The sequence below is a fragment of the Athene noctua genome, chromosome 3, assembly GCF_965140245.1.
Source record: "Athene noctua chromosome 3, bAthNoc1.hap1.1, whole genome shotgun sequence".
In the NCBI taxonomy this organism is placed as follows: Eukaryota; Metazoa; Chordata; class Aves; order Strigiformes; family Strigidae; genus Athene; species Athene noctua.
This window is the reverse complement of record NC_134039.1, coordinates 68,340,414-68,484,592: the sequence shown is the minus strand read 5'-3', so window position 1 is coordinate 68,484,592 and position 144,179 is coordinate 68,340,414.

Sequence of the window (144,179 nt, the reverse complement as noted above, 5' to 3'; positions counted from 1 at the left end):
GCTTTCTGGTACCAACATATCTTTATGAAACTATGGAATATTTGAGGGAGTTCTGTTTTCTGTTTTCTTCTTCCTCTTCTCATGTCTCTTTCCCTCCCCCCATATTATATGAAGCTTGTTTTGCTCTCTACTTACTCAGACACATTTCTATGAATTAATTTTTGTTCAGTTTCACTCCTCGATATGTAGTCCAAATCTTTAACTGTACTTTTATTTGATCAGTTTGATTAATCATAGCAAAATTATTCACTAATTTAAACACCGTAGAAAACTTTAAGAGTATTACATACTGATACAATAGCAATTTGCAAGAGACACCATCTGCAAGGATTGTTTTCAAACAGTGTTACAAGCTGTCAGCCTTTTGCTTTATACAACATAAGTGTAACCTTAAAAACAGAATAACCAGATCTCTCACTGCTGAAAACTGTTCTGGTTTGTGACAGAAATTCTGGATCCAGACAGAAGTTGATAAGGAGGTCAAACACAAGGTTACCTTGCAGACATCAATCATTTTGGAGGGGGAGAGGGGGCGGGCTGGAGATTATAATTTCTTTCTAACCAACTAATACTCACAGCTTTCTTGCTGCACATTTTGAAAACTATGCATTTGTTTTTCTATCTTTTTGAAATGTTTGCAGATTGATCAGAAATATCTAAAAGGCAGCCCAACCAAGTAACAAACAGAAAGCATGGGTGAAATTCTCATACACCTGTTTAGAACTCCATCTAAATCATCCCAGATTTTGTTGCTGTATCTGAATATTACAGGAGGTGTGGCAGGTAAGCAAATGCCACTATCGTCTAAAATGTTTTCAAGGCCTTGAATATTTTCAGTGATTTTTTTTTTTTTTTTTTTTTTTTTTTTGACACAGAAGTCTCATGAGGTGAAAAATGCTCTCCTGCCTAGCAGCCTGGGATGCCCTGTGGAGGAGGAAGACAAGGGTATGGGTGAGAAAAACATCAGAGACCATCTTCAGAGAGCACCCATCTTAGAGTCCCCCTTGATTTGCACAGCAATCAAGCAGTGAAAATCACTCTTATAGGATGAAGTGCGGATGGGGAAAGAAAAAAGCTGCAGTAGGATACAGAGGTAACAATAACTCAAGTGAGATCAAAGTCAGCATTCAATACTTAATAACACATTGACATTGGATCCAGACATTAACTAGTTGATTTTTAAATACTTTAGGGTTAAGCTTTGCTAGCACAAATAAATATAACAATGGATTTAATGAAGAATGCATTGATTTACAACTACCAATGCATTACAAAAGGCAAATTTTAAATTTTGTTCTGAGATGCAGAATTTGCATGTCCTTAAAAGGCCACTGGTGACCAATTGATTTTGGTAGTTAAGACTCGGGTTTTTTCTAATTCCTTTAATCACATTTGGTAGTTAAGACTCGGGTTTTTTCTAATTCCTTTAATCACATATTAAATATTGTATACTTCCCTAAAAATAAAAATGTTTTATTATGAAAGTCAGTTGCATATTGTAACAACTTAAATACCTCAAAAATGTTACCCTTTATCATCATAAACTCACCACGTTAGCAAGAGAGAAACATGATATCTCATATCATGCATCTTAACTTGTGGAAGTGATGACATCTCTACATGTGCCTATCCCCAGAGAACATCTACTTCACCTAAATGTTTGTCAGTATTACTCACAGGATACATTCTTCATTATATGTTTGATATGCTTTATTATATTACTTCATAGAGTAATCTTATTTTGATTTTACATTATTACTTCAATGATGTAATAAAAATAATTTAAACATTTTACACATTTTTATGCTGACGTCCTTAATTTTTGCTCCTACATACCCTTCAAACTAAGCAATTAGCATAAATATATTTTTATTAACATTACAACTAACACACTGTGCTACATCTTATACTGTTACTATCCTTATTCTTTTTCTACAGAATACAATTTTTTAAATTCCTTAATTACTTTTTACACATGATGCATAACTATTATTTCTAAGAGCCTCAATTCAGATGACACTAACACCAGAAAAATAGGTATTCTTTAATTTTAAAAAATGGTTTAATGTTTGGAAGATACTGGCCTGCATTTCAACAAGATGTAACTTCATCAGCACATTTGATGTTGAGAAAAATCGATTTATGAATGTGTCACATTCTAACAATTATGGATTTTTTTATTTAATACTTAAAATATTTTGACTCAAACCTCTTTAAAATCTGAACAAATATTTTACAAGTGTTTAGGTATACAGCTATACAATAGTTGTTTGATAGAATTTCCAATACAACTAAAGTACGTAATTCTCCATGACAACAGTAACAAGTTTGATAAAATGTTGGATTATTCGAAACCTACCAAAGGGTTCCTTCCTACATTCACACTGAGAAATATTTTCAAAAAATACCTGGCAGCATTCCATGGAAAATGTTCTTTTCATTGGGAATTTATTTACTAAGAGAACAAGAAGAGTATCAAATCAAGCTATGGAGAGCAGTAGAAGGTAGGGGGTTTAAAGTTATTTTACGTTTCTGCTCTTCTAAAACTCTAATCCTGATTGTCAGGAAATCTTTGTACAAGACTCTAGATCTTTCAAAAATTTATATTTTACTTATAAAATATATTGCTATATGTGAACATAAGGAAATAACTTATAATTGGTTTTAATATTTAAATGACAGATTCTCAAATGAATACAAAATTGAGATCTCATATTTATCACAAGTAAGGATACAGTTTTTAATCAGGGCTGCAAAACTTCTTCAAGCATCTTTTCAATGATTAATCTCCAAGAATAGGTTGATTCTGGATATAAAATCAAACCGTTATGTAACCAGTTAACACAGAGTCCTCTGGTTAGACATAACATCAAGCATGTTGCATGGACTTTGAATTGCATAGATTAACTGATAGGAAATAAGACCATCATGGGTTAAACTTGAGTTCAACAATCTGAAAAATGTCTGTGTAGAAACTAAGAATTTTCACAAAGTACTGTATCAACGTAAAGGCTGAAATATTTCCAGGCTAGCAAAGGAATAATTTGTGTTACAATTCTTATTTATTATAATAAATGCTTGGTAGGGGTAATGTCAATAGTTAATAAGTACTGCATATTACCATAAAAACATTGGCTTAGTGATCTCGTAAGTGATTTGTGTTGGAGTTTAATCGCATAAAAATTGCAGGCATTATTCAGAAACAAATTGAATCACTATAAAACAGTGTTGCAAGGACAAGGGTAGCTACATGACAGACCTAGAGGCTACTCCAAAGCTGCCAATACAATTGTCTGAGGAATTTGCCAAGAAGACAGATGCTGCTGACAGAAAATAATGTTCTACTCCCTGGCATTTGGTTATAACACTGGTCAAATCTAAGACAAACATAAGTGAAACAGTGTTCTTCTTTCCCACACAATGCTATTTCATGTCTACTAAAGGTGAGCACATTTGTGTTTTCCTAGTTCTGTCTTAGGCTAATTGCTATAGGAGTTCTTCAGCCCTCAGAAGCTGATTTGTGCACTAAAAATAAACTTTTCAAACCCTGCTATGAATCTAGAATATCACCTGTACTGCACCACATGATACTTTTACTGAATGGCAGCTTGAGAGAGAACAGTTTTAGCAGAATCATAGTGATTTTCCTAACTCAAGTCAGCAAGTCAAAACTGGTAACTGAATCTTTGTATTTTTGATATTTTATTCCTTGCTGAATTCCAGAAGGAACTCTCTTCAGTTACACTGTGTAAACTCTGCTTCTATCAAGAAAGTAACTTGGAACAGAAGGTTCTACTTGATCTACCATGTCGTACTTACATGATACATCAGGTCACAGGAGGCCTGAGTTGGAATCATGAATATAAACTGCAGGCCTGCCACGCAAAATCCCATTTCATAATTGACCACACAGGCAGTGAGCAGTGACTAAAATGTAAGTTGCTGATCAACTAGTGCACAGCTGATCTGAATCTTCTGACTTTTTGAACATAGGAAGGGCAAAGGCTCAGTGTATGCACTGAGAGACTGCTCTGTGTTGAACACACAGACCACACATTCACTAGTGAGAGAAAATTGAGTACAGCTGAGAGCAGGAGACCTACCACAGGTGTAGGGCATTGATTAGGAAAAAACCCCAGAAGGAGCACCATTGGAAAGATACAGGAGGTTGGTTTAGGTTGGCCTTATACTGAAGGGTGAAAACCAATGAAGAATTTAAGATGAACATAAAAGCACAAGTCCTGTGTAAAAAGAAGTTGTTTATTTATGTTTTCATTTGAACTATGAGTTCAGTGAGGGATCCAGAGGAAAGGTCAAGGGCAGTAAAATGTCAAATAAAATACAAAGTCTGTTATTCACATAGAGAAAATAACCCTAGCTATCCAAAGACTGTGATGAACTCAAAGACCTTGGAGTCACTGCAGATTGTTTTCTGAAAATATTAGCTAAGTGAACATCAGTGGTCAAAATTATCAGTAAGTATTAAGAAAGAAATAAGGAACAAAACAGAAAATTCCACTATGCTACTGTGGAACTCCCTTTTTTTTCACTAGTTTTAGCACTGTATACAGCTCTCGTCCTCCCATCTCAGAAATCATGTAATAGAACTAAAAAAGAAAGAAAAGAAAGCAAAGAAAATTATCAGATATAGAAAGGTATGAGGAGAGATTAAAAGATTATCACTTTTCTTCCTGAGAAAGAGACAACTGAATGACAATAATATATAAGTTTCTAAAATCACAGATGGCATTAAAAAGATGAACTACGCATGTTTATCTCCTAGTTTTGCTAGAGAACTGAGGCAGATAAATAAAGGATTAGGCAGCAGCCTTAGTTGGTATATTTTTATACATGATATAAAAATCTGTGGAACTCACCAAAAATTTAAAGAGGTTCAAAATTTAAAAAATAAAAAAAATAAAATAAAAAAAATAAAAAAATAAAAAAATAAAAGGAAGAAAAGGCTTTTTGGAAGCTGAGAGGTTGTACTTCTCTTCTAGCTATCTGTTTTTCCTAAGTACATGTCAGAGTCTTAGATTAGATAGAAGGCTAGACAGGCCTTTGACCTTTTCAGGTAGTCTTAACTTCCTATTCCTTATGCCCTTCTCCTCACAATAGACAATAAAAAAGGATCCCAGGAGTAGTAGGATAATATGTATGATATTTTGCATTACTTTTTCATTATTCTTATTATGAATTATAGATCTTGATATCTTGGAAATCACAACTATAGTATTACAGTAAGATACGAGAATGGCACACTCTGCGAAACTCCTTGTAGAATGAAACCATGACACCTGCATATTCTAACACAATCTCGAATTGATGTTGCTACTGTAAATTTACCTCTGGAGAAATGATTATATGGATGTCTTACCCTCTACCCTCTTGTTTTTCAGACAGTGACATGTGCTCTTGCCTTGCCTCACCTTGCTTTTCTCTGGTCATGGCTTTGCCAAATTGAAGGAAGTCTTCTGTTTCACTGTCTCAGTATAGGGTTATAGCTCCATGTATAGTCCTATCTGCCATCACAGTGCCATAGGATGTTCAGAATTCAACTAGGCTTCAATTCTTTTGACCATCATGGGCCATGAAGTGATTCCTAAGGAATGTCTTGAGGTGAGACAAGAGTTACCTTGGGAGTAGTCTGTCCTAAGCAGGTTGCTCTGTAAATCCATTAGGGTCCCGAACAGTCATTTGTCTCTGGATCTGAGCATTAAAATGGGGAGACAGCTGGCAATAGCTCAAGGCAGCTGTTCACTTCTCTCTCTCCTTGATGCCAGGACAGGTGGTCTTTCAAAATTACCTTGTTTGTTAATAAACATATAATAAAATTACATCCACTTGGTTACATTTGGCAAAAATCTAATACTTCTGTCAGTCTTCATGAAGCACCTGCCATTCATAATGTTGCAATAACTAGGGACTAGACTGGCATGTGCCTTGTTCAGTACTTCTGCAAAACAGATCAGGTATATTGGACCAAATCCTGCTAATGGTTGAGTCTGAGTCTCTTCAAGGCACTGTACAGAGTTGGGTTTAGCTTATCCTTTTCTGCTTTTTGCAGTGTCACATGGGTGTTATAATTTCAAAGTCATCTTGTCCAAGCCAACTTGGAATTAGGAAAGTACACCCATTACAGGACAGTAAACATTTCTCAGTCTCCTAGATTTTATCTATTAAAAATAAAATAAGAAATCTCTACTTACTCTTTACAAACATTTGCTGAACTCTTCTTTAGAAATAAAATAAGGCAAAACAAGAGTTCTGTTATTTTTTAAAATAAAAAACACTGGAATATGAACTTTATTTCTTCAGCTTCCAAGTGACTGTTAAACTGTTTAGCACATTTCTTATAACCTCTCTCTGTTGACTCCTTTTTATATGCCTTTGAAAGTTAAATCTAATTAGAATAGCTGTAGAACTGTTTGGCATATGTCTCAAAATTCTTTACCCCCTGCTCTCCTCCATACTTAATACTTCCTAATTAACTCTGAAAAGAAAATGAGAAGGAATTGACACACAGATTGGTTTTCACCCAGACAAACACAGTAGATGTCTCCACAGAATACCATTGAAAATCACACTCACAGAGAATGAATCAATTAGTTTATAAAAGAGAGAAAATGCTTTTTTAAAAATATGACTTGCACACAGGTCTTTAGGTTCTAAAATGTCTTTCTGCTTATAAATATCCTGGGTAGGTAAGTTTAGATCAAACCCTCTGTGCCTTTCAATAAAGATGAAGTTTGTACTACTAAATTATCATTCATATATATATATATATATATATATATATATTTGTAACAGATTTCAATTAGCTTCAACAGAACACTTTTCTCATGGGTTGCAGGAATGAAAAGAAGTGAACAAAGGAGTTAAATGGGATATTGACTACATGAGTAACTATTACCATCTAAGCTTTACAAAAGCTGAAATTTTTAAGCTTATATTTGTAAGATGATACAGAATCAGACTCTTGCTCATGATCAGGAATTTGAGAACATACTTCCTGAAGTTCTAGTGTCATTGTTTAAACTGATTTTCCTCTTGCAGATTGCAAGCTGATAGGGGCAGTGAATATATTTTATATGTGCATAATGGCTTACAGTTTCTGTTAACAATTGAAATGGTCTTGGTGGGCTTGACTTGGCTAACAGCCAGACTCCCACCCATTCCCCTTCCCTTAGAAGAAAAGGAGAGAAAATAGGAAAAAAAACAGTAATGAAAAATATCATAGGTTGAGATAAAGACAGGGAGATTGCTTATCAGTTAGCAGTGTGGGCAAAATGGACTGGACTTGGCAAAAAATAATTTTTCTTGCCAATTTAAATAGATTCATGTGGTGAGAAACAAAACCACAAACAATAAAACATGAACTTTCCTCACCTCTTTCCCAGGCTCAGCTTCACTCCATCACTGCCATCCCCCACCCCAGGCAGTGCAGGAGGGATGGGGGGAGTGTGGTCAATACGCAGCGGTTTCTCTCTGCGGCTCCTTCCTCCTCACACATTTCCCTGCTCTGACCAGGGTTTGGCATGGCCTCCTGTGAAGATCAGCACCAATACCATGAAGGACCACCTCCTCTTCTTTCTCTTCCTTCTCTAACTTTGTTGTTCCTATTGTTGTTTCTCACTATTTTTGTTCTGTCTTCTGCCTATGTGGTGTTTTCTGCCCTTTCTTAAATATGTTTTCCCAGATGTGCCACCAGTGTGGCTGATGGGCTCAGCTGTGTCCTATGGCACCTCCACTGAAGCTGGATGGAACCTGTCTGATACAGGGCAGCCCCTGTTTCTTCTCACATAGGCCACTCCTGCAGGCCCCCACTGCCCCTTTCCACAGACACCAAATACAGTGGCTAAAGTGGCTTTAGTCCCTGGGCATCCATCTTGTTCTTGCTTGCTGTACATATAGCTCAGTTGTCCATGTTGCACCATGAGGCAATTCTTTCTCTATGTTTTTAATTTTAAAGAACTTGAATGACTAGTTTCATTTCCTATTTATACATTTATACACATTTCTGACTCATTTCCTATTTATACATTTACATACATTTTTGCCCACCTTTTAAGATAATCTGCAGGCATTCACTGAGCTATAATACTGCAGAATTGTATTTTCTGGTAATATTTCAGTTTTAGAATACCTAGGAAAGATCAGATCCCACAGTATAAATACCCTGTAAACGTTCATCTCTTCAGGGTTTTTTTTGTTCTATTATGCTACAGAAATCTTTGTAATACATGAATTCCTGAAAAAGGAGGGGAGGTGGTAGGGCAGGAGGGTAGGAGGAGGGCGACTGGGCAGGACAGAGAGAAGGAAGGAAAGGAGAGAGAGAGAAAGGGAGAATGTGCAAGAAGAAAGGAAGGAAAGAAAAGATACTGGCATACATATACTGAGAAAATGTAATTCTTCATCACCTCAGATTCATAGCATAAAGAAATTTACATACATAATGGAAACAAATGTAGGTCAGTGTTTCTTGAAATTTCGAGAAAATAAAAATACTAGAGATCGATCTTTAGTCTGGTATGGGTTCTGAGACATTTCCCACCTTTCTATGAATTTTGTACTTCTGTAGATATCTATACCTGAAAATTTTAAACAAAATTCATTACAATGAACGTCACAAAGGTAGAATTCCATCAATACTTTCCATGCGACGCCACATACTCAGAGATAACTGCCACCATTATACTTTTTGGCAGAAGTTGAGTTTTTAATGTTTCTTTTTAAATTGTTTAAAATAATTATTTCTGTGCATTACTTAGTATAAAACTATTAGCTAAAATAATCACTATGTAATCTTTGGAAATGTTTGTGGCCAGGATGTTTTGCAGTCAGCTTGGTACGGCATTCTTCCTTGAAATACTTTGAAACACCGCATTAAAACAAATGAAACAAAACCCCCTAGTTCTGTAAGATAATCCTTTATCTTGTAAAAAATGAAAAAATATATTTTCTGTGATTTAAAATCCTTTCTAGCATATATGCCCTCCTACTGCTACTCACAAGTGTTTCCAGCAACTCAAAAAACATGTCTATCGAACTGCTTACACATAGATGAAGTGAAACTGATTGTTAATATGCAGCTAAATGTGAGAAGCAGAGAAAAAAATATAATTGAAGGCATGTACACCATTTTACTCTAGTTGATATTTCACAGGTTGGATTTTTTAAATTGAATGGCTCCTTTGAAATGTTTCTGTTTAGCTCTCCATCTCACCCTTGTGACGATCATGTTGGCTAGTTAGCAATCATCATCTGCATAAAACCTGTGTTCCTATCAATTTTATCATTTTTTTTTTTAATGGCAACACTATGATATATTCTTTAGATGGATTTAAATCAGCAGTAAAATTAGATCAAAAGCTGAGTAAATACTCTGAAAATTAAATAACAAAAATTAACTGCCAGTATAAGAGGATGAGGCTAGAATAGATTATTTTTCCAAAGCAAATATATTTTTCTACCATATTCAACATCTAACCGCTCTGTTTATATTTTTTAGCTTTTTTTCTTTTAATTTATCCACCTCTCAGTTCTGATTATTTATAATATTAAATAATAAATACAGTATTAAAACTGTCACTTGGTAACACACTTAAAAATATGAAAAAAAAGGTTAGTTTTGAAGACGGTTCAAACTGATGCAAATGGTTATGTGTTGTAACAAGATAAATGGAAGGGATATTGTGTCTGTCTACACAGTCATCGATAATTTTTACAATTCGATGCTTTTTTAACCATCTTAAAATTATTAAATGGATCCTACTTTTACTACTATCCTGGGGTAATACTCATGTGGGAAGGAAGTGGTGTTGGTGAGGGTAGAATGAGCAGGAACAAGGTGATACCTGGGTCTTTGAATGACTAAACTGCCACTCCATTATTTTTTGTGCTCCATGTAGACCTGACACAAGTGTTCCCTTGGGGTACCTTTCTTTCCTTATAAAAGCTCAACAGTTGTAAGAGTGAATTGTAAGAAAAGGATTTAAAAAAAAAATCCAAACCACATTATTCAACTACTCCTCCTATACATGCACTGTGACACTATTCTACCTCTATAAAGAGAAAAGGCCTCCCATATACCCTTCTGTGTCAAGCAACTGTAGAGGACTGCACACAGTTTTAGGGAGGTAGGAGTCAATATGTCAGTGTCTCATCATACCTCAAGGGAATATTTTATCTTTACAAGGACAATACAGAGCGTTTCTTGCTTTAAATAGTTTAAGAAGTTGCAAAAAAGAGGAATCAGCACACCTTGTCTGTGTCTGATAAAATACAAGATAGACAGTAGAAAAGAGAGTCAACTACTTTATCACATACCTATGGAGCTTGGTAGTGTATATTTAAGAAATCAAAGAACTACTTTCTTAGCCTACAAAAAGATGGCATTTGCAAACAATCTTGAATAATTATTAGCACTTCTTCATCTGTTTCTAAAGCTGAAGAAGTAGCCTTTGCTGCCTGTACAAATTTCAAGAGAACTGTATACTAATCATATTTCAAACAGCTTGGATTTACTTCATTGTAAGGGCCTGAGAACTGGATAACTAGTATTACATAAAGGACTCCATATACTCATCTACCCTATCTATTCTATAATGAGGAAAAAAGAACAAAAATTACCATCATTAAATTTTGAGATAATGCAACCTACTCACATGAACACATGCATTTGTAGACTGTGATAACTTTGTTTACTGTCAATAGCTAGAATAAAGATATTTTCCTCTCTCTAAAGATATTTTCCTCTCTAGTACAACAAACTCCCTAGAAAAAGGGAAGGTAGTTGTACAGCTTCTGTTATCACTCTGGATGGACAAAATGGTTTAAAATCTTGTGTATGCTTTCTTACTTAAAAGGTAAGAAGGAAGATACTGAAAGCAGAAACAGGAAAATCCAAAGGCAAGCAACAAAACCAGAAAGAGTAATGAAAAATTAAGAAAGTAAAATTAGTGTCATGACAAAAATACTAGCATTATAAATGTATAAAATCAGGAATGTTATCTAAAAACTCTCATTCTCTATGGATGCTTATTTTAGTTTTATTAAAGCAACCAATACAAAGGCAGTGATTAAAAGCTAACCCAAGCCACAACATCTGTTAAAGTAAAGCCTATTGGTAGCTCTTATAATCATGCAATAAAAATATGTAATAACAAAGTAAATTCTTCATGTCATCTCTTCCATCTAGAGAAATGTTACATTTGGTTGTTAGGCCTATCTATGGTGATGGTCTTTAGACTTTGTGTACCATGAGATGTAATTAGAACGTAGTAACCCAGTAAGTCCCACAAGGAACTGCCCTCAGCTGGGTTCTTATGATGTGAGATTTCCAGGTTTCAAAATTTAGCTTCTGCTGAGGAGTCCTCGCCTTCAACAACATCCTTATGGGATACGCATATTGTTTCCTTGAAAAAATGCCAGTGTATGAGTATCAAAATATTATTTTCTGATTTTGAGTGACAATTTTTCTTTAGTTCATTTCTATACATTCAATTCAAAATCAGCTTTAAGGTAAGATAAATTTCAGCAGCTTTGAAGCAGGCTCCAGTTTATGTGTTCTGCTAATTCAATAAATCTAATTAACTTGGTTCTCCTTTTTGATTCAAGTTTGCTTGAATTTAATGCTTATGTTTAGTAAGCAGACAGATAAAGAGATAAATGGGTCACTGTATTTATGACTGTTCATTATTTCCTTTAATAACCATGTTGAATAGTGTAAGTTCTGATTACAATAAAAATGCTTTTATACCATCTTAGCAGTAATTGACTGAAACACCAATTTGTGCTTTGATTCTGTCTATTAAGTAACTGATGATCACAAACCATTTGCTGATAATGTTTTTAATCAGTTCTTTTCCAAATGTTTACAAATAGTTTAATAATAGATTTTTTTTCTCTGGTGTGAAAGTTTCTGCAACTTTTTTACATTTAAGCAAAATCACATGTTTTCAAACTGGATTTTCAAGGTAACTAAGTACGGCCATTAAAGATTATGCTTAAAAGCCCTGTGCTGTTGAAGTTGATGGGATGAGGAAGTCAGTTGTAGTTCATTTCAGTGAGGTGACAGTGGAAATTAAATGCTTGATAAATAGTCTTTGTTGCATCCTGTCAATAAAGATTATTCAGGTTTTAAGGCTTTTAATTGACTTTACAACCTGTTCTTTTGGGTTTGGGATTGGTTTGTTTGGTTTATTTTTACATCTTGAGTGGAAAAATGGTAGTTAACGGGGCATGTGTTATTTTACAGGTAGTTGAACAGAAAAGGCAGCAAGAAAGGTTGCATTTTAACTATTCAAGAGAAATAAGTACCGATGAAGTATGGACTTTGTAAGTACCCAGTGAGATAGACTGAAAACTGGCCGAAATGTGGGCCCAAAGGATCGTGATCAGAGACACAAAGTCCGTCTGGAGGCCAGATGCTCATGGTGTGTTGCAGGGGCTGATACTGAGGCCAATTCTGTTTAAACCTTTATTAGTGACCTGGACACTGAGACAGGGTGCACCCTCAGCTAGTTTGCAGATGATACAAGACTGGAAGGAATGGCCGATAGACAAGAAGGGTGTGCTGCAACTTAGCAATAGGTTTATTCAGTGCTTAGATATTTTTCCTGATTATAAGAGATTTCTAAAGCAATGTTTAGATATATTATACATAGAAATTACTATTTAGGAATTTATTCCTGTAAAGATGCTCAGGAGGTTTGTCTTCAGTGAACAGCTTGATACTAATTCCCTGATACTAATTATATCTACAACAAAGATTTTACCATGACAAAATAATCTTTTCACAGTATTCTCCTATATCATTTATTATAGGATTTAATTCATATTAAGGGGCAAAAAGTGTAATTTATATACATGAACAGACATTTTCACTCACACAAGTGTGTGTGCATGAGTGTGCACTGAAGACCTGGAGAGCTCTTGCCAGACTAGGGCTTCTGATAGGCAGAAGAATAGTTAGACAAGTCATTCCCTATAAATGTTGTCTGCAACTGAAAACTAGTTATCAGAGTTTTAATAACTGTAAAATAACAAAATCCCCAATTAAATATTATTTTTCAAAACTTTTTTGGGGGGGGGATTTTAAAACGTTGTTTACTTGCTTTGTAACTGTGTATAGTAATGTAACTAAAATACCAATATAGCCATTTTAATTAATTTTAGGAGTCAAAAAGAAATTAAGAGTTATAAATACTTTCGTGACATTTCCCAACGTTGTGGAAAAGGTAGTTTAAATAATTGCTGTCTGGAGCTAGAAAAATTATAGTTTGCTTTGCTTCCATTAGTAATAGTATAACCTATCCAAAACTCGTAAGTCAGAACTCATAGGAAAATAAGCTTCATATATCTTCTGTATTTTATGTTGAAGATTAGAAAAGAACTCAAAACATTTAAAGAAATTGGAATTAATTATACCCATGGTTTTGAAGTAAAGCAAAGATAGGCCATAAAGTTGTCATTAATCTAAATGGTAGGAATATTTGCTTAAGCCAAGGTGAGCAGATTGTTAACAGAGTTCAGCAGCAGGGGAGAAGTCAGCTCTGTCTTTAATCAGTAAATACATCCAAATTAAAAAATATAAATTAGTTTTTAATCACTGGGTCACATAGATAATGCTGTGCAGTAAAACACAAACTACAAGAAGAAGCTCCTCAGAATTTATCTTCTGATAAAGTTTTCTTTGTAAATTTTTGTATGACATGCTCATGCATATGCAGAGAACTTTGTTGCCTCTTAGATAGTTTGGACAGGTAAAGTAACCATAAAATAAGTCACTATAAAATATGGAAAAACGGAATCATTCCAAAATTCTTTATAGAAATAAGGAAACTTTTGTAGGATTTTTCTATCACTTTAAAAATATTATCGTGACTGTAGGCAATATTTTCTAAACAATAAATATTGTTTAAAAGAAATGCATTGACACAGTGCTTAAGAAACACATAAAAATACTGCTTAAAATCACTTAGATGGCCATACACCAAATCAAGTGCACCAAAATCAAGCTTGATAAGGCTGAACGTGTAAATATCCTGATACATTTTGACTCATTATTAGTGAAACAGAAAATATTCTTATTCTCATCAGAATTTTTTCAAACCCACATTACAAGCAGAAACAAATGCAACAAGGAGAGGTAAAGAAGATAACAAATAAAATGCAAACCCCTTGAAAAATAATTGTTATTTCCAATTTTATACTTAACTCTTAGATACTTACACAGGAATCAGAGTTTTCTTGTTTTTCCTCTCCTCCATCAGCTTAGTAGTATACATTATTAATTCTCAATAGTTTATTTCTTTTTCTCATGATGAGATTAGACTGTTGACTCTAAGTTGCAATGACTTTGTTTTTTAAAATTTTTAAGCAGATATTATCCTGCCTTACATTTTCATATGCAAATCTACCACAGGCCATAAGCTTGTGCTGTTGGACATACACCAGGAACATCAGAACCACCAGTAGGTCTACATCTACTTCAGATGGGTGATCTCCATTGTGTAATGTCATCTTTCAGGTATGTATTCTTGTCTGACCTCAAATAAATACTAGGATGTGACCTGGATCCATATTGTTCTTCCAGATGTTCATGCAGAACTTAGAATATGACATTTGTCTTATAGAAATATGAAGAATTTTAACCCTTATCCATACTGTGCAAAATACACATATTTATTTGTATTTTGATAATACTAGGAAATATTGGGATAGAGCTATTCGTCAATATTTTTTTTTTTGTCCTCTTTGGGTCCTATTTCTAATCTCATAAACATTCTTCATGAGAAAGCAGGAAATGGATGACTTAAGTATACATCTGTAGGAGCTATCTCACCAAGAACAGCCTCAGAAGCAAAGTAATGTACGTCACCTTCAAAATGAAACATTTCACACTCCCACCTCATCAGGGAGCAGACAGAAAATAGCAGTCAGAGGTGAGGAAGCATTCAAAGATACATCAATGCAGACCACTAGACTAATGAGGAAGAAACCCCCACCATGAACACACTTCCCCAGAACAGACCTCAGGTTGTCATGTGACTTGTCAAAAGCCTTCCCAACTCCATTATTCTTGAGAAGAGTTGATGACTTAAGACCCAGAGGGACATGGATGGGCGAGCATAGCACCAGGAAACAGCATTAGGTACTCAGAAGGTTGTTTATGTATAACAGTTTTAAGGATTTTATTGATGCTTTCCTGTATTAATTAAATAATTTGGACTACTAGACTGTTAGAATGTTGTTTACACCAACAATAAAGTCTTGCCTCCATATCTGATATGCTCCCTTCACCCCTAACAACATTTTGAGTGTAACAGTGGCTTACATGTAGTTTTTGAGGGCAATACATATAATAAAAATATATGATAAAAAAATATATATTAAAAAGATAAATATGCATATATACGTCTATACTTACATGTATATGTATATTAAGAAAACTCTTTCCAAAAGAAATCCAAATTCATCACAGCTCTCCTGTTTGTCCTACAAAAAGGAAACTCACTTAAACAAAATTTAACAAATTATACTTTTAATTCTTAGTGGGGAGTGGCAACTTCTCATATATGGATAAGGAAATAGTTTTAGTGATAAGAGACCAAATTCTGCCCTCACTCATACCTCTAGAGCCCCATTAAAGTCAGGCAATTGCATCAGTGAAACAGATAGTAGAACTTGGTCTCCATAACTATGCAAGTAATAACAGCAACATTTTATGTAAAGTGCATTTTAGTTCTCATGAAAGATGTTAACAATCTTAAAGACTTCAAAGCTGCTTCTTGCTGCAGACCAGATAGCTCAAGAGTAACACCAGGGAAATCTGCCAAAATTGATTATGTTATTGTGCCTGAATACTGCTGTGATGGGACTGCTTAAAGGTAAGGGTGTAGTTCAGTCTTTAAACTGGGGCAGGTTGAATTATTTATTACAGTTCCTGAATTATTTATTTCTGTTCACAAATAGGCTTTGATTTTTATAAATGTATTTGGTATGCATCATTGCTTGATCAGTTTAGCCAGAAAAAATCTAACTTTTGGGTGCCTCACTAAAGACTCAATCTTGTAAGGCACTGAGACTTGTCATGTCATTTTTAGTGACATGCAATTTTTGCTCTTTGAATAATTGACTGAAGGCTTCAGGAGAGAGGTGAATGACAAATAACAAATAAGACAGAGCAACTGGTTTGTTTTGCTAACAAATCTTCACACATTAACACAGATCATCCTTGAGGACCACTCTCTCTCATATTTATGATTACAGAAATAGCACTCTCACTCCTTTTCTCCAATATCAAATAAAAAGGGTCAAAAATACAGGTTGAACTAAATGGTTATTAGAAATCTCAACAACTATTCATGCATACTGGACTTTATCCCATCTAAATTTTCAATAAAGAAAAAATGAGGAAGAGAGAAAAGGAAGAATAAACTGTGTCTCAGTCTTTTCTATCCTCGAAGTCAAAACCTAGGCAGAATGCTTCATAAGCCTGCAGTTTCACAGCAGGACATGCTGAAGCAATTCCTCACTAATTTGCTGTCCCTTTCCCCATACACATTTTTCTTCACTTATCTTGTATTGCCTCTGGAACTCATAAGAACCTGTTGCGAGCTGATTTATTGCACAAAATTGGTAAAATATATATGTGTATACATTATATATATCTGTGTTGTTGGCTATTTCCTATGTTGAAACCACTTAGGGAAAGGCATGATAAAGATTAGAGGTGGCATAAGGCAGAGGGCAGAGGTAATGAGTGAGATATCTTAGTAGCAAGAAATTACTAGTTGATATAAATGGATCTGAAGTCTAAGTTCCATGCTGTCATGTTCTGATCATGTCTTTGTTTTGCTAACAAAAGGGCAGCACTGAGTTCTCTCAAAACAGTGAAACAGCTAACTTTCATATGACTGCACAGAGGTCTAAACACTAATCCAGGAAATGGAAAATGTACTCCAGTAATAAATTTGAATCTCTCATATTTTTAATTATTTCTTTTAAAAATATCTTTCCCCTTACAACTTCAAAGTTAAAGAAAACAGGTGATAGATATCTGACATTGCAGAGCATGACATGTAACCATAATGCTGGTGGAGACACTGTGTGGAAGTTCTAATACATGCCTACCATGTGAGCAAAGAACCTGTCGGAAGGACAGTCAACAGTCGTCATTACTATTAACTTATACCCTCCTTTATATGGCAAACATTATAAATGACGAGGATTATTTTACCTTCAGTAAACTATAAGAGGGCAAGTCATTGTAAAACAACATATCAAGCACATAATTTCTTTAAACATGAAACTTAGAAGCTAAATATATATATGCATCATGCAGATGCAACTGTAAAAAGGTTCATGTTAATCAAAGATGGGGCCTGTTTCCAATACAGCAGGATACTTCATTTGTCTATTATCCAAGAAAAGGACATGCCTATGTCATGACAAAAGAGATGGCTACAGGCTTAGAACTGACCTGTGTGGAAAGATTGGCTTGAAACATGTAAGTAATATAAAATTAATTACCTTGAGTATAGTGCCACATAAATACAAGTGAATTATTTCTCTGTGTATATTACCTAGTAAATATGATCTTTGACATTTTTAGTAAAAGGCCACAGGGTCTGCACCAACCTGACAGAACAAGGTCTTAGTGCTGGTCTAGGCTTACTTTGCCCACAGGTGAGCTGAGATTGTTGTCATCATTAATGATGGTTTCCTGTATTAATTAGATAATTGGGACTATTTGACTGTTGAAACATTAATTATACTAACAATGAAGTCTCAGCTCCAGAATGTAATGAGTTTACTTTTGGTTAATGAAAGATTTTGAAAGAGTTTTGTTGCAACAGGGGACGTCTATTTCTCTTGAATCCAAAGGTGTCTAATTGACATATCTCTTTAATGTGTTAGATCAAAACTGAGGTTATACAAAATGTAAATTACTTTTGAAAATCTCAGGTTGAAAAGATGCTTGAGCAAACTTGAAAGATGTCATAAAGAAATGCACAACACATAGATAACAGAACAAGTTATATGAGAGACAAATTGTCTTCACTAGATATTTTTAGATACCTTGAATTCTATGGGAAAGGGGCACTACAGAATTCAGGTTTACTTAGGATACCTGGTCATTTTAATTGTGGGTCTTTACAAGGCCCTGATATAGTAACAGGATTTTTTTTTTTTTCCTTAATTTCCTCCTTTATTAAAGTTCTTTATCATTCCTCCAAATATAGCGATAATAGTTTAAGTTGAGATAAACCACAGCTGTTATTGTAACTCAGACTATTAGATGTCCCAGGCAGGGCTCAGGAGTCTACTCTGTGTAATTACAATCTGATTTATTGGCTTTACATCAAACCTACACATATGGATGAAAAGGATTTTGCAGTTACTTTTTGACAATCCAGATTAGTAATAGACCAAACAAACAAAAAGTTATGTTTTACAACAAGGTATTGCAGTAAATGAAAGTTAAGTGCTTTGCAAAATGCGTTTTAAAATACATTCAGATTTTTGTGTGGTAATGGAAAACACTTCTTTTGAAGGAAAAAAGAAATGGAAAGTGTCATTAACTTCACAAAAAGATGACAGTGCCAGCCTTTTATCTCAGAAAAACAGCATTGCCATTTGGTCTGAAGGTCTAAGTGAATGGAGATGCCACTCAGACAAGCTAGTACAAGGCAAAACCAGTCCTGAATTTTAAATTAACTATAGTCAAAATAAACATGTCCATTTACACAGAATAGGCACACTTTTTTTTTTTTCTTTTTTTTTTTGGGGGGGTGTGTGTGGCCTGAATGGTAATGGACCTCATTCTACATTCACCTGTAAGCTCATGTAACTTTCCTGACCTAGGCAGAGTGCCTCTGCCCTTATGTCAGATGTCCTGTGAGTGGCCAGGAAGACAACTGCATCCTGCAACACCTTTCTCTGCAGACCGGAGTTGGTTTTAATGTAGGGATCTTGCCAGAAACTAGCAGAGTTCAGAACTGTATTAAATCCCTTTGGGTCTGACTACTACCCCAGGCAGAGGAATCTCCAGCCAGTAACAGCAAGACCTCACAGTAGAAACAGAGATCCTTCTTCTCAGTCCTTCTTCACAGCTGCAAAGATATGGACCACTCTAACTCAGTATCTGATTGCTTTTTAACAGACTACAGGACCCACCTTTTATGATAAAGCTTTTCCTTTGTAAGATGTATTTAATATTTAAAAATAATTATGACATACTGGTGAGGGAGTGAAAGGGCTCAACAAATTAATTTCTGACAATCATTGATTAAGACTAAACTGTGACACATGAAAGCTTTGCTTGTGTTTTACTTCATTTGTTTCAAAGCTTTGCTTGTGTTTTTTGTTTCCCAAGGACTCCTTAACTGTTTCCCTAGACCTCTTTGTTTAGATATCCCTATGTATATCACTGATAGCAGACTCAAAGACTTTAATGGACACTTGGGCAACTCCTAGAATGGACACACTAAGCTAAGGGGGACTCGGACAAAAGTACACCGAGATCCTATCTAGGGAGGATGATTTTGCTAATTTAGGAAGAAGGCACCTGGACTTTACTTCACAGCATGCTCTGGAAAGAAAGGTCAACTAGTGGACACCATGAAGACTACTTACTTCCTCCCTCAACCACCGACCACCGAAGACCCTCACTATTATTATTATGCATGCTTGAACTATGTAAATGAATTCCAGGAAATCATTATGATAAGACCCCTTTCCAGGAAATCTAATGAATATGTATGATTTGTGTGTTTGTAAACTGTTGTCCCTTGCTAGTTCTGGGGAGCCCTTATGGTGGAGAATCCCCAGGGTGACCCCAACACTGCTAATAAGGAATACCTGCTTAACAGTTATACTGGATTCTGACTGTTGAGTCAATTTATTTGTTTCAGCAGAATTTCCCTAAACTGGGCAAATATGAAAAGCTTAGTAAGTGATAATCTGCCAAAAAATACCAAAACCCCAAAAAAAGGACCAAAACAAAAAAACCCCAAAAGCCTACAGAAAAAAACATCCATAAACTCTAATAGTATTTAGCTTTAATATATAGATTTACTTTACTAGAGGTCACTAGAGTATTATGTTTCTAGGTTTGGGTGAGAAGGTAAACAATTATCTTTGATTTTTTTCAGAACAATTATTATCCTTGGAAGGTGTTTCTTCAAGTGCTCTAACACCACTTGCAAGACAACTGTTCAAGCATAGTTAACCAAATGAAATGGTGATTAAATCATGGGATACTAGGGAAAACTCAGTTTAAATACTGACACTTCACTGGTGGACCTATGATAAAAACATCTGTAAATAGATCCCTTCCACATGAAATTCACAGTGCCGCTGTCTATCGTGTAAAACACAATGTCCACTATTAATGTTTTTAGTTACCTTTTGCTTTCCTGGAATATATTTTGTTACTTCACTCTCCTTTTTTTAAGTTTTACAGGTTGTGTGCTATTTGAACACTGCCAGTAGCAAATTCTGAAGCAGAGGAACAAGAGTCAGTTGACTTCACTAGAGTGATTCTTTCTGAACTGGGAAATTTGCTGTCGAATGATCCAAATAGCTTGAAATAGATAGATGTTCCGAAGTTCTAACTCTCGATTGAACTCTTCCCTGGGTTTTTTTAGAAACTGAATGTAAAGAAGATGCAGGTATTGACATATGATTGTAGGAATGACTTTATTTAGCTTATAGAAAAGAACACTGAAGAAACATATGACCAGAGCCACTGGAGGGATGAGGAAAATTGACTAAAAGATTAAACCATTTAAGTTTAGGTAATCAAATGAAGGTGTCTATGTGGCAGAAAGGTCCTCCAGGCTCACATTATCATTATTGTCAAGGGACAGTTACTCATTACAGTCACTGGAGTCTACAGAGGCATTCAGCTGATCATACGCTAGAGAAATATTTAGATACCTGAGTTCAGGTGTCTAGTGTCACCTGAAACTCCACAGGATACCCTAGCTCGCCTCTAGATGCTTCAACAAGGCACTCTGTGATGTAAAAAAAAAAAAAAAACCAACAAAAAAAATACCACCCTAAACATCTCTGCAAGTCAATTTGGCACTTCTGTTGATGTATACATTTTATTATATTTACCCATGTACGCTATTTCAGAGTAGCCAAAATAATTTTCAGTGTACATGTTGGCTTGGCTCTAAGTAAGCTTAGAGACCTAGTTCACATGTGGACACCTATATATAGGCACCAACATTTAGAAGTCTGAACTGGCAGCTGCCTCTTACCTTTAACACTTATAATTAGCTACAGGAAGAGGGAAGTAAGCTGTCCTCCAGGCTCAGTTCAGTTCCTCACACATGAGCCTCTAGTACAATTTGTGAATTCCTTGGGAATCCTGGTTAGTTTCCAGCTGCCACACTGAAAGAGTATTGGTGGTATGAGTGTTCCCTGTGTCCTTTAACGTGTCCCAGGACTAGCTGAATGACACAGGACATCTCCAAGGGCACAAGACATCTACATATAAGCAAATGAATCAGACCTTGTATCTACTTGGGATATAAAAAGAACTACTGGACTTTCTGAAATAATTGAGCCCGAAAAGGAAAATTTAACGTTCACATTATGAAAATCTGTCCAACCATAGGAATATCTGAAGATATGATGAAATGGATGGCTTAGTATGACCTAATGATCTAGACAGACATCTGTCAAGATTTGTCAAAAGTGCTGAAAATCTGCTTATAAAATTAGCAATATCAATCATGCCTAGAGTCTATTATGTTTTTTTAAAAAAATTAAACTTCTGTTTATTGAATTAAGGTCGACACATTGATTTTTGTAAGAAATTAAATCTGGTTTTGTTTTGTTGTTTTGTTTTGTTTTGTTTCAATGTGCTTAGACTTACATTTATGGCCAATCTTAAGACAAAATGAGTGAGACTGCTGTGGTGATGAATTATTCATTATTGATATACATCTTAAGCTTAAGACTTTTCCACAGAAATATGAATTCTCTATTAAAATTGTGCTAAGAAAAAATAAGGTAATATGTAATCTAGTATACTTTCTTTCTTTAAAATGTTTACTGAAAACAATATTAGACTTCCAATATACCATTCTTTCTTCAGTAGTCATTCTGTAGACGTTGAGTACTATTAATCTACAGTACAGAATTACACACAAAAAAAGCAGTTAATTAACCTTGGATTTTAGATATCCAGAAGCCACAGAAACACAAAACACCTTATGTACGTAGTAAATGCTTGTACTATACTTGTACTAAACACCTTAAAACTATAAAATGTGCTGTACAGAATATAATTTTGGGGCAACATTACCTGTATCACCCATGAAATACCTTATTATAGAAAGGATTTAATGAGAGCAACTTGTCATCTGGCTGTAATACCATGATAAATGAATGACTTACCTTTGAGGAAGGATTCTTATTGTGACAAAGTCAATTAGAAACTATAGATACAATTTATGTAGTTCATTTTATTCAACCTGAAGTTTTCTTGGAGATTCTCATTCCTGTGTCCACCAGTGAGAATACTACATCACACTCGTTGGCAACTTTGAGTAGAGAGATTCTAAGGAAGAGAAAAGATTTCTGTCTTCACAGGTGCTTCATGAGTGCATTATTTAATATATTTCAACAGATACTTCACTTAGCTTGTAATTATTCCATTGCATAGTGAATCAGTAAGGTCTCAATTTATTCTGAGGACCTGTATTCACTGACCTGTTAGAATTCCATACTAAAAATAGCAGGTTGGATGAGCAGCATTAAACCAATGTATTTTCATGGGATCAGTTTTCTCATGTAGCTAGTGACTAGAGTTTGAAGGGAGATTTTATTTATATTTATTTAGTTATGAGTGTTGTGGTTTAACACAATAATGAGTAAAATCATTATGTTTGTTGGGTGTTGGAATGGGCTGCCCAGGGAGGGGGTGGAGTCCCCATCCCTGGAGGTGTTTAAGAGTTGGACTGACGTAGCGCTGAGGGATATGGTGTAGTTGGGAACTGTCAGTGTTAGGTTAATGGTTGGACTAGATGATCTTCAAGGTCTTTTGCAACCTAGATGATTCTGTGATTCTGTAACCCCAGCCAGAAACTAAGAACTACGCAGCTGTTCATTTGCTCGTCCCACCCCCCAGGAGTTGGGGTGGGACATTTGGAAAAATCATAAGACTTGTGGGTTGAGATAAGAACCATTTAATGATTGGAATAAATTATAATAGTATAAACAATAATAATAATTGTAATGAAAAGGGACATAACAAAGAGAGAGAGAAATAGAACCCAAGAAAAGAGAAGTGATGTAATATGCAATTGCTCACCACCTGCTGACTGATGCCCAGACAGTCTCTGAGCAACAATCAGCCTCTACTGGCCAACTCCGCCTGGTTTGTATACTGAGCATGATGTTCTATGGTATGGAACATCCCTTTGACTAGTTCGGGTCAGCCGTCCTGGCCATGCTCCCTCTCAATTTCTTGTACACCTGCTTGTGGACAGAGCATGGGAAACTGAAAAGTCTTTGAGGATAAGTGCTACAACTTAACAAGAAAAGTCCTTGACTGAGGATAAGTAGCAACAACTAAAACATCAGTGTATTATCAACATTTTTCTCACACTAAATCCAAAACACAACACTATACCAGCTATTAGAAAGAAATTTAACTCTATCCCAGCCAAAACCAGGACAGAGAGACTATATGTTTATTTTCAATAATATGATAACCAAGTTTTTTTGCTAACAACAAAAATTGAGACTTGATAAAAAATGGGAATTGGAAGATATGGATACTCCTATCCTCAGTGACATTAAATTTCTGTTTTCAAGAGAACACAGAAAGAGGTCAATTCTATTATTTAAAATAATAAACACAACTTTCAGTGACTTGAGCACTTCAAGTGTTAATGAAGAACACGGGCAACAGAAGATGAGGATTTACTAATATATATTACTCCTTCCCCTACTCTTTGTTTAAGTTAGTATATTTATATATACATTATCTAGATACTTGTGAAATTTCAAACTGTTTTGCTAGAGAAAACCCACTGTCATAAACAGTAAAGTGTGACCAAGGAGTGGAGGTTTAGCTTCTACCACTTCACACAAATTGCTGCATAAAATTTAACAAAGATAATTGTGTGAATAAGTTATAGAGTAACTTGGAAGTCCATTGTCTGGCACTTCATCGCACCTATGTTTTAAAGGCATAATGAAATTTCAGTTCTATATCTAAAGCAGCTTTCTCAACGTTATCATCAGCCAACATGATGGGAAAAATCTGGAATGGTGCCGAAAAAACATTAATCTACTTTCAATTTCTTGCTCTTCCTTTAGTCCCTCCCTGATCTTGTTATGTCTCCATCTGTAAGGAAGCCAGAGCAGGAATAATTAATCATGTTCAGTAAGAATTAATAGTTGAAAGTAGTGCTATGATTTTATATTATGCAGCTTATTAGACTGGGAAAAAAAGAAGTAAAGTTCTTTGTTATTAAAAAAGCTGTCTGTCATTATCTTAGAGCTTTTCAATGAAGGTGTCAGGACTACTGTACTGTCTCTTGTAAATAAACTTGAGAAAAACCTTGCCATTAAAAATGTTCAAAAATCTGGAAAAGCAAAATTCTGTCACCTCTAATTGCATTTGAAATCAGGTAAGTATGAACAAATGTGATGTGTGACAAGAAGAAAACCTTCAGTTTCTTTCACCTCAGCACAGGAAATAGCTTTCTGACACATTTGAAATGTTCTCCTGCTCTTACCTGTATTTAGATCTCTGAAATTATCCCTGAAATTATATTTACATTGAAAAATGAGGTATGGTGAAGACTGCCCTAGGAAAAGACTGATCTAAGATAGTAAAACTGTAGTGCAGGTCAAAGCAACTCCACATAAAGACAACATTGTATGATTAAACAGGTGCAATTGTGTTGATAGAACTACATTCATGTAAATATATACTGATATGGTATTAGTTTGCTCAGAGAAAGGGCATGAAACTTCAATCCATTAAAATGACACTTCAGAGATGAATTTCCCTTTTTTGTCTCACAGTATTTCCTTGTATTCACGGTACAGGTATGAATGAGTCCTGAGAAGCCCCGTATTTGTATATGGCTTAACAAAATAGTGCCTGTTCTTGGCTCTTATTCACTACCTAGTGTGCATATACAAGAATGGTCCCACAGTGGGCTATAAACTAATTCAGTCCAGAAAAAGAGCGAGTTGCACTCCAAAGGACATTCAAAGGAAAATATTTGGTTCAGTCTTTCAGAATTCTTGCAAAATACCATTCTTTGTAATCCATTCTAAAGGAATGGAAGGTCCCAAAATATACTTCCCCATTCTTAAAATATCTCTGCCACTTTCTTTGGTAAGATATATTGATGTTTCATGAAATGCTTTGACAATCTGACCTATCTATTTTTGAAACTTTTAACTTGTTGCAGTTTTACTTTGTTTCTAAGAACATTTACAAGAATATAGGATCTTTGCTTCTTCAAAGCTGATCTGTTCCTCCTATTTATTTCCCATTAGAAAATCATAATCCTGTATTAGTGACATCAAAATTAACTACTGGGGGCATTATTACGATTCTTCAAATAGTGGATTCTAACATCAGATGGAGAATAAGACATAGATAAATTCCTAAGGAACAAAGAGTGTTTGTTTTCTGTAAATGATCTAACTTCAGGGAGGGGAAGGGTAAAGTATTCATATATTTTTCATGAAAACAGAACTTATTCTAATTAGAATGTGTTTCCTTGTCTCAAGTTTTCTGTGAAAAGCCATGCAGCTCCTCAAGTTTTCAAAATTGCTTTTTTGGCCAAGGGCAGATTCTACTACTGTAATACTGTTTCTTCATGGCTAGTTAAGATGTATGAATCTATTAATTACAAGTAAACATAGTAAAATCTAACATTAGACAAATCAGCAGTGTGAAAACCCACTGTATTTCACAGATTTAAACAAGTTTTTTGACTTGTCCTAGTGACTAGAAATCATTCCCTATTTTCAAATGTTGGTAAGAAATAAACAGTTGGAAAATATTCACAGGAGTACATTTAGTGTCCAATGTCTCTGAAGTCGATGCCCTGCAGTAAGTAATCACTCTGTAGCCTGTTTCTAATCAGATGGATTCCTCTAGGTGATTCAGAACTGAAAGAAAACCAAATTGTTCTGAATCACAACCTAGAATGACTGTCTGTACAAGGAGATCAAGAGATTAGACTAAAGATTGTTAGCATTATGAAGCTTTCCCTGTAAACCACAATTTAGACCAGTGTTTGCAGCATCAAACAATTTCCTTTTTCTCAACATTGTTTTGTCTTGTATTGTTATATGAGAATTGGATTAAATTACCAAAGAGTGTGAAACCAGATCCTCAAAAGTCCTGCTCCTAATTTCTGTAAAAATCTAAGTATACTTAACTCAAAGATTTCTGTGTATCTATTTGAATCAAAACTACCCATATGTATTTCAGGCTCTGGGTCATGGTGAAATGTCTTTAACTGACAGATGTAGGTACAGGTCAGAATAAAAAAATAAGCTATCACTGAAAGAGTTATTAAAGTGTCATGGTTTAACCCCAGCCGGAAACTAAACACCACACAGCCTCTTGCTCACTCCCCCCCTGATCACATAGAGGAGAGAATCAGAAGAGTAAAAATGTGAAAAGGACAGGTCAGAATAGAAAATAAGACACCATTGAAAGGGTTATATGCGATTTACTAGAAAAAAAAAATATGTGGATGTTGTTATTCTAGATAATAATAATGGGGCATTTATTCAGGGTTCTGGCACAACTGATACAAAATAGAACCTCTTTGAAGCTGTGACGAGAGCTTCAAAGTAATACTACTATTTTTATTTTTATTTTTTTAATAAAGAAGAACCCCTTATAGATGCTGTTTGAAACAGAAGTTCTGAACCTATAAGTAGACAGTAATAATGCTGCTTCCAGTATTTGAACATTCCTAAATTTGAAACTATTGCTGTGAGCAATGTGAAATCTCATACATGCTTGTTAATTTGGAACCCAGCAAAGAAAATTTACCTGTTAACCTTGACAGTTCATTGATTGTGGAACTAGGCATTAAGTTGTTGGAAAATCTCAGAACATCTGCAGTGACTGACAACTCATTCTGACACATTCAGTAAAGAAGAGATTGGTAACAAAACTTCCTTTTGTCACTCTGCAGATACGACACAAGCACAAGAGAGTGAGCAGTTCAGTAAAATGTGTTGGTATTAAGACCTCAATGAAAGAAAGGTTGGAAGCTTTCATAATTCTATTCTTTAATGTAAGGGCTGGTTCTCTCAGTAATAGTTTAGACAGAAAGCAGGCACGGGACATTTGTAAATCCATAAATGAAAGAAACTTTCATATACATGGTAACATATATAATGCTCACAGAAGTTTTACCATAACGTTCTATAAGAGTATAATGAGTTCTTAACATGAAGAAGACAAATATGTAACTGCTAAATATCAATGCATTAATTTACTAAATTAATGTAATAAAATGTTATGCTATACCATATAACATAAAATATATCTGCATATATACAGAGCTACCATACCCAGAAATGTATTTTAGATCTAAGTGTATGCATATACATATAAAGAGACTTCAAGTAGACATTTTAGATGCAATATAATTTATCTTTAATATTTTTGGTAGCAGGAGCACAACCCAATTTAAAACCAACCTGTTTCTTTTGATGCTTAGATTAATTTAATTAATGTCAATATTTAGTTATCTATGCAAGGATTTTCTTTGTGATAAAAAAATGTATGAAATTAGAAGATACACCACAACTCAGGAATACAGTTTTATGGATTAGAAATACCGAATACTTAATAAACTATTAATCTATCAGATTATTCAGACCTGGAGGCACTTTTGTTTATGGCTATCAACAAAGCAAATTATTTCTGATTCATGTATTTTTAGAAGAATTTAAATTACTGTGCCCATTTGGTCAGACATTATTTCAAAGATAAAATTCAAGTCTATAGAAAATCATAGGGTATAGAAAAGTTTTATATAAGTGCTTAGAAAAATAGCTCTGAATACCACATATCCTCTTTGCATAATTCCTTTTTTATGAGGCATATATCTTATTTCACAACACTTTTAGGTCTGTTGCAGAAAGGCAGCTTATTTCTTATTTTTGCTTGAAGAGTAGATATAGAATTATTCTTGATATTTACATTAACAGAATATGTCTAGTATATTGTATGAATGCAAAAAGATTTATATTTATATTTAGATTATTTATAAGTCATCCATTGATTAAGATATAGTCTAATGGAAGAGTAGCATAATGTGACTAATGTTTTTTTAACTTTTTCAGCTAAAAGGTTGTCTATATCTTCAGTGCTTCCCCACTGGATACTACATTGTCCTAATAGAGGGGAAACAAAGCTAATGATATAAAGAAAAGTTTCTGACTGTCCAAGTGTATGGACAGAAAGAGAGGAGGAGAGACTTGTAGTGCAACTGCTTTCTGAGTCTACCCTCCTACACACATACAGCAAGAAAGGAGTATATGGAAGACCTGACAAGCTCTGGGAGATTATTATGGGTGGATTATGTTCGCTTAAATTTGGATATCTACATCTAACCTTCCTGCCTCAGGGCCTCACTACACTCAGAAGATTCAGTCAATAAAGTGTCAAGAATGACTCATCTTACCCTGAAGCAGACACTGAAAGATGTTCAGATATATAGTGCGATGAATAATGCCTATTTTCTTCCATTAATAAGAAAATGAACTATAAAACACCTACTTTATATGTAGACATCAGAATTTTAGACGTCTTAAACTGTCACAAATCCAATAAAAAACCATAAAGGAACAGGAAGTACAAATTGTAATAATGGACAGAAATAGGACCTCAGTATCTGAAATATTTTGGCCATTACAGGTTGCCACAGTTTATACAAATCTTCTTCTATCTTAACTGCCTAAATGGTGCTAAAGAGTAACTTCACAGTGTACCTGAATCAGGATAAATGTAGTCATGGTTTCAGATTATTTCAAATGTGTCTTTTCAAGATAAAAAACAGCATAGATTTTTTTTCTCTGTGAAAACTGGAACATTTTAAATGTTGTCTGATTTACAGTTGTTTAAAGGCTATGTTTTATGCTTTCCCCAGACAAAAACAAACAAACAAACAAACAAACCCCCCGAAAAACCCACACCAAAAAAGAAACTTATATTTTCTTTTCTTGTTCATTTGTCAAAGTCTAATGTAGTAATTGGCCTTCCTACTAAGTGGTAAAGTCAATCAATGTATGTTATTTTGCAACAGCCTGGGATCTAGCCCCATGCTTTGAGATTGGATTTGTATTTTAAATTACGATAAAGTATTCATTTAAATGATAAAGAAGAGAAGATTTGCAGACCGAAGCAGTCATTATCAACCACAACATATTTTGAAAGATGGGCAATGTCATCAGCCATCTCTTGTGCAAAGTATTTTATTAACTGTAATTACTATTATTCAGCCAGGCACTTTCAGGTTGCTCTATCATGAGTATATTCTTTGACCTAGGACATGACTTCTGAATCTGAAAGTCAGTGTTAGGGAAGATGTGCACTTACAGCATGGTTGAGATGTATGAGCACAGCTGCCTGTGCGTGACTCTGAAAGCTTAATAAGTTTCAGTAAATCTCTCGCATTCAATTATGGGACAGTATGCTAGTTATTTCTATTGACCTCCTTATTGAAGAAAGCTATTAATGTAGGTATGTTAGTACTGTATCACGGGCAGTTAAAGAGAAATTGGTAGGAAAATAAAAGAAATGGGCAAATTATTTGGATGAGTCAAGACCTAAACAAGAAGAATTTATATAGTAAATTGTAACTATATTGTAGTAAAGTAATTGCTTAAATCATTTGCATGCTGTACTTAACTTCCCTGACTTTGAGAAGATCAGTTTCCTATAAGTAATGGAAAATATTTGCTATGGTGAGTTGAGGTTTTATATCAGACAATCCTTCTGGACCTCCTACTGAGTCTGAAGATCATGTGTCAACAGAAAAGGATGGATTTATCAAAGATACCCTCACACTGGTAGAGCAGTAAGTATAAGCACAGAGAGGTACATGCTCTGTTTCCAAAGCTCCGTGAAGAGCAGACCACCCCTGTGCAAGTTAACCTAGTATTGGTAGGTATAAGTTTCCAGTCAGCAATCTGTTGATTAATGGAAACATCCACAAGGATAAACAAAGGGATTATCTGGCATCACTGAAAATATCTACATGGAACTGGGGCCAGGGGCTGCAGAATGGAAAAGTTATGAGGAAAGAGTAAATAACTCCTGACAAAGTAGAAATGGATAAGAATGTAGAGCTGCAACTACTCTGTAACAGTGCAGAATTCTAAAAGGAGTCACAGTGGACTGACCAAAATAAAATCTATTTGTGGCTGCATTTGAAACATGAAAAAATGAGTTAAGAAAGAGAAGTTGGAATAAATCTGAGCTAATGGACTAGACCCACTTACTAAGTTCTTTGGAAGGGATTCAAAGAACGATGTAGCAGAAAAAGAAGCATTGATGGGGACGGTGATAAAAAGGTAATGCAACACAACAATGAGCAGCACATCTTCAGTCATGAAGGGCAATTAGATTCTTTTTGGCACATAGTTTGCACAGGGTAACTTTCATTCCAGCTTCTTAGTAAAATGTCAGGCATCTTCAGACTTACCATTACCATTACTGCTATTATTATTATTATTACTTTATTTTAAACCTTTATAAACATAGTAGATAAGCCTCTCCTCAGGCACTTTAAAGACACAGATATTAGAAATCCTACAGGCCTTAGCTTTTTGGGTAAGACACATAATTTTCACATATTTTAAAACAAACAGAAAATTCAACAACATTTGATTTCAACAAAATAATGGAAAATAACCAAGTATTTCATAAAAATATAACAGGATGAACTATGGTTTCCTAATATGCCTTCAAAACCTTCAAAGATTTAGTCCACCACTCATCTCATTGGGTTAAGGGAGAAAATAATAATTTCCATTATTATTTCATATTCAATTACAATTTGTCATATTAATTCCACAGTATAGTACTTATAGATCATAACGTCTAATAACGTCCCAATGATTTTACATAATTATCATAATACTTATTTTCCAAAATGCCAGCATATGTTCTTGTTGTAAATGTGATTCTAAATGTCATACAAATATTAGGATCTGAAGAATATGAAATCTACCCACTTTTCCCTGATAGGGTATGAAGGCCACAGTGGATTAATCTTTTTTTTCTTGCCAACAAAAATCTGGCATACAACATATAGGGGCTACTTCTGCATGATATTCAAATAGTATGCAGTTACAGATATTAAGTATATACCTTATATATTAACTACAGAATCATTAATTTAATTGCTGTGGAAATTAACTGTGAGAAAAATCATTATTATTTCAAAGTAATTCTCTCATTAGCATTTTAGACTCATTATATGATTTTTTTTTTCTTCTTTTTTTGTCCCCCAGAGTTACTATACCTGGGTACAAATAAGTTTGAATATTCTAATAAATATCCCCAGGATATTTCACTCATTAGAGCAGAGAATGAGCTGACTATATCAACGTGCTTGTAAGGAAGAGAGAATTGTGCATATACCAGAAGTTTGAAAACCAAGGAATTTTCAGCTTTTTACAAAGAAAAGCAACCCTTAAAAAGATAATGATGACATTTGTTTACCTAAGAGCTTTTTTTAAACTACTGTGAATGTTCAACAGGTACAGTCAGGAAATTATATGTAATAAGAAAACAAATCATGTTCAGATCTTCAAAATGTAGGTGTCTAGTCACTATCTAGGTGTTTCATTCTCGTTCAAATCCGTGCAGGTCATGTACTGAAATTTCTGAGAACTTCAATTTTAGTAATTGAATATGAATTCCTACCTGAATGAGGTGATGCTGGTTGCATGAACTGAGACTTCTCTGTTTCACGGTACATTCATCTCAAAGGTGGAAGGGTGATGTTTACATCTCATTCTCTGATATTCTGCTGAAAGCTACTGGCCTTGATTTGTAGCCAGGAATCTCTGGAAGACCTTTTGTCAGAAATTGCAATGAAACAGAAGATTCATGAAAAAGAATGACTTGATATCGAAATTTTTTAAAAGATTGATGCTTTTCAACTGGCTATAAACTAGCAGATGTAATAACCTGCTATACCAGGAGCTGAATCATCTGCTCAAAATATTTCTGTGGGAGTGGGCTTGCAAGCATAAGTACCACATTCCTTCTGGAAAGCATAGGAGCTTTGAAGAATGATTGGGATGCCTCTAGCAAGGTGTGTATGCAGTCTGGACATCATCACACTTGGAATTTGAGTTCTGATACATGAAATTATTTTGAAAGCTAAGAACCTAGAATAGTCAAGCCCTAAATCTCCCTTTCAATTACAAAATGTCTGTTGATTAGCCCTGGATGCTATAAACTGTCTATGCTGCTTGTATGAGACTGCAGGCTAAACTAGAATGACTATTTAAGATACTCAGCTAACTCTTGGTGATGTTTTAATTGAAGTAGCAGATTCTATGTAACATTGTTTCCTCCAGATTAAAACCAATTTTTTTTAATCTACATACTGAGTTTATTTACTTTTTGTATGGAAATGCATTAAGGGGAATTGAAAAGGTCTGACAGGATCATTATAAGTGTAAAGGCTCAGTGGGAAAAAAGGAGACATGAAAACAAAAAGGTTGAAGATGTTTCTGATGGATACATTTAAAAAATGTCTTTCAGTGCAATATTGTTATCACCAAAATTCTCTCAAATACAACCAAATTTTGGAAGTTCCCAAAATTCCTGAAAGAACTACAGTTTCCCAGACAGCTGAATTTCTACTGCTGATACATACAGGTTAAATATCTGAAAATATTGAGGTGGAAGAAACAGAAACAGACTTATCAAAAATTTTCATCTACTTATGGAAATATGAACCCCAAAACAATATCAAGATTCTTTACCTGGCAATGGGAAAGTGTGCAATCATTTCAGTTCAACTTCTAATGCAGACATGTCACTCGAAATGACTTCACATTTGACTTCATCTGACAGTTTTTATTGGCAATTTGACACTTACCCTTAAGAGTGATTATTCCAGCTTCTAGTTCAGACTTATCAGAAGAGAAATCTCTTCATAGCTCTGACTGAACTTGTCTCAGCTCTGACTGCTCCAGGGATATCAGAGGAATTACACTTCAAGGTTATAAATATATCACATATATTCAAAGATCTATGAAGAGAATTAGAATGCATATAAGATATCCATTCAAATGTGATTATATCAACTAATATAAACAGTACACACCTTGAATAATCTCAGTTGTATTTTGCTGGTTAATAAAATTGTTCAAACATCATTATTTTGATTTGCCTCTACTTTGTGATGTTAGATAAATTGACTTCTTTATTCAGATGCACGGTACCGTGACATATTAAACCTCATTTTGACATTTCTAGAAAGAATAATGAAAATTCATGGATGGAAAATATTGTATCTTTCATGCTTATTTAGAGTGATGCAACATGTGAAAATTGTTCTTCTACTACATTCACCTTTCACTTCATGTGTTACAAATATTACGGGAGACAGATATTTTCACACATTAATTAGCAATTAAAAACTTTATAAATAAAGCCAATTCATAAAGACTTGTTTCATTAAAATGCAAACTATTATTCCAGATGACTTTTAAATAAGAAATGAACAGAAATGCTGAAGACTGACTACTAACGATGCAAGAACATCTTCAAAAACAATTTGTTGAATATTAATGAACTGAAAATGTCATTCCTGGTCCAATTACTACAGTAATTAGTTTTTTTTTTAATTATGGAGGAAGTGAAATTTTAATAAGGTCAATTTTACAATTACAGTTTTGAAAAAAATCCTAATTATATTGTCATCATCTTATACAAAATATAGAATCAACTCAATAACATCTGCTGAATTTAATGTAAATAAAGCAAAAAGCACTGTGATAATTCAATGAGAAGTGATATTTTAATAAGGTTTGTTTTTAAAGATGGAAAATAAATGTATTATAGTAACAAAAAAATCTGATGCCATTACATTCAAAAAATATTTTATATGAATGATTAAAAGGTAGGGTATTTTAAATTTTGAAATATTTACTATGTAACTGTTAAGTTTACTGAAATCAAAATACCTACTTCCTAACTTGAAGAGACATATGTGGTTTTTACTACTAGGTGTTCTAACATTAATTTTTATAGAAAAGGTCAGTCTACTATAAAAACATAATTCAGTCAAGACTGTATTGTATCTGGAGATTTTAACTCAAGGGTCAATACCTTTGTTCACCTTGTTATTTATTGTTTATATTTAAGAAAATATCTCATTGCTGAGTTCTTTGGTGTAAGTTTAAAAGTTGATTGGAATTCAAGTAATTTTCACCTTTAACAGAGAGCGTGAATTTTACTAAACAGATTTAAACTTTAATCTTGCATTAAGCTAGTCCAGATGCAGCTAGCATTGACATCACAAGCTAAATTTTGCTGTATACAACTTCTCTCATAAGCTAGCAAATTCAGACTATTATACATACAAATAAAAATTCAGTTGCACTTTTTTGTTGTTGTGGTATACAACTGCTCATTCTGTAAAAGGAGGAATACACAGTCAATACATCAGTAAAATATACTCTGGGATTTGCAAATTTTACTTGGAATTTTTCATTGCTATAGAAAATCCTCAGACCATGGAATCTATGTAATCTAAGCTGCAGTATTATTTTTTATTTTTTTTAAAAAAAGAAAGAAAACACTTCAAAAATATTTAACATTTGAATGAAAAGAATCTCCTGATGTCTCTATTTTTGAAGTCAGAAAAGTTCTGTTATCCACACCTAGATGTCTTTAAAATCTGTATTTCTTATTTTGTGGAATACAGTTTCAACTTGTTAGGAGGTAATAGCTGGAAGATATCCAGAAGTATGTTCTAGTTATGGAAAATTAAATAATGATATACTAGTCAAGCAAATCTTTCTGGTAAAAAGTAGAATAAGAGGAAGATATTTTCAGCTGTTACATTTATAAATAGCATTTCTTCAAATTGTTAAACATTCATCGACAAAATTGTTAAAAAAATGTTAGTGTCACAGAACCATTTTACTGGACAAAAGTGCATTGTGTCTTATTTTATTCCCAGTAGATCTAGCAAACTCTTTTGTTTGGCTTATTTTTTCCTACTTTTTACATATAGAAGGTCTTCTGTCACATATTCTTGTAGTCTTGTTTGGACTAAACCAATTTAAATCCTTAATCTGTTCCCATGCACCATGTGTTTTAGACTTGTAAATCATTATTACTTCTTTTATTTGGGACTCACTCTAACTGCTCAATTTCAAAATCCTTTTTGATGTCAAATTGTCCAAAACAATGACCCAGCTGGGACCTTTATGCTGACAAATAAGATTTTTTTTTAAAACCTAAAATGTTTTCCTCTGGGCATTTTGCAGTAGCAATTATTAATTTTCACTCTATTTATTTCAGACATTTCTTAAATTTTCAGTATGATGATAATCTCCAGTCATGTCTTCTGAAGCTCTTACAACCTTTCCATGTTTTGGACTGTAATTTTTCTCCACATTACTAAATACCTGGCCCAAAACTGATCCCCATAGAAATCCATCTGACATATCCTGTAACTGCTGCTTACACTTTGAATAGCGGTTTCTCACTTAATTGTACATCTATTATATCATCTAGACTGTATTTTAGTTATTTGCTTATGCTAATGTAAAACAAGAAAGTATCATGTCTTATTATCTATTAAGATATATTACATCCACCTCCTATCCTTCTTTCAGACAACAAAAGGGTTTTTTTCATGATTCTAGAGGAGCAAAAATATCTTACTGAAATAAATGACTACTAGGTCACAAAGTAAGAGATCAACATTTCTCTTCAGTAAACAAAGGAAATGGATCAGAAACAAGTCTAAGAATCAGTAGCACATAATCCCAGGATTATGTTCAGCATTTGTCTTGCAAAGATAGCATTTTAATTAAAGATATGTAGCATTTTAATTAAAGATATGTAAACAGTAAATTAACCAAAATAATTTTCCAGTCTCGGTGTGTGTGCGCGCATCTGATATCCACACTCAGTTTATCCAATCTGATGACTTCCTCATTAAAATGAGGACGAGGTGTTTTCTCAATTATAACTTTGATGTCCTCTAACCGTAAAAGTGAACAAAGTAGCAGCAGCAACATGCTACCACAGCTTGAAACTTCTTGTGCTTTAGTAGTTCATCTGCATCGAAGAGACATTTCAGTAGCATAAATTTCTAGCTTTTTAACTGAAGTCCATCCAGATTTTTAACATTAAAAACTTTATATCACATTTTTCATTTATCAGATGTTAAGGGAAACTCTGCAGATAAACTGTCCAATAGAGCTGATGGTGCTTACCTGTTGAAGTTCAGCTTTCTAAACAAATGTCTATATGCCTTTATGGTGCACAGTCAGTTATATTTGACAATAAGGCAGCAAAAAGCAGATTTAAAAAAAAAAAAAAATATATATATATATATATATACACATATATATATATATATACACACAACTTTTTTCCTTTAGAAGAAAAGGGAATCAGAAACCCAGACAGATTTCTCCCCAGTGTGTCCTCACTTGTCACAGAGAAAACAACCTACGAGAGATATGGCCTAAATGTCTGTGATTATGAATCTGGGCATGTTCCAACTAGGGTACATGAAACCATATTAAATTAAGATAATATAATAATTTTTAGGTATCCAGAAATTGTAAAATATCATTTTTTTCTTATGAAAAATATAGACAGTGCAGGTAGGTTTTTGTGTGCTTGAAGTCCCAGGAAATAAAATGTTGGCATTGCTTGTAGCAGGCCTCAGGACCCCAGGTTTACTTTGGATTTGTGCTGCTTGGGGATTTTTCTAACTTGTAACAGCAATCATCGAACGGCCAAGTGACTATTGCTTGCTTACAATTATACAGAACTATTGCAACGGATGTCATCTACGTGGATTTGTGCAAAGACTTTGACACTGTCCTGCATGACGTCCTTATCTCCAAATTAGAGAGATATGGATTTGATGAATGGACCACACGGTAGATAAGGAATTGGTTGGATGGTCTCACTCAAACAGTTGCGGTCAACAGCTCAATGTCCAAATGGACAGCAGTGATGAACGGTGTTCCTTAGGGGTTGGTACTAGGACCAGTCCTGTTTAACGTGTTTGTTGTTGACACGGACAGTGGGATTGAGTGTACCCTCAGCAAGTTTGCTAACATCAAGTTGTGTGGTGGGGTCGATATGCTGGAGGGAAGGGATGTGCCATCCAGAGGGACCTTGACAGGCTTGAGGGGTGGGCCTGCGCAAACCTCACAAAGTTCATTTGTTGAAGTACAGGATGCTGCACATGGGTTGAGGCAATCCCATGCACAAATAAAGGCTGGGTGGTGAGTGGGCTGAGAGCAGCCCTGCAGAGAAGGACTTGGGAGTATTAGTGGATGGAAAACTATGAGTCAGCATTGTGTACTTGCAGCCCAGAAAGTCATCTTTCACTCTCTGAATGGGGCTATAGAGAAGGTGGAGCCTGACTCTTCACAGACAGATACCCAGCAGGTCAAGAGACCACAATCACAGGTTGCAGCAAGGGAAGTTCAGACCAGATGCTATTAGATTGTGCTTCACATTTAGAGTGGTTAAGCACTGGAACGGGTTTCCCAGAGAGTCTGTGTGCCCTCTATCCTTGAAGATATTCAAATTTCATGAGACAAAGATCCTGAGCCACCTGATCAAAATGTGAAGCTAATGTTGCTTCAAGCACAGGTTTGAACTGGATGACCTTCAGATATACCTTACAACCTAAATCTTTCTGTGATTCTGTGACAAACTTCATTTCAGTCAGGTTTACTATTCAAAAATAGTACAATCTATTTTAGAAATTTCATAAAAATTAAAATTAAGACAAATAGATAAAATTAGGGCTGGGAATTGGCATGAGTCTCTTCAGTCCAGTGAGATTAAATGAGGAGAAAAAATAGATGAAAGGATTATAAAAACAAGTTAACTCAGATTTAATTGCAGTTTTGCAAATAGTAAAACTATCATATCTCTGCAACCTGTTCTGTAGTTATCTTGTTAAAAAAATTATGTGAGACTTGAGAAAAGGATAACAGCAGTGCACTTTCTGGTGAAAAGGAGTTAAAACATTCCTAAATCAACAAGGATTTGGTTTTTGAAACCCAGTGCCTTTTCCTTAGTGTTTTTCCAGTCTATTTCATTTTCATCTGTATGTATGTTTTTAAGAAATACATTAATAAATGTAAGTTATCTATGCACCAATATGTCTCGTCATATGCAAGGATTCACATATATTACAAATAACATTCACACTTTCCAGGTGCGGAGGTTTGAACTCAGCGGCAGCTGTGGCCGGCCCTTCACCTCCCCTCCCCCTGCTACTCAGGTACGGGAGGGACAAAAGAAGAGGATTTGTGGGTGAATAAAAAGAAAGAATTTACTAAATAGAACAAGAGTACCAATAGTGAGTTCAAAAGAAAACGGGTAAAATGCAGCAGTGGCTCACCGAGCGCAGTGACTGCCCCCCACAGCAACAACACCCCGAGGAGCAGAGGGGTGCCAGCAGCTGCACGGGCAAGAGCCACAGCCTCGCCTGGGTATGACAGCGCATGGTATGAAATATTCCAGTGAAATTAACTCCATCCTGGGTGAAACCAGGACACATAAGAAAGAGATATTTTTGAATATAATAGTAGGAATATGTTATACTTTTTTATGCTGATATGGTTGTCTGTGACTGATAGTAGATTTGGTAGTTGTTATATAAATGAAAAAATATTAACTGATAGTTGTGGGCTATTCGGAGCCTGGATTACTCTTCTCATGGAGATACAAATTACAGTTTTTTGTACCATACTGAGTTAAGATTGCAGAATAAGCAGAATTCTTTCTCCTTCAAAAGTGTAGGCCCTTCTTATCTAAACTCAGAGAAAGACACAAGTTCAAATAAAAATTATTGTACGAGTCATATATAGCTTTATTTTGGATAATGCTAACCTATAACCAAATTATTAGAATCCAGTCCTTTCCCTAACTTAATTAACCCTAGATTGATGTTCTTTAATATAAAAAATGACATTATTTTAATAGAGATGTTGATTTGACTGTGTCAGCCTGTCCAAGTCTGCAAGATACTACGTTTTAATCTGTGAAATTACATTAATCATGAATTATTATGTAAAATACACACAAAGAAATAAGGAAAACCAAAATCAACAATCAAGTGAGCAAGCAAACAACAAAAAAAAACCAACCACAAAACAAGCTGACAAAAAGGCAAAAAAACAAACAAGCAACCAAAAGAACCCCAATCCTCCTCCCAGCCCCAAGAAAACATTTTCTTTTTAATGTGTTTCTATAATGAAAAAAAACTTGACTAGTGTTCTGGACACTAATTAAATGCAGGGGCAGGCACTCACTCCTTTAAAATGAGATGAATATTTAGAAAAATAAAGCAAGTTATGAGAGTGCTACAACATCTTTGTTTTAAACACTTCTTAAGTAATTATTACTAATAGTCATTGGCACAATAATCTTTACTGCTTTGTTATCAATGGCAATTTCCTACATGTGATCAAGTAATGGCATTGATAAACTACTATGAGAACATTATTATCCAGCTGTTCTGTTTTCAAAGTAGAGCAGATGACTGCCAAAACTAGTGGTTGCATTCCTGCTGGGTTAGCCTTTTGAATGAATGTGTATATGTTTGTAAGCTTGCACTCCATTTATTATTTAGACCATTAACTGAATATAATGTCCAGGGAAAATATATTCTTCACCCTCTGGTGTAAGTTATCAGATTTGTTGCTGTAACTAAGTTTTAGAAAATTTGTCAGTATTACTGACAATACTGACAATATTATCATTCTACAAAGTTTTTAATAAATGTCCCCATTTGCAGATTACTTTTTTTGGTTTTATTTTTCCTATGCTGCTAACAATTTTTGGCATGCTCAGATATGGATTTTAGCAATGGTAAGTTGTTTTATAATATTTTATAAAATGTTTTTCAACATTAAGTGATTTTTTTTTATTAAGGTTGGAGGTTTTTTAAGATTTACTTAGGCATAAATGAGACAATATTTAGGGGTAAAAAATATGCCCTTAGCAAATTTAATATATTATAATGCATTTCAGAGTTTGATAGAAGTTTTTCATCTGCTTGAGGATTACAATAAATAAAATCAACCAAAAAAACCCCATAATGTATTTTTATAGAAATATGAAAAGTATATTACTTTCAGCAATGCATTATTAATGATTCACTAAACAACTAAATATACAATTTTAATGTTATAGCAGTGAAGTTAGGGGGACAAATACAAAAAAGTTATTGTTTTGCCACATCCAAAGAGCAATGAAGCTGGTGAAGGGTCCAGAGCATAAGTCTTTTGAGAAGTGGCTGAGGGAACTGGGGTTTTTTAGCCTGGAGAAAAGGAGCTTCAGGGGAGACTTTATCCCTCTCTACAACTACCTGGAAGGACATTGTAGTGAGGTGGATATCGGTGTCTTCTCCCAAGTAAGAAGTGATAGAACAAGAGAAAACAACCTTAAGTTGCACCAGGAGAGGTTTTGATCGGATATTAGAAAAATTTTCTTCACTGAAAGGGCTATCAAGTATTGGAACAGGCTGCCCAGGGAAGTGGTTGAGTCTCCATCCCTGGAGGTATTTAAAAGACATGTAGATGTGGTGCTTAGGGACATGTTTTTTAACTGGGGTTTTGGCAGTGTCAGTTTTATGGTTGGACCTGATGATCTTAAGGGTCTTTTCCAACCTAAATTATTCTATACTATGATTCTAAGAAGAAACATGTGCATCTTCCAAGTAATTAAAAACAGAATTCACATTGTCATGCAATATTATATACAATTCTGTCAAATAATTGGCATAATCAACCAATATGCTCCAAATGTAGTAATGATGTAGTAATCTTTAAAAAAAAAAACCTGAACACACGTACATGCTGGTTCAAGCAGTCCCATGAAGGCAAGATAGTTAGTGTTTTAGTGTTACTTTACATAACTCATGATGGTGGTGTGGCGTACATAAGACCAATGCCATGATGCTTTGGTGAAAAAAAAATCATATTTATACTGTGTTAGACCAAGGTGTTAGACATGAAAAATTAAAAGATTGTTCTGGAAAGAACACAGAAACCCTAGCAATCTTATATACTGTGTCCAATCAGACATGGGAATTTTGTAGTGTTTGCAAATGTCAAACTGTCTTTGTTATAATGAACCAAATAATTTATAAATGCCAAAAGCAGTGAAGTTTATGGCTGAACCTTCCCAGAGGACATCTGTGATGTGGGATTACTTTATCGCTGGGGATTTGTTGTTTTCCTTAAACTATGTAGTATAAACTAACTAATGGTAATTAATACTGTTAAATTCTGGTGATAACCCTCCATTATTTCTTAGGGTCAGGATATTGAAAGCACAGATAGTAATTGTGTTAATGAATTTTTTTCAGGTTGCACTTGTAATTAAACTTAAAACAGTGTCTGAAAATGTTTACAATGTTTAAAATATTTGACCTAGAATTTCAGTCTATGAAGATTTTCAAATGAGAGCTTATTTCCTTGAGATTAAATTATAATATGTATACATATTCATATCTGTCTAAACATTCATACAAAAAATCCACCGAGATATACAGTATTATCTTCTTTATCAGGGCACCTTTTAACAGCATAAACAGCAGCTGCTAGTAGCATAAATGCAAAACAGAAATCATATTAAAATGGTTATAAACTTATCTCTCTCCCTCACAGATGAAAACAATGTATACAGTAAAAGCAAATATCACAGTAGAATTAATTTTAATTTTTACATCTACACTTACATTTTTAAGTGTGATGCTGGGGAAAAAGAGGAATGTAAGAGCTAATATAAGATCCTGAGAAAGATTTTTTGACTCACTGAACTAATATTATGACGCTTGATAAAATCTTTAATGTGTTAAATTAATGGATATATTCTCATGTCTTATATTACAGAATGGATACATGTTCCTGGAGCACAAGGTGTTCTTACAGTGCCCAGGACTGGATAAGTACCCAGGAAGGACAAACAAAGCTTACATTGTGAATGCGGAAAGAAAACTGGTATTTGGTTTCAGAGTAACTAAAATCCCATTCATCTCTGAATTTAGATATCTGAAGGAAGGATATAAGTTACAACTCTTGCTAATTCAGGTCTTGTTACACAGAATTCTCATCTAAGATTAAGATCTTCAGCTCCTCGTTAGAAGGGTTGATCAGGCTTCACGTTCACTTTTATTTTTTCCAAAATCTGGATAAACACAGACTACTCCCCTTATACCTAACTGTCTAGTGTCTTGGACTGTGACTAAGAAGAAGAACAGCTGATTCAAATACACTTTGTACAGTAGAAGATTGTAGAGAGTCCACATAAATTTTTCTCTGAAATTCGCAAAATGCTCAGTGCGGTAAGGACAGAGGGGAATGTACAGGCTAGTTTAAGTACCCACCACATTTCTAAGTCAGTCTTCTCTGGCATGGTTTTTAATCTTTGTGTAATACTTATATAGTCAGTAGTGTTTTATGAATCTGGTACAGAAAATTTTCAAATAAGAAGCTGTACAAAAAGAAAGAAATGAATAAACAAACAAACAAACAAACAAGAACATAGCTTCCTTGTTTCCTTACTTCCTTTCTTCTTTTCTTAGAGGTTATAGAGATATTAAACAAATAGCAGTAGGAATTAGGAATGCTTTTTTCAGCTACAAGATCAAAATTCTCTTTAGCCTAGAAGAATGTAAAGTACTCATTCAGGCACAAAAGCAGCCAATATTTTTAAAGTTAAGTATGACAGTAGTAATTAATTTTGGTATTTTATGTCATCTCATTACTGCAAAACTATGTTTTAAATAAACATATTTTTCCAAGAGCCTTATCTAGTGGTGAATCTGACTGTAAGTAACACAAAAAGGCATTCATTCTGTCTCTTAAATAGTAAAAATAATTAGAGGAAGAATATTAGGACACCATTAACTGTTGAAGGAGCCTAGTTTATTCAAGGCTCCTAATTTAAATCACGAAATTAGTCAAGATTAATCCTCCAAAGTGCTATCTAAATAAACTTTCATGAAGTCTTAAACATTTTCTTCTCTCTTAAGTTTTTTTTTTTCCCCTTATTTTTCTATAGGAAGATATCTCAAAGGAAAATACTTCACTTTTAAATTGCTTAATTGCTCTACTAATAAAGAAGATGCAAATCTAGAACTAAAGAAAAATAAAAGACTTAAAGCTTCTCCACTGAAAAGCGAAGGAAAACTGACCATTGTATGGCAAATAAAAAGTTAGAAAAATATATAAAATTAAGGGAGAACACACTTAAGTGGTGTTAATGTAAATTAGAGAATATTGTTTTTCTCTTTCTATTTCTATCTCTGTGGTTTTGATCTCTTTTCATTAGCTTTCATTTTTGGATCTCAGAACATGAAGATTTTAATTTTTACATTTAATTATTTTGTTTATCCTTTTTACATAAAATGGATGCATAGCCCAAATTTTCTAAAAGTAGTAGCTGCTGAAGCAAATTTCCCAGGAGTATGCTAATAAATAATATGTATTAAGTACCTAATAAATCTTATAGATAGATCATGGTTTAGTATCTACTCCACTCAGTCTCCAGTACATTAATAGCCTAACATGGCTAGTGTTTTCAGTTGATATCTAAAAATCATCATACAGAGTCAGGTAAACTCTGGTCTACTTTTAAAAGAAAATCTAAAAATTTATGCTGTTCATTTGGTAAATGATAGTTATTATGAAAATAATGCTGGGGGGATGTTCAGTAAATGTGTATGAAAGGTTATATTGTGATTGTTGTTCGTCATTTGTAACAAAGTGGCACCTTAAAGCCATCTTCATGGAGCTAGATCCTTTTACAATGCAGAAACACAGAATAAAAAGACGATGCCTGGTCCTGGCCTATGCCCTAAATAACGCCATATACACTTCTTCCTGAGGATTCACTATCCTTAAAGCATAACTGATAAGGAACTCTTTGATTAGAAATTTTACAAAGCGGACAATATCATACTTCTTTGTTTTTCCAAATTGAAGTACTTCATTAAAGACAATGCTGAACTGGTAAGAATCAAAGTAATGATTCATCACTACACTATTACTGATAAAATTCCATTTTGCCTAAAAATATTTTTTTGATAAGTCTCATTGGGGTAAGCTGGTCAAAATACCAGCCAATTACAATTTCTAACTTATCTTCAGTACAGAACAAACAAGTAATTGTTTTGAATGCTGACAGTTTCACAGATAGAGTTAAGGTTAATGTAAAATCATAGACAGAAAATTAATTTCATAATGAAGCGTGCCATAAAAGAGAAACCAGTATAGAATGTAGTATAATGGCAACATTAACCTAGTGAAGGGACATCCAAAGACTTGCTAAGTGCCTAGGAGTAACATTCTAGTTGTTCATTTTAACTAACTCATTCAATACATAACCTTGTGTTACTTCAGTGATTAATTCTGAATTAACATTAACATATAAGCGTCATTGAACTGGACACCAGTCAGAATGATCTCAGTAATAGATGTCTAAGCTGCACTAACTTTATATTAAGGTTTTACATTCTGAGCACAGTCAGTGATAAGCTGAATTTCAAAACATTTAATTTTAAACCAGTTTACTTATTAACTGAATTACCCACGAATTTTACTAACAGAAGGATTTTATTCGAAGAGCAGGTCAGTGGAAAATTGCCACAGATATGACCATTTTTCTCCTGGTAAATTTTAAGCTGTCAAAGCCCTCCAAAACACAAGTGCCATAGTGAAACCAGTGATATCAATAATCAAATTTTCAGCAGGTTTGCTGATGTCAGTTTCCATGAAGGTTAGACAAACCCTTATGACTAATTGTTTAGGTGGAAAAAAGGTTTTAAATTTTTAGTTCACTCACACCAGAGAAGGGGCTGGAGATTATCGTTTGGTCACAAATTGCAGTATTCAGACATACTTCCATATGTAATTAAACTAAATTTAAAAATTATATCACTTGCTTATTCACAGTACTCGAGCATGTCATTCCTGCAAACTTTCCTTTGATAGGAAACACATTTTTTTCATGACCAAAATATAACTCTTTGTTCTTCTACCAATGCTGTTCATCCTAAATAATGAATTTCCTTTTTTTTCATATGCCATCTGAAAGTCATAGCAGTGTCTTTCCAAAGCTGTATTTTTCAAATTTTTCTTATATGAAAGAAGGTCTTCATTCTCGTGCTCATTCTTATGATGACCTTCTATATGGATGTTGTGGAGTGAATTACTTTTTATCATGGTCACCAAAAGTAAACAGTATGTGGTAATCAGCTTCAGAGTAAGACGATAAATATGAGTGTCTCTGTGGTGGTGAACTAGTTATCTAACTCCCATTACAGTCAGTGAAGAAATAGTTAATGCCATCACTGGATCCTAACAATCGACTCAACCTAAAGTAAACCATTAAAGCACAAATCATTCACCTAAACTTTAACAACTACTGTCGTTTGCAATGTGCTAGAGCATGAGGAATTGCTTTCAGCTGCTTTGGAAAGAACCAGGTCTTTCAGAAGCCCTATTCATATCAAACAGTCAACAATGGAAGTCTCAAATCCTCTAGCGCATCTCAAATATCAGTATATACAATTGAATCTTGCCCATTTTGAGCTGAATTTATTCCTTGAACTCTATGGTATCTATTAGCCAGATGCTCGTTGTCTACAACATGAGCTTAAACATTTAACTATGGAGAAAGCTTCTGTGCATCTCAGTACCTAAAGGTAAACCCCCTAGTCTGTGAACTGAACATTTCTAGTATTTTGGGCAGCATCTGGGAAATACTTCCTGCAACATATATTGAGCTTCAGCTTTTATTTGACTCTTTCATGGCCTTATCGTGTTGGTGATTCACAAACAAGACAAATTAAAACATCAGTTTTTTTCATTCTTCTGTGTCCTTAATAAGAAAACAAGTTCCTTACTAGTATATTTAGTCTGTCTTTAGTAAATACTTGACTTTGTATTTAATACTGTACCAATTTATAAGTTTGCTATGTATATATACAAGGCCACACAGTTCTTGAAAATATTTCAGTTCTTCTCTGTGATGATAATTCAAATTTCCCATCATTAGCTCACTTTCTTCTTTGATTTTTCTTTTAATTTATTTTTCTTTTTTGTTTTTCTTTTGTTTTTTTCTTTTTATCTTGTTTTTTTTTTTTTTAATTTGTCAATTAAAAGCATGAATGAGTTCAGTCCCAAGTACAAAGTCTGATAAGTACATTATTACCTACTTTCTCTCACTGAATGTAACTTGTTATAACAGCTGCAAAAGCTGTTATCATGATTTTTACCTAGTGTACATAAGTCATCCATCTCAGTTTCCTGTCTAGTACCATAACAAATACCCCACTGAAGACCAGATGGATTTGCCTAGTGATGTTGCTATGCCTACAGTTCTTTTATTTTGCTCTTTGCTTTCTGTTATTTTGTAACTATTAATTAATTATTAGAATCAGTTGCAGATCTTTTTTTTCTCCCTATAACCATTGATAACCTACAGAAGAAGAGGTATGTCTTGACAATGAAGGTGAGATCTCTTTCAAAGTGATTTTGATAGCATGCCATTGATATTGCCATAATTTGTAGACTTTGTCAACAAATACTCACAACAACATTATTTTCATGTGTCTGTGTAATTATATGCATGTGTCTTTCAGTACCCAAATGAACAATTAAAAACCTTCCTAAATTCTGGTAATAAATCCTTAGTTTATCAGTAATGCAAAACACAGAACCTGTTGAAGTAAAACATGGGCTTCTAACAAGGATCCCAAAAAGTTCAATCATAAGATTTTAATAGAGACTTTGAAAATATAAGCAGAAGATGATAAGGGAGTTCTCAGGGCTATAAGGAACTCATCAGTGGTTAGTCTAAGACTAAAGGAATGCAACCCTGAATGCTTGATGTAAGATGTTGTAGAGAGAACAAAGGGAAGAAAAGATCTTTAACATATGCAATATATAACATATGTAGGACATTCAAATATACTTTAAAATTGAGGACAAAGAAATAATTAAGAAGATGCTGTGAATAGTAGAAAAATGTATTAGCTACAAATGGATCAGACCATAAAGTGAAGAGGAAGACATCCCATTAACACCACTATTCCATCCCAGTGAAAAAAATGGGGGTCCTAGTGACTTGTAAAAACATGTTGGAAAGAGTGAGCATGAGACCAGATAAATGCATAGATATTAACAAGTTTGTGTATATTATTTTCAACTGTTTCATTATTAGGAATAAACCACAGTGATTTAGTTAGGACTAACAATAAATGTCAGCCTTCACGTATAAGGTATGTCTCTTTAGTACACCTAGATTGCATTACTTGTCCAGTCTGTTGCCCCCTGCTTAGGGACTGCATGTCAAATCTGGATGCAACAGAGAGAATTGGACCTAAAGAAGATTTTCCTTATTTCTGGTATTCAACACAGCAGACTATACTGTCAGCTTTTGTGAGCTCCTATATCATATTAAAATGGTGAAAGTATTAATACATTACTTTGCAGAAATACCTTCATTTCTATAATGAAAAAGGTTATAAACTATTAAAGAAAGCTGAAAATCCCATCTATTCTTGAGCTAGAAATTAATGAACAATTATGTTGGTAAAATGTTAAAGGATTTGTTGGGGTTTTTTCTGAAAACAAACTTTTTTCTCCACTTCTATGTATTCTATACCATCATCTCAAACTTTGTCAGGTAGACTTATTCATATTGCATTTCTCAGGATATACATCATGTTTACTGATCTTTAGAAGTATTGCTTATCCACTTCTGCCTTGCAAAATGTTCTTGGATAAGATCAAGTAAAAATGTATGGATAGTTTATATGTTAAAGTATTTAACTTTCCTCATTTTTTCTAATTGTTTTTTGTTCTATTACAAAGAGAATATTTGTTATTTACATAGATTTTCTGTAGTAGTAGCACTAGTAGCAAAAGTAATAGTTTAATTGATTTTTGCTACCTATGCTTTGTTGTTTGGGTCAAACACAGGTGACAGGTGATTTTTTAAAATTTCAAGAACTTTTTGCCCATATGCAAATGTATCTTTATAGTCATACACTGCTATTTTTTACTAATGAACAAGAAAAGTCTAAATTATGGAAAGTCTACCATCTTTTGCTCATGTATACCTTTTTCTGTGTTTCTGTTGCATACCTTTCTGTGTTATACTCAAGAAAAAGGATCTGACATATGTATTCATGATCTAGATAGATGTACACAAGTTCTGTTAGGTCTTGACTAGATATTGTCTACCAAGAATTTACAAAAGGACAAAAGTATTCTTCACTGGAGAAATAAATTTTTCTTCATAATATCTTCAGAAGCTGTTCCCTGAAAAATGGGTATTTTCATAAAAGGAAGAAGCAGCTATTTACTGAAAAACAAGCAAAGAAATAAGCAAAAAACACAAGAGACACAAAAAGGGTGCAAGATTTGGTAGGTTACACGTGTTGGTTGGAGGGGGGTTGTTGGGTTTTTGTTGTTTTGTTTGTTGGTTTTTTTTTTCTTGGCACAGTACTAAACAGAATGACGTATTTCCTGGTAGAGTGATTCTTGTTTCTATAATTCAAGTAATGTAATGTAGTAAACATTTGTGGCAATGACTCCTTTAGAGTCTCCCACTTGAGAATTCTTGGCCCATAGTTAGCTGAAGAGTAGTGCAAGCTTTGGGAGAGGAGAAACAAAAATTCAATTCCTCCTTGAAGTAATTTTTACCACTAGAGTTGAGCTTCTTGGAGGTAAAAGGATTGTTTTTTTATGAAGAGGTTGAACACCTGAAAATTCTTTTTCTGTTTGTTTGGGGGGTTTTGTGGGTTTTTTTACTTCACACCAGAGTGAGCAAAAGTCACTGGTATCCATGGATATTTCACATGTGCTCATGTGATTATTCTGGTATGTCAGCAAGACATCTGAATGTATATTGCAGGGAGAGTAGGGAAGCCACACTGAGGAGCACCTTTTTATAATACATGTATTGAAACAACAAGAGTGATTTTTAACGTGTGTTACATTGACAGAGGCCTCTATATACACTCTAAAGAATAATGTCTGTTCATTACTTCTCTTTCAGCTCTAGGCACTGCAATTGTTCTCAGTCTTGTAGTTTGAAATAAAATGGAGTCCAAGACACATTTCAAGGGTGAGTACAGTTTAGATTTGAATCACCTAAGTTAATGGACTGAAGGAGGCTTATATCTCAGTTCTGAAATCATGTTCACATTTTTTGTGCTCATTTATTCTCATAACAATCTTTGTAGAAGCAATGTCCCAGGCTCACTTTTCTGTTCATATTCAAAAGATAATTTAGCTAATGAATCATAACAGGTTCACATGAAATTCATACTATATATGTTCCATAACAAATCTGTTTCCTCTCTGTTCTATTATGCATGAAAAATGATAGATGATAATTAAAACATCCCAAATCCCCTCTTTTTTTTCCAGAAAGCAGTTTGTACTGTATAAATAAAGCAATATACACTGCTCTGGTGTATTGCAATATTATCAATAGCTATACTGTTCTTTCTACCTACATACAGAAGACAACTGAATCTGTTGAAGAACTGTGCAAGTAGACCAAAGAAAGTGAGACGTTTTAAAAAGAATATTATATGTGATCAATTAAAAAAATGCATAAATAAATATAATTACCTATATTTATTTATGGCTATGTCATATATTTCCTTTTCCTTGTTACCAGAGTGAACTGCTTTGATCTGCAACTTAAAAATTTATATGGACATCTCAATAATACAAATGTATTAATATTTTATTACTGGCCTAAATTACACCTTTTATTCAGACATAGAAGAGAGGCATAATTTACTCATTTATCACTAATAAAACTATTAATAAGTTTCATATCTAGCAATAGCCATATAATTATATTTTTAAAGCTATTAAAAATGATAAATTTAGATATAATGGGCTACTAACAATGAAGATAATGAACTGAATTTCCTCAGATTGTGTGCATATACCTCTTGAGTTCATAATCTGTAAGGAGTTACTAAAGAAGGAAAGAAAAACATAACTAAGCATACTGATTTTACTTTACAAAGTATTAATTGTTTATATTTTTTCTTTAACTTTTAGATAGACGATAAATGCCTTCTAAAACTCACAAATAAAAACATTTCAGAGTCAATTTTGAAACAAGATGCTCATCTGGTTATTAACTTACATGAATTTAAAGATAACTTTGAAAGGACAGCATGAGTTTGTACTACTTTTATAAATTAGAAATCATGACTAAGAGCTTTACCTGCTCAGAGACATAGAAAAAAAGATAAGTAAATACAAATGGAGTTCCTAGCAGCCAGGAAGGAGAACTATACCATAGGATAATGTTTTAAAAATTATGAAAAAGTGTTTGCTTAAATTATCTCCAGAGTTTGTATATCTTCTAGATCCCTAAATTAGACAAAAGTGGAGGATTAGGATTCTTAGATTGAAACTTTATCCTGGCCTTGTCTTTGTAATTTTTTATGGAAAATTAGGTTTGTTGTTTTTTTTTTTTATTCTTTTTTTTTTTTTTTTTTTACACAGAGCCAAAGGAGCAATTACTGCCACACACCATTTAGTAAAAAAACCCTAACTGTCAAACACATGAATAATGGAAGCTGTGTATCAACATTTGCCTAACCCTTATGATTTTAAATAACACCTCCCTATCTGTTAGGCCATAGAAACCTACTAAAGAATAACAGGACACCAGCAAGCTCTGAAGAAAGACAGAATTTAGGACAAGGAAAATGTATTTTTTTATTGTTTTTAATGGTTAATCTATGTAGCAGAAGAAATCTGTCGGGGATCTTAGAAACAAAATTCTCTATCCTCATGGTATATGGATTTTAAGTGGCTATCTTTGATTTGAGAATTTCACCCCAGAAAGGGCAATTTCACCTCAGGATCTACAAACGACGTGACCAACCTGCGGAGACAGAAATAGTTGTGGAAAACTGTGAAAAAATAGTTAAGACCATTTAGGTGGCATCTTATTCAGTGATTATGTCTTGAAGGAAACTCTAAGAGGCAAGATACATTTGATTTTTTTTTTTTTTTTTTTTGATGCTGCATATGATTTCTTATGCTTGAGTTCCATAATCCTTGGTGATTAAGAATATGTTGTACCAGCTTTTCTAACAAGCCAGCATTTGTAGCAATTAGTTCTACTAGAACAGAATTCTATTTATGGGTGCACTCAAACATGACAGGTATACTGCTTTGATTTTCTGTGACTTAAATGTAGCATAAACACTCTTAAAATCACATCTGAGAAACATTCTGTGAATTATTTGTGAACTCCCCTTTTCAGCTGTGTTAGTCATTTCTAGAGATTGCAAGGAGAAATCATATTCTTGAATGAGAGGAGAGCTGCTAATACATATTAAAATATAAGATCTTTAACTAATGGTATTTCCTCAGAGGAAGAAGAGTTGTGGGATATTTTGGCATGAAACATCCTCGGAGTGAACACACACACAGAAATAACATTGCCATTTTACTCTAACAAACTTCTCCACCTGTCTTGCATACAGTTGCTCTAAAGGTCTAAGCTATACAGTCAATTAAATATAATTTAATTTATTTAGTCAAACAAATGTAAATAAACATGGTTTTCAAAATATTCTGCTAATCTAATTGTCAACAAATATATCTTTTTTTCGGAGACATATAAAGAATTAAACTATAGGATTGTATAATTTTTATACTAAATAAAGGATTTTAGTTGCCTTAACAAAACCGTCAGGCATGCTGACTTCTGAAACAGAACCCAGACCCCGAGTCTCAGAATTCCGGGTCAGAATCTCTTTTTTGCCTCCTTGCACCCTTTTCTGAAAGCTGGCAAGGCTTCCAGGAACAGTCATTCAGTACATATCCTTATTCCAACTAGTTGCCTGGTGATTAAGAGAAAGAAGATTGTTTCAGGGAGATTTTAACTTTTTGGTTTATAGTACTCCAGTCGTTTAACAAGAAGGTATCTTATTTTGTTAATATCAATTATCTCAACTTTGTTTTTCAGAGTTATGATCTGATCATCTTAAGTATTATGCATGGTCTTTGCTTCTGGCATCAGTCAGGTCTTTTAGATAACTGATCTTAGGAAAGACCTAATTTCAAGTGCAGAGACTGAATGAGTGAAGCATTTACATTAAGAATTTTTGGACTTAAGTGCCGTAACTCCACAGAAGATTGTATTATAGAGACCAAGATTTTTTTTCCATCTAGCCCCTAATGTCTCTTTATTTATGGTTAATTACACAGTTTTCAGCTTTTAACTACTGCCAAAGGAACAACAGTGTAATTATGAATACACTTACCAAAAAAATCAATTTTCTTTTATTCTGGGAGCTCTGGTTAAGGAGTAGAAGTATGATCTAAAATATCTATCTATTTATCATCTACTTATGTTTGAGTATCATCTCGTTGATTCACTGGGAGGAAGAGAATTAGAGAGACCTGTATTTAGGTCAGAAATACATAGGAAGGAATAAATTATGTTACCTTCTTCTAATTCATAATTTAATACTGTTAGATCTTGTTTTAATAAAACAGAATAACCTAACTAATACTTGGTTAATCAGGAAAGATTTTCAAAGAGGTATAGATAGAGATTTCAAAGAGATACACAGATAGATATAGATACAGATAGATACGGATGGATGTATCTCTCATATGTCCACACCTGACAGCAATTCATATCTTCATGGAGGTATTGAGATCCTTAAGTAGTCTTGGCATGACCAATTGTTTTGACTGCTTATTACAAAAATGGCTCACATTTTCTTCAGAAGTTTTACATATAGGTAATAATACCTATGAAATGCTTCAAACAGAAACATATTAAAAAGTCATCATGGAATTCCAAAAATTTGAGTGCCTCTCCACATTACCTTACTTACATACTTTTACCAACAGCAGGAATCCTTTTATATGCAGTCAGTAGCAAAACTTTATATTGAAAAATACATAGGGAATGCAGAAGAAAAAAAAAAAAACAACTGCTAACTTTCCTATAAAACAAAAGACCCACATAAAAAATTCTTAAGAAAAAAAAAGAGTTTATAATACATAACATTTATATAACAGTTATAAATAAGTAGCTTTACTCTATACCCAGTTAAGACATAACAGCATGTATACTGGTGAAATTGTGGTCATGGGAACAAATTGTACATTATTACACAGCTGGACAATAAACATGCTACAGGGAAGCAAGTATTGTTTTCTCTCTAATTTAGGCTTTCACTTCCAAAACACTAGGGGTTTTGTTTGGGTTTTTTGTTTTGTTTTCAGGGGGTTTAAAGAATTAGGTAAGTGAAAAATACACAAGTAAAATAGCTAGGTAGAGAAAAGTGGAGATTCATATAAATTAATTCAGCAAAGTAGTATATGTGGAATATGAGTTTTGGTATTGTTAATAAAACAAAGTGGAATTTGACACCTAAAGTAATGAAAATATTAAACTGTTTGACAATAATAAAACAACAGTAATGATACAAAGAACTGAAAATTAGACCAAATAAAATATCTTTAGCAGAAACAGTAATTCAGTGTACTATTCTACTACCAAAACCCAAACAAACCTCAGGGGTATAGCCATTTCCCTTCAGCCATGGAGTATTCAGTACTTACAAGTCTCAGTGTCTCTTCTAACATAACTGGCAAAATTTTTTTTTTTTTTTTTTTTTGGGGGGGGGGGGGGGAGGAATCAGGCAGAATGCTGGACACACTAATCCAAACAAATAAAAAAATCTATATAAATTTAATTAAGAGAGTTAGCACTGATCACTTATACTCCAAGAAAGAAAATTTGGCTGAAGATTTATATCAGTGGATCCTAAAGCATTGGATTTTCTAATTAAAGCTATAAATGTTGTACAAAAATCATGTGTTCTTCTTATAAGTTATTCTGCCTATAATTTTTAGAGAATTATCAGTAGTGTTATCATTCTGCTTTCTGTAAGCAGCAAACCTGCTGCTCCAGCTTTCTGATGTTACTTTCAGCCTCATGGAAAAAGACAAAAAAGACAAAAAAAGTAGAGACTATCTAGAGCCTCAAGGAAATTTGGAAGTAGCCACATATTGAGATCTTTCCTAATCAAAACTACTTGCATGAAGCAAACATAATGTTATGTAAATATAGTAACAATAAAGTACCAAGAAACAAAAACTGCATAGATTTTAAGGAAGAATGGAAGCTTCACAGAAGCAAAGCATTTACTGTTACATCCTATATATTTACTGGGCAGCTGAATACTACTGTAAGCTCTTAATTCCAGGTTTCAGTCTGTCTTTATTACTACTGTTGTTACAATTAATGTACTGTTATTATGATACACTTATTACTGTCCTGGTTTCAGTCAGGATAGAGTTAACTTTCCTTGAGCTGAGAGGGAGCACAGCTAGAGGGCCAGATACGGATCGATCATTGGAGTATTTCATATCATGTGATGTCATGCTCAGTATTTAAGCAGAGCAGGCACTCCCATGCCCCTTTTTTTGGTTGCTGGGTCGGCGTGGTAGGATTTTCTGGTGTGGTCGGATTGCTGCTGTGGGGGGCAGGCTGCCTACTGGTCACCATGCTCAGTAAACTACTGCTGCATTTTACCTGTTTAGGACTTGCTATTGTTACTGTTGTTTTTCTTTTTTTTCTTTTCTTTTTTTTTTTTTTTTTTTTAATTCAACCTAAGAATTCCTTCTTTTGCCCCTCCCCTATTTCACCTGGGGGAGGGGAAGTAAACAACTGGCCACAAGGCAATTGGCTACTGGCTGAGTTCAAACCACAAGAGTTTTTGGCTCAACATGGGTCCTTAGGTTTTGAGATAACAGAACAGGTAATAACGTTGATTACTTAGCTCCTTTAGATTTTATCAACTCATTTGCCATATGTATTTTCCATGCTGTTGCTCACAGTCCCTGAGAGTTGGGTTAACATTTTGGTTTTGCTGTACTATGAGGTGCTCATCTATGATAGAGTGCAGCATAAGTTAGGAGCTAGTGTGTTCCTGCATGTGGTTCAGGTTATGTTCAGGGTGAAGCCCCAGAACACTTACAGTACATTGATGACATCATTATATGGGGTAATACAGTAGAAGAAGTTTTTAAGAAAGGGGAGAAAATAATCCAAATCCTTCTGAGAGCTGGTTTTTCAATAAAGCGTGGTAGGTTCAAGGGACCTGCACAAGAGATTCAGTCTTTAGGAGTAAAATGGCAAGATGGATGTTGTCAGATTCCAATGGAGGTGATTAATAAAATAACAGCTGTGTCCCCACCATATAACAGAAAGTAAACACAAGCTTTCTTAGGTGTTGTGGGTTTCTAGAGACTGCACATTCCAAATTACAGTCAGATTGTAAGCCCTCTCTATCAAGTGACCAGAAAAAGAATTATTTTATATGGGGCCTGGAGCAACGACAAGCTTTTGAACAAATTAAGCAGGAAATAGTCCATGCAGTAGCCCTCAGGCCAGTTCATACAGGACAAGATGATAAGAACATGCTCTACATTGCAGCCGGGAAGAATGGCCCTACCTGGAGTGTCTGGCAGAGAGTACCAGGGGCGATTCAGGGTCAACCCCTGAGGCTTTGGAGTCAGGGATACAGAGGATCCGAGGACTGCTACACTTCAACCGAAAAGGAGATACTGGCAGCATATGAAGGGGTTTGAGCTGCTTCAGAGGTGATTTGGACTGAAGCACAGCTCCTCCTGGCTCCCCGACTGCCAGTGCTGGGCTGGATGTTCAAAGGGAGTGTCCCCTCTACACACCATGCAACTGATGTCACGTGGAGTAAATGAGTTGATTTAATGACACAATGGGCTCAAACAGGGAGCCCTAGACCTCCAGGAACACTAGAAATGATCACGAATTGGGAAGAAGGCAAAGATTTTGGAATGGTGTCAGAGGAAGAGGTAACGTGCTGAAGAGGCCCCACCAAATAATAAACTACCGGATAATGAGAAGCGATATGTCCTGTTTACTGATGGGTCCTGTCGCATTGTGGGGAAATATCGAAGGTGGAAGGCAGCTGTGTGGAGCCCCACACGACGGATCGCTGAAGCTGCTGAAGGAGAAGGTGAATCGAGTCAGGTCGCAGAGGTGAAAGCCGTCCAGCTGGCCTTGGATATCGCTGAGCGAGAAAGGTGTCCAGTGCTCTACCTCTGCACTGACTCATGGATGGTGGCAAATGCCCTGTGGGGGCGGTTACAGCAGTGGAAACGGAGCAACTGGCAGCTGTAAGGGACTGTGTTATCTGTCTCGAACATTGCTGTTGCACCACCACCATTTCCTGGCCTTGGCATCCTGTCGCCATGAAGGAGTATGCTCTGAAGGAGATGAATTGTCCCCAACAGGACCATGACATCATCCAAAAGTTAAATCGGGGTGAGGAAGACATGCAGGCTGGCATGGGACCACAGGGCAGCACATATTACAATGAGCCCCATGGGAATGTGTGGACTGTTCGGAGAGATCGTGGGGACTGGGACAATAAGAGGATTGTGTACTCCTCTTTTGAGAGCACTACTCACTCTTGTCATCTCATCCTTCTTCAGAGCTGGGACTTTGGCAGAGCTTGGACGACCATCACCTGCACCAAGACCGAGACAACAGGACATAGCTGGATTCGTGGTGGTGGTAATTAGTCTCACTACATCTCTACCATTTGCTTGCTTAGGGATTCTGACTTTTCCTTTTCTTTTCCTCTCTGTCCTATCGCTGTTATCAGTTGTTATAGAAAATAAAGTTTACAGGGTTGTACAGCATCTGACCTCAACTCGCTCTTGGGATTGTTTAAGAACCCTCCCCAATATCGGATCAGGACAGCAGCACAGAGGCAAACCCATCTGGGCTGCTGAATTATGGCAAGATACTGCTGCTCAGGTAGAGAATCCGGTTGTGAAAGTGCACCATGTAGATGCTTGTGTACCCAAGAACCGGGCCACTGAGGAACATCAGAACAACTAACGGGTGGATCAAGCTGCTAAGATTAAGGTGTCTCAAGTAGATCTGGACTGGCAACATAAGGGTGAACAATTTCTGGCTCACTGGGCCCATGACTCCTCAGGCCATCAGGGCAGAGATGCAACATATAGATGGGCTCATGACCGAGGGGTGGACTTCACCATGGATGCTATTGCACAGGTAATCCATGAATGTGAGACATGTGCTACGATCAAGCAAGTCAAACTGTTAAAGCCCATTTGGTATGGAGGACGATGGCTAAAATATAAATATGTGGAGGCCTGGCAGGTTGATTACATCACACTCCCACAAACTCAGCATGGCAACCACTGTGTGCTTACAGTGGTGGAAGCAGCCACTGGTTGGAAACTCATGCCGTGCCCCATGCCACTGCCCAGAACAACATTTTAGGCCTTGAGAAGAAAGTTTTATGGTGGCATGGCATGCCAGAAAGGATTGAGTCAGAAAATGGGACACATTTCTGAAACATCTTCATAGACTCTTTGGCTAAAGAACATAATATTGAGTGGATATATGTCACATTCCCTGCCATGCACCAGCCTCTTTGAAAAATTGAGTGATACAATGGGTTGCTAAAAACTACAGTGAGAGCAATGAGTAGTGGAATTTTCAAACACTAGCATGCGCATTTAGCAAAAGCCACCTTAGTCAATACCAGAGTATCTGGCAAGCAATCTGACCCTGCCCAATCAAATCTCCTACATACTGAAGATGGGGATAAAGCCCCCATAGTGTGCATTAAAAATATGCTGGGGAAGACAGTCTGGGTTACTCCTGCATTACAATCAACCTCATCTCTGTGGTTCAACCACCTTCCTCCCTGCTGGGCTACTCCTTCCTTTGCTGTCTCAGAAATACTTCAGTCTCATTTTCCAGCTCTGCTCTTTCAATCATCTCCTCTCCCAGCTGGGGCTTATGCTGGCTCATAGTCCTTTGACTTTCAATTAACCCATAGCAAAATCTTCCTCCTTTTTTTTTTTTTTTTCTTCCCTCTCACACTACAAATTATCATCTACAGCATCAGCCACTGCCCTTCTGCTCCAAGGGCTTATTCATGGATGCGCCCTGGTTACACCACCACTTTCATGAGCTGATTTAGATTACAGGTTGCTGTTAGCAATTGATGACAGCCCTATCTCTCCATCTCTCTGTCCTTCCAAGAAGATTTCCTCAGATCTGGATGCTGCCATTGCAGTCCCCAGCATCATCATCTTTGTGGAAGCCCCAGCTGGATGCAGTGACTACAGACAGCAATTCTTGCAGATGTCCAAATTTATTTCCTCTAACTCCATGTACCTTCTTGACCAAAAAGGGGAATTGTGTGCCAAACTTTGGCAACTTAATTACCTCAGATTAGCTGGAATAAGTGCAAGGTGGCGTCCTGCAACCCTCCTATTTGTGGAAGTACCCTGGCCACGATCACTAGAAGCATGCAAACTGGAGTAACCTTGCTATAAGCAAAGCCAACACTGGCAGAGGAGTATTGGGTAAAGGTAAACCCATGCATGGGATTACTTTTGCCCAAGGACCTGGGTGCGCTTGGTGGGTAATACAGAAGGATGGAGAAGTCCAATGCATGCCTCAAGGAGATTTAATTTGAGGTGAAAATAGCCAACAATTGAACTGTCAAATAACCCTGTTATTGCAATTGGTGCCTCACAACATGCTTCTGCCACATTCAAAGCCTCCTGCTCCACCAACTGAGCCAATTCCACCTCATTCCTCCAGCCTTAAAGACTGTCATGACAGATGGAACCCAAAGTTATAGACTAAATGAACTCAGTAGATATTTTGGAAGGACGGCCCATAGACTGAGGGAATGATATCTGTGAGACCTGGGAAAAGGGGTGGTGATTCCTTAGAATGTATTTGGAACCTGAGCATGATGTAAATGGTTTTGAATAAGGGGTGGAGACTGTCCTGGTTTCGGCCAGAATAGAGTTAACTTTCCTTGGGCGGAGAAGGAGCACAGCTAGAGGGCTGGGCCCAGATCAGTCATTGGAGTATTCTATACCATGTGACATCAGGCTCAATATATACGTAGACACGGGCTCTCTCACGCCCCAGATTTTTTGTTTCCCAGTTGGCGTGGTAGGATTTTCTGGCATGGTCGGGTCACTGCTGTGGGGGGTGGGCTGCATACCTGTCACTGCACTCAGTAAGACACTGCTGCATTTTATCTGGTTTTGACTTACTGTTGTTACTGTTGTTTTTGTTACTATTACTTATTTCTTTCTAATTCAACTTATAAATCTCTTCTTTTGTTCCCTTCCCTATTTCACTGGGCAGGGGTGGAGGGGGAAGTAAACAACTGGCCATGTAGAGATTTGGTACTGGCTGAGTTCAAACCACAATTATTATCATTAATTATTGGCATGTCTGTCAGTTGCTACAAAATAACATTCTTTCACTGATCCTGGACTTCACAATTTTTTTGCTGATTAAGGATACCAATTAAACGCGGTCACCAGAGTGAAAAGAGTAGGCGTATTTTACTGGTGATAACCAATGTAACAGTGTAATACAGAAAACATGCAGTAAGAAAAGGCAGAATAGTGCAAATAATGCAACAAACAGGAAAATACAGGGTAATCATTACTACATGAGAAAAAGAATAATGATTAAGAAACATACATCACCACTTGCATATGTTACCATCACCCAGCCCCACAGTGGCTGGGCAGCCCCGGTTACAGCGAGGGTTTGGAGAGCCTGTCCCGGCAAGGGGGAAATCCTACACGGTGCGTCCCCCATAGGTGAGGCTGACAAAGTCGCTGTGAGCGGGTCCAGCCTTATATACCAGAGATCGAGAAGCCAGAATAGCTGGCACCTTTATTTTGAGTGGAGAATTTCTGGTTTCATTCTCCTGTTGGATTCCACCCAAAGCCTGGCCAGGGCTCAGAGGGGGAGACCAAGGGAGTTTCTAACAAGGCCAAACACTTGGGTTCTCAGCCTTGAACAAGGCTAAACAAGGGAAGTTGGATACATCCTCTCCTCACTCCTGATTATATTTTGTCTAGGCTGCATCTTTCACTAGCGAGTTTACATACTGTTAATGATTACACACTAAGTTAGCAGCTTTGGCTTGGGGCCTGTTGTTCAGGCTTCAGTATTTCAGTGCTTTAGCACTTTTTACATCAGCATAAGTGGGTTGTTATAATTTAGTACAATACCTACTAGTACAATGGTTATCAGTTATAAAATATACAGGATTCATCTATAGGACAACTCTGGCTTGGGCCGGTTGTCCAAGCCTTAGCACTTCAACAGTCCTTGCTAAATATTTCCTATGTCATTTTCTAATAGCAAAACACACATTATCAAAACTGGGGTCCAAAATTAGAGGCTTAGGTAAAAAGGAGATTCCTTTTTAAATTGCGTTTTCATAACAAGGTTTTGGTAAAGGGAGGGCTACAAGGGTGGCTTCTGTGAGAAGATGCCAGAATCTTCCCCCATGTCTGATAGAGCCAGTGCCAGACAGCAGAGACAGACCCACTGCTGGCCAAGGTCAAGCCCATCAGCAAAAGTGGCAGAGCCTCTGTGATAACATATTTAAGAAGGAGGAAAAAAATTACTGCACAGCAGAAGCCAGAGAGGGGAGTGACAATATGTGAGAGAAACAACTCTGCAGACACTGAGGTCAGTGAAGCAGGAGGGGCAGGAGGAGCTCCAGGTGCCAGAGCAGATTCCCCTGCAGCCCCTGGTGCAGCCCATGGTGAGGCAGCTGTGCCCTGCACCCATGGAAGGGAACGGTGGAGCCGATCTCCTCTTGCAGCTTGGGGAGGACCCAACACCAGAGTATGTGGATGTGCCCGAAGGAGACTGTGACCCCATGAAGAGCACACACAGGATCATGCATGCAGAAGGACCAGTGGAGGACCCACACTGTTTTAGTCTAATCCTGAAGAACTGCAGCCTTGTGGAAAAGGACTCATGCTGTTCATGAAGAACCACAGCCTGTGAGAATGACTCATTTTGGAGAAGTTCATGGAGGACTCCCATAGGTACCCCACACTGGAACAGGGAAAGAGTTGCGAGGAGGAAGGAGCAGCAGAGACAAGTGATAAACTGACCACAATCCCCATTCCCCATCCCCCTGCACTGCTGCAGGGGATGAGTTAGAGAAATCAGGAGTGAAGTTGAGCCTGGGCAGAATGGAAGGCTGGGAGGAAAGTGTTTTAAGATTTGGTTTAATTTCTGATTACTCTGATTTGATTGGTAATAAATTAAATTAATTTCCCCAAGTTTTCTGTTTTGCCCATGATGGTAATTGTGTGTGATTCCCTGTCCTTAACTCAACCTAAGAGCCTTTCATAGTATTTTCCTTTCCCTGTTCAGCTGAGGAAAGGGAGTGATAGAGCAGCTGTGGTTGGCACCTGGCATCCAGCCAGGGTCATCCTACCACACCTTTATAGATGATTGACAGAATTAAACACTTCAGAAGGTGATAGAAAAGTCCTATATGATAGAAGCAGCCGGTGTAAGGGTTGTCACACACCTGTCTGGGAACAGGTCCTTGCATGAAAATGAAAATTAGATGTCTCTGTGTATTGGGGGAAACACTGTAGATAAATTCTGTGGATACCAAATACAGAAAGTAGAGGAGGGTGCGAGGATGTGACATGATTGGAGTCTCATTAGCTGAGCTCCCAAAAAAGGAACAAAGGAGATATCATGGTACTCTGGTCATTTTGAACATTTAAATGTTTTATTAAAAAATTAATTTAACATAAAATGCATAATATTTTCAGAGGTCAGAAATTAATAATTTTATATCACTGCTAAATATTAGGGCTGAGAGAGCATTTCTTTGATCTGTTTTTCATTTAGTAAAATGAAATGGAGAGCACACTTATTTATGAGACCTCACTGTCTACTAGCATGTTTTTGGGATAGGGTAGCAAGGGCTATGAGACCAAGAGAGGCCAGCCTAGAGTCTAAGATTTAATTGCATGTACAGGTACATGAACTATGATAGCATCATGAGCATGATCTAGTTGTTTACACATAGATATCTAGCGCCATTTGAGATGTGGTAGATCAGCAGAGACATCTCATGTTGTTCACAGAATTTCACAACCTCCTGGACATCTGTATCCTCCTAGGACAGCAGATAGAGGCCAGACAGGACAATGAAGGAGATCTCACATGCCACTCATCACTATATTAATATAACTGAATTAAGACCAATGTGTCAGCTCTATTTCAATTAAATTAATATTCTAATAATTTGTTATATTTTAAATAATAGCTTTCAGATAGGACTCCTGAAGTTTTAGAAAAATGTCCCTGCCTGTATGAGTCAAAAAACTTTGGCAGGAAGCAGGGAGGGAACGTACAAGCATATCACAGTTCTAACCTAGGTAGCAAAGAGGCTAATCAGGGAGAGCTTATTGACTTCTGATATCTATGGCAGGAATTAATAATTTTTAATTCATGAATTAGATAGTATTTACATCAGTGCTTTCCCTGTAGAATAATTTGCCTTTCTGGAGCTGCTAGTCTTGTGCTAAGAAAAATACTGTACTGGGGACTTAGTTATTTTTGTTGCTGATCCATATGAATGTTTGAAGTTTTGACATAAAAATTCTGCATCTGTACTGGAAAAGATAAAAAGGAAGATTCATGCCATATTAAAAAAACAACCAACCAACAAACACCATCAAATTATGTTTAAATTACTGGATATAATACACTGAGAAACACCTGTAAAAAGTAAAGTGCCCTAAACCGAGATAAAGCTATTTATCTTTCAGACTGATATAATATTATTAAAGCCACTAACTAATTGTACTTCAACTTTCAATTGAATTACATCTAGAAATTCAAAATTATATTTTACATACTAAGTTTATGTAGCTGTGTTTAGTACTTGTCTTGTGCTCTTTAGGGACATGTTTTCTTAAGAAATATACAAGGTGAAAATTGATCTGTCTGGTAATCAGCATTGCAGGAAATAATTTTCACCTTACATTATAAGGATTGTAAGAATCAAATTCTCTGCTGGCCTAGCTCCACTTGAAGTCAATGAAGTAATGTCAGGAGAGAATGTGGCATTGGTTCCAAGTGTATTTTGTGATTATTTTAATAAAAGCCATTAGATATTTTATTTTAAATATATCTGTTCTATATCCTCTTTCCATACCAACTTAATATATTACAAAGAATGGCTTATTTTTCCTGGTTAATTTATGCACTCTTACAGGCCACCTTTAGTATGTTAGACTCACAGTGGGTATATTTATTTTTCCACAAATAATTACATCCTACCTAATTTCTGTCACCGCCTTTGCACATATAATGCCCAAATTTTAAAAATAAGTTAAAGCAAAGAACATTTATCCAGTTACACTGAGGGTGATTCTTCTTCATTAAACAGTGATGTTAAGTAATCTAAATATGTCTCATAAACTTTTTAGAACAGTTGTCCCCTGACTACTTTGGCAACATCACTTGTGTGTGTGTGTTAGTTGGTTTTCCCTAACCGTAAAATGTATTATGAGATTTAGTTAATAGTATTGTGTGTTGGATCCAAACACTATCTAGAGATTATGATATATACTATATAAATAGCTATTGTTTAAGCTAATATTGCTCATATATAGGAAGGAAAAGGATAAGAAATCTGATCTTTATTTGAGTAATAATTTAATTAGAATTTCCCAGACTAATCATCATCTTCTCACTGGAGATGGTCCTGGAGAGAAGAAGGGTCTAGGAGTGCTGGCTGAGCTGTTTGGTTTGGTTTGATGTGGGGGGGTGTTGGGGTGTTGGGGTTGTGTGTGTGTGTTTAGGTTTACCTTCTTTGAGATCAAGAATGGTCCAACATGATGATTAGTTCATCAAGCAAAGGTGGCAGGAGGCCTGCGTGGATGATTGAAACATAAGAAAAAAAATGAAGATGTAGAAGCAGAATATAGAGACCATCTAAGCATGTGGAGATGAAGTTTAGAAGGCTAAAGACCACCTGGTATTGAATCTGGCAAGGGTTGTGAAGGATAGTGGGAAGGGCTTACACAGATACATCAACAGTAGAAGGAACTCTGGAAAATATATGTCCCCTGATGAATGGGGCAGAGGAGCTGATGACAGAGGAATCCACATCACTGTATGTCTTGGCCTGTTCCTTCACCTTGGTCTTTACATGTATGATTTACCTTCAGAAGTCCCAAGCCCTTGTGAATGATGGAGATATTTGGAACAAAGGCAGGCTTGCAGGAGGGTTGGACTAGATAATCTTCAGAGACCCTTCCAACCTCAACCATTATGCAAGTTTGATGTCAAGTTATAAGACAGTAGATTACACAATGGAGACATTTTCATTATCACAAATATTTCAATTCTTTGCTTAATTATATTCAGGTAAAAAGAAACAGATAATTTTTTGGACTGCAAAATTATTCTTAAGAAGGACTCCAGATAAAGATACTGAAGTACAAAACAGGAATTATACACTTGTGTAACAATGAAATGCTTTTTCATGTCTTATGTTGTAGTAGTCATACATGACTAACTTCATAATACATATCTTTGCTAAAATGTTATCTAATTTTACCTGTCACTTCATGACATCTTACAAAATACTTAAATGTACACTACAGTTTATAATGATATACTATGAAGATACATCTCATTTTTGAACATCAGTGTTTATCTTTCCAAAAGAAGTTCTATTTAAATGAAATGAGTATATTAATTAGTCATGGAAAGACATTTTCTTGTAAATATGACAGAGGAATCTGTTTATCATGGAAAACATTTCCTTCACTTTTTTTTTTTTCCCCAAAATAGGAAACATTAAAATTTAAAACATCCCTGTCAAGGCATTTCTTTCATGAAATATAGTATCTTTAAGACATAAAAACTTAAATTAGAGAGCTTTACATAAACCTGCTACAAATATTTCAGTCATTTAATGTCAGCACTTTTTCTGGATGGAACTACTTATTTTTTTAAAAATAAATATTATTTTTATCAGTCAATGCCTTCTAAAGATTTTCACAGGGCATTATGTTATTTTGTCAATGATTGTAACTAGATTTACAAAAAAACCCAAATTACTTATCATACACCTGTAATGATTTTTGTGAAAAAATAAAGAAAAAAAATCTTCCTGTACTGTGAAAAAGTAGTTTGTGAAAAGTGCAGTCTAAACTTACTACTTTCACATGCAATGTTAGTAAAACATTTTTGATGGGAATGAAAACTAAATGGGAAAACACTATTGTCTTTAACTTAAATTTCTTAAGACAATGACATTTAAGTACTGTCAGAAAGTTTATTTACAGATATTTTCATAAACTTTGGTTTCTAAATGAATTTTTGATTTTTAAATTTCCTGATATTATTAATTTACCTTTTTTTTTTTTTTTTTCTTTCTTTTTGAGGAAATGAAAAAGTTCCCATAATGAAATGGGTATTATAAAGCAGGTGGAGAAAATGTTCACTGGGCTTATAGAAAAATATAATCTAACTGAGCACATTTCATTCCAACTGATTTTATTCTCATGCAGAATCTGCCCATACATCTAAATTTTCCATTCTGGCACTACCTTTTCAACCATAACCTTAAGGGAAGAAATATTGAGATTGTGACCTTCAGGGATATAGGAGGGCTTGGAAACTTTTATTGTCACACATTGACATGTAGATTCAGATAATTTAATTTTTAAATTACCTATTTAGTTAGGTATTTATAAAAATTAAAATTGAAAATGATATCTACAGCCCTGATTCAGTTTAAAAACAGACTTCAGGTCTGACACAAATCTAAGATTGAATCCTGATACATATCTGCCCTGAGACAGCGTGAATTCCTTTATTTGGCAAACACTGTTATTGTTGCCCTTGCACATTCTGAGAGGCATTAAACTCTTACTGAAGGATGGCATGGTGTGAGAACATGCTCTTATCACTTTCTGCACTGGCCTTATTTAACTCATTATTAGCAGTCATCCACCTGGTGTTATCAACTATACATCCCCAGGTACTAGAGTTTGCATTTTTTATTTCCAAAATTTGTGTGAAAACTGTTGCGGTAGAGACGGACACGACAAGCAAGTGATGCAGACAAAATGTCTACCTTTATTATTGTTCAAGGCCCGCTTTTATATCTGCTTTACAAAACCGTGTGCTCACTTGATTGGTTGCATAGGGGTTTTTTAACATTGCTATTGGTTGACTTTTGCTCTTCTCTGCTCCTTAGTAGGTGCAAGACTGCAACTCTTCCATCCTGCTTCTTTGCTCACAGTTCCTCTTATCTTTACTCAGCAAACGTTCCTCTTTTCAAAGGTACACTGGAATCTTACGAAGGCCAAATTCTTCTTCAATCAGGCTAGTGGCAGACCCGCTGCCTCCCCCAACAGAAAAGGGTAAAACTCATTGCATTAAACAGTTCTCTATTGGCTAGTCCTCCAAAGATGTTCAAGAATATAAATTATTCTTTCTGAAGTCACTTGGAATTTCTACTCACAAACTTGCCTCCATGTTTACCTTTGCCAACAGTGGGGGAAAAGAAGAGGAAAAAACAAACCAAATCAAAATTGTCTATGCTAATTTGGGTCATCAGACTTCATAACTTCTAAATGGGATCTGCCACTAAAATGTAAACTGGAAAGTAGCAAAGCATTGTTCCCTTACTTAGCCTGACAGAACAATCAACAATTGTTTTAAGTGAAGTGGCCACCATCAGCGATTCACATGCTTAACTTGTTCCAAATGTCTGAATTATACAGTGCAGAACTAAAGGCAGAATTACCCCCAAAGGATGACACTTTAGGAGTCTCTTTCAGTTGTGGCAAAGTGATTCATAGTTTAAATTAAGAACTTCTAGAACCCTGCAGGGTGAAGCTGCTTCACTGGCTTCTGTAATTCTCAGAAGTAATTTTTCTGTCTCTCAGTCTGTGCTTTAAAATCCGTGGCAGACATAAACTTTCACAGAGGAACATGAGAACAAAACCTAAACTGGGACAGCTTTGAGAATAAAATCTAAGGGAAGAAAACAAATGTTGCTTGACACTTCTGTAAACTGTGCAGAAATATTCAGGATAATTTGCATATTTTTCCCCCTGTTGATTGATTAGCATGTTCATTCCTACTATTTCTCTGCTTTCTATATTCTACCCACAATTAAGATAATTAGTCTTATTTGCAACATAGTATACATGAAGACTGATGTGTTATATAAATACTTCAACAATATCACTGCAGATCAATGGAAAGTATACTTTTCAGTGCCATGCTTTGTTATAGTCTCCAAAAGAAAGGTAGTGTGGCAATTAGAGCTGTTGAACTGTATAGGAATTATATAATCTTATTTTAAAAATTTGGACTGAGACAACATCAGAAGTGTACTCACAGTGAAGAAAAAAAGTTGCAGAAGATTGGAAAAACCTGCCTCCTTCCACCCCCCTTCCCTGACTTTTTTTTTTTTTTTTTTTTTGTGATTCTTATGTTTCTGTGCAGATCTTCCCTTCTCATCTTCATTTTGCACAGATGATCATCATATGTCCTTATTGAAATGAGGAGAATTTAAATGAGACCTCTTGGGGGTTTTTTGATTATTTTTGGCAAGCGAATCATTAGATATTAATTTCAGACAAATACATTTCCAACCTCAAGGACTCAGAAACCTTGTACCAAATCTCAGAAAATTATTACTCTAAAAAGATAAATCCAGCAAATTTAAAAACAAATATTCCTTGTATTTGTCATCTGATTTTGAATTTTTTTTAATTATTTGATGCCTGCTTTTCAACTTTTCTGCATAAATTTATTTCTCTGAGAGGGAAGGTTTATTTTAAGAAAGGTAAATGAAGTTAAAGGTGGCATCATGGAACTGCAGAAACTGAGACTTGGGGGGGGGGGGGGGGGAAGATGATAGAAACCTAACAAGCACATATTTCTCAGCAAAACCAGTTCATAGTGGATTTATATTTTGTTGCCTTTCCTCTTCTATATACTTTTTCTTCCTTATTTCCTGAATCAGTATTTTATTTTATACCTTCCATCTCACACCACAACTTTCTTATATCTTTGATTTCCTCTCTTTATTCCCATCTTCTAATGTGACATAAAAAAAAAATTGACATATCTTTGCTTTCAGGCACACAATTCGCCTTTTCTTTCTGTTAATATCTTATGATCCTTCTCTTTAATTCCACAAAAGGTCTCTCATTTTCTGTGTTTCCTGTCTGCCTACCTTGAAACATGCCAACATACTGGCTTGACATTATGTTTCTGCATTTCAGAGTGTGAACTTCAGTTCTCTATTTTTTCTGAAAAAAACTTCAGGTTGAAAGAACACTGTCTGACAGCTCTTCTGAGTGCTTTTCAATGGGAATAATTGTTGAACAGAGCAATGATCATTCCTCCCATTGTCAATGTTGCAGTCACGTGAAGCAACTTTCAACAAATATTTTGTATTGTGATCTATGTTATTGATTATTGAACTACTATTATTCACCATTTTCCACTTATTATGAAACCATTGGGAAATTATCCCCTATGTTATTCCTGATAAGTAAGAAATGTTTATGTTTATTAGTTAAGTTTGCAACAAAAAATTAAGAGACATTAATTCTCTAGCAATCTGTCCATCATTGGGGTTTTTTTGTTGGAAACTTGAAGGAAATTAAAACTGTTATGATAGATGCTACCCTCATTTCAACTTAAAAACACCTTTTGTAATAAAATTGTTGGTCTTTTAAGCAGTGTGTAAAAAGCATATTCAGAGAATGGCATAGATGGTCGACATGATGGTTGACATTTGGTAGTGCTAGGTTAATGGACTTGATCTTAAAAGTATTTTCCAACCTAAATGATTCTATGATTCTGTATTGACTACTGGTCATACATTTAGGCCTAAATACAGTCACACTTTCATATTTTTAACTTATAGAAACCTCTTTTGAAACACTAATCTTATTTCTACATTGTTGCTATTGTTACAACCTTGGACTACACTAAACTGCTAAGGAAGCAGTCACTACTCCTTTTGCATTTTGAGTCACAAATACTGATTGGGAAATTAGCACAACTATTTTTCTTTGGGAACTATTCTTCTAAAATACTTCTGTAGCTGTATTCCTTGTATCTGCATAATAAACCACCTTAAATCTTATCCTTTATCTCTTTTAATGGCTGTATGCAGTCTAAGCAAAGTAGAAAAACACCCACTGAGAACTACAAGGGCATTGCCAGGGTGTGCAGAGAGGCAGTTAGAAAAACAAAAGCTCAGCTGTAATTGAAATTGGCCAGGGATATAAAAAACTGCAAGAAAGGGTTCTTCAGGTATGAAAACAAGCAGAAACAGAAGGAAATTATTGGCCCACTGTTAAACAGGAGAGATGAATTAGTCAACAACAACACTGAAAAGGCAGAGGTTCTCAAGGCTTTCTTCACCTCTGTCTTTACCAGCATTGTTGGGCCCCAAGTTGTGGAAACAAAAATCCAGGTTGATGCAAACACAGACCCACCATCAGTGAAGGAAGAGTTGGTATGTGAAATATTACAGGAGCTTAAGCCCTACAAACCGATGGGCTCCGGTGTTACCCACCCAAGGGTGTAAAGAGAGCTGGCTGATGTCGTGGCAAGGCTGCTCTCTGTAGCCTTTGAGAAGTTGTGGTGACCAAGGGGCATCCCAGAAGACTGGAAGAGTACTAATATCAACCCCATCGTCAAGAAGAGCTTAAAGGAACGTCCAGGAAATTATAGGCACATCAGCCTTATTTCAATCCCTGGGAAAGTTATAGAATTAATTCTCCTGGGAGCTATCACAAGTCAAATGAACATGTGACTGGGAAAAGCCAGCACAGATCCACCAAGGGCAAATTGTGCTTGACAAAACTGATTGACTTCTGCAACAAATTAATCTGCTCTGTTGATGTGGGGCAAGCAGTGGACATTGTCTACCTGGATTTCTCCAAGGCTTTCAATACACTTCCCACAGCCTCCTCCTAGAGAAATTGATGCATTACTTTCTAGATAAGTGGTCTGTGCGGTGGGTGGGGAACTGGCTGACAAGTCACACCCAGAGGGTGGTGGCAAATAGCTCTTTCTCAAACTGGCAACCTATCACAAGTGAGGTCCCCCAGGGATCAATATTGGGCCTAATGGTGTTTAATATCTTCATAAGTGAACTGGATGATGGGATCAGGTGTACCCTGGTGAAGTTTGCTTATGATACAAAGCTGAGCAGGGAAGTGAACACTTTAGAAGGGAGAGCCACCCTGCAGGAAGACCTGGATAGGCTGGAGGAGTGGGCTAACAAGAACCTTATGAAGTTCAACAAGGACAAGTGTAAGGTCTTGCACCTGGGAAAACATAATCCAGGAGTGAGTGCAGCACAGACTGGTATCTACCCAGCTGGAGAGCATCTCTGTGGAAGGGGACCCGGGGTTTCTGGTGGACATCAAGCTCAATATGAGTGAAGTGCGCTGCAGCAGCAAAGAAAGACAACAGGATGCCGGGTTGTATCAACAAGGACGTCACCAGCAATGATAAAGAAGTAGTTATCCCATTCTGTTCAGAACTTGTCAGGCCACACCTGGAATAATGTGTTCGGTTTTGATCCCCACTATATAAAAAAGATGTGAACAGGCTGGAGAGGGTCCAGACAAGGGCCACAAAGGTGATCAAGGGACTGGGAAGCCTGTCATAGGAGGAAAGGCTTGGAGAATTGCGTTTGTTCAGCCTTGAGAAGAGATGGCTTAGGGCAGACCTTAACACCATGTTCCAGTATTTAAAGGGTGGCTACAAAGAAGATGAAGACTCCTTTTTTCAAGGAGTCACACAGAAAATACAAGGGATAATGGGTACATGTTACTTCTGAGGAGATTACAACTGGACACAGGAGGAAAATTTATCACAATGAGAACAATCAGCCACTGGAATAATCTCCCCAGGGAAGTGGTGGATTCCCCAACACTGGACACTTTTAAGATTCATCTGAACAGGGTGCTGGACCATTTTGTCTAGATTGTGCTTTTGAGAAAGAAAGTTGGACCAGATGATCCTTGAGGTCCTTTTCAACCTGGTATTCTATGATTCTATGATATAAGACACAATGCGACCAAATTCTGACAGTGGATCTCCCTCCATGTAGTGAGATTTTGAAACATTGTCACCATGTGGTACATTAAATTATGTTATTTCTAACAGTTGTTCAGAAGCAGCAGCATACAGATTTAAAACAAAAGTTCCTAAATACTTTTTTTTTTTTTCACATTTTGATTGCCAATACATTGCTACCTACAAACATTTAACATTAGACATTTTTTTTACAGACCCAGTTAACTCTTAGATAAATATTTCATTATTCAAAGCCTGGATCATAAATGATAATGTTTTGATCCAAGCTCTGACTCTTGGTTTGGACCTTATGTGATGATCCTGTTATTACATTAATTAATATTTCTGTCTCTGTAGAAAATAATTGTTATTTATTATCTCCCAACAAATTTTCCTGAAAAATGTAAAAAAATTGAAAAAATATTAGTCAAAATCAAAACCATTGTTTTCTTCCCAATATGTTTATAAAAACATTTCTCAGTAGGATATAGTGTACTATATGTTTATGAAAAGCACACAAAAAGAAATAATGGAAATAAATTACATTATACTCTTAGTATCTCCTTTGAAGAAATGCAGTGGTCCACAGAGGTTAATCAAAGAGTTGCTTGGTAACAAACTGTGCCTTCCTAAAGTACATTTGGGAGATTGGAAAAGCTATAATCAGGAAAATTCTGATAAAAATTTCACCCTCACTAACAATTATGCATGACTATTTGGGATAAAAATATTGCTGAGATGATTTCAAATAGACACCAGCTGTCAACATATGACAATCCCTATGCAATAAAGTCAGGACTATAATGAAGAATTAAAAGAATAAAGCAATCAAATTTCTGAATTATACTTGTTAGAACAGAAGTTCCTAACTCTCGTAGAGTTTATTCTTGTGGAAATCTGCCTTTTGAGCATTGTTTTAGCCCTTAAAATTACCTTAAAATATTTTTTATCACTCTTCATTGAATAACTAAATATAACTAAAGGCCGCATCTTTCAAGGCTCTTGTGTTGACTCATTCTTATCAGAGAACAGAGCCTTGACAATGTCCTGTGGTTTGGTAAAACATCAAGGAATTCTGGTACATGATTATCACAGCACTTTCGGGAAGGGAAGACTTGTCTTCTAGTTCCCTGTGCATAACCATTGATACTGATACAGAAGAGTGAAAGTTGTGTATAACAGGCTACTTCATCTTTCACTCATTTCCCATAATATTTTCATTGGCATAATGCCTGGCCTTGATATCAAGAGTGTTGCACAAAATCAAGGCAACGGAAATCTTCTCACAAAAGCATATATATTTACACATAACTCGTGTAAAGAAGTCATCAACAGCAGCAAAAATCAGGGCCCTTCACAACTGTCAAGGAAATAGGTAAACAAATAGCTAAGCACAAGGCAGAACTGGCTGTGAGTTTGCAGTGCAGAGCTATACCACAATAACTGTCCATGTCTGTGCTTCAACACCACAGAGCAGAGGTGAATCCTGACTGTTTAAAAAAATCTGGAAAAGAGCTGTAGCAAAACCATAAAGATTTATAAGAACAGTATTAGTTCATAGGTATCACCAGATAGTAATGTGTTATCAAAAAAAACCCAAAAAAAACCCCATAGAAAACATGCCCAGAGTGATTTAAATTTCAGAAGTGACTAAACTGGATGTCTTCAGTTTGAAAGAAGCAACTTGAGGTATCTGGAAGAGGCTGTTTTTTTGGAAAGATGTTGATCTGCGTTGTTAAGTGCTCTTAAGGGTATGAAACACTCAAAGAGTGAAACAACCTTAATTCCTAGATTAGTTTTTTTTAAATCTTTATGGTCTTTAGACCAAATAATACCTTCTTCATACAATGTTTGCATAATGCCTGCCTCAGTGGAATACCTATAGTGAAATAAGTAATACATCATAAAAACTTTGCCATTAATCTTTATATCAGATTCTTTAAAATCATATCAGATTCTTTAAAAATATGTAGTATTTTCTCTTATACTATTAAGAAAATTAAAGTTAAAATCATTATAAACAGAGCAATAACAAATGTAATTAGAATATTGTACCTTATAATTGTCAACATTAATACCCAGTAACAATTGTAATCTCAGCTCTAATAATATTATTTATAATCAGAAGCTTCTGGCAGAAAGGCATAACACTTTATTTTGAAGGACTTAAGGGCTTTTTTTTTTTTTTTTTTAATTAGCCTGTATAATTGTCTTCTTTTCCACTAACTTTGTTCTTGAAAATTCATATGATTTTTATATCTGGTCCAGCTCCATCAGAGAATGAGTATTTTACAATCCACATGTGAAATATTAGCCTGCAAGCAAGGACACATTAACACAGCCCTATGTACTGTGTGAAGACTGAAATATTAATATTAAAAATAAAGAATAAATAACCAGCATGAGACACAGCAAACTACCATTTTTAGGCACAAAGCATGTTCTTACTGCTTGTTATTCATTCTGTTTCAAATAGTTTAGCTGATGTTTAAAATATAAACCCTTCTTTCTGCCTAATTAAAGGGAAGAAATCTTTACTTTTTCTTTTTTTCTTCCTTTTTTTTTTCCTCCTCATTTAGAGTTAAAACTCTAGACTTCTGTTGAGACAGGTAACCTTTCCTTCATGAGACAACATTAAAGTAATATTCTTTACACTTGGAAGATCTGTAGGCTTACAGATCACTGTACTACATTCACCTGGAATCCAGCTGGGAAATGACACAACACACTTGTTCTCTGGTGAAAGTCATAAACCCATTAGGTAGTGAATAAATAAGAATGACATTAGGCTCAACAGTGGAGAAAGGACATAATGAGTAAACATTTTTAACAGCCTCTGTGTAAGTAAATAATGCTGGTACAGGGTTTTTTTATAGTTAAAATGCATGGTTGTGAGTTGTGGATGAAGTTTCTGTTTAATTACAACTATAATTTATGCCTGAGCATGGGGTGCTTATGATTTTAGGATTTAATGTACTTTTTTTTTTAATACATAAACTACTTAAAGTATTTGGCTTCTAAAAATTGTTTAGCCATTTGTTTTTAAATACACAATTATGAACACTGAAATGTTTTGATTCATAACTTCATGTGAAAGATCATATCATTTTCAGAGTAATTTTGAGTTTTTCATATGCTTGCTCACTTGCCCCTAATATGTTTGATAGGCAGTGGTGGGATCTGTACATTCTGAATATATTATCTTTTTCCACTGTTTATGAAAAGGGTTTTATAAAAGCCCAGCATTTCACTACAGTTTTCACTACAGTTTTTGAGTATTCATTTTCCTTTAACCTTTTTACACTATAGGTGTTTTCTTGGATAAGTGACAGGTATATTGTCCAGTAGTAATTTTGTCTGTGAAAAAAAAAAAATATGGAGAGAGAGAAAGAAAGATGCAAAGAAATACTTCCTTCTGAGAAATGGCTGTGGTGGTAATTTCCTAGTGTTACTTAGCATCCAGTGCTGCTGCTTCCACAAGTGCAATAGGCATCTTCAAGCTTTTCACAGGTCAAGAGGAAAAGTGGTGACAATCTTTTTGCATGTGGCTCTCAATGACATGTCATAGCCATCTTTTAGCACAGGCAGCTATGTTTTTACAATAGTCCTGACAGTAACTCATAACTCATCTGTCATAATTTTTAAATCTTTCTTACAGCAGGCAGAAGAGTAGGAAAATGCTGTCTTTAGTGCTTAATACCATTTACCGCTGTTAGCTCATCACCATGATTTCATTACATTCACCTGTAAGGAAATATGAACATTAGTGGTTCTAATACACATTTTAGTAAGCATGTCTTTCTACAGAGGACATGTACACTGTAAGGACATTAAACTATTAGAGTGTGTCCAAAGGAGGGTGACCAAGATTGTGAAAGGTCTCAAGGGCAAGACTTAGGAGAAGTAGCAGAGGTCACTTGATTTGTTCAGCTTGGAGCAGAGAAGGCTGAGGGTTGACCTCATCACAGTCTACAACTTCCTCAAGGGGGGCAGTGGAGGGGGATGTGCTGATCTCCTCCCTCTGGGGACCAGTGATAGGACACAAGTAAATGGAATGAAGCTGCATCAGGGAAGTTCAGATAGGACATTAAGAAAATATTCTTTACTGAGAGGGTGGACGATCACTGGAACAAGCTCCCCTGGGAAATGATCATGGCACCAAGCCTGTCAGAGTTCAGGGAGTGTCTGGACAACAGTCTTAGTCATATGATTTAGCGTTAAGTAGTCCTGTGAGGAATGGGGAATTGGACTCAGTGATTCTTATGGGCCCCTTCCAACTTGAGATATTCTATGAATCTATGTCCTAGGACTACTTCTTATTTACTTCTGTGCTGTCATTCAAGAATATCCAGAAAATTTCAGAACACATTTACCCATTATCCATTAATTACACATAAATATTAATAATATCATTCACAGTAGTAAAAAGTAATTTTATTAAACTAAAAAGGGTGTTTATGAAACAAAATTCCTAGTATATCTCTAGACATCATTTTAAAAGGAGGACAAATACTTCAGCACTGAAGAATAACACTGCTTTAAAATCAAAGGAAATGGGGGAGAGGGTTGAGAAATATTTACAGAGAGCCTGCATCTGAGAAATGTAACATTTATTGACTCAAAGAAAAAGCAAAAGAGAAACAAAACACACACACAAAAAAATAGTTTTTCAAAACCCAGTGGTCCTGATATGAGCTTGTGTGGGGAGGGTAGCTACAGAAAAAAAATAGAGCAGCACAGAATCTTGTTAGGAGTCGATCTAATCCTTTTGAATTCAAAGAATCTCTAATAGTTTCTGCAAACAAAAGAGTGGTCCTATAAAGTCTGGTTGATAACAAAGGACTGGAAGTTCTCACAAGAGGAGCAATGCACTGTTAAACTGTTAATCAAATTTTCACCTACAGCTTTGCCGGTGAAAACAACCATTCCTAAGGTTTATAACAACTTTGCAATTACACGTTTTAGCTGGACAGCACAATTATATGACAGTTTTTGAAGTGCCTAGTGAGTATAGACAAAGTTGAGAAGTATATTTTGTACAATATAAATGTGCTTGCAAGCCAGGGTGAAAGTTCATAGTGGAAAGAGGCTGTAAGAATCTAAGAGTAAGGAAGCTGAAGTAAGCCAGCTGCATGTTAGCCCAGACTAACTCCATAAAATATAACATGCCTTTTCTGCAGCTGAAGTCCCCCTGGAGTATGGAATTTTGAAATCCAGAATCAAGAAGTCAAAATTAAAATTTGAATAAATTAGGAGCAACTTAAGTCATGGTCTCCAGGTTCTGACTCGGATATATATGGATGTCCCCACAGTGCGGATGCTATGAGGCTCACTAGTATTAGCAGATAGTGGTACAAATGGAAAACGGGAAATGGAAGGGTTCATAAAGTCACTCGCTTTAGTAAGTCTCAGGCCTGTCTGCCAAACAATAATGTAGGTACTTTTTTATCTCCTTCAGTGGAAGAAGGATGCAGCAGCAGATCTTAATATTAGTAAATCTCTAAATTGTCTTTCTTTAAAAATTTATTAGAATTTTTAATGAATGTGATACAATTACTGTGAAGAATGTTTTATTTCTCCTTGAAAAAATATTCAGAATGTGTGGATTCTCCAAAGCCAGGATAAAGGTTCTTTACATAATTTTTCTAGAAACAAACATACTCTGTTCGGTGATGTTTTGCTCAAATGTCACTGTTCAGAAAGCAAACTCATCAGTGAAGATAAAAGTATTTTTCCGACTAACTACAGCAAAGTTGTATTTGCTCCATCTGCAGGCTATCAAAACATATTCACAAGGACTTCAAGACTGAAGAACACCTTCTTGAAAGTTTAGACTTTCAAGATCTACATGTGATTTTATATACCAACAGACTCATTTAATCAACCCCGTTATCAGCACACAGATGAATCATCCATCAAAATATTTTTTACTCTCTCACATTACACTGTGTGCAATCCTATAGAACCTGAGCATAATGTGTTGTCCTTGAGACAGCATTCCTTGTGAAATCTCTTCTGCAGTTATAGTAATTTGCAGAAAACTACAATCTGTTGTTTCTTTTGCAAAGCAGTGATATGGCTAAAAAATTGAGAGGATAGTTTATTTCAATTTTAAACTGATCTTATATAACAGGAAATACCCATTAGCATTTTCAAGAGAAGGGTACCTTTGGTACACATTAAACTACCTGCTGAGATACCTCTGCTACTTCAGGCTGCCTTCACAGTACAAATGCAAGATTAGTCTTATTGGAGTTGCAGATTATTAAAATAACACAGCAGGGTAGAAAGCTGAAGCTGACTTGACATGGACTTGTTAAGGGCAGTTCTTAAAGAAATTCAATCAAGTCTCAGAGACTCTTAAAAGTATTTTTTAGAGAAGCCCACCTTATAAAAAGCATTAAATGTTCTTACATTTTGTATGTGTGCTGGCAATGGAAAGGAGATGGACTCAAAGCATAACCTGGAACCTTCCCTGCCTTCAATAAAGATGTAGGGTAAAAAAAACCAAAAATTGACAATAATTCAGTAGCTTTTCCATAGTACAGTCTTTCTCAAAATCTTCCTCTGAAAAGGATAAGATAAGACCCTAGAGCATAGAGTTCAGGAGTAATAATTAATGGATTTAGTCTAAGGGAGTTGGGGTTGTTCAGCCCAGAGAAGAGAAGGCTCTGGGGAGACGTTATAGCGGCCTTCCAGTACTTAAAGGGGCCTACAGGAAAGATGGTGAGGTACTCTTTATCAGGGAGTTTAGAGATAGGACAAGGGGTAATGGTTTTAAACTGAAAGGTTAGATTTTGATTATATATAAGGATGGCTGGGAAATCTACATTTGTCATTTTAGATATTTTCTGAGATGTTGACATAATCACAAGGTTTAGAGGGGTAGAGTTCAGAAAGGGCAGAAGAGGAGTAGGAAACAAAAATTTGTGTGAACTGTGTTAAATAATTATATTTTGAACCTTTATCAAATGTACACTTTAGTCCATACAGAAGACTGCTTACATCTGGTAGGATGCTTATCAGATTTGATCTCCCCTTGGATATATATTCTGGGAAAGCTAATGAGAAGTAGGTGAAACATGCTATTACAGATAGATGACCAAAATGTTTCTTTTTCACTGCTGGAAAGCAAACAAAATAAGAACCATGACATGCCTGAGTTTGGTGGTGTGCAGATATAGGTTTCTTTTTGCTTCCTTACAGCTTTTATTGTCAATAGATTATGACCTATGTGTAACTTGAATTCCTAGACCAAAAGGTGTCTTTTTATTAATTTTTCTAGAATCCATAATCAACCATGTGCCTCCTTCTAAACTTATCTTTTTCACAGAATCACAGAATTGTCTAGGTTGGAAAAGACCTTGAAGATCATCCAGTCCAACCATTAACCTAACACTGACAGTTCCCAACTACACCATATCCCTCAGCGCTATGTCGCTCTTAACTCTTAACTCCCAACTCTTGAACACCTCCAGGGATGGGGACTCCACCACTGCCCTGGGCAGCCCATTCCAACGCCTAACAACCCCTTCTGTAAAGAAATGCTTCCCAATATCCAGTCTAAACCTTCCCTGGTGCAACTTGAGGCCATTACCTCTTGTCCTATCATTTGTTACTCAGTTAAAGAGGCTCATCCCATCTCTCTGCACCCTCCTTTCAGGTAGCTGTAGAGAGCGATGAGGTCTCCCCTCAGCCTCCTCTCCTCCAGACTAAACACCCCCAGTTCCCTCAGCCGCTCCTCGTACGACCTGTGCTCCAGACCCTGCACCAGCTCCGTTGCCCTTCTCTGGACACGCTCGAGTCATTCAATGGCCTTTTTGTAGTGAGGGGCCCAAAACTGAACACAGGAATCGAGGTGCGGCCTCACCAGTGCCGAGTACAGGGGTAAGACCACTTCCCGGTCCTTTCTATCACATCCAACAAAAGTTTTTGAGTAAATGTAGTATTCTCAGCATTTAATGTGGTTCTAAATTGTAAATTTAAAACATTAATAATCATAATGGTAGGCAACACAAAACTGGAAAGTGTAAATCCTGAACTATCTATAAAGTGGATTTTGGTTTTGTTTTCGTAATAGAGCAGCAGCTTTCCAAGGCAATGTTCAGGCTATATAGAGTACTGCATTCAGTAGTTCTACAATGGTAGATAGCATAATGTATCAATGTGTCAATTAATAGCATAATGTAATATGTGTCAAGATAAACAGATTTTTTATAACTACAGAAGAGTGGAATTGTTCATATCTTAGATCTGCTTGAAAACATGATCTCAAGTGACATTTGGCCAAGTTCAGTTTCAGCCCTGCTGCACTGATACATAATAATATGGACAGTATTTTTTCATGAACTTTATAAGTTTCAAATAAAGCATCATCAAGAGAACACTGTATTGCAGGCATGTTACTGAGGATTGCAAACATCATTCTTTGAAAAATGCTGGATGTTGATGTAGGTCTCTATAGTCATATTTAAAGTGGAAAAGACCAACATATGAACAAAATAGACCTGTGTCATACTTAGAGCATTCTTTGGTGTCAAGTAAACTTAAATTAATAATAATTTAAAAAATTTCTTCACAAATAAAATACTGTAAATAATTTCTCCATCATTTTTCCCATTGCTAGAAGTGAATGGCTGCAATCACAGCAGCTCCTGAAAGCTGATACAACTCTTTAACCTCATTGAGAACACTCAGCTTTATAGAATCAGAAGTATTTTATGCTATATTCTTTTAGCATGTGATAGGGGAAACATGCAACTCTAATCACATCTTTTGCAACAAGGGAATGTAGACTCAACACACACTTGGATGCCTTGGGATGTTTTTTTTCTTATGACTTGTCACTAATGTAGTTTTCAGATATCCTGACCCAAGCATTAAAAATAGAATTACAGACTCACCATTTCTTTCTAGTGTAGCAGGATCGTCTCATGACTTATTCTGTTGTGTAGGCAAGTGAATAGAGTAAATTATGTTCTAAAATATTAAATATATTAAGAAGAAGAAATGTGTAGTAATATCACCACACACCAAGGAAAACAAATTTAGAGAGATCTTGCTTTTTTTATTTACATAAGTGATTTGAGTGTGCCCCTCAATTTTTTAACCAAAAAACCCCAAGATGGTAACTTTAAAATGATCTCCAGACGGCTTATAAGAGCTGCCAGGACAAAATTATGACTAAGTCTAAGAAGGCTGCAAAGCCATACAGCTCCATCCCATCAACAAAAATGAAGGTTAAAACTTTCTTAGCTACTTCCTTTGCAAAATGTACTCCTGGGAGTAGTTTGGAAATCTGTTTCACAGGCAATAACCTCTTCCCTGACATGCAACCTTACTATGTTTAGTGTAGACCTATGCAGAATTATGTTCACATAGTACAGGTTTTATCTTTTGAGAAAATGCCAAGAGCAAAAGTGAAGAGCAAAAAACCCTTTACAAAATAGCCTTTCTAGTCTCCACAATTTATGATACTTTATTTTTCTTTATTTTCTCTATAGTTTTCAGCATTGTTTATAACTATTTGTAGGACAACAAATAAATAAATATTTCTGGGATTTTTTTTTTGGTTGTTCTTATGAATGTCATTGACATTATGTGAGACACCTGGCATTCTAAGATATGTGACTTTATTTACAAATTGGGGGAGTAAGAGAAAGAACACTTTTGAATACAAAACTAACAGCTAAAATGTGACCTAAATATAAAACAGGGTCAGATGGAGGATCCTAGGAAAGAAAACCTGGAAAAACCTCAGAGATTTTTTAGACCTTTTTGTCGGAGATTAAATAGCAGTTTGCTTTCTTACTTACAGTGAGTTCATATTCCATCTTTATGTTACCAATATAAGCACAGTCAACAGAAAAGTTTGTGTGCATGTCTACTTGTACTGTACATCAAATTTTTAGTGTCCAACAATAAAACTCAGATAATAGACTTTTATGCAGGTAGGTGCCTCTGAGAAGTGTTCACAGTTTTAATCTATATGTGAAGAGGTGTAAACATGTAATGCAATCACTTCACAGAATTAAAAATAAAGGCAAACAAATTCCTATAGTGACCAGATTAAAAAAAACAGGAATTATTTTTTTTCTCACAGTAATTAAAAATCAGCCAAACAGTTAAAAACATAAATAATTAAAAAGTAGCCCCTCAACAGAGACCCAGTCTCAAAAGAAAAATAAATACAGAAATGATAAGAAAAAGAGAAAAAACAGAATGTCAAAAAGAAACTTTGGTTTTATAAAACAGTTAAGAACTTTTGGTTATACAACTATGTAAGGGTTCTTATTACTTTGAACATATTTGCAGCCCCCTAAAGAAATAAACTGTATACTTGAAAACCTAAATGACTCTTATTCAAGAAGTACCATTGACTAAAGGCATAGAACGTTATCAGTCTGAGTCAAAATAATTTCTTTATAGAATGAAACTGTTAGAAACCAAGGGTAACTTCCTTAGCAATTCTTTGAGTCGTGGACTTCAGGTCAACATTCAGAAAACCTAAAAGCAAATCATTATTCTGACTCTGGCTTTGTGCAAATTTTGCAGGGTTTCTTTATACAAAGGCTAAATCAAAGCTGTTAACTGAAAACTGACACTGTTATTTGTATACATATTTTTATATATATCTATATACATACATATACAATACATTTGTATTTCTATGTGTGTAGGAAATAATAAAATCAAAGAAAAAATTCAAATAAGAAACTAAAGAAAACTTCTGGACTGGAACTAAAACTAGTGCAAATTTTTAATGAAAAAGTGGGGGGAAAAAAAGATAATAGATATGAAGGAAAACTTAAATTAGGAAACACTTGCAGTATCAAAAATATGTTTATTTAAAGAAAAAAAATCAAATCAACTGAAGATGAAAAAAAAATCCTTTATTGTCAAAGATGTTGAAATCATGGAGGGCATTTATTTTTGTTATTTTCCAGTACTGAACAAATAGGAATTTTGCATACTACCACACAGTAACATTTTAATATTCCTGCCAGTGAATACTTGAGCTAATTTTAGGAAGAAAGGCGTAAGGGATCCACTCTTATTTTTAGCTGTAGTGCCAAAATAACTTACCTCTGGACCAATTAGTGTCTTCCTCCTTTTTAGTCTTACACTCCCATGTGTTAAGAAATGAGAAAGAGTGTAAAATAACATGTTCTGGCATTGACACATAGTGTGTTAATTTTCACTGTTAGGCAAATTTCTTACTGCCAACTTATAAACCCTTGAAATATAAGGTTTATAATATAAGTGCCTCTACAACCTTGAATATTACTGAACAAATGACACAACTATAATTATGCTCTGTGAGAAACATAATAATGTATTCTGAACTCACAATTTGGGCATTTATTTTCTGTAATTGCATTTTTACTTTATTTTTAAATGAATCTTTGTAATTTCATAAACAGCATGGTCCTCTTACTAAAAATTAGATTGGCTTCTCCGTTTTTAGCAGTTATTTGCTTAGCTATATATGCCCTTCTCTCCCTTTATTATTTCTGGAGTGATGTGAGACTGTGTGATACTGAAATCTAAGGACCAGACCTCCAAAAATAGATTTCAACACATTTAAGATGAAGTTCTAAATATCCCCCATGCTTGACCAAACCGTCTAATAGTTTTCCAAGAAAATAAGAATTAAACTGTTAGAAACCAGTTTGAAAGAAAATACAGAGGTCCAAAGCAGAAGGGCTTTTTAAAATTTTTTTCCAGTTAACTTCAGCCAGCCAAAAGCAAAGCCTGAGGCAAAGAAAATTGTCGCTTCCTTCAGTGAATCATCTCACCGAATCAAAACACCTCCCTTTTAAGGTCATTAATGTAATTTCAATGTGATTAATCAATTTAGGAAATGCCTATTTCTCCCTGATGGAACTATATGAAAATACATACATAGTATTGGGAAGATCACAGTTTTTAGGATGCTGTTTCTCCTACTAGAGAGACTTTTAGTCAAAATTTTAAACTCTGGCATTTGTCTCATTTGTCTTCACTTTTATGCTTTTAGCTTCTCAGATGCAATAATGGATTTCAAGTTGTACTAACAGAAGTATTACATCATCTAGTCTGACAATCTGCATAACACAGGCCATCAAATTTCTTTGTTACTTTTTTTAATGACTATGACAACCTGTGTTTGTCATTAATTATAAACAAAGAATTTTTGAGGAAATAAAAGCTTTCAAAAATTATTTTCTTTTTATATAATAGTTGATTCCAATATCAGCAAATATTCACAACATTTTTCACTTAAGTCAAAAGAAAAAAATAAATTCACACCACACACCACTCTCTCCTCCCACCCCCCCACCCCCCCCTAATCCCCCAAATCAGTCAGTCATTTATTTGAGCAGGTCTACTTATATCTTACGGTATACATAACTCCCTTTTTCCCAGAATGCAGCAACACCAAATCAAGACCAAATAATTACATTACAGTTGGTCACCAAAAGGTGCTTATCTCAGACTACACACACTCCTTTTCCTTTTACAATATTTTTGACTTTATGTATTTCCCATTTCATACACTGCAACTGTATGTTCCTGTCTCTGAAACACAACTTTCTTTGTGCCACTACTACTGTTTTCAAAACTTTATTACGTATCTGATTAGTGAAACAATTCAGGATAAACAGTCCTGTGAATAATACTCCTGCAAAAAGGAAACATTTTGTTATTATTCTGTGAAAAATTTAGAAGCTTATTACAGACTTAGAGAACTTAAAACCAAAATAAATGTGTAGGTCTCATTAATTTTCTTACTACTCAAAGTCAAATAAAACTTCTTAGAAATATAAAGTTTCCTCCATTTATGCAGGTGCTGTTGTACATATTCCCAACAATTACCCCAAAAGACATTGTGCATTACTCAACAGATCTAGAGATTGATCTGAAATGGTCTAAATTACAGTGTTCACTTTTCATCATGCTTTTAAAGAAATATATTCTCTATTCAGTTAAGGTAATTTTTTAAATTATCAGAACACTAAGAATGTCGGTCTCTTTTAAATACATTCCCAAATCCATCAGGAATACAGACTGAAGATTTTTAAGCTTTTAAAGCTGTAATGAAACGAACTAAAATAAATACATAGTGATTAATGAATCTGAAAATTTCCTTTTAATGTTTTCTCTTCCATTGCTATTTAATTGAATAATTATGTTGTGGTCTCAGATTTTATTCTCTGACCTTAGGAAACTTTCATTCTAAAATGTAAGCACTCTATGACAGGAAAAAAACAAGCCAAAACAAAACAAAAAAACTCAACCAACCAATCAAACAAAAAAACCCCCAAACAACCTACCCCAAATCCCCATGCAAAGCTGACTGAAAGAGACAGAGAAGAAAATTTCTACAAATTTCTGATAGGAGAGAGTAAAGAAGGTGGAGACAGACTCTTCTCAGTCACACCCAATGACAGGACAAGAGGTAATGGGCATAAATTCAAGAGAATTTGACTCAACTATAAGAAAAATATTTTTACTGTGACTGGTCAAACACTGAAACAGGTTGCCCAGAAAGGTTGCAATGTCTCCATGCTTGAAGATGTTCAACAGCCAGCTGAATATGGTCCTCCACTGAGTAGGAGGCATTCAGAAATGTGCCAAAATAATTGTATGACAACGATTATCTTGGAAGGCCATTCATCATTTAATTAATTTCAGTTCAATAGCCAGTGACCTTATGTATCACCCCACCCTTTACTCCCTCTGAGATCAGAATGGAATACGTGAGAACAAGTCTATCAAGTAGGCTTAAGTCTCTTTGAATAAACAACATGACATTAGTTGGCTCAGAGGGGTGATGGGAAAATCAATTTTTGCTGAGGTTGTCCAATCAGTCATACACAAATGCATTAACATTGCTCCAGTGTTCTCCTTGTCATTACAGTCATTCTGGTCACCCAATGTACTGACTATGAATGTGGGAAAAGACCTTACCCAGATGCAAGATGAGATCTGGAATAACACAGGAGTTCATCTAGAAAAAGAAGAGGCAGAAGTGGCTGTTTATTCTGATGCAGAGACATGTAGTCCATATTGATTAAGGGATGGAAGCCAAGACTATATGACCTTTTCAGGCTGAACAACAGATATCTTTCACAGTGAAAATGACAGGAGCTACATTATAAACACATTCTTTAATGTTGTATGTTAAATTCCTGAAAAAAATATTTGCTTAGTACTAATTAAATATGAATGTGGATTTGTATTATGTATAAAAATAGAGTAATCAAGCTTTTACTGTCTCATATTTGGTACTTTTAACTTAAACAAGTAAAAATATTCTGTCTTCTCAGTTTCTTACTGAAATCTGAAATCAAACAGTTTGCAAAGTGCCTGTGACGGGCAGTTCTTATCAAGTCAGAAATACTGACCTAAAAGTCAGCTTGTTAACAGAGTTTTAAAATGAATGGTCTAATTCTCAATTAACCAGATCTCACCTCAGCTTTTGATGTGTATACGTTTGAAAGAAAACCAAAGAGATTTGCAAGAGACTACAAACAAAATTACTCCATGCACTTTTAAAATAAATGATAAAGTTGAATAGTGATACAAGGAAATGATCACTTACTTTGCAACTTATTTATTTATAGCAATTTATAGCAACTTAGAATGATTTCTGAATAGTGCTTAATATTCCTGCTTGCCCTGACTGTTCTGTGGAAGCTTACCAAGGACTACTGTGTTCATCAAAACAAAGGAGTTTTCTGTGGAAACTTGTCACGTCCCACTCAGATGAGGGAGACAAGTGACTCAGATTTGCAAATACCCACCGGAGCGGACAACGGTGAGACAAGTCTCCAAGTCCAAGCATTTATTAACTACCTACAATGTACTAATTGAACACACGATAATTTGTTAAGTATATAGCAAGTTGTGGCGAGCAATACAATATGCCTTGCCTCTCTTAATGGAAAAAGGAAAAGAGGGAGATAGAGGGAATAGGGGAATACAGATCACCAGTCTGGGTTTCTGTGTCGATCCCACCAGCCAGGGTTCCAGGAAGCATCCGTTTTCTTTGCTTCACTGCGCTCTCCGCCCCCCGCCCCCCCCTCCCCCTCCCCCTTTCTTTCCCCCCCCTTTGATTTATACCCACTTTCCTTGGGTCCGTCCCCTAGGTCGACCCACATACCTGTGTATCCCTTGTATGGGGAGGGGTAAGGTGTTTCATGGGATGATGTAATTAGCATGATCTTGTTAGTCTTTGTTGGCATATTGAGGGATGTTAACTTTAATATGCATTTCATGGATAGTTAAGCAAAGTTCATTCACCGGACAGATGGCCCCTGAAATGTGCCCAGGTGCACCAGAGCAGGGCCGTCCTGTCTCCACAGGGCTCCCCCCTTCAGCTGCATTTTGTGTTATTCAGACAGCCTTATCAGATTCGACCTCCACATTATCCACCCTGTGACTAATAGTTTCATCTTGCAAGTGTTTCAGGCATTCCTTAGATCAGCCTCAACTTTTATTGCTCTCTAAGGCTGTTTTTCTTAGTCCCTGTTTCTCGCAGGACTGGTTTTTCATCTTTCACAAAACTTACCAAGAGCTACAATATTCAGCAAAAATAAGAAACATGTCCTTGGAAAGCAGATGTATTCTAGCAAGTTTAGTCTTTGTAATGGATAGATAGCCATATATGGGTGGTAGAAATTAACACACGGGTGTTTTTAGATAAGATGGAGGTGTTAAACCAGCGGAACCACTCTTGTTATTCAAGAAATTGGCTAAGAGAATCTGTGCATGCTCCAACGAAAAGTACAAGGTTGAAAAGACTGTGAGCCTTCCTCCAAAAGACCCCGAAGATGACCACCAGGAGGCAGTGCACAGGTGCAAAGATGACATAAACTGTTGACATCAGCCTTTTGAACTAACCCAGCCTTACCTATGCATATGTATGTTTGTGTTGTGTAATCCAATGAATATGGATATCCACACTCTATCAGTTTCTGGTAAAATGTGCTGTTGGTGTGCAAGATCTGTGGACAAATCCCCTTGCACCCCGGCACCAGAGTAAACATGTCTGCTTTATAATTCTCTCTGAGTCTGTTTCCGTGAATCAATAGATTGCAGTAAGTAGTTAACAAAGCTAAGAAGTAGTTTTCCTGTTAGTGGTACCTGATTTCAACTGGGATGCTATCTTACAAGCTATAAAACTTTTCTAAGCAGTATCTGTGTTGACAAGGAGAGGAAAATAGAGAACCAAATAAAATTATTCAGCTAGGAGCACCTTAAGCTATACTTTTTAAAAAGCTTAGGACATTGATAAAACTCTTATTCTTTTGCAAGTTGTATCTGTTTTGACTCATGTGGAAAAGAAAAAGCAACCTGCAATTCTATGCAGGTATAGACTCACTGCTGTGCTAAGTTTCAGCTTTCTTCCTGATAATACTGCAGGTTACTAACTGCAGTTTGATTTATCAGGTTAGCAACTGCCTTTTAAAAAGGAATTGAAAAAAAAAGAATTTTTGTTGAGGTGAAAGAAATTCATAGAAAATTTCTCAACAACAGTCTCTTAACTGCTATAGTAAATGCTTTATAAAATGCATAAATTCCCACCATGTAGTATGAACATTCAAAATTAAAGTGGTGTTTAGCTGAGAAATCATTTAAATGAAAACTGCTGCAAGATGTGGGAGAGTTGATTCCTGTTTCCCTGGAGATGAATAAACACTGAATAAGAGGCAATAACTAAGTAAAATGTAGGAAAATTTAAGGTTTGCTCATTTTATTTTTGAGTGCACAGTAGTCTTAGTTACTGCTTTTAAAAAATAGCTATTTTTAAAGTTACCAAGTTGAAAAGTACTAACATAAAACATTTCCGTATCTAGCTGTATCTATCTGTGGAATCTATATGATGTAAAGGTATATGACTTCAAAATTACTGAAATAGATGGGTCGAGACTGATGAGGCAGATGAAAACGGTATTTGGAAATTTAAATATGGCATAATTTAAAGTATGTGTCATTGGAGACATTTCCTTATTTAATGAACACACTGGAGAATGTGCACTTTAGAGTAGTGAGGACAGATTTCTTCCCTTTGTAAAATTAGGGTTAATTTGCCTTCTAAACTCCCTAAAGGTCATAGTATCTAAAGCAATCAAACTATCATCAGAGTTTATCACAGTGATACCAACATTTGAGTGATAGGCTTAACATTAATAATGGAATCTATATTTTAAGACATGTAAGAAGTCTATAATTTTAAGGATACAGGCTCTGTGTTGCAGTTCTGTTGTACAAAACACAATAAAGGATGATAGAACATGTTTTGTTCTATTGACATGTTTTTCAGTGGTGCGTATTTGAGATTAGGGCTGGTTGTGACTTACTTATCCCAATTTCTGTAAAAATTAGATAAATATAATTTGTAGAACTTTCTTTTTCTTTAAAGGTCATTAAAACCAATTTATTTTGTATGTTGCTACATACTTAGTGAATGCCTTAAAATTTCTCTTTATAACCCTTCTGAAAATAAGATCAATTATACAACTGACTATTACAGATCCAGTTGCTGGTTTCTGTCCCCAGATAACAGTTATTTGAAAACCATGTTAGTTAATGCAGAGCAATTCACAGCTTCTGCCTTGGATGTAATAAGCATTCGGCAAGACCTGATGACTAATATGAAGCAGTAATGTGCAAATGAACCCACAGTTTCCAAAAAGGAGCAGGAATCAGGAAGGGAGCCATCATATCAGGGGCATCACACTGTCTCTCAGCACGGCATATCTTCAGAATTTGAACAGTGAATAAAACCACAAAAGATCATGTGCGAATGAAGTGTACCAATTTAATATAAATCTGTAAGCTCATCAACAGTCAATATTATTGAAATTAACCCCAAAGATGAAGTAGAAGAATCTTCACATTTACTTTATAAACTCTGACCACCTTGTTTCTGACATGGGACAAGCAAAGCATAGTAAGCCTATCAGTTTCTGGTAGTAACATGGAGAAAACAATTCCTGTGCATTTAGGGCATTCAGAATGAGGTCCTATGGAGAAAATACACACAAAAAACCCTACTGCATGTTAAATAAAATAGAGTATTTGCACATAAAAATAATAATACAGAAATGAAGAAGTATTTAGGAATATATAATGAAAATGCATGTGGAAAGATAAAGTGCAGAAAGAGGATAATCAGGGAAATAGATGCAATAAAATGGGACAGGAATGCCAGATGGGAGAAAGTCAGTATTAAGAAAAAGAAAGAATAATCTCATGACCAAAACTCTGAATGCTGGACTGGCCATTCTGTGAAGCAATAGAACCAAAACTAATAACACATTCATTAAAAAAAAAAAAATAAGAAGAGAGTAACGCAGAAAAGAATGATGACATGGTGAAAAAGTCCTTTTTATTTTTTTTTATTTCATCTTAAACATACTCTTTTTTTCCAATATAATATTGTTGAAGAGGTGAGAGATTTAATGTGATGTGTTCCTTTCCCAGATGCCTCTGATCTCACTTCTGAGGGACTGTATAATTTACATGGTTGATCTTGGTGAATTTGTTCGGAATTAATGAAAAAGAATATAATAGCCAGGGTGTTACTTGCTATAAATTAGTGCACTTTCAGTGACTTGGTGGAATGGTTATTTCTATCAAATAAGGTCCACTTTGTGCAAGTAAGGAATACTGAGAACAGAAATTTAAACTACCAATTCAACTATGACATTTTAGGGTCAGCCTTATTAAGTACCTCAGATACTCATCGTAATGTTCTGAATGTATATATTGTACAGTATTGTACAATACAGTCTTTTAATTGTACAGATATTGTAGAATATTGTATAATGCAATATTTTTACATGTGTCATATGTGACTACTATATGTCAGTTAATGATGCATATTATGGCAATCAAAAGTCAATTTTGGTCTTAAGTATTAGGTTTAAATAACAAATACTTAAACACCACTAGGTTGTTCATGAACAATTTAAATGTTTCTGTAAGTTTTGCATTTTCAACTGAGTTAAGTTGACATTTTGAAGAAGGACCTGAATAGTAATCGCCCTTAAGACTAAAACCAAAACGTGTATACAGTCAACTCAAATGTACTCAGATGAAAGAAGAATGTTTTTCTATAACTTAGTTGCTGTTTTGCAGACAAAAATCTATTCACCTTATTTAGGAGATAAACATATTTTGACTAATCTACTATCTATTGTGATGTACTGCATTATGAAAATGGGACCTGATGCAAATCTGATGGTGTTGGCTAGCGATCACATTCTGGAGCTGGAAAAAGAATAGAGAGAAAAAACATCTTGCTTGAAGTTATTTTCTACCTCAGCTGTTTATATCTCCTAAAGGGTTTAATATACTGTGTTTGTAAGAGCTCTATTTTCTGAAATCTACCCCCTCTCTTCATACATATATCTATAAACACACATACACACACACACACACACACACACACACACACACACACTTAGGTAAATCTTATTTATTAATCATATCAGTTCTTTTTTTTTATTTGTTTAGGTTACAGCTTGTTCTATATATGGATATTCTGGCACTAATTATAGAACAGATTGTGTTGGGATTTCTACAGGACTGCACTATGGCAATACAGATTAAGCAATTAACCTTGATGTCACTGTAATTATTAAGATACTTTAGCAAAATGAACTAATTTCCCCACAGGATGTTCTGCTGAAATCAACTTCCACTCTTTTTAAGATGCCAAAATAGAAAATGTTAATGGAAAACTAAGTTTGCAATTTTAATAATCTGTTGGGTACACAGACCTTTTCAACTGTCATCTTTAAATGTTTCACACAATAGTTCACTCCAAATTTATAATATATATTTTTCATATAGATTCATTAAAATGTCCATATTGCATATAATAATTAAAAAACATGCAATAAAATTCCATGGAGATAAACAAAAAATATAAAAAAAGAAAAGAAAAATGAATAGATAATACCTCTTTAATGTGGCTTTACCATGCAGCTTCTGACCTTAAACAAATCTTATTCTAAAATACATAACCAAGAAGAACTAGCTCATATTTACATTCTGTAGAATATCAGCCCTTAATGTTCAGGTAATAAAACTACTTGCATCCAACATCAGAGTATTATGTACTAAAGTTTACTATATTATAAATACAGTAACATGTAAAATTTTTTGTTTCTTATAAACATATTTAGAATTTTAATTCTTTTTAGAATCTTATAGTTATTACTTCAGTTTATTAAAACTGTGTTTATTAAAATACTAGTTATTTTTTTAACTAGCACAAATATTAAAACAATATTATTCTAAAAGTATCCCTAAAAACTCTTAATTGTGTTCTTTTATATGTGTAGGAAGAACATCTGTCCTACAGAAATTTCTTTGTGAAGGACAGTCATCTTCTTCAGACAGCTTTACATATCAATCATTACATGTAATGATATGAAGACTAATTTCAAAAACTTGATCATAAACACTTAAAAGATTTAAAAAAGTTATTAGATCAGAAGCAATTATTATTTCATTATACTATTTAAATAAACTTCTTCGTAACTTTCCTGTGTTTTTCAATACTGTTTTATGAAGATAAATTTGAATGTATTTCAATTGGTATTTAAAATTCAGAGTAAATACTTGGTAAGCTAATGAAATACACATGTGGAATAGTTACTATCATACATTTAATTGTATCTACATTATAATAAAAAGTAGACATATAATTTATACACCTTACTGTTATTAAAAGGTTTCACTTGTTTTCCTACACAGAAATTTTTTGACATATAGTTATAATATTAGAGAAGAAAAACAATGAGCATGAAGAAAGAATTTATTTTTTTTTTTTTTAGGTTAGGAAAAGCCCCATAGTTTGCCCTTTTTGTAATATTTCTAATGCAGCAAGTTTGTGTAGCACTGAAGGGTGTGAAAGCAGCTACTTCATTCATTTATAAATGGAACTGAAGCTATTATCAGTTGCATTGGTAACTCTCCAAATTTTTTTTTTTTTTTCAAATGAAGGAACAGTTCTTGAAATTTGCATTCTCTATCTCACAGCAGTCTCACTTCTTTCTTCAAACCTTGATGACATCAAGGGGGAGAAAATATATTGTTAGAAAATATGTTGTCTTTGATAGGCTGGTATTTCCTGGGTTTCTCTTTAGAGGAACTCAGAAAATTTGGGGGGTTTTAGATGGTTTTAATAAAAATATAAGACTTGTAGGCTTTCTGGGTTTTGTTTTTGGTTTGAGAGCAATGGAACATTTACAGACATTTAAGTAGACAGAGGTGCAACTGCACTGGAGGCATTTATGCAGGGGTATTTAATAAAATGAGAGGGAAAAATGTCAAAAACCTTTCCTAACCCAGTCAGGACACTGAGGAATTTACAGTGCTTTAAAAAGAAAAGGAAACTTAATATGCAGATCTCTTTTTACAGCAATCACAGTTTTGATTGAAAATGATAGGACTGCTCTAACTACTGTTTCTCAAGCTGTGCATTTACCTGATTCATCCCAGCACAGTGCAGCCTCATTTCTCTCTTCCTTTATCCTACAGAAGTCATTGCTAAAAGCAGCAATTTCAGTAATATATTCCCAACAGATGCTGGCAGAACAGAGGAACCCACTGCTGACTGTGGCCATTCACTTTTAACATTTGCTCCAAACTTTTCCTTTAGCGTTTTTTTTTTTTTTTTTTTTAACCTGAGTATATCTCACTCTTTTTCTCTGTTTTGAAGATGTTTATATTTAAGGAAGAACTTGTCCATTTCTAATATGGTAAAAATTTCAGTATATTTGAATGTGCTTGTCGTATCCCAAAGAAAATATTCTATAAGGCATTTAATAGAACTACTTGTTAATAATTCTGTTAGTGAGCTGGAAATGATTCAGTTGGAATACCTAAGTAAGTGCTCTGAGGGTTTTTTAATTCAACTGTGAGGTGACAGATGCCTTCCAGAAAAGTACCACAAATACACAAGTTATACGGAAAAATATGAAAATTACAAAAGAGTGAAACCACTGAAATCCCTGTAAGGGCTGAATGCAGACAATCATAGAAACACAGAATCATTCAGGTTGGAAAAGACCCTTGGATCTCAAGCCCAACCACCAGCCCTACTCTACAAGTCTCCCCTACACCATATCCCCCAAAATCTCATCTAAATGACCCTTAAACACATCCAGGGATGGTGACTCCACCACCTCCCTGGGCAGCCTATTCCACTGTCTGACCACTCCTCCTGTGAAAAATTCTTTCCTAATGTCCAGTCTGAACCTCCCCTGTTGCAGTTTAAAGCCATTCCCTCTTGTTCTGTCACTATTCACCTGTGAGAAGAGACCAGCACCAACCTCTCTACAATGTCCTTTCAGGTAGCTGCAGACAAGTGGTGAGGTCTCCCCTCAGCCTTCTCTTCCTCAAACCGAACAGTCCCAGCTCCTTCAGTCGCTCCTCATAGGATTTGTTCCCTGGGCCCTTCACCAGCTTCGTTGCCCTCCTCTGCACTCGTTCCAGCACCTCCAGATCTCTCTCGTATTGAGGTGCCCAGAACTGGACACAATACTCCAGGTGTGGCCTCACCAGTGCAGAGCACAGGGGGACTATCACCTCCCTACTTCTGCTGGTCACACTATTTCTAACACAAGCCAGGATGCCGTTGGCTTTCTTGGCCACCTGGGCACACTGCCGGCTCCTGTTCAGCTGCTTGTCAATGAGAACCCCCAGATCCTTCTCTTCCAGACAGCTCCAGCCACACCTCCCCAGGCCTGTAGCCATGCATGGGGTTGTTGTGGCCCAAGTGCAGGACCTGGCACTTGGCCTTGTTGAAGCTCATCCCGTTAACGTTGGCCACCAATCCAATCTACCCAAGTCTCTCTGCAGAGCCTCTCTATCTTCATGCAGATCAACACTCCCACTTAGCCTGGTGTCATCTGTGAATTTACTGATGATACACTCTATGTCCTTATCAAGATCATCAATGAAGATGTTGAACAGAAATGGTCCCAACACCAACCCCTGAGGAACCCCACTTGTGACTGGCCAACAGCTGGATTTAGCTCCACTGACCACCACTCTCTGGGACTATCCATCCATCCAGTGCTTGACCCAGCAGACTGTTTGTTCATCCAGGCCATGGGCAGCCAGTTTTTCCATGAGAATCCTATGGGGAACTGTGTAGAATGCTTTTCGAAAACCCAGGTAGTTAATAACCACAGCTTTTACCTCATCCAATAGTCAGGTCATTTTGTCATAGAAGGAGATCAGGTTTGTCAGGCAGGACCTGCCTTTCATAAACCCATGCTGACTGGGCCTGACCCCCTGGTTGTCCATTATATGACTTCTAATGGCACTCGAGATGAACTGCTGCATGACCTTCCCTGTCACCGAGATCAGACTGACAGGTCTATAGTTTCCTGGATCCTCCTTCTTACCTCTCTTGTAGACGGGTGTCACATTTTCTACCCTCCAGTCCAATGGGACCTCCCCAGTCAGCCATGACTTCAGGTAAATCACAGACAGACACTTGGCGAGCACATCTGCCAACTCTTTCAGCACCCTTGGGTGTAACCCATCCTGTCCCACGACTTGTGTGCATCCAATTGGTGTAACAGGACTCTGACCACTTCCTCTTTAATTGTGCTGACCTCAGTCTGCTTCCCCTCCCCATCTCCCGGGTCATGAGCCTGGGTGTGCAGGGAACAGCCAGTTCCACTGCTGAAGACTGAGGCAAAGTAGGCATTGAGCACCTCAGGCTTTTCCTCATCCTTGGTTACCATGTTTCCCTCTGCATCCAGTAAAGGAGGGGGATTTTCCCTAATCCTCCTTTTGCTGTTAACGAGTTTATAGAAACATTTTTTATTATCCTTAACAGCTGTAGCCAAGTTGAGCTCTAGCTGTGCTTTGGCTCTCCTAATGTTCTCCCTGCATAGCTTCAATACATCTTTATAGTCTTCAATAAAATAAAATAAAAGATAAAATAAAGAAAAAAAAAAAAAGAAAGAGACCATTATTGACATATTTGGGTTACAGAACTGTTCTAAGGTGAGTTATGGTGTCTTGAATAACCATAGTTATTTAGCATATGATTTATTGAGTGCTGTCTTTTCTTTTGTCAGTTTTTTAATAAATGTAATCCAAATATATACAGTTACAAACAAATGTGTTGGGGTTTTTTTTCCTGGTTGACTGCCATAAAGGACAATATTATTGTTAGCATTATATATTAATAATTATATTTATCTACTGAAAATAGTTCTAAAAATGTGCGTTTCTGTTTCTGTAATGTGTGGCTATGTGTTTCTAAATTAAACATTTCTAGGATAATGGCAGAAATAACTCAGGGAAAATATAAGAACTTCCTGCTTTCTCATCTCAGGACCCAAAACTAAGTTTAGAATTTCTTTCCCTTTTCTGGAGATTTTTTTTTTCCTTTTTTTCTTTCCTTCCTCATTCTGTATGTGTTGAGAATCCTTCATTTTCTCATTCTTTGTCCTTTTGTCAAAGTTCCTTGTTTTCTTCCCTCTTGTACTGATATTATAATTTTTCTTTTAAATAATAAGTTACATACTTCACAAATGTCTGTCTCATAGTGAATGAATTATTTGTTTCACTTGTTTTTGTTGCTCAGGGCTGAAAATGCTATCATCTTTTTTCCTTTATCATGCCTTTTGAATTTCTGTTGAGAAAATTCTATTCAGTAAAGTCATGATGGGCTAACCAATAAGCTCCTGACATTCATGCAAAATTCTTTTATTTTTGTATGGACAGTATAATCAGTGGATTACAATAGGGGAATAAGAAATTCTCTGGTATTCTCTGAATCAGAAATGTTAAAGAATCAGGGTTTCTGGAATTACATAGATATAAAGGAAAATAAAACACCTAACTGTCAAGGAAGAGAACATCTTATTATCTGTATCAGGAAAATGACAGGTCCTATTAATTTTTTCAAACTATCTTTACCTAATTCAGACCTGATGGTAATTGAACCATAACTGGACTAAAATATCAACGTGAATCAAAGTATAAACAAAACTGTCTTAGAAATCAGACTTTTTTAAAAGTTACAAGTTTCATGTATTCCTTTTAGAGATTTGAAACATTCATAATCCACCATTAGAGGAAAATCAAGATGGTGTAACTCTAGCTAATTTTTGTATATTAAAAAACAAAAAACCAAAAAACCCACAACTTTTTCTGCCTGTTCTTCACACACAGAAGGAAAAAAGGATCTGTAGACACCTCTGTGATTGATACTATTAACACCTGCTATTGAAAGAAAAGAACTAACTTCTTGAAGTACACTTCCCAAGAAAACCACAAGAAAACAATAATCACCTTCTCAAGTATTGGTTCAATTAACATTACTTTTGCACACCAACTTCTACTGACATCTTAAGCTCTCACTAAGCCATGTAAGAAAGACAGTTAGAACCAAAGACTTTATAGACCGTCTTAATTATTCAGTTCAAAGGACTAAGCTCCTGTAATATACTAACAGATCATTGCTGAATCAGTGCCATGAGGCCTCCCAAAGCTAATAGCAATAGCGCACCAAGGATGAGCTTACACTGCAGTAGGTTGAACTCTACAGTGAATGCAGTTCTGGTCAATGCATCACTCTGTGGCCTCAAGGAACGTGTAAGACTTAGAAATTACAATTTAATTTACTTAAAATTTACTTTTCTGAGAAAGTGGGAAGGAAGGACAAGAGAAGCAAAGCTTGAGCATCTATTTGCTCTATATTATACTGTAATATAAGTATTAATACATTTTTTCAAAATGAAATATTGTTAGTTTTCATCATAGAAATTAATCACAATTAAGTCATTTATATGCTATAAGTGTGAAATAAACTGGTTTCCTTAGCTCCTTATCCCCATGGTTATATGGCAGTTGACCCCATGTTCTTTAGTCTTGGGATGGTTTCTCTTCCAAGTTTTTGTCTTTTTCCACTAATTATGTGTTAGACTAAATTAGATTGGATTAGATAAATTCACTTCACTTTATTTCATCAATATTTATTTCAACATTATTTTTGTCATGTGATGTTTCTTTGTAAATAAGGTAGCCAAATTGGTACTTAATTTTCCAGCTCAGTCTTCTTCCTACCATCTGTGTATACTGCCTTCCTCCTATCTGAGATATTATATAAAACATCTTATGTAAAGATAATAAACTTTGACATTGTTTTCACATGCGTGAAAGTGGACCAAAGAATTGGTAAAATGATGCACTTCAGTTGCAAAATGAAGTCATTTTAAGGCATACTTTTTGCAGGAGGCCGATATAAATTCTAAAGTTATAAAATTATTCCAGACATACATACTTTTATCAGACGTAAGCACAAATAAATAAGTTAAAATTTAGTCAGTTTTTCAACAAATCAGTTCTACCTCAGTAAATTCTGAAATCTGAATGTTGAAATGTCTTTTGATATTGCTTAGTTAGTGAAGGGATAAGCATTAGTTTTCCAAAACATTTATTCTTTCATTACCACTTCTCTTAGACTTGTTTTAAGCAGTTCAAAGCATAAATGTAGAAGAAATGTTTTCGGTTTTTTAATGTTCAGAGACAAGACAGTCAGACCTACCAATGTGATAAAATGACTGTGTTGTAGTTTTAATAAAGTAGTGGTAAATTAGTTTTAGTAGAATGGTTATACTTACTTTTATGTTATGATTTTTCCTGTTTGGTTCTGTAAGGTTAGGTCATCTTAAACATTTGACGTGATAAAAAGTAAGAATCAAGGAAAGATGGAAATATTTAGTTACTAAATTTAGCAAATAATATGTATAACAAAAAAAAATTTAGACATTTTAATTTTACTTGTTCCATATTTCTTCTACATGATGATAATACTGTAAACAGTACAAGAAAACTACATGGTGAAACATATTCAGTTACATCCATATGCATAACTTTCCTCAATTTAACAGAAAGGAAAACAGGATTTGCTTTGGTTGCAAGCACCATTCTACTGAAAATAGAATAATAGAAAATAATAGAAAATACCAATGAAGGTATTTTTCAAAGTATTTGCTTATATTCAAATACTATTAATAATAGATTGACAATATTTGCTAACATTGTATTAAATTTCATAATCATGGTTTGTCTTTATTTTGATGTCTGATATATCATGGTGGCTATGTGCCTCAGGGAAGTATCCCTCTGCTTCTCTTGACAACATCAATTTGGTTTTTTTTTCGTCTCACATGAATATTTTAGATTATTTTGCCTTTTTTTTTTTTTTCCCCCCCATTATTGAGAGTATAAGAAGCTCCTTTCACATATCAGCAAGGAAAAAGAGCAAGGTGAGATGAATAATCTTTTTTAAGTGTGAATCATTCACATTTTTCAAGAGTGCTTGAAACTCTTTATATTAAGGATGCAAAATCAGCATAAATGAACAAATAGCATTTTTAACAATCAAGTGTTTAATCGGTAGAGCTGTCCAAAACCAATCCTTAATACACATTGCAATATTTAGTTGTCCAGTTCATACAGTCATGTAAGTTCAGGAACTTGAACTTTGTGATTTTCCACATTGATTTCAGTACTATAGGTACTTTCCTAAGTAATCTATGGATCAGATGCATGGACTCTTTTTAAAAAGTTATCACTTTTGACCAGCTCATTGCCTAGCTGACAAATAAGTACTATGTTGCTGTTTGCTCACTCCTCCCTGCCCTGGTGGGGTGGGAAGAACAATTGGGAGAAAAAGGTAAAACCTTGTGGACTGAGATAAGGAGAGTTTAATAGGACAGCACAAGGAAAGTAGAAGTAATAATAACAATAATGCTAATAAAAGAATGTACAAAGCGAGTGATGCACAATGCAATTGCTCATTACCTGGAACCTGATGTTCAGCCCATTCCCAAGCTGTGACCTTTCCTCCCTAGCCAGCTTCCCCAGTTATATGCTGAGCATGCCATCTGTGGTGGTTTGACCTTGGTAAACCCACCAAGTTGCTCTATCACTTCCCCCCCCCTTCTCTCTTTTGTTCTCAACAGGGCAAAGGGAGGAAAGAAAATAAGATAGATCAAACCTTGTGGGTAAAACAAAAGCAGATTTAATATAAGCAAAGCAAAGCAAAGGTCTGCACATGGAAGAAAAAAAAAGAAAACAGATTTATTCTCTACTTCCCATGAAGAGCAATGTCGGGCCTTCTCAGGAGCAGGGCTCCCATACTCATAGTGGTTGCCTCGGAGGACCAAGGGTGACCCCATCCCCTTCCTCCTTTCTCCCAGCTTTATACTGAGCAGACGTCACATGGTCTGGAACATCCCTCTGGTCAGTTTGGGTCAGCTGTCCTGGCTGTGTCCCCTCCCAAGATCTTGCCCAGTGGGATACTGGGGGGATAAATATCAGAAAGAGCCTTGGTGCTGTGTAAGCACTGCTCAGCAGCAGCCACAGCACCAGGGTGCCATCAACACCCTGCCAGCTCCCAGCATAAACCACAGCACCGTGAGGGCTGCTACAGGGGAAAACCGATTCCAGCTCAGCCAGACCCAGTACACCACCATACAGTATTGACTATTCCCTTGGCTAGTTATGGTCACCTGTCCTGGCTCTGCACCCTCCTATCTTCCTGTGAATAGCCAAACCCAGAACAGATGGAAAAAAAACATTTAGACTGAAATGAGGATTTGTTCAAATCATCCTAAAACTGACAGATTCAATGAAAAATATCAATTATTTTCAGAATTCTCTAAGCTTTTTTTTTTTTTTCTTGAGAAATAAGGCAGATGCAAAACTGTTATTCTAAAACCTATGCAATTGAGTAAATCTTCAGAATACTAATTTCTTAAGAGTTTCATGAAAACAGGCAGGAAGGTAAGGATAAGCATAAAATCCTTAAAAATTTGAAATGAAAGGTTCAAGTTAAATAGGAATTTACTATTATTAAAAAAAGAGACTACAGGAGGATCTCAATCACATCACTATACTAGAGAAACCATATGGAATATAAATTAAGAGGAAAACAGACCAATTTTTTTCAGATATATGTTTTTACCTTTAAAATCCTAAACCAAAGAGAAGTGGTCTAGCTTCACTTAATTTTAACCTATAATGCCTTCAGATTTACATACTATCAATTGAAATACAAGGAAACACTGTTGTTAAACTATCCCCTTCACATACTCTGTCGATATTGTTCTCTCAGTTTTAATGTTTTCTTAATACTTTTTAAGATATCGTATCTCTCAGCTTTGCTGGATGAGCATAGCTTTTCAGAGCAGAGAAAACGAGTTTTTGACATGTTATACAAGTTACTAAAAACTTTGTAGAAACGAGTTATCTAAGAGTAACTATCACTGCTGCAGAAGCTCCTGTATTTTTCTGTCATTCATAGCGTTGCAGCAGAACAAAACCTCGCTAAGAACATTCTGAGCTCTTGCACATATATGTATATGCTCTGTATATAAGTATCGCTATATGCATTAATGTTTATAACCCAACCTTTTCTAGGATTTTGACAGTTTTTTAAGGGTTTTTATTTGTTTGGGGAAGGGGTTTTTTTGTTGGTTCATTTTGCTTTTGAGAATGAAAAGTCATAGAAGGAAACTGGTTTGCTTTGGTTTGTTTAATTTGACCTCCATGTAATTTTCGTTTAATATAGGAAACTGGGCTGAAAGGGGACAGCCTTTATGGAAAGTAATTCCATTCTATACAGTCAGAAAGACTATACCAACATTTTAAGAAAACCAAAAGCTTAAAAAAATCTTGTTCACATTATTCGTTTACAAGGACATCTACCATATTGACAGGTTTAACTGCCAAGTATATGTCTCATACAGTATGATGTAAAAGAAAACATTGATTTTAAACGTAAACACACAGTACCATGGTGTCATTAACAAGTTACACATTTTACTTCGTTTTGTTCCTGTAGCACTGGCTAATGTAGAGAATGCTGTTTAACCTACACATAATTTGATGTAATCTTTCTTTACTGAGGAACCAGTACTACTAAGACTGTCTGAGGTGTTATAACAAGATATTCACTGGACTAATGTGAATATATTGTTGAAATGAATTTCCTGAGCCTAATATGCATCACTAGTTTTCTCTAAGTCAATGGAAACCAGATTCTTGCTCATAAAGAACTTTAACCTTGTGTCCGGAGAATTTGTTTTAGATAGGTTTTCTGTAAAGATATATTTTCTGGTTCAAATCCCTCAGCCTACTTATCACTTTTTCCCCTTTCACTACTGTGTAACTGCACTAAACTATGGTTTTCATTTATTTCTCAATTAATTTGAAATTTACCACAGGGATTTCTGGACTTTTAATTTAATATCTGACCTTAATAGTAGTATTATCACTATTTTTGCAGATTCTTTTCTCTCTTATGATCTCCAATGAACAGCATTTCACTATCATAGAAAGGTATAAAGCTACAAATTGTCATCTCAGATCCTACTTTATACCTGCAGGAAGCCTATAGTGAAAAACTGAAGAAGATCCTTAACACAGGGTAAAACACTAAAACTTAATCATACCCTATGATGTTCTCATTCTAAAATATGATACACTGATCTAACTCCTCTTTTTATTCTTTCCTCCATTCATTCCTTGTATTTTTTTCATTTGGATCAATCATTCTGATTTTTTGGTCCCCTTTTGTATCAGTTTTTGAGGAAATGACCTACAAGCTGAAAAAGCACTCACTTAAGATGACAAAGTCATCACATCTCCTTCAGTGTCACTGTTTTTTTGCTGATTAAGGATACCAGTTAAACTCGGACACCAGAGTGAAAAGAGTAGGCGTATACAGAAACATGCAGTAAGAAAAGGCAGAATAGTGCACTTAAAGCAACAAACAGGAAAATACAGGGTAATCATTACTACATGAGAAAGAGAATAATGATTAAGAAAGATACATCACCACTTGCATATGTTACCATCATCCAGCCCCGCAGTGGCTGGGCAGCCCCGGTTACAGCGAGGGTTTGGAGAGCCTGTCCCGGCAAGGGGGAAATCCTACACGGTGCGTCCCCCATAGGTGAGGCTGACAAAGTGCTGTGAGCGGGTCCAGCCTTATATACTAGAGATCGACAAGCCAGAATAGCTGGCACCTTTGTTTTGAGCAGAGAATTTCTGGTTTCATTCTCCTGTTGGATTCTACCCACAGCCTGGCCAGGGCTCAGGGGGGGAGACCAAGGGAGTTTCTAACAAGGCCAAATACTTGGGTTCTCAGCCTTGAACAAGGCTGAGAGAGGAAAGCTGGGTACATTCTCACAGCATTTCATCCTCACTACTGATTATATTTTGTCTAAGCTGCATCTTTCACTAGTGATCTTACATACTTCATTAATGACTACATGCGAAGCTAGCAGCTTCAGCTCAGGGGCTGTTGTTCAGGCTTCAGTACGTAAACACTTTAACACCTTTTACATCAGCATACATGGTTTGTTATAACCCAGTACAATACCTACTAGCACAATGGTTATCAATTATAAAATATACAGGATTCATCTATAGGTCAACCCTGGGCTTGGGCCTGTTGTCCAAGCCTTAGCACTTCAGTCACTATAGATGTAAATTTTAGATTTGAAATTTCCATGTGAATTTAGCTAAGGAGTTAAGGACTATTTCAAAACATATTAAAAATCTGAAAATTTTTACAAAGTAATAATTTTCCTAATATTTTTGTATATGCCCCTCAACAGTTATAAAAACTGGGCTTTTTGAGGGGTGTTGAACAGACAAATTTTTTTAGACTATTTTCTATTCCAGTTAGAAATCACAGAATTACAGATTATAGGACTTGAAGGGAGCTCAAAAAATCACCTAGTCCCTATCCCTGTTGTTCAGAGATGACCTCTATGGAAACATGACTTTTTTATGCTGATTACTGTGTAGTCCTAAGAGCAGTAATTTTACTGAAAAAAAAAAAAACAACCACCAAATCATAAACCATAGAAATATTTTTCCATTTATAGCATTCATTTTGGGTGATAAATTTCTGTGATGACCAGCTCAGAAATTAGAAATAATGGATGAAGAATTATGCTTCCCACAAAATTTGTAATGAAAGTAAAAGCTTCATTATGAGTGGCATGAACATTTTCCCAGTAACAGACAAGGTCTATCTGCTACAAGGAAATGAAGAAATCGGAGATGACAGGACATTAAATAAAGTTTACTTTCAAGATATTGATCTTCAGCAAATTACTCATCTTCAGAAGAAATGCTGTTAAATATACCACTTAAGTGAATATTAAGTTATCATCAATAACGTCTGATGTCTTGAAAACAAAGTAGATATTAATATTGTAAATGGTCCAAAGTGGAGTTTTAGAGGAGAATTATGCACTTTCTTATTTAAAAATAGTGTTTAATAGGATTATGAGACCAATGCAAAACACATTTCGGATACTGAATTTTGAATCTCATTTTAGAGACACATCAAAACGTTTTCTAACAGGATGATTTACAATGTAATACATTACAGTCATTTACAGTGAATTTATTAAAAGTGTATTTAAACCATAAAATATATTTCTCATTTTTTTTATATAATTTTAAACCACAATCTAATATTTTTCATCCATAATTTCCTCTTCTTTCCATGAATATGGGCTCCACCACCTGTCCTAGAGCTCTTAGTGTGATGGTCTGATGCTTTAAAGAGTAGATATAACATGGTCCTGGTACTATATCATAAATTATGAGGTAATATAGTGTTTTCTCTGTGTCTTGTTTTATTGCTAAACTTAAGCATTTTTAAAAACACATTTTGGGGAAGAAAAAAACATTAAAAGCAGTTACATAGATATACTCCATCTGGGAAATTTTGCAGTTTTCCTGTAATCTTTTTTACCTCTATCTGATTTTAACATGAATCGGATTTGAAAATACAAACAGCATCTCACTGACGTTTTTAGATGTACCTAAATATTTTATCCCTAATACACATTAAAGGTATATAGGAAGTTAATGATGCAGGTATGAACCTAGTGAGTTTTCAAAGGATTTTACCTAACTCCCATGAAGAAATTTATTTTTTAAATGCTTAGAGTTTTGGAATCATAGATACCTATAGACTTGCAGGGGTATCAAATTTTCTGGGTTTTGTCTTCTCTGTGTAAAAAAACCCCAAACAAAACAAAACAAAAAAACCCCAACTTTTTTAAGAAAATTAAAATAAATATGTTTAAATTGTGAGGAGCATTGATATTTTTGTGAGCAAGCTTTAAAAATTATACAGTAAAGAGAGAACCATAAACCTTTCAGCAGATTTCTGTTATGCTGATATACCTGATGATACAATACTATCTTGACTAATTAATAAAGACTATTGCTTACTGTTGAAATATTTTCTGATATTCTTAAATGTAGATAAATAACTAACATTGAGTAAAGATGATAGTCTTGAAATCAGTAGTAATACTCAATAACTACAAAGCATTGAGAAGCTATGCTCTTCTACAACATTTTTCGAATGTATCTCCATAGATGTCTACAGCAGTCCTCCTATCCCCTATTTTGATCTTTCTTTCTCTGCATTAAAAACAAACAAATCCACAACCAAAAAAAAACCCCAACCAAAAAACCAAACCCACAAGCAAACAACCCTTTCCCCAAAAAAACCCAGTTATGTTTAAATTTGTCAAATTTATTTTCTCACAGTGATTCAGACCTAAACTGGAACTCGGATCTTCCTCTTGCGTCTGACCTCTAGGCACATATATGATCATGTCCTAGCTCTGTGTGAGGTTCACACCGGGTTGTGTGATCTTGCAGTGCTCACAGATCTCCTTCTGGGGTGCTTAACCTATGGAGCAGCAAAGGTCTATCTCTGGGCACACTTGTCATACTGATTAGTGAGATAGTTGAAATACCATAGTTACACATCTCATTTCACTCTGAGGGAATATATTCCTCTCCATAGAGAGATTAACTTTTAACTCAGACATGTAAATTGACTGAATACATTTAGGCGTTGTACCCACCTAAGTCACAGTTCAGTCCTCTGTAGACAGTCGATGACCAATATTTAAAGAAAAAAAAGTGACTGATGACAAATATTGATCAAGTCAACCCCACAGTCAAACTCTGTTCTGCTGCTTTATTCATCAAGAAAATAAAAGATGCATAATCTCTTTGCACCCACTAAAGGACAAAAATTATCCCTTCTAGGGAAAAAAACCCAAACCATCATTTGGCAAGGTTCCTATCAGGAAAAATAAGTTCTTGAATTCAATGTTGAGTGTGGAAATTTTCGCAGGTATGACCTCTGAGGAAATGGAATATGAAGTAAACAGTTTATTTCTGAATAATGTTTTTTAGATCCAAGTAGAAAAAGGTCATCCTAGAAAGAAAGTCTGCAAGATTCAAAGCCATTACATTTTGCAGATGAAATACAATTGCAATTGTCTTAAAAATGCAGATATTGTTCTTACCAATATATGTCTAACTAGTCCAAATATTCTTATTTACTTGAAAGTGATTTGAAATCAGGCTTTTTCCACATCACCAAACTTATCATTAGGGACTATTATAACTGGAGTGGTTTCAATTTATTTCATCACAGAAGCATTTCATTTATTTTTCTTCTGACATAAAGAAACAGAACTGCTGCTGACATCACAGCAGGGTTGCTGTTTGTTACTGGTTTTGAAATAACAATCCTAAGTACAGATTTTCTAAATTTTTGCAGGAGAAAAAATCTTTAGGAGAAAAAGGAAGCATTACTTTTGTTTTGCTCCAGGATGCTCACCAGACAATTGCTGGAGATGTAACTGTAGTTTACTAGTGCAAGGAAGGATTTTATCAACTGTAATATTCATCCTCTTTGCACTTGGGTCTTATTTTCTAGACATTATCAGTAATTGGTAAGAGGTAACTTGGTATTATTAAACTCTGAACTGGGTCTTTTTCCAGTTAGCCTGAAAAATTGCAACTGAAAATTACTAGCAGAAACTTCTCTTCTCTTCTCTTCTCTTCTCTTCTCTTCTCTTCTCTTCTCTTCTCTTCTCTTCTCTTCTCTTCTCTTCTCTTCTCTTCTCTTCTCTATGCTATGCCATGGTACACTAGACTATGCTATGCTACTCTGTTAATCCATTCTTTCTTACTCTGTTGGGAATACTGCTTTTGGACAGGATTATGATACTTACACTGCATGACATGATGTCGGCTGAAAACCTGGCTTTTAGTGACTGGATCTTAATGTTGACATTAATGTTTGTTCTTTAGCTGTCTTAATCTCAGCACTGCTCTAAAACTATGAAAATCCATAAAGGAGATGAAACTCATATCCTGACACTGTGCACTATGTTGAAAGGAGGAATATAAATAAGAAGTCATATTGATATCTATTCACTGTACAAACTATTTATTATCTATGAGCTGAAGGCAGTGTCATCATTTGGGGGGGTTGCAAGATGACTGTATGCTGAAACTTCTGATTTATTTGTGATCAGGGTTTTAGTATTCTTTTCAAACAGAATAAAAATGAGTTAACTCATAAATTTTTGTTGCTTGCAATATATATTTTATCAAATGATTATCCCTTATTTATAAATCTGAAACACACATGACTGTGAAAGTTCTCTGAAGTACAATTGTATTTCTGTATTAAAAGATCATAGCAAGCAACTCACAGAATCGCCCCCCTTATATATATATAAGTAAATATTCTAAAAGGTTTTTTTTAATTTCACTTCTCAGTATTGGGCTGAATATTTTTCAGTGATATACCTCCTTTTTCACAATAAGCTAACTATTGCTTTTACAACCACACTGAAACATAGAACTAAAATACTTTGGAAGAATTAGATCTCCATGGAAACCTGTGAGAGGGGTGATTTTTTCTATCTATTATACACCAGTAAAAGTAACATAGAACAAATTAACATGGCAGCTGAGAAAATGTAGGCAAAATAGACTTTATTTACAAAATAAAACAAAAAGGAAACACATCTTTCTTCAACAAACAGACTCAGATCAAACTCTTAATTTTTAAATACGGCCACTCACTATCAGGATATTGATCACAGTCTGAGCACTCAAAAATCAAGTTCAGAGACCAACTAACCTTTAATTTTTCAAGTCAACTATTTGAACCTAAATCTTTCTTTTTAGATTTCTTAAATTGATTTGTATTTAACCATTATTCTTTATTTTAACGTTTATCTTGGACATATATAAAACTATAAACATATACGAGATTTAATCTGGCATTCACTTTAGGTAATTTTTTATACAAATCATGGACTTCAACATAGTTTGCGTATGTGCATATGTATATATTACCATTTACTGAGGTAGCTTTGCTTGGATAAATCTGTTTAAGTAATGTAGCTGCCTTCTACGATGAAGTAACTTGCTCAGTGGATGAGGGGAGAGCTGTAGAAGTCCCTTGATTTTAGTAATCCAAAGTCTCCAATATCTTTTTTGACAATCTGGTGAAGCATAGACTGTATAGATAGACCACAAGATGGGTAGAAAACTTATGCAGTGACCATGTTCAAAGGGTGGTTAATGACTCAAAGTTAGAGTGGTTGTTAGTTAAAAGTGAAGCTCCTCTGATAGATTTTCCTGTAAAACCTTTGTTTTCATTTTTCACTCCATCATATGACTTCTCATAACAGTGAAGGAATACACATACATTCGTTTATGCTGAGATAAATTCGCTTTTTTCCTTCTTTGGAATTCAGTGATGCAAAACTACATAATTTAACTATAACAGGAACTTATAAAGTTAGTTTATTTTCTGCAAAGTGAAGGCTTTGGTATGTATGGCAGATTGGTTCTTTGCTATCTCAGTGAAGCCATCAAGTACCACAGCCTCCTCAAGGAATCCTTCCATATTTTCCCCTCTTTCATATTCTCCTCTGTCCTGGTTTTGGGCAGGATAGAGTTAACTTTCCATCGGCTGAGAGGAAGCACAGCTAAAGGGCTGGGTCCTGATCAATCGTTGAAGCATTCCATATCATGTGACATCAAAGCTCGGCATACAGGCGGGCGGGCGCTCTCGTATGTGCGTGTTGTTTTATTTTCAGTTTCCAATCAGCTGGGCCGAGTTTCTCTGGTGCAGCCGGATCACTGCTGGGGACGGACTCTCTACCAGTCACCGCTCAGTGAGCCACTACTACATTTTACCCATTTTGGACTACTACTATTACTGTTGGTTTTGCTAGTAAATCTTTTTTTAATTGAACCTACAAATTCCTTCTTTTGTCCCTCCCTTTCTTCACGGGCGGGAGCGGTGTGGGGTGTGGTGTAAACGACTGGCCATGTGGCGATTTGTTGTCATCAGCTGAGTTCAAACCACAACATCCCTTTTTTTGTATCAGATGTAGCCCAGCCCCAAGCCTGGTCCTCCTTCCTCATTTCTGGGGTGAAGGAGAGGAAGCCATTTCTCTTGTACCACTGAGAAACCTTAAGCTGGCTCTGTCCCTTGTGAGGCACAACTTAGATGGTGTTTATGTTGTCTGGAAATGAACTTTTACACAAACAATATATTGATTACAGTACCATCCTAAAACAGAAAAATTAGTTCAGTTCATACACATGGGGACTGGCTTTCTGACTGGGATGAAGATGGGGAGTAGCAAGAATTTTAATCCAGCCATGGAAAGCATAGTGAAATCCAACCATTATCAAATGGGAATACTTATAACCAAACTAGAAATAATGTACATCTTTAATAGTACTCATATTTTAACTGTTAGAATTATCTGCCACCAGATATAAGGAGATCTCTGTCATCTGCAGCTGAGGCCAAATTATTGTGTTTTACAATCATCCATCCTGGTGCACTCTGTAGGCTCAGATCCTGAATGTGTGTTTTTGATGTATGTTGGAGCAGAAGCAACACCATAACCCTGGACACCCACATTTCCTTTTGAAGAAAACCTAGCAAGTAGAAAAGGAGAAAGATAGCTATAATGTGCTCCAACTAAGTCCCTTGATCCAGGAAATCAGGGAACCAGGCCTGTGGGGAACATCAGGGAGCACACCTACCCTACAGGGTACATAAAATCAAGAAGGGTTCCTAACATGTGCAATGTCTCAAACCGAAATCATGGAAATAACAGAAATTATTGTTGAATTTAGGGTAAGGTCTATGGCTTTTGTTGAAAAGTTTGATCGAGATAATAGAGATCCTGTCTTTTCTGAAAATGTGTAATATTATGAAAATAGCATGTGTATAAAAGTAATACTGGCTTAAAACCAAGCCACAGTTCTCAGAACTACCTGAGTGACATTACTATTCATCTATTACTTCTCTCACTGAATTTTGTTCTGCTCCTCATCATTTCACCTCTGAAAACATCTAATACTACTTAGATTAGTGTAATGGCTGTCACAGCTCTACAACAGCAATTCTATACAGAAGGGAAAAGCACAAACCCGTGGAGTCACAGGTTTCTGTATGCACCTGAAGTCAAAATTTGGTGAAAAATTCATATATATGAAAAAACTAAATGGAAATGTTCACTGTGACAGTTATGCAAAGCCTATTCAGATAGACTACCTCTACATAGAAACCTGAGTGAAAACAAATCTGGAAATATATCAGAATAGATTAGATTAGATTAGATTTTTTTAATTTCTCCAAGAAATTAGAGATAAATGAGATGTAGTAGAAAAGCATTGGACTCTGCCTTTTATTAAAAATCAATGAAATGGGAAACAATGACTCAAACAGCATTGTTTTTCTGTTATGTTCTGCAGAAGTCATCACAGGTTATAAGAAGAAACTCTGTTTTCTTCACAATAGATTGTTACATTAATGTGATTTGATAGTGAAATAGTGATAATTTTTATGATAGATTCTCAGTGGTTTAGGACACTGTGTACTTTGAAGAAATTGGCAGGAAAATTAAATACTCAATACAGTATCTTAAATGTTTTGAGTAGATTTTAGCTTCAAATGCTTATTTGCATGAAAAATGAAAGAGGAGAATCATTCGGAACATTTATTTTTCAATAATTAAGTGCATGTAACTTTGAAACTGGTATGAGGACAGAGTAAACATAGAGGATAAAAGTCTATTTTGCCATCAAACTTTCGTCCCTCAGACACCTCCATGTGCCTTTTTGCTATGCTTCAGGACATATAATGAGTATTCACTATCATGCCATGAAAACATCATTTTGGTGAACTGAAGCATAATACTGATTTCATATCATTGGAACCGAACAGAACACACAAAGTTATATTCACTCCATAAAACCACAGGAGTCCCTTACGGGTCCAGAGGAAAACCAACATACTACTTTGTGTGGATATAGTCATTCTTTGACACTTGGCCTCAGGACCAGAGAACAATTCCTGACAATATTTTTAGGAATATAGACAGAAGCTTAAAGTCATATTCTCCACACTGTTTATGCTAATTCAGAAGTGAGCTGGATTTCTTGGCCACATCAGCTCTTTAACAATTTTTCTCCAAGCTGAAGGAAAATTAGGGATCAAGGATCATATACTATTAAAATTTTCAATCTTAATACTTTTGACTGGGAAAAAAAAATTCAAAACTGGAAAATGAAATAAAAGGAGCCTAATCTAATGTTTTCTTTTTTATTCCCCCACCCCCATATAACCATATTGTTAATCTTTCCTGTAATAGAATTTGCATCTACCATCTTATCTTGCTTATCCTATGTCTCTTATGATTCCAATCTTGTAATAATTTTATCAAAGCTTTTATTCAACTTTTTAGTTTAACTAGGGCCCTCTAAGGTTATGAAAATAAACATTTTTAATTAAGATTGCAATCAGACACTTTGTTTCAGTCTATAGGAACTTATCCATAGTTTATAATTTTTCAGTCTTTAAGTTGTTTTGCAGTTCAACTAAATTTATATTTATCTATACCTTATAATGCAATGATTTTAAACTAAAACTTCAGGCTGAAACTCTATCCTTCTTTATACTTAAAAGGATTTTGAAACTATATGGTCTGAAATGTTTCATCCCAAAATCCTGCTCTGAAGCTTGCATAAAAAAGCATGAAACAAAGCCTGTCTGAGATGATCTATAGGAATTTATTGTCACCTGAATAGGAAGGACTTTAGTGGAGGATTACAGTTGTCTCTGCTACCTACATGGATTTTGCGATGGCAGCCAGAAGAAAATTTAATTTCACAGAACTGTTGACTATGATGGTTATGAATATTCTTAATAAAATTTCATACTTAATCATGATATTCAAATCACACATGATTAAAAAAGTTGAGAGTAACAAATGAAATAGGTTTACTGCATCTGCAAGGGCATTGGTAGTACAAATTCAACTGATCATGCTTTAGAGAAAGATTTTTGATGTTGACGTTCCCTGCCAGGAGAGTACAAGATTTACATTAGGAGAAGATGACAGGACTGAATAAATGGAACATCAAGGGACTAGGAATAGACAGCAAATAGGCATAGCTAGGAGGTCATTTAGAAAGAGAACCAGCTGGATGCAGTTGGTGTGAGGGCACAGTGACAAATCTATCATCTGTCCACCAGCAGAGAAAAGACACAGGAGACTGGACTGACTTCAAAGAGTACCTGTACTAGTAAACAGTTTGAAAAGGGGTAGCTGAACTGGAAACTGCTATTCTGTGTTACTTTATTTCTCTTCCTTTCCTCTCCATCCCCTGTTCCCAAACTCATGCTTTCCTCCTTTCTTACTCCTTCCCTTTCCCTTTCCCAGTTTTAGATATTACCTTACGGTGCTTCAGGATAAGCAGTGCACAGTTATTACTCAGTAAGTTGCATAAATGCCTGCCAATATCAGCTTTCAAAATCAGTTGTGATTACCTTGTTTCCAAATGGCTGATGAAAATTTTAGCAATATCTTCCTTTCCTGAAGTTTCAAGGGCAGTCCAGTACTAACTTACTAGGGACTATACTCTAGGGAAAGAAGGAAATAGAATGAATAGTCATTGCAAGCTGATGAATACCAATGTATAAGGAAAATTCTAAAGATTTTTTTTTTATATTTCTTGTTTGGTTTTTTGTTTTGTTTTGGTTTGGTTTGGTTTTTTTTTTTTTTTCTTATGAATAAATGGGAAAAGGGTTAGTCTTCTTGCCTAGTTTAACTTTCATAAAGATAGCAATGTGCATGTGTACATATATTTGGAGGAACTGTGATCATTATATACACCATTATTAGTGCTTATGCCCTGCACTACATCTTCCTTAGAAATTTCATTATGAAATTCTAGCTTCTTCCACAATAGTCGTGAGCTGCTGGTCAGTCCCATGTTAATGAATTCTCTGTGAACACCACTGATAATCTGTCTCTGACATAACTTACTGTGTCCCTATGCTAAGGACTGTTTGATGCATAGTACTAAAGAGTATGTGATTCTATGGGGAACACTTTTAAGTCTTTTTCACAATCCATTTAAATTATTAAATAATGGACAATTTGGCTCCCTTTCTCCAAACTGGATGTCTGCTGTGTTTCTGGCTAGTCCAAAGGACAATTTCTGGAGGAAAAATCTATCTCTATTATGCATATTTTTGTTACATATTTATCTTGAAATTTTATTTGGATATAAACCTGATTGGTTGGCAACCCATGAAGTTTATTATTCTGTTTTCAGAAAAAGATAGAGTGGAGGCTTCTACAACCTCTGCTGTCCAACTAAATTAGCAAAATGTTTTGTTAAAAAACACCAAAGGGATTTAGAAGTACATACCTCTTTAGGTTTGAAAACTTTACTAATAAGATGTAAGTCACCAAGTAATTCCATTTAAATTACATGACTAACTGCTTTTTGTATTATGCTCTAATCTAGAAAGAACACTTGTATGGTTAGAGAAAAGTTCATCTTCCCTTGTCCTACTAATCAGAATGTCTCATTACTGCTTATTATTGGCAAGGAGGACATTTTAGCAATGTAAACAGTGATCCACTAGAGTAAAAAAAAAAAAATTAAAAAAAAAAATTACTGTCACATTTCACATAAGTTAACCATCATTTAACCATTTTTTATAAATATAGATTTTGACTGCAACAATTAAAAAAGACAGATGTATATTCAATCAATTGGAATTGTCTTGAAAATTTACTTTCTTAAAGAAAATATAATTTTGTGTTCCTTAAAAGCTCAGATATAGTGTTGGTCATACATAGCTCTTCATCAGATGTGTGCTGCAGGGGTTGTGAGCATCTTAGGTGATACACTTTATTATTAATGACATTTGCTACTCACAGGAATTGTCTTTATTTATGCTACCAGACATCTATTAGCATGACAAGACTGGTGGACAGCAAGTTAAACAAGTCATATAATCAACATCTGCAAATACAACTCATTTATCATGCCCATGTCAAGTTTGTCAGAAACACAACCTTTCTGGCAGCAAGAAGGAACCACAAGAAAGGTTAATGGTTTTAGAATGCTTTTGAAGTCTTAACAAGTAAGCACGTGCAACAAAAAACTTATTTAATATTTGTCATATTTTTTGTCTCTGCTTGTACAGAGTAATTAAATAATCTATTTGCTATTTACTATAGCTACATGACATCCTATGGTGCAACCATTTTCAGTATGAATAAATGTTCTCCGTAAATGCTGAATGGAAAAATGTGATGGTGTGGAACCAATGAATTGAAAAGCTCATTTAGGACCTGATCCTGTGAAACACAGAATGAGCTCTGTAAGTGGCTAGTCTCTCAGTTTGTATTTCTTTGAGAATTAAGAGGCTTGGTTTATCACCAAAGATACTCAACATCTTGAAAGATTAATAAACGATCATTCTGGCAAATGAGAATGTCTGATATTAAAATGTCATTAAGACCAGCCTTCTTCATCCTTTCTAAATTGTTTTTCTGCAAAACTCAGTTTGAAAATATGAAAAAAATAACAGTGTTCTGAAGTAAACTTTTATCTATCAAAGCTATACTGTCCATTTTCATTGTCACTAGTTAGATATTCAAGATGCTACTGTGATTTGTTCCTTCTTCACTGACTGGTTTATTGTCTTAAGTTTAATTAATCATGGAAATGAAAAGTAACTATAATATAGCATAATACAAAGACAGGATATTACATGCATCAATCATGAGCTTTTTTTTTTTTTTTCCCCACTAATGTAACCAATTTTCTAATTTGCAAATTTAGATTTGCATGCAGAGGACCAAATTAAAAAAGAATAGTCATGAAGGGAAACTTCATTTTTGAAAGCTCATCTCATCAATAAATTAAGACTAGGAAACAGATGCATAGTATTCAGTCACAGTATTATTGAAAACTACATCTATTAAAAACTAATCCATGTTACATTACTTTTATAAGATCTGTGGGATTCTATGTATGGCACTATTATTTAATTAGTACATCTTTATAGAAAAAGAAACATGATAATTAATGGAACACTGCATTTACTGAGAGCTCATTCTAATGTTTTTTTATAGTTCCTATTCAGTTTTAAGTTATTCGGGTTTTATTCAATGGGTGACTCACTGGATGGATACATGCAAAAAGAATGTCTGCATTTCACAGGAAATAGAAGTACCAAATAAATAAGTAGATATGAATGTAATTGTTCCACTTCAGTTAGAAATAAAATAAATAACCTGGTACCCATTTTTAATAATATTCTCAGTCAGCTGTTAGACATTGGGAGCTCATAAGGGAAAATATTTTCAAAATTCTAAGTTTGTCTGCATAATAGCTAAAAAAGGCCTAGAGAGATTCAAAATATGAAAACAAAAGTAATTTCAGCTTAATATTTAATATACTGAAAGCAAATTGGATTTTATCAATATCCTGGGTATACATGGCAAATTTACAGAAAAAAAATGTTTGTTGAAAATTTGGTATATATGTTATCTATGGTTATATTTGATATATATGGTATATATATGGTATATATATAGTTATATTTGATATATATGGTATATATATATGTTGAAAATTTGGTCAGTTGAGAATTTTTATGAAAAAATATTGTCATAAAATTGAAGCTATTTTTGACTGATCTTTTCAGATAAAAAAATATTCTGAATATGTATCTTGAGTTTATTTTCTCATCTCAACTTCAGAAATCTTTACAAATTTTTCTTCTGCTAATTAGATTGTGTTTCCATTGGAGTTAGGGTTTTTTTCTCTACTTCTGTGTTGTGGTTTAACCCCAGCTGGTAACTAGGACCTACACAGCTGCTTGCTCACTGCCTCCTCAGTGGGATGGGTGAGAGAATCAGAAAAGTGAGAAAACTCATGGGCTGAGATAAAGGCAGTTTAACAGGTAAAGGAAAATCTGCGCATGCAAGCAGAGCAAAACAAGGAATTCATCCCCCACTTCACATCAACAGGCAGATGTTCGGCCATCTCCATCAAAGCAGGGCTCCATTATGCATAATGACTACTTGGGAAGACAAACACCATAACTCCCAATGTCCCCTTTTTCCTCCTTCTTCCCCAGCTTTTATGGCTGAGCATAATGTCTTATGGTATGAAGTATCCCTTTGGCCAGTTGAGGTCAGCTGTCCCAGCTGTGTCCCCTCCCAACTCCTTGTGCACCCCCAGCCTACTCACTGGTGGGGTGGGGTGAGGAGCAGAAAAGGCCTTGATTCTGTGCAAGCACTGCTCAGCCTGTGTTATTGTGGTGGTGCAATTCTCAACCCTCTCCTTGTTGGGCTGCTTGGTGCTAGGTGTGATTCCACCCACCTCCCCCCGAGCTACACACCAATCTGTGGAGATAAGGACTGCCAATGGCAGTGAATTAGAACGTTAGGGTGCCTCTTTAACAAGCCTGGCTCCTGCCCCTCCCGATTGCTGGGATGGTTATAAGGGCTGGCCCACCATCTCCTAACAGCCTGGCACACCCGTGCCTGGGATGTGGTCAAATGGGAACAATAACAGAGCTGCACATTCATCAAGTTCTTGTGCAACTGATGGAAGGCATTGGAAGGTATCTGACAAAAGTCAATTATCTTGAACCCTATAAATTGCAACCACAGGGGAAACCCTTGGAGCTCTCCTGGATCACAGCAGACCTGTGACCAGCATCTCCCCTGAGCTGGGACACCTCTCAGGTACCAAAACCCCTAAGGTGTCATCTGCTGCCAGAGCTGATGGAAGGCCAGGGAGAAGTCAACCCACTCAAGTCCTAGTTATCACCCATTGAGGAATGCCAAGGCACTGTGAGTATTTGCTCTAATCTCAAGAAGAGGGAAATTTTCTTTGAGCTAGTTTCTCTTTCACCCATTCTTTCTCTGTTTATTGGTGTGTGGGTATGTACTTCATTCTACTGGATCCTAATACTTTTGTTTCTGTGTGTGTGTTTGTATGTTTTATGTATGTGCATGTATATATGTATAAATTAAGGTACCGTTAAGTAAGTGTGAATCTTGCCATTTTAGAATCTGTAAACAAGTTGCTTTTCTTTCTTTCAACATTTCTGAATTATTTTTTAATAAATTAGTGTTAATTATTAATAAATCTAGGTTTCCTACTATAACTTTACCGTGTCAATACTTTCTTCCACAAGTTATCAACACTTTTCATCACGAATGCAAAACATAACACCATACTAGCCACTGTGAAGAAAATTAACTATCCCAGCCCAAACCAGTACATTCTGTATTTTTTCTTTTCCACAAAATATCTTTATTTTTACATTCTTTCTCATTTCCTATCTGTATTGCTGTGTGTTGTCTTACATGCTCTTTCACTGGAGAAGTAAGAACTCTTCCCAACTGGTTCTGTGAAATCACTCGGAGTCTGTATTTTCTTATGAATCAGCACTTGTTTGGTTGTTTTCTTATTCATTTGAAGTTATTTTTGCAGCATTCCATAGACTGTGTCTTTGGTGAAATACAAGCAAGAACCAACAGCTTTTGAAGAGGAGTCTTCCAGCACAACAAGAAATTAGATGGTCTTTTTCACTGGTGAGTTCTGTCTGATGACTTTTTATTGACAGTATTACTCTTGTTTGAGATAGCAGTTATTCTCTGATGTAACATGATAAAACTTGCCTGCAACCTTTCCTGTTCTCCTGCATCAGGAATTGGCAATGGTCTGAAATATGAACAGAAAAGTGTTCCACTTTACCCTCATCTTCCCAGAGCCTCAAGGACAGAGCTGTCAGTGCTCTGGGAAACCAGAGGCTAAGCTGCCTCAGAGGGACACCCCTCTTTGGAGGTCTGCAGAGCCAGAAAAAGAAAAGACTAATGAGAAAAAAATTTTCCTGTGGAAATCCTGCTACATGAATCCCTATGAGTGAAACCAAGGGAACCAGAAGACTTTGCTTAAGGCCTTTACAGGTCCCTGAAGAGTTTCTGTAGTAAAATGTGTAAGGCAAGAGGTGGGAGAGAGGAGGTGGTGTTGTGCAAGAAAGATGATGGTCTCCATTCAGTCAGGCATGATAGGAGATTATTTCTCCTAAAACAGCACAGTGACTATTGCTGAAAAATACCCCAACTCTGCAGCATTTAATTCAAAATTTTTATATTTAGAGGTCATGGCAGGCCCCCTATCCTGAGGTGTACCTCCAAAGCAAGGATAGTGACATACTAAATCAAATTTCTTTGTTCATCCACATCACAACCATTTATATAACACTTTCATACATTCATACAATGCAGTATCACCTCCTGAGAATGCACACAATACCCCTTTCCTTCACCATAATTCTTGGTCTTACACAGTATCTAGTACTGCACAGTTATAGGGAACTTCTTAATTTTCTTGTTTCCCTACAGGGAAGTGTCATGCTTTTATCTTCCTCAGTATCTCACTTTTCTGCAAAAATCACTGAAGCTGTTGGGTGACTGTGTTCCAGGTCAAAAAGGCTAAAACATTTAATTTCCCTATACTAATCAAAAGGAGTTTTAACACTGTAAATTTATTGCAGTGTTTCTAAACATTACATTTTACATTTTCAGTCTTGAAGAATAATTAAATGGTTTAATTATCTTTTCCATCTTGGGATAGGTCAAGGCTCTGAAAAGGCAAATTTTCACTGTGAAACTGTCATTACATTTTTTAGGATTTTTCTTTAACCAGAGCTGTGTCAGAAAATGGTCATGTATTTTTAGAAAGAATCTTTCAGTTTTAAATAAGTTGAAAAATAATCATTGGTGTTTGCTTGCTCAAAAATGGTATTTTCCACATAAGAAAAATGCTGAAGTTCGACAAATTGTTTCTCTGACCAAAATACTTTTACTTTACAAATGAATGGTTTGTTGTTGTTGTTTTTTTTTCTTTTCATTCATTGGCCAAACTGGAAAACAGGAGTAGGAGTGAAGGGTTTGAATATACTCCAAATTTCACTCTACTTCAAAATATTTCCAAATATTCCATTATACTCTGAGTAGGGGTTTATATATATATATATAATATAAATTTTTTATATGCATTTGTGTTCAAAATTAAATTTTGCTTAAGGATTTCGAAACTATGAGGTATGTTTCCAATTTGCTAGCTGTATTTTTCACTGAGAATAGGCTCACATCTCTCAAATTTACTGTCAATTTTTTTTTCTATCTATAGACAATTTCATGTGCTTTCAAACTGTGCAGTTTAGAATGAATTAAGAAACATACTTCAAGAATACTTAGAAAAATAAGAAACAGGAGAAATACTTCACAGATTCTAGAAACTACTGAAGACTTAAATGAGATTTTAAAAAATATGCTCTTTTTTCTTTGCTTTTTCAATGTCTTTCCTTTTTCTCCTAAAAAAAAAAAAAGGGGGGGGGGGGGGGGAAGGTAGTTCTGGTTTCTAATGGTAGCTTCTTTTACGTTATTTGAGCTTTTAGTAATTTCGTATTCAGTGTTAACTTCTGTTTTTCCTGAGATAAAGGAGTATTTGGAAGAGGAAAGGGAAATAAAGGAAAGGCATAATGAACTATATAACGGTTCGGCTGGTCAGTGTAACACACCAGTCTCAGACTTGATGCTCTGAGATTCACCGCCCTGCTACTCGTAAGGGTGTCTGAGCTGAGAAAACACCAAGATAAATAAGAAAGCTCAATCAAGACAAACTGATACATAATAACACTGAAACATTCTTCCATTTCCTCTCAGATACATTTCCCAGTGTCTGTAAATCTGAGTTAGCTAATAAACCTTCATTGAAAAGACAAAGCGAACAAGAAGTAAAAAGAGTATCACTGCAGGATACAAGTTAAGTTTCTTGTGATAAAACTGGTCCAGTAATAAAAGAAAATGCCATAATACTAATTTCCTGGGAGTTTCATGTGTATTTCTAAAGAAGGTAATTTTTTTTTTTTTTTTGGTTAATGAACAACATCTTTTACATAGAGTAACAATGGAATTTAATAAATGTTTTTATTGTTGCTGATGTCAGTTACAATTAAACTGTGTTAAATTAAAAACAAAGTTTAAACAAAGTAGAGAAAAAGATTTTTTTTTTTAAACTAGGTTGGTGTAAATGTGTCATTCTTTACATGAGCTAAAACTCATGTGTGGTTAGAACATGATGTTGCCACAGGCTATTCCAAAGCAGACTGTTCCAAACTCCTAATTAATTTCCACTATAAGAGCTAATAATTGGTAGTAGCAATAATGGTAGTTATAAGTATGGGTGACATGACTTTTGAGATTGCTTTTGGATTAATATAACAATTTTAAAAGTTTGAGAGATGCAATGTCATTGAACTCAGGAGCTCTCTGCAATAATGTAATTATTTTAAAAAGGGAAACTAAATGGTCATGACCATTACAGCAAGCATGGAAAATAGCTAAGCAGGTGGCAAGCTGAGGCTATTGCCTGATCAGTCCATTTTGTAAGCACTTGTGTGCCACCACTGCCATTTGTCTAACTTTTCCACCTGGCCTGTCTAGTTGTCATGAGCTCTTTAGAGAAGGAGCTACCACTTCCAGTTACTAATTTTTTTTTTTTTACAGGACAGAGGAGCCTACATTATTGACTATTAAACATGTCTGTAGGATGAAATGTTGAAAATTCAACAGGGAATTTAAGCATTATTGTTGTTGCAAATGAATAAAAATTGTTCATATAATAACTTCTATCAACCAATAATGAAAAAGAGCTCCAAATGTTGTGCTTTATAATCCCATAAATGTTTTTATAGTAAACTGAAGATGCACACTGTAAACTTTTCCAAGAAAGAAGTTAAAGGATTGAGGGACCTTCTTAGTAGCAGAACACAACAATTTGTCAGCCTTTTTATTTGCGATGCCCTCAGCTCTTTGTAACACAGCTAAGCTAAGGGAGAATTCTAATGTTCATCAGCTTTTACTTTTTACGCCTATTGTTTCTGTCATCTTTCCTGACATCACTATGTAATCTGCAGCTGTAAGCAAGATGCCAATGCTGGTGTGACAATTCCAAACAAATGTGCTGTAAACAAAAGAAATTGGTTTCCTAACAATAGGATCCATGTGAAATCTTTCTGAAGAGCTTCACCCCCCAGTCAAGCTTCCTTGAATGTAGTGAGCTGTCTGTGGGAGGGGGAAAACAAAACAAAACAAAAAAACAACAACAACAAAAAAACACAAACTAGACAACAGTGAAAAATAGACTGAATGGCTTAGATGGAATGCAGCAGGGAGATCAAGTGTTTATATTCATATCACTTCAAGGTACCTAATTCTGAACTCCAGAGTAGTGAATTTACAAGACTGTTAGTAAATACCAGACATATTAAAATTTTCATTAAGGATAACAAAAAAGGTCAGTTATAAAACAAATTAGAAGACAATAATGAGAGAACAAATATTTAGTTTCCTAGTTTAACCTACCATTTCAGATCTGCTGCTCCTTTACCTGACCCTGTTAACTTTTTAGTTAGACTTACTCTAATCCATCCATTCATGCATGTACTCATGCCCATAAGTATAAAGATATGAAATATGTCTTCTTAATTATTTCATTATTTATGTTTTATGTACATGTTCAGACTATTTCCTGAATATTTTTACGATTTTGTCACCTCTTAAATGAAGGAAGTTTTTGATATTCTTTTTTATTTTGTGGATTTTGGTCAAGAAATAGGTTGTGAAAAATTATGTGAATATCCATCAGTAATAAATTTTAAAATCCACTTTAAAGCAACTTTGTTTGGAAAAATATAGCAGTAAAGAACACAAAGGCTTCTATTTTTCCTTCTTTTTATTTCTGTTGAGAAAATGTCATATTCTTCTTAAAACAAGCAATAGTAAATATAAGAGTCCAGAGTAGTAATTCCTGATGTCTCACATTTTTAAAATATAAAATAAATGTTAACTTTCAAGTCAAATATATCTACATGTAAATTCATGACTGTTTGGTATAGCACTTGATTAACAATAAGATTATATAGTTATCCCACTCCAAAGCCCAGTTTGACTGCAGAACCAAGTAATCAAAAAACAAAACCCAAACAGCCTCATAGTTTCTACTATACCTTGGGTTACATTTACAGGAGATATCCCATTCTAAAACATAGCAGTGTAGAACTCCGCATGTAGGTCAGGTAGGGCTGCCCAGCTGCTCTATGGGCTGGCCCATGAGATAATTACCTGGTCCAGAACAGTCACACCATCAGCTTGAATGTGTGACCACACAACTTGCAAATGCCTGGCTATGTACAGGTAGAAAGAAAAGCTGGCAAATTCATTTGAGGGCTGACAGGAAGCATGGTATAGAGCTCTGCTGCCTTTTGGTTAAGACACAATGGGAGAATAAGCACAAGCTGCTGTTAGGCATAATCTTAATAAATTAAATATATTTTAGGGAATTTTTTGTCAACAAGAACATCATTATAGTCTACCTTATTTTTACTAATTGGTTTCAGCTACCGGTACAGATGCACTTTTTGAGAAATAGGTATTGTCCGAGATTTTGGAAAGAGTTTTTGATTATACTTTTTTTCACCACTTCTGCTGATTAAATAGAAGTATGGAGTAAACAGAAAACTTAATTAAACTGTTAAAATACCCCACATTTATTAAATTTATTTCCCTGTCAATAGGAAATACTTCTGCGGGGCTCCAAACATCCTACAGCTTGGCAAGGCATTGTGCAGAATGAACCTCTAATAATAAACTTTCTTCAAATCCTTCATGATTTCCAACATTGCAATGTGAGAGGGGCAATAATTAGAAACACTTGAGAGAAAGAAGAGAGGAATCTCACGTAGCTGAGGACTGTCAGTACCCAGAGCAATAGAATCCTGCTAAGACAAATGAGAAATATCTTTCTCCCTTTTTACCCTTTTCCTGGTAATTTGCTTCCACCGAGTGGCCTTTATGACTCTTTGGACATTCTCACTGGGAAACACCTCATTAGCATTAGAGAAAGCACTCCAAATCTCCCCAAGATCAGGTACGCATATGGGGAGAACAGCAGGTTTGTTCTCCTGCAGTGATCAGGAACAGGGATACTCAGCAATTACCGGTACAACACTGATCACAGGATTTTCTTTCACTTGTGTTGCCTTTTACATGCTTTTTCCCATCTCAGGTTCCTTCTCTTTGGCATCTTCATTCTCTCCCCCAAAAAACAAACCTCCTGTGTTTACTTCTTCTCTATTGGCTCTGTTTTTTTGCTGACTGTATAAACTTCTTTGGCAATTGTAATATCATAATTCGGTAATTTCTACTGAAGTCAACAATTCTATTTACTTCTCTTCCTTTCTGTTATCCATAAATCTCGTAATTTTGGATATACTTTTATTCGTATTGTAGTTCTTTTGGCCTATGCAGTATTCTTATTTTGCTACTACTTTTAAGATCTTTTAAGAACTTGTGCAATTATCCTCTTCGTGTAGCTACAGGTCAGGGTTGACTATCTGGACACATACCATAATAAAATCCTATTTAGCCTCCTACTGATGACTAAAGAGAGAGCAAGCACCCCAGTGCTAAGAAAAGTGCCTTTTGTGCCACACTTGTCAAAGAGTAGACTGCAGTTCCTTTGGACACATAAGAAGATAAAAATTCTTAGAGGCATGATGTAGCAGTTTACTTGAGTTGACAGCAGTGCAGAGCCTTCAATACAGTGAAAGAAGGCTGTAAATTCCAGTTGTGGGCATTTATGCTAATCAGGAAATTACTATCTGCATTTAACTGATACAAGCAACTCAGCTCATTCAGTATGGGGAATGATAGAAACACTGACAACCAGAAATTACAGATAATTAATTAACTCTTCTTGCCACAGAGCAAGTGAAACTGTTATGGACTTAGGAAATCATCTGAAGAAAAGTAAAATTAAAATGGGGGGAAAAAAAGCAACATTACTTTATGTATCCTAAGATAGGTAATGCTTTTCTGTAATCACTTGTATCCAGTTATAGACAGCATATACCCAAGAGAGGGTAGATGGGGCACATAAGACTGAACAGAAATATGAGGAAGTATCCTGGTATAGTACAAAGATGAAGGAAGCTTCACTGACTTTAAACCTCCATCTATTCTGTTTACATACATGTCTGTCTGTGATTAAACTTGTTTCCTGGCATGTCTGGAAAGCATTTCTATTGCTTAAATTAATTTGGTGCCATGAAAATGATGTCCATCAATTCAGAAAAAGTTTGTTTCAGGATCATTTTCATGTCTCTGCCTTATAAATCTACAGACTGTTAAAAGTACATCATATTTCAAAAAGAAAAAAAAAAAAAAAAAAAAGGAAAAATGTAGAAGTATAGACTTCTCAAAAAGAAAAATTCTGAAATATACTTTTATGTTCCTCATTAAGATCAAGCCTAAAAAAAAATAAGCTACTTTCTTATAATTTGCTTAAAATTTTTTATATCACATACAATCCAATAATACTTTGTCTCAGGTGCAATGACAGAAAATGTAATTTACAATGATTGCTAGTATCCTGTCACTTCATTTCAATGCTGTCAAAGTCACTTTTGTATAGAAAAGAAGCTGGATGCAACTGTCATTGACCAGATGCAACTGAATTGAACAATATGAGTATCTGATGCCATACCTCAAAGTCTTGAAGCCAGTTTGCAGATTCCAAGACATTCATGCTTAATGGAACAATATTACTATAGATATCAATAAAATGAAAGCATGACAATTATGAAGACCACATAAGAACCATATGATCCTGAATGCTTATTAGATGGATGCCAATCTCCTGTGTAATTTCACAGACACTTTAGTGCATAACATATTAATTTTCAGACATATTTTGTAACTGATTAACATTTATCATTGAAACATTCTAGAGAAATATCCAAATGGGTGCTAGATTAAATACTTCCACCAAGGTAAATTAAATAATACCAGGAAGGTCACAGATCCATTATTTATTAATGCCTCTTACTAAATAAAATATTGTATGATGTTCAAAAGGAGAAATAATGACATGCTGAATTGAGAACCCATTCTAGAACAACTGTCTAATTAAAATGGGACAAACCTAAAACTTGGATTAAATATTGGGCTTTAAGATGCTGTTTTTGACAGTCCATTTGATTGGATTCCAAATTTCTTGCCTATATCTATGTTTTAAAATATCGCAGGGAGAGCTAGAAGCAGGGGGAAAGTAGCAGCAAAGCATACCCATTACCTATTTTAAGTGAAAATATATATTTCAGTGTTTGTAACACCTAAATTTAAATTTTGATCCTTAATAATAGTCTATAATACAGATTTGCCTTTTAATGCCCATCCCTAAGAAATGCTTGGGAAGCACTGGATGATGTAAAGAAGGTGGCGCACTGAAGACAAAGAGGACATAGGTATGACATTCTCTCTGTCTGTGTCTAAGGTGTGTCTCCTGGAGAAATACTTCCCTGCTATGGGATTTGCACCTCTAAACCCCTTCCAAAAACATGACACTCACAATCTTTTTTACTTTCAAATACTTAAATAGTATTTTATAAAATTATGAAATTCCTTTAGTTTAGAACGTATGTTTCTGTTCCCATTTGTATCGCTTAGCAGTTAGTTGAATACTCATATGATGTAGTTAAAATGTCTTTCTCTGCCTGAGGGACACATACACAGATCAAGGGCATTCTCACTCCTTTCTTTTGAAACTGTTCCATTTTTCATGCAATAATCAAAGACTGTCTGACCAAAGACAGAAAGAAAGCAAGGGAGAGAATATGCATGTGTGTGACTTTCTAGCTTACTGATTAGAGCTGTCACTCAAAAGAAGAGAGGACATTTATGGTTTAGTTTCTGCTTCAGTAGCTCTGTGGGTTTCTCACTATTACTTTTTCCAAAGTAATGATACACAGGATTTAAACCTTACATTGTCTTTCTGAACCAAACATATTAAAGCAGAAGAATGACTTGAAAGCAAGATTTTTAAATCATAATTTTGAGTTCTATTTAGTTCTTGAATTAAAAAACTGGTGACACTGCCTTGGAACTTATTTTGATTACATATTTCAGAAAACATAGGACATACATAGGACATTCAGACAACATAGAAGGATGCTAAGTCAGCAGTTCCGGAGGAAGCTGGGAATGAGTTAGATATTAGTCCAATAAGCTCTATCAGTGTTGAATTGAAACGCTGTTTGACATGCCCAGAAAATATATCAATAACACTGCAGTGTAAAAAAAGGACTTATCCAGGATTCAGTACCATTGAACTGGGGGGTTGAAGATGGCAGTTTTGGACATCAGTGACCTGTAATCTTTTGTACCCTTATTCTTTGATGTCTTTAAAAATAAAAACCAAACCCAAAACCTTTTAGCTCTGATGTGACAGCCATTAAAATGATGAAGAGTCAAGCCCTGTTCATTTATTATTATAGAGCAAAAATCAGTGGGAGTTACTCATGAACAGTGGTAAATCTGTCTTCTGAAAGTTGATAAATAAGTAAAACCCATCAGTCTGCTCAGCTGGCATTTTTTCTGAGGTGATGTCAATAGGAGAACACAAGAATAGACTGATATGAGTCACTTGGTTAAGTGTGGAAGACAAAATATGTCAATAAAAAATAAGAAAAAAATGATCTAAGAAATTAATCTTAGGAAGGATGTTTGTCCCAGGCATTATCAGAGAAAGTCCATATACCAGTAAGTTTGAAATCACTGAAGCAAACCAAACTGGAAATGCAGAATGAAAGCTTGAAAACAGAATGATAGGAAGGTGAAGTTATTTGCCTATGAATAGGGCAGACAGATCTCTGCTCCAGCTTTGTGTCTGTCAATTTTATAAATTAGAGGCTTGATTGAGAACACAGCTGTCAGGTAAGGACAAGACAGTAGGAGCGTGTGTTGGGTTTCTGTGTGTGGTGGGGATTTTTGGTAGCAGGGGAGGGGCCTACAGTAGTGGCCCTCTGTGAGAAGCTTCTCGAATCTCCCCTGGCGCCAAGTCAGTCCCACCTCTCCACGAATGCCAAGCCAATTAGCGATGGTGGTCGTGCCGCTGTGATAGCATATTTAAGAAGGGGAATCTGGGAGGAGGAGTGGGATTTGTGAGGTTGAGTTGTGAGGAAGACACCAATATGTACTGAGGTCAGTGGAAGAAAGGAGGAGAAGGGGAGGAGGTGCACCAGAGCAGAGACTAACCTGCAGGCCATGGTGGGAGGGCAGGCTGGGCCCCTGCAGCCCATGGAGGTCAATGGTGGAGCAGATGCCGATCTGCAGCCTGTGGAGGACCCCATGTCAGAGTAGGTGGCTGCGCCCAAAGAAGTCCATGGCTCCGGAAAGCCCCTGCTATTGTAGTTTGGTGCTGGGAGGACTGCAACAGTAGGTGGGATGCATGCTGGAGCAGCTTGGGAATAGCTGCAGCTTGTGGGAAGGACTCATGTTGGAGAAAGTTCATGGAGGACTGTCACCCATGACAGTGACCCCACACTGGAGCAGGGGAGGAGTGCAAGGAGTCCTCCCCCTGAGGAGGAAGGAGCAGCAGAAACAACAGGTGAGGGATTGACCATAATCCCCATTCCCAGTCCCCAGTGCACCACTGGGAGCAAGGTCAAGAATCAGAGATAAAGCTGAGCCTGGGAAGAGGGAGGGGTGGGGGCAAGATGTTTTTAAGATGCAGTTATACTCCTCGTTGTCCTACTCTGTTTGTTAAGTGGTGTTGTTGTTAGTATTTGAATGAAATTGATGTTATTTTTTCTTCTCCTAATGAATGTCTTTTGCTCCTGACCATAACAGGTGAGTCATCTCTCCCTATCCTTATCTCAACTCTGGAGCCTTTTGTTTTATTTTCTCCTTCCCATTCCTGAGGGGGAAGGGGTGAGCGAGCGGCTGCATGTTACTCTGTTTACCTCTGGGCTCAAACCATGGCAGAGCCACAGATATGTGGACCCAAGGAAGCTTCATTAGCCTCTAATTAGCTCAGTCAACTGCCCTTGATCCGAGGGTGTCTGCAAGCTTTGTTCTGACACCTAATTAGGGAGGGTCAAGAACCCTCTTAGCTGGTGCTAGGGCAAGGCCAATATAAAAGCTATGCCAAGAGCACAGCTCCCAGAGTGTAGTTAGCAAAGCACAGCTGACAGATGAAGCAGTTCATACAGCAGGGTGCAAAGAAATGGTCTCATCTCAGTTCATAATCAGCATAAACATTCTCAGGTGTGGTGGTGTCACACCACACAGCATGTTCCCCAGCAGGCATTGGGAATGCCTATCTAAACAGCTATCCCTGCCAGTACAGAGGTTTCAACCCAGACAGAACTTCAGATGGTGGGTGCAGTCCTTTGAGTCCTAGGTTGTAGGCAGTGTCTGGGGCCTCTCTCTGAGGCTGGAGCCACTGTTCCCTCTCAAAGTTCTGGAGGAGTTCTGGAAGTGAACAGTCTTCATGGAACCAGAAAGGATGAGAGAGAGAGGACAGGATCTTCTTAGAGACCCTACAGCTTCTGAGCCCTGAACATCAATTGTAGTGGAGACACAGGCAGAGTCTGTCCCTATCTTAATAGCAAGTGGAAACTTGGAGGAAGGCAAAGGCTGGAAGCTGGTGATTTCTGGCACCAAGAGGAGAGCTCTTGTTCTGCCTCAAGGCTTGCAATTGTAAAACAGGTTCACTGTCCTTAAAGCTGAGGAGGAGCTGGGTGTGCGTTCAAGCAAAGCATCTGGGCTGACTGAGTCTGAGCCACAGAGGAGCACCAGGTGGAAATGGCAAGTGATAGTGAAACAAAGAGCTTCACTCAACAGTCAGAATTAAGTATAACTTAAGCAGGTATTCTTTATTCACTGGGCAGCACTGGGTATCTCTCTACCACAAGTGCTGCACCTACTAACAAAACACTTTGATTAATATACACAAAAAGCATACATATTCATCAGACTTCTTAGAAAAGGCCATCTTATGCTAATGGGTTCTCAGAATTCATTTACATAGTCTGAGCATGCATAGTAAAAATAGAGTGAGGTTCTTCTCCCCTCCTTAGTGGTCCACATAGTCTTCCTCACACTCTCTGTTAGTTGAACTTTAGGTTTCTCTGGTCATAGACTTACCTCATCCATCCTTCAGCTCCTGTTTGTTCCAGGAAGGTTCGTTTAGACCAGCTTCCATTTGCTTGTCTTGACACTGGCATCTTCCTAAACACTTGGTTTTTAGGTTCCTGCCATTAGGGATGTACTCAGGGAGTTTTTCAGACTGTACAAGGTCTGTCTTAACTCCACTAGGCAAGGAGTTACAGGTTTCAAAATATCTTACAGGTGGGTAATGACTACAGAGGGTAGATTTAAAAAAAAAAAAAAAAAAAAGTGTAAGTGAAATTACATACATTGCAGTAAAATATGAAAAAAATATAAAAGCTAGTAAAACACAAGTGATGGTTAACATTAAAACTCAATGTCCTACTTTACAGGTCCATGTACATTAGCAATTTCAAGTATGCTTGTAACAACTTCCTTTCAACAGCTGTGGTTACTCTCTGCTGTGGGGGATGGACACACACATCTGCCATCCTGACTTGTCATCTGGAGAAGTCTGCTGCTTTCTGGAAGTCTGGATCCAGGATTTTGAGCTTGACCAACCCTCTAATCTTTATCCCCTGCTGTTCTTCCATGTGGGCACCAATGATACTGCTAGGGGTGATCTGGAGAGTATCAAATTGACTACAGAGCTCTGGGATGAATAGTCAGGGACATGGGGATCTAGGTTGTTTTGTCCTCAGTCCTGCTGGTGAGAGGACAGGGTGTGAGGAGCATGGGGTTGTTACTGCATGTCAACTACAGGTTGCAGATCTGGTGTCAGTAACAAAGTTTTGGTTTCTATAACCAGGGGACCCTGTCTGAAGATCTGTCTGTCTGGGAGAGACGGAATCCACCTCACTAAGCAGGGCAAAGGTATCTTTGCCAACAGAATGGCTGACCTGGTAAGAAGGACTTTACACTAGGAAATATGGGGGAGAGAGAAAGTTACCAGCAGCCTTGTGAGGGAGTGTGGTGGTTTGACCTTGGCTAAATGCCAGGTACCCACCAAGTTGCTCTATCACTTCCCCGCCCTTCCCCTTGTTTTCTCAACAAGACAAAGAGGGGAAAGAAAATAAGACAGACCAACCCTTGTGGGTAAAACAAAAAGCAGTTTTAATATAAGCAAAGCAAAGCAAAGGTCCGTGCATGGAATTAAAAAACAAAACAAAACAAAAAACCCCAAACAAATAAACAAAAAACCCCCAAAACAGATTTATTCTCTACTTCCCATGAAGAGGCCATGTCGGGCCTTCTCAGGAGCAGGGCTCCCATACTCATAGTGGTTGCCTCGGAGGACCAGGAGTGACCCCATCCCCTTCCTCCTTTCTCCCAGCTTTATACTGAGCAGACGTCACATGGTCTGGAATATCCCTCTGGTCAGTTTGGGTCAGCTGTCCTGGCTGTGTCCCCTCCCAAGATCTTGCCCAGTGGGATACTGGGGGGATAAATATCAGAAAGAGCCTTGGTGCTGTGTAAGCACTGCTCAGCAGCAGCCACAGCACCAGGGTGCCATCAACACCCTGCCAGCTCCCAGCATAAACCACAGCACCGTGAGGGCTGCTATAGGGGAAAATCAATTCCAGCTCAGCCAGACCCAGTACAGGGAGTGATTAACAGGGTTGACAAACACAGAATCTGGAGTGATGTGAATGAAGCAGAAAATCAATAAAACAGGGTTTAAGGTTGGTCACCTCAGTTAGTTACATGTAAACAAGGAAATACTTATAAGGAAACACTATGGGAAAACACCCCACAGATCTTTTCTGGAAAATTAGCATGTTGGGGTGTCTCTCTGAAGTACCTGTATGCTCCCACACATACATGGGTAGTAAATACAAGAATTAGATATCTGTATGGAGTTGAAGGGTTATAATCTTGTTGGGATCACTGAAATGCAGTGGCATGGGTCGGATGACTTGTGTGCTGTCACAGAGGGATATATGCTCTGTAGGAAGGACAGGACAGGAAGATGAGAAGGTGGATTCCCCCTGATGTGAAAGAACAGCTGAAATGCATGAAGCCATATCTGGGAATGGATGATTGGCCAACTGAGACCTTATGGGCAAGGATTAAAAAGAAGACAAACACAGGTGACACTGTAGTGGGTATTTACTACAGGACACCTGACCAGGAAGAACAAGTGGATGAAGCCTTCTACACAGAGATAGAAGTAACCTTATGTTCTCAGACCCTGGTCCTCATGGGGGACTTCAACCATTCTGACATCTTGCCACAGGGACAAACAACACAGCATAAACAACCCAGGAGGTTCCTGAAGGGTGTTGATGACAACTTCCTGACCAATAAGGAGAGAAGTTTGGCTGGACCTCTTACTTACAGACCAGGAGGGCTCAGTGGGTATATGAAGGTCAGAGGAGGCTTTGGCTGAAGTGACCATGAGATGGTGGGTTCAGGATCATGAAAGGAAGGAGCAGGTCAAAAGCAAGATCACAACCCTGGTTTTCATTAGAATATACTTTGACCACTTCAAGGATCTTCCTGAAAAAATGTCAGATGATATAGCTGTGGTGGTAAGAAAGGCCCAAGAAAGCTAGTTGGTATTCAAGGATTACTTTCTCCAAATTCAAAAGTCAATTCCAAAAAGCAGGTAATCAGGCAAAAATATCAGGAACATTGTATGGATTGTAAAGGTGCTCCTGGCAAAACTCAAACATACCAAGGTAGTATATATAAGGTGGGAGCAGGGACAGGTTACTTGTGAGGAATATAGAGATACTGATCATGCAGAGGTGTAGTTAAGAAAGCCAAAGTCTGCTTGAAGTTGAATCTAGTAAAAATTATCAAAAGTGACAAAAAGGGCTTCTGTAAGTATATAAGTAGTAAAGGAAGACTAGGGAAAAAAGTGGGCCCATTGCTGAATTGTGCAGGTGTCCTGGTGACACAGGCATGGCAAAGGCTGAGGTACTGAATTCTGCCTTCACCTCAGTCTTTACTAGTGAGACTTGATTTTAGGAATCCAAGAATTTGGAGATGAGGGGAAAGGTTATAGAATACTTAAGCAAATTAATCCATTGGCCCTAATAGGATGCACCCACAATTGCTCAGGGATCTGGCTGTTGTCATTGTGAGGCCAGTATCAATCTTCAAACAATCATGGTGATTGGATGAGTTGCCTGAGGGCTGGAGAAAGGAAAACATCATTCCTATCTTCAAGAATAAGGACCCAGGGAGACCAATCAACCCCCCCTTGATGCCTGGGAAAGTGATGGAACAACTAATCCTGGAAACAAGTTCCAGGCACATGGAGGACAAGAAGGTGATTTGGAGCAGTCAGCATAGATTCCAAAAGGAGTAAGTCATGCTGGACCAACTTGATAAACTCCTATGATGACATAACTACTTAAATGAAGGCAGAGCAGTTGATTTTGCCAACCTATAAGATCTTCATAAGGAAGCTGTGGATGTATGGGCTGGATAAACAGACAGTGAAGTGGATTGAAAACTGGTTGAACGGCCAGGCCCAAAGGGTGGTGATAAGTGGCACAAAGTCCAGTTAGATGACAGTAACTACTGGTGTACTCTAGCTGTCAATAATGGGTCTAATCCTGTTCAACATGATCTGGTGAAAATCAGTGCTCGTGGCTTGTATGGGCACACGCTTCGCTGGGTAAAAAACTGTCTGGATGGCCGGGCCCAAAGAGTTGTGGTGAATGGAGTTAAATCCAGTTGGTGGCCGGTCACGAGTGGTGTCCCCCAGGGCTCGGTTTTGGGGCCACTCCTGTTTAACATCTTTATTGATGATCTAGACGAGGGGATTGAGTGCACCCTCAGTCAGTTTGCAGATGACACCCAGGTGGGTGGGAGTGTTGATCTGCTCGAGGGTAGGGAGGCTCTGCAGAGAGACCTGGACAGGCTGGAGCCATGGGCTGAGGCCAACTGGGGGAGTTTCCATAAGGCCAAATGCTGGGGGCTGCCTTTGGGCCACAACAACCCCCAGCAGCGTTACAGGCTTGGGGAGGAGTGGCTGGAGAGCTGCCAGTCAGAGAGGGACCTGGGGGTGTTGATTGACAGCCGGCTGAACAGGAGCCAGCAGTGTGCCCAGGTGGCCAAGAAGGCCAATGGCATCCTGGCTTGTGTCAGCAATAACGTGGCCAGCAGGGACAGGGAAGGGATCTGAGCCCTGGACTCGGCACTGGTGAGGCCGCCCCTCGATTCCTGTGTTCAGTTTTGGGCCCCTCACTACAAAAAGGACATTGAATGACTCGAGCGTGTCCAGAGAAGGGCAACGGAGCTGGTGCAGGGTCTGGAGCACAGGTCATACGGGGAGTGGCTGAGGGAACTGGGGGTGTTTAGTCTGGAGAAGAGGAGGCTGAGGGGAGACCTCATCGCCCTCTACAGCTACCTGAAAGGAGGGTGCAGAGAGCTGGGGATGAGTCTCTTTAACCAAGTAATAAGTGACAGAACAAGAGGTAATGGCCTCAAGTTGCACCAGGGAAGGTTTAGACTGTGGAATAGGCTGCCCAGGGACATGGTGAGCCACCATCCCTGGATGTGTTTAAGGGTCGTTTAGATGAGATGTTGGGGGATATGGTGCAGGGGAGACTTGTAGAGTAGGGCTGGTGGTTGGGCTTGATGATCCAAGCGTCTTTTCCAACCTGAATGATTCTGTGATTCTGCGATTCTGTGAATTCGTTGTTTTGCTTTGCTTGCATATGTGTTTTTTGCCTTACTTATTAGCTGTCTTTATCTTGACCCATGACTTTTCTCACTTTTACTCTTCCAATTTTCTTCTCCATCCCACTGGAGAGGAGAGTGAGTGAGTGGTTGCATGGCCTTTAGCTGCCCACCAGGGTTACACCATGAGAGGAGATCTGATTGAATTTCCTATATTTCTTCTTATGGCATGGGGTTGAACTTTTATAAATACAAATTCATAACTCGGTCCAAATTGAGATGCTTTTTTCCCAGTATTCTCATATACTTCTGTTTTCTTTTTTCTAAAAAACTATGTTTGTTCTCATTTAAACTCTTATTTGTAGAGCTGGCATTAATGAGACTGTCACTTAATCATATTTGTGGAAGTCCTCTTCTTGAAGTACTACTGGAGATCACCAGTTTAATCACAGATTAAGTTTAAAGTAGAAAAAGTAATCTACTGAAGGGAAATTTATGTTGATACCATACACCTGGTAAGCCATGATTTTTTGAATGTACTGACATTGTATATTTCCCAATGTTTAATACAAAAGAATGAGCTGTAACATTTAGCATGTGAAAATGATAGTCAGCTCTTCAGAAGTTCAGCCAGAACTTCTCTAACCTATCTAGATGGATTAGAATAGAAAGTTTGATGCCCTGTACTTTTATGAATCTACCATTTCATTTCTCCCCAAATAGGAAAAAGGTTTTAGTGTAGAGTTATGCAGGTTGTTTTATGAACAACAGATCTTTCAAAGAATTAGCCATACCAGAACATCATGATGAGTGGGGTTTCTTTCACTTAACTTCTGACTGTATAGTATACATTCTGAGCGGAGCTAGTCATACAGATTTCTTCCAGAGATAGTGGTGAGTGAATGCAGGATGTGATTAGTCTTCTCCTGGTGTGGATGTACAAAACAGGTCAGTTGAATGATGTCTCTTTCACCCACCTAACAATGTCAATGGATAACTCATCGTTATTTGCATCTATTCTCTAGGAACTTGATAGAGTTGTCTGAACATAGGTGCTTACAACCACCTAGGAAGTCATAAGGTACCCTCATGGCTTCTAGCTGCCAGACTGAAAATGATGTGTCTATTAGGTGCTACATAAGATTTGAAGGCCTTATGGGAATGGCAAATGAATCAAGTAATAGACACTAAAGTCTGGTGAAAGAAATTTCACCCACTGTTAACCTTTAATATGTTATGGCTGATGAAACAGAATATCCAACTGAATATTTCCTTTAACCATGAAATACCATAATATGGATATAGCTAATTAACACAACTGTGATACAGGGACTTGAGCTAGTCCTAGATAAGACAGATTGATACTGGTAACACTCTTGGTGTTTTAGGATGGCTAATTAGGAAACAACTATTTAGTCTTCCTCTAAAGAGGAACATTTTCACATCTGCATGTAATGTATTTTGTATTATTGCATAAGGAACATCAAGTTCTAGAGAATCAGTTTTTGCAAATCACCATACTCTGTTGTCTATAATTAAGCTAACATATTATAGAAGATGAAGAGCTGGATTTTGGTTTTACTATATATTTACATGTCAAAGGATACAGCAGGAAAAAAAAAAAAATTACTAAGTTACTTGTAAGTGTAGTACAACCTTGTGCAATAGCCCAATTGATGCTGTAAACTATTATAGTGTATGGATACATAACCTGACCTATAGTGAGGCTTTGTACCAATTATCTGACACAAACCCTTCAAGTTTTGAGAACCTCATTCTGAGGACCATGAAAACACAATTCTCATACAAACTAGATCAAACTGCACCTTTCAATTCAGATTCCTACAAATCACAAAAAAATTACAAGCTTAAAGATGGAAACATACTCAGAAAAATATTTCTTTGTCCTAATTAGGCTTGGGACAAGAATTCATTTTCTGTTTTGATCAGGAACTTGAAAAATTCCATAAGGGTTGATTCAACCTAAACAAAATCAACTGTTTCCACCTATTTTCTTTTGATAAAAAAAGCTTCTGTCTATATACAGAGAAGTGGTTTATTTATGCATAGATATATTGACAACAAAATATTAACGTGCATTTTTTGACTTGGAACAAAGTATTTGGCTTCCATCTGGGGATTTTTATGAAGAAAATCAAGCAGTAGAAATTAAAGTGTAAGAATTAAGTCTAAGAAAAAGAAGCAGGAAATAATTTTCTTTTACCAACCATTTTACTAATTTACATTTTTTTTTATTTCCACCAAGCAAAAAAGAGAAAAAGTAATCAAATTAGTTCATGTGAAGCAGGTCCTTTAACTGTAAAATAACAAGATATTTTTGATGAAGATGTCTCTTATTTTTACTCTTTATATTTTTCTATTTTATATTTTGATGTTTGGTCATTAATTAAAGACTAGAGTCCATATCTTCTTTGAATGTTCTAACAAGAAGGTAAAAATCAATCTTTTTACAAGGCTTCTAAATTTCTGTTTTTATGAACAATATCATTGTCTTATAAAGTGGAGGATCTCCAGCTTTCCTATCCGTGGACACCTTGATGTCTGAGAGCTCAACAGTGGTGATTACAGGTTTAGGTATCCTCAGCATGTATATTGATCAATGAGTTGGTGAAAAAATGTGTCACTGAGTTATGAATTAATTTTTTCAGAGCCAGAATTTTTCAGGGAACTCAGACTAAATCCAGAAGTAGAGGGACTAATACTTACACGAATTACCTTGGGAAATTGCAAAACCAAGATGTGAAAATAATTAAAGAGTTAAAAACAGTTCTTAAACACTGCATTAGGTGTTGTTCAGATAGGTTTATAAAATTATGAGAGAACATTATTTTCTTTTTAAAAAAAGGTGAATCCTTATGTTTATATCCAGCTAATTAAGTAATTGCCCTTCCCCAGAGTTTAGTACCTGTACTGTTACTACTCAAGAGCCCTATTTGGAAGGAAAGATGGCTGCACATTTGTGCAGTTCTAAACTTCTCATGAGCTCAGAGGTGCATTTGCTGCAGTGAGCAGTGTTAATAAGGGAGGAAGGCAATGCGAGTACTACAGCCCACTCAGGTCTCCCAATATCTGTCATGTACCTCTAAACCTGCAACTGTTTATAAACTATTGACACGTTTTGTTGTCCTTTCTTACCTTGAGATCTTTTTGTACATTGTTCCTTCACGAGTGACTCCACTATATTGAGTAGGTAAGTTGTAGATGTGTAATTCAGATAGATGAGTTGATTTTCATGGTTTTAGGCCTATGTTTTTTCATTCCTTTAAGGATTTTTGAATGTTTTATCATTACCCTAGTTACAGCATCTCCTGTAGCATTATTGTAATAATATTTGTCACCTAGTACAAAATAAAGTTTTTCATTATCAAAGAGATTTGCAAACATTAACTGATTCATCAGAAACATTATCAGTAAATGTAATTACTGTGTGGCTTCTTCCAGGTCATTACTAAAGATCATACATACAATAGGAGTGAACACTGATTCCTACAGTGCCCTAGGGAATACTTTGAATTGTATCTCTAATATGGGGTGATTTTTTACTCCATCTTTACAGATACTTAACCAGGTTCAGGTCTGTCAGACTACCAAAGTAGTGAAGAGTTTTCTCCAGTATCTTCTGTTCTTTGTAAACTCCTCAGATTAACAAGGTTAAGGCTTGTCCAGTTCTGTATATATATTATATGAGTTGCTTTGATATCTTCTTCCCTTCCTTTACCAAAATCTTTCTCTTATTATTTAAAAAGGAACTGAGGATGGTTTACTGAAAATAATAAAATCTGATCCTCTCTTATTTTGAAAGACTAGGAAGACTGCATTGTGTTCCAGCCTTTTAATCATTTAGATCTTAACCACAGATAAACTATACTTCTTTGATCATTGATTTCAGGACAGTTGCCTCTTTTTAAGGGAATGTTCATGTTTTAATATTTTGCTAGGTTACTCTTATGTTTGTGAGGTTACTCTTACATCTTTGTTAACAATCATTTCTGAGCATGGTTTTTGTCACTTTTTTCTTTTGTTTCTTGCTTTCTTAATTTTTTAAAAAATAATTACTTCTTTTTCCCTACCTTTTTTTTTTTTTTCCTATTATGTTGCTATCCTATTCTTTCTCCCAGTATTCCCCCAGTTGCTCTACCAAGTCATCATTCATTAAAACTCTGACGTAACTTTGCCTAGAGTTGAAACAAATATCAAATTCCTGTCTAAATTATGATTTTCTTGTCCCTAATATAATGTAAATTCTGATTTCTTCCACAAAATTAATAGGTAATTATCAGAATCTTAATCTGCGGCGGGCGGAGGAAGCAAGCAGCCAATTCAATGTGAATGATAAAGCAAGCTTCTCCTTTATTGAAAGAAATCACCCCTTATATAAGCACTCTGCAATAATCATGCATACTACTCACAAATCTATTGGATACATGTAACAGGCTCCATTATAATATCCCAGCCCCTTGTGGCATTTCAGATATGTCACAACATCTTCCCTCTTCTGAACCTGTTTTTTCTCCCAGGGCCGTTCCTTTATCATATACAAGGCCGTTGTGTACCTCAGTTTCTCTCTTTGTTAACATAACAGTCCTTTGTTAGCATAACTGTACCCTGGGTTTTTTCCTTTGTTTACCTCAGAGGCTGCAATCAGCTTCTGCAGAGACCCATGGCCTTGCTCTCTGCAAGCCGTTCTCCAACATTAATCTAAACATAATTTACCCCTTTTAAAATAAAACTTTCCATAATAATTTTGTGTCTTTGAAAAATAAAAATACACAGGAGAACTGAAGCATAGAATTATTGATTACTTATCCTATGGACATATCAAGACATTGTCACAACACTAAACAGGTTTCCTTACCTAACACAAAATCTACTTCACCTTTTATCCTCATTCTATATAGCTGTATAAAATTACTTGCTTTCCTAACTGGTTGTTTAAAATTAATCTTTAATACAGGGCACTGGGTCACCCTGTAGCCAACAAATAGATTCCCCTTATTCTCCTTATACAGATATATATGTAAGTATATATATATATATATATGATAGTTTTTAGCCCTTCTGGGACCAGAGACCACGTTGCCGTTGTACCTCTCCCACCCTCGGACACAAGTAGGGCACAAACCCCGGGTTAAAATAAGAAGAAATTTAATACAACAAAGTGTAATAAACAACAATAACAATAACAAACAGTATTAACAGTAAACGAGACAAAAGATATACAGAGAAATACCGCAATAGTTACGGATAGCCCCGTGCTCCCCGTGACCAAAGCCACAAAGGAAAGCTTCCTGCGCTGCGCCAGACGTGAAGTCAGCATGGTATGAATCCCAGCTGGAGATCCCTTCCCCCTGCTGGGGAAACTTAACCCTATCCTAGCTGAACCAGGAAAATATATTAATACATATATTAGAACTATTACTTTCATATTGTCATCTCAACCTTGTAAGCACATTCTTTCCAGACAATCCATCTGTTTGCACCTTCCATGAGGCCTACTTTAATTAATTCTTTATGAAAACCTTTGTATCATTATATTTATAATCACTTCTCCAAGAAAATCAACAATCCTTTTATTTCGATATAATTCTAAAGGCAATATTGTTCATATTTGTGAATGTCCTCTGAGCAGGTGTTTCATCTATATCCAGCAACAGTACCAAAAAAGTAAGACTGATGCAAACCTTACTAATATATATCAAACTCTGACTGGAGTCAGAGGGCCACAGCAAATCACTTTTTCTAAATAATTAGCACTCCTCATCTTTCCATCGAAGGCTGCCAGTGAAGTTTTAGTATGTTTTTTCTGCAACAAGAAATCCTGTCTAGGAGCATTTAAAATAGACCAGTTATTCATTTTTTATAGGCCACCAAACACTCATCAAACTATTGACTGTGAGGCATTGCTGAGCTTGGTTGGATTAAGACTGGCAAATTAGAGATGAAAGGCTCTGCATTTCGGATGAATTGACTTCAGTCTTCTTTTATAAAATTTTGTTCTAAAAATCATTATGTTAGTATTATTTTCTGAATATGTGCTTTTCTCCTGGGCTTAAGATTGAGTGAATGACAGAGACTAAAACTGATTCTGATTCATAATGTACCATATGCAGAGAAAGGGTGAAAAAAAAAACAAAAATCATAAGAAGCCTGAAAGTTTGCATACATGCTTCTCTTCATACAGACTTTGTTTTTGACCTTTGCTACTGAAAATCATTACAGAGACAAAACATGCCCAGAAATTGGGGCAAGATAAGGGGAAGTATTTGAGGATATTATATGACCCAAATAAAATCTGGAATTTAGAAAGAACACTATAAAGATCAACGTATCTTCCACAGTTTTAAGTTCCAGTTTCTACATGCAGTGGAACCAAACCATGCAATAGATAAAACATCAGCATATTGCAGGGTATTTTTAGAAATGTACTAGAACAGTAGGAATACATGAATAAATGAATACTTTCTTTCTTATCAGTATTATTTATCATTAATGCTATCCCATTAATGAAAAATAATGTTGAAAGTCATGATGGATGTTGTTCTTTAAATGATAAATGATGTGATAGTTCACATATTTGGGTTGAGAAGAGCTGTTAAAATGGAATTATAATTGAATACTTAGTTCTTGAATAATTAGTTCTTGTACTTAGAAAAAATTATTTATTTCACTTTTCAATGTATTTTCGTTGTGATACAGGGTCGGGAAAATGAGTCTGGGAGGAGTGCCATATTAAAAAAAATTTAATTCTATTTTTAATTGATTGTGAAGTTCAAAGCTGAGAGGTTTCTCAAATTTGACATACTTATATTTTATGGTGAGCCATATTATATGTAATATTCTCAGAAAACTTCACAGGAAAATCAAAGGGTCTTACAAATTATTTAGTGAAGCACGTTGATTCAAAAGATTTAAAGTACACCAGTGACATGTAATTAGGATTCAAGGTGAAATCTTTGAACCTATAAAAACTTTGTTTCTATCTGCAGTTACATGTATACACAAAATTAACTCATGGAATGAAATTATTCTTAATTATCCACAATCTATTAAAGTTAATGATTTAATCATAATTGTGATTATTATAATTAATTACAGTATATCCATAATCATCCAGTTGGAAGTAGTCATTACCATCTTGTGTTACATTTTGAATGTTGTAATTCAGCTTTGTTCTAATTATACAAAGACATCAGTAATACGTAAAAACTTTACATTAATCTATTCAAGTATTAAAATATTGCAGTAATCTATTTAAATTATTATACATAATGCATCACTGCTGTAGGTGGACATCTCACAAAATCTTTAAGCTTATATATAAGCAATTTTCATATGCTTATATGCTTTCATAAGCATATAATCATATATTCATATGCTTATCACTGTACTTTTTCTTTCTTCAGAAAGGACTTTGGGATTTGTTATAATTTAATGGAGATACCAAAAATTTCTATCAAATAGTGTTTTCTGAATTTTATTTTACCTGTGGATAGTTTACAAATATATGCATGACGTTTTATTATCTAAGATATATATAATTAGTGTATTTTTATGTTGTATCTGAGAAAAAAAATTAAAGCATTATGTTTTATTGATGGAAGATTCCTAGAAATTTGCCATCAGTGAAGCTAATGTAGAGTTTGCTTTTGCCAGAAACATATAACCTTGATTTTTCATATTTGTGTAACTGTAATTAAATACCTCCAGCAGAGAATACAATTTAGTGATATTGTAGGATGTACCTGTCCAAAAGTGTCATAAGCCTTGTTAAAATTGTACATTTTAAATAAGAAGCTGTTCTGTAGTATGACCTTCACTGTTAAATGGAATAAAGGAAGAAAAAGATAGTGTTTTATTTTGAAGTTATAACTAGCTTTCTGTCCATTTTAGAGGTAAGAAATTGCTCTTCAGGGTTAAACTGTATTCTGTTTTCAAAGGGGCCTGTAACGGATGCTTAAGGAAAGCAAAAAATAAATGTGAAAATCCTTCACTTGATGTTTTAAATTTATTATCTCCAAGTCTTAAAACTGGAAGATTTACATGCAAAAAATGTGAAAGAAAAGTTACTTTTCCATTTTAATAATCACTTTGTATCTCTAAACTGAATCACTCCTTTGTGTCTTTCAGGTTGATGAATATTATATAATTTGGTTTATTTAGACATGTTACCCCAGATTCATTTAAAGGATGAGTCCTCATGCCCTGAAAGAAACAGATGGTGGGACAACATATGACAGTGAAACTCATTGTAAATAATTGCAAAGAGTCTACAACTAAATGAAGAGTTAAAGCAGTTCACAGTGATATAATATAAAATATCTGCAATCGCTTGTTCTACGAATCATTGTGGATTGCTAAATAATAACATCTCCTCAGTGCAAATTAAGTTTAAAATATGTAAATAAAAATAAATATGCAAATAAAATATTTCCATACTGGAAAATTGTTCAGATTACTACTGATAGGATTTAATAAAATTATGGTGCAGTATCACCCTGCTGAGAGAAGGTTATCAAAACCGAACACAATCCTCAAAGTAGGAGATAACACTAGAAGAAAAGCAGAAATGATTAGTGTGATGGGACAACTGTGATATTCTGTTTACAGAGACTAATAAGGGGTTGATTTATATTGCTAAGAATATAATGAAGGTTCAAAATGAGAATTTTAGTCATCTTTCTTTACCCTCATCTGTGAGAAAAAGGAAGAGGAAGATAAATCATGGGAAGACATAATTATGCAAAATGTTTGGAAAGACAGAAAAAAAAAAAAGTGCCTCTGACTAATAAGGTTAAAGATATTACAATATGCAGGAAATGTGAATTGCCTGTTTCTTGACATGTGTCCCTGCAGACTTGACAGACACAAGACAACAAACTAACTTTCTGTTTTTTTCAGATGCTGTTTAAAAATGTCCCAGTGTAGATGTTTGGACAGAACATTGCTCATTTTATGTTTCTGAATTTGAAGACAGTTTTCTGCTGAGATGTGGCAATTTTTATGTTGTTGAAAACAAAATCTTTTCCAAATCAAGGCAGAAAGATACCCTTACCTGTGATGATCATCTCTGAAGAGGAATATAAGCTAAGAAGGTTGAAGTAGTTCAACTGTAAAATTTATATATAGATATACAGCTTTATACAGATAAACATAAAGATGAACATCGGTTCAAATAAATACATACATTTTTCTGAAAATAAAGGAGAAGGAGATAACAAGGTATAAATTATGATAAAGCAAAACAGAAACAGCGGTTTTGCTGTTTTTCAAATAAAACCATTACACAACTGATTTACCTAAAGCTCTTTAAAAGTGATAGATTAAAAAATTGAAGAAACTAAAGGAGAAATAACTGTACGAGAGGGACTACCAAGACGTATTGTTTTCAGAGCAAATTTGCGAATCTTTATGGCTAATTCTTCTGACAGGAGTTAGCAAAGCAGTTGTTTTCTTTCCTATATTAGTGGTGTCAGCTTAGTTTTCAAGTCTGTTTGAGCTTTGGTTCTCTGAAGACAAAAACCTCATGGAAGTGCTCATTGCTCACAGGTGTGGTGCAGACAAGTTGAAAAAACTTGAGCTGACTTACATTCTACAAACTTCAAATGGATCATCTGCTTTGCATAGTAAATCAGTGCAGTGTTGGCCCAAAGTATTGCTTCTGCTTGAGGGAAAAGTAATGTATTTTCATGCTTATATTGTTGGCAGGTATGTTATGGATATTAAGGTGGTGCACATAAATGCATTATATGCTCAGAATTTAACTAAGTGTAATTACTCCAGTTAGAAAACCAGAATTTCAAAACATCAAACTGTGACAGCAGAAGAGATGCATTGTATGAACACCAGTGCAATCACATCACAAATCTGAGACCCCACATCTGTCTGTTGGCGTGGCTCACTGAGTGACCAGCCATAGATTAAAGCATTTCAGAAAAATGCTGGAAGAGATTGGTGCTGTCCTCCTATTTCACTTTGATCCTTTCATTTTAGAACGTTTCTCTTGGTTTTGTTGATCTATCTAGCTCCCTCTACTTCCAACTTCCTTCCTGTAAATGACCTACAGTTTCTACGTCTGCAGATAGTGTCACCCTCTACATTTGAATTGACATCAGAAGCAGTTTACGACCGTGGATATTGCCCCAAGGTGAGCTGCGGGTAGTGAAGTCTGTGTGTTCATTCTGGCTGCCATGGCTCCACCAATGCCTACTCAGAGCCACCTACACACAGAAGGGAGAGTGGAGAAGAAGCATTTGCAGATATCGGTCAGCTCCCTTGGTGCTCTGTAGCCAACAGGAACAAAGTTTTTTCATCACCAGTGTAATTCAGATCACTTAAAGCTCCATTACTACTTTGTCTTGCCTTGGAGCAACATATGTCTTTCTACTGACTGAAAGAAGTCCAGGAAGAGATTAGTTTAGGCTAAAGTTAGTGATAATGAATGCCAAATGTAGTAACCAATTTTTAATTGAAATCATAAAATCTATGAACATGACATTTCTGTAATGTTTCCTTTTCTCACTGAATTTGTCTTGTGTGGAACAGGTTTACCAAAAGATCAGACTATTTTCTATCTATGTCTAAATGTTTCATTGAAATTGCTGATGTATTTATGCAAAACAAGGGTTCAGAATTCATCACAGTTCTAATTTCTCTTTTGGTAAAAATAAAATTGGTAATGCATGTTATAGTTCACATAAAAATGCATTTTAAGCATATAGGATCAATATGATAATTGTAATCATATGTTGCTTCAAATGAACAAACAAAATTAGACTTGTATTTCATCAATGATCTGAGAAGTCATAGCTTTGAATTCTTAGATGTTACATTATTTAGCAAAACGCTAAGCTTATTATGGAAATTAATTTCATTACAAGTAAATTCATTGGTCTACCATGGCTAGTTACAGAACAGCCTAGAAA